Below are 144,179 nucleotides of genomic sequence, written 5' to 3'. Positions count from 1 at the left end.
ATGTGCAGCTGAGGCTTTACAGAGATAGTCTGCTTTTCTGCCATGATCGGAGATCTCAAACACGGAAGAGCGGAAAGGAATCGGAAACGTACGTGAGATTAGACCACATCCACAAATTTAGGCATCTTAAAATGTTTTTATTAGTGGCAAATAAAATATCCAGCACAAATTATATACGATAGACATAAATTAATAATTTATAAATTTTATTTTAAACACGTTTTTAGTTAGCGGGACTGCAGCTTATCACCTCTCCTGCCCGCTCCCGCATTGTGCACTCCCCCTCCCGCCCGCAATGAGCTTTCAAAATTTGTCCTGCGCCGCACTGCTTTGCGTCAGGTCTCGCGGGTCCCGCGGGACTCCCACGGGAGTGCAGGGCTCTACAACACATCTCAAAAAAGTTGGGACAAGGCCATGTTTACCACTGTGAGACATCCCCTTTTCTCTTTACAACAGTCTGTAAACATCTGGGGACTGAGGAGACAAGTTGCTCAAGTTTAGGGATAGGAATGTTAACCCATTCTTGTCTAATGTAGGATTCTAGTTGCTCAACTGCCTTAGGTCTTTTTTGTTGTATCTTCTGTTTTATGATGCGCCAAATGTTTTCTATGGGTGAAAGATCTGGACTGCAGGCTGGCCAGTTCAGTATCCGGACCCTTCTTCTACACAGCCATGATGCTGTAATTGATGCAGTATGTGGTTTGGCATTGTCATGTTGGAAAATGCAAGGTCTTCCCTGAAAGAGACGTCATCTGGATGGGAGCATATGTTGCTCTAGAACCTGGATATACCTTTCAGCATTGATGGTGTCTTTCCAGATGTGTAAGCTGCCCATGCCACACACACTAATGCAACCCCATACCATCAGAGATGCAGGCTTCTGAACTGAGCGCTGATAACAACTTGGGTCGTCCTTCTCCTCTTTAGTCCGAATGACATGGCGTCCCTGATTTCCATAAAGAACTTCAAATTTTGATTCGTCTGACCACAGAACAGTTTTCCACTTTGCCACAGTCCATTTAAAATGTGCCTTGGCCCAGAGAAAATGTCTCCGCTTCTGGATCATGTTTAGATATGGCTTCTTCTTTGAACTATAGAGTTTTAGCTGGCAACGGCGGATGGTACGGTGAATTGTGTTCACAGATAATGTTCTCTGGAAATATTCCTGAGCCCATTTTGTGATTTCCAATACAGAAGCATGCCTGTATGTGATGCAGTGCCGTCTAAGGGCCCAAAGATCATGGGCACCCAGTATGGTTTTCCGGCCTTGACCCTTACGCACAAAGATTCTTCCAGATTCTCTGAATCTTTTGATGATATTATGCACTGTAGATGATGATATGTTCAAACTCTTTGCAATTTTACACTGTCAAACTCCTTTCTGATATTGCTCCACTATTTGTCGGTGCAGAATTAGGGGGATTGGTGATCCTCTTCCCATCTTTACTTCTGAGAGCCACTGCCACTCCAAGATGCTCTTTTTATACCCAGTCATGTTAATGACCTATTGCCAATTGACCTACTGTAATGAGTTGCAATTTGGTCCTCCAGCTGTTCCTTTTTTATATCTTTAACTTTTCCAGCCTCTTATTGCCCCGTCCCAACTTTTTTGAGACGTGTTGCTGTCATGAAATTTCAAATGAGCCAATATTTGGCATGAAATTTCAAAATGTCTCACTTTTGACATTTGATATGTTGTCTATGTTCTATTGTGAATACAATATCAGTTTTTGAGATTTGTAAATTATTGCATTTTGTTTTTATTTACAATTTGTACTTTGTCCCAACTTTTTTGGAATCGGGGTTGTAGATAGCTAATTGATAGGTCTACTCATTATTTTTAATTGCCAATTTTAATGACTAATTTTTTATTTGACAATGACGGGGACAGTTTCATCATGTCCCTAGTAGTAACTTAGGCAAACTACAGGCTGTTGAGTGCAACCCCTTTGGAGAGGGTGGTCCACTCCCCAACATGGCTGCCAGCATTTCTTCATGCTTCTCAGTGCTAAAATCGATGGAATTTTGCTAATATCACAGTTAATCCCTGTGGATTAATGAAAGCCCATATTTTGCTTGTCATGACTGAAGATGATGTAGCTTGCAAATGTGAAAGGGTTCACTTGCTAGACAGGTAGCAAGCAGGTGCTAGCATACTAAAACATAGTGATGGCCAAATGAGGCTCTGAAGTGCATATTGAGTGTAAGGGGCAGATGAAGCCCTGCATCAAGGCATGCATCATTTAGCAGAAAACCATGTGACCAATGACAAACGAGGCCTTGGCTGTGATTCACTAAAAGGTTCATTCCTTGAAGTCTCATTCAACAGAGTTCACTAGCGACACCTACTGCTAAGAGATGTACAGCACGTTTTAATTTCTACATCACATTGTTATGCCACTTTGCATCATTTGTGCACTTTGCACAATATTGCATTTTAAAATAACTTATTTAATATGTTTTATGTGCCTTTTTGTTCACTGATGTCTACTCATTTTTTCACATACACGTGTGTGCACACAAATATACATACATAAAGAGAATCTTTGTATGAATTTATGCTCAGTAAAATTGTGTCTGTGCAATAAAAAGGTGTACATAAACATAGGTAACATTTGTGTGTGTGTTCATATTTAGTGTTTGTGTGATAGGACTGCGAGTGCTGCTGCAGCCATAACCATGGAGTAAGATTTAGGGGAACCTTTATTGATTTTTATGTAGGAACAGAATTGTTTTCCGTGTTTGGATTGAGACGGTTCCTTTTCTCATACACTCAGGATGAAACGTTGACATGAACCAAACAAACCGAGGCCGTGTCTATCAATCATCGGTCATGTAGTTTTCTGCTAAACAATACATGCCTCGAAGCGGGATTTCATCTGACACACCCCCTTATACCTGACATGTACTTTGGAGCCTCGGCTTCAGATGACCCATCGCTAACCGTTACTGTTGCTAAAGTGCTAACTAGCCAAATACTTTCTCATGCACACCAGAAATTTTCAATTATTTATTTATTATTATTTTTTAAACACATGCTCAGGGCAACACATGTTAAGGACAACTAGCTAACAGCTAACTTGCAGATAGCCTTAAGCCGAGATGTAGAATAGCTACTCCTTTTAAGTAAATTTAACATGTTACATTTGGCAAAAAGCTCAAGGTTTGTGTCTTCCTGTGGGTCTTTAACACCCATTTGCTGCTAAAATATGTTATCTTTCTAGGTAAAATGCTACTGAACAGATTAATTTGGTTTAGCACAGCTCAAAGTTTAGCTAGCATGAGCTTTAAATGTACATTTAATCTATTTTAGTAGTTTTTGTAATTGTTGTCTTGAAAACACATCTTGTGTGAAGTTGTAAAAAGCTTTAAATTACTTGTTTTTGTATGTTTTTTGGGTAATTTCTCAGTGAACATATCAGTACAACCTCACTGCTAGCTCATTCAGCTGATACAAAATGGCAGCTAGTTACACAAGCTGCTGAAAAAAGGCAAATTTAAGTACGGCACATAGAAAGTAGACAGTATGACTGCTGAATGAGAACAATAAATTGAATATTTTTTGTTTTGTTTATTCTCAGTAAAAAGGCACAGTTTTTTTTCTTTTCCTCTCTTTATAAATGATAGTGGCGGCACGGTGGTGTAGTGGTTAGCACTGTCACCTCACAGCAAGAAGGTCCGGGTTCGAGCCCCATGGCCGGCGAGAGCTTTTCTGTGAGGAGTTTGCATGTTCTCCCCGTGTCCGCGTGGGTTTCCTCTGGGTGCTCTGATTTCCCCCACAGTCCAAAGACATGCAGGTTAGGTTAACCGGTGACTCTAAATTGACCGTAGGTGTGAATGTGAGTGTGAATGGTTGTCTGTGTCTATGTGTCAGCCCTGTGATGACCTGGCGACTTGTCCAGGGTGTACCCCGCCTTTCGCCCGTAGTCAGCTGGGATAGGCTCCAGCTTGCCTGCGACCCAGTAGAACAGGATAAAGCGGCTAGAGATAATGAGATGAGATAAATGATAGTCAAACTGGGGATGAGGCAATCTCTTCACTTCCAGCAGCTCCAGAGGTTCCATATCAGGGAAGGTAAGATGGACCAATCTGTGCAACATTTAAAGCTTTATAGATAGATAGATAGATAGATAGATAGATAGATAGATAGATAGATAGATAGATAGATAGATAGATAGATAGATAGATAGATAGATAGATAGATAGATGATTAATTTAAGGAACAGATTCACTGGTTCTGGAAATACAAATTTTGCATATGAATTTAGCAAAATGCTTTAAACACTGCACATGAAATGGTTAAGATTATAATTAACTAAATTTTGAATGGCATGTCTTCACCAACCATCTTTGATGAAGATTTTTCTTGCAGATTTCCAGATGCCAGGACAGTGTTTGTGTTTTATTTAGATGCAGATAAAATATTTGATGACCATTGCAATAAAACCTAAACTTCATGGTATAGGTGGCTCTGGCAACACATAGATATTGCATAACAGTTACTGTACATCATAGCAGAACAGTAATGCCACAGCCATTTAACAATTATTCACTTCAGGCTCAGTGAATATCAGTGAATAATAACTGAGATTAAGTTGAGGTTATTATTTATTGATATTCACTGAGCCTGAGGCGGATAATTGTTTTAGTATAAATACATGGGTGATTATTTAAAAAAATTGTATTTAAAAAAAAATCTTTTATTTCAAACTTCAAAAGCAGTATGCAAATGTCATAATGGCAAGGCCCAGACTTGTGGCATGCGCGCAGACTTGTCACTTATCAATGCCGAGTCACATAAAATACTTTTTTGAAATAGATTTAAAAAAAAAAAATCACAATTCCACCTTACCTTTGATAGTTTTAGACCAAACTTCATAGCATCTTTAGTGCTTTTAGGAACAGCATTTTCTTTCATAATTTGTAATTCTTCCTCACTTACGGCGACAAAGCAACTGGCTGCTACTTTGCTGAGACACTCAAGGTGATGATCAAGAAACAGTCCGAAATTCTCGACCAGTGTGCATGATTTCTTATAATCACCTCCGTATTTTTACGAAAAACTATATATTAGACCAGACTAAGCCCCCTCAATAATGAATGTAAATGAGTCTCCATGTATAAGACCTTTAAGTTTCATTACTTCAAAGAAAGAAAAAAAGAAAGAAAGCAGAACTTTATTCATCACACACTTGTGAAATTTCCTCTCTGCATTTAACCCATCTGAAGCAGTGAACACACACATACACACACACGTGAGCAATGAGCACACACATCCCCAGAGCAGTGGGCAGCCATGCTAACAGCTCCTGAGGAGCAGTTGGGAGTTAGGTTCCTCGCTCAAGGGCACCTCAGCCCAAGGCTGAATTAATGCAAAATCTGAATTAATGCAAAATAGGGGACACAATAATGAAAAATGTAAAATTTAAATTTCTTTCTTTTTATTTCTGATTTTTGTTGTTAGAAAAGGAAAACACAGGACATCTGGTTTATAGAGTAGATATGTATTTTGTAGCAGACAAAGTTTAAGTGAAGTTAAATTGATCTTTATGCTGTAAAGCTTCTTAGATTTCATTTCTCCCACCTGTTTTCCAATACAGCTACCACCAGCAGAGCAAGGAAGTGCTCCCAACTTCCTTGGAGGAGACAGAGGTTATGAATTGAGTATATACAGCAATTCAAGAACACACCATTCAGGTTTGTTGTTTTCTATGCAGGTTTAAGAAATTTTGTGGTAGGTTCTTAACTAATATTGGTGCTATCAAAAACAACAACAACAACAACAACAACTAAAAACAGCAAGTAAATAGTCATATTTTCCCAAATCAGACATAGAATTTAGAAGAAAAGAGTACTTGTCTTACTGTGATGAGATCAGAAAAAAATTGGTAAGACATAATGTGTGGTGTGTTAGAGGCCAAGAGTTAGTTCAGTTCCATGTACAGTAGTGTCCAAAAGACCAGTGGTGAAAATACTATTATACTATTTGTTTTGATGTGAGTACAAGGATTTTCTTTACAAATGGTATCAGCTTAACAATTTGAGTCAAAAGTTGAATCTTTTAAAAGTGTGCATTTGACAAAGTTGAAACCAGCAAATATTTTTGCTTGAAAAATCCCTGAATCTATTAATCTATTTTCATACTAGGTGACTTTTTTTTTTATCAACAGTTGATTTCCAACCAATTAATCAATTAATTGATCGACTGCTAGGGGACTCCTCCTTCAAGTCCACTATTAACTCCACAGTTTTGAGCATGTTAAGCTTGAGATTGTTGTGACTGCACCAGAAGGCCAGCTGTTCAACCTCCTGTATGTATGCAGACTCTGCATAAACAGAGTACCTGCTCATTCGTGTGCCAACAGCATCAAATTAAAGTGTGAAAGATTAAGTTTAGATTTATTTTTCTCCTCTTTTAATTTCTGGCAGACTAGGCACAGGAAGTGCATTGCTGCCTCTTGCCAGTTAAAAACAACACCACATTTGGTCTTTGCAAGCAGAAATGATGTAAGCATTTATTTGGATATAGAGCAGGGATGTGAGAAACAATCACAAGTGGTCACTTGAGATGCATATGGAGATATAGCAGACACAGCCAGGTGTGAACTAACATATTTAGAGCTGCCCACTTGTGACCTGACCACTCAGGATGCATGTTAATGCTAGGTGTGAAAGTTTGTGATCCACTGACTAATGATGCTTTTTATCATAAAGATTTTGAACATGTCAACTTTAGAGGTGACAGTATGTTTTTGGCTTGTTTTGATGCCATCAGGAGGCCAAAACAATTAATTTAACAAGTATTTTTTTCCCTTCCAAAACTCTATTTCCACTACCTATGCACATGCAATCTAAAATATAGTTTCCTGTACAGCTGTGAACAGAGCAAGTACCAGAAAGAGAAGGGTATCAGCATGTATACAACAGACATCAATGACCCCTGAATCTGAGTTGACCATAAATTTTACACACACAAATATATATAATATGGGTCCGTCTCAGAAACTGGTCTCTCATTTGGGACATTATGGTCAAAAAATAAATTTTCTAATTTTACTTTTTTTTTGCATTTACCTAACAATGTTTCTTTTGTCATGTTTAATAAGAATAAAGATAGTATCTTGCTTTATCTGGCCTCCACTATGGACATTTTTTTTATTACAATTCAAATGCTTTTGTAAAATTGATTTTCATATCAAATAACTACATCATGAAGAATTAAAGCCCCTCCTTCACAGATGAGTGAAAATATTGAATAAATTTCCTCTTTTTGATTGCTTTGGTTAAAAATGCCAAATTATGATGACTGAATTGATTATTCACTTAAATATGATACATTTTGGGTACAACCCCGATTCCAAAAAAGTTGGGACAAAGTACAAATTGTAAATAAAAGCGGAATGCAATAATTTACAAATCTCAAAAACTGATATTGTATTCACAATAGAACATAGACAACATATCAAATGTCGAAAGTGAGACATTTTGAAATTTCATGCCAAATATTGGCTCATTTGAAATTTCATGACAGCAACACATCTCAAAAAAGTTGGGACAGGGGCAATAAGAGGCTGGAAAAGTTAAAGGTACAAAAAAGGAACAGCTGGAGGACCAAATTGCAACTCATTAGGTCAACTGGCAATAGGTCATTGTAGCAAGCGTTCTAGGTGGGTGGAGCACAGAAGCACGGCAAGTGAGTTCTCAATAACTCTTTTATTGTCAGCTTTTCAGCTTCTACACGTTTACTCATATACACACACACACACACACACACACACACACGTGTTCTGGTCGGGAGAGAGCCCGCTGTGCTCTCGCTCTCTTCCTTAAATAGGGCGCGGCTCCTGGGAAGACACACATCACAGGTTAATTCACATCAGGTTTCGACCCTTTTCAGTCACGTGACCTTCGTAAACGCGACCACCATTTTGGACATGTAGCAGACTTCGGCTCGAATTGGTTTGAATGCGAGGAAGGCGACAAACGGAGAACATACAAGAAAAAGGAGCGAGATGCAGAAAACACCTTCGCTATCCAGCGACGTAGGGCATTTACAGGGCGAGCAGAGGGAGAAATAACAACAGTAACGACACATTAACAACGCCGTACAGAAATAACGGTTTATGGCACAGACCCTTTCGGTTCTCGCTCATCTAGCTGCTACAATGACTGCTTAGACTGCAACAATAATACCTAATACACATTTAAGTATCCGTCGTAAAGACGTGAAACTCGTCGAGTGACGAGTGTGTTCATTGATAAGCTAACACAATCTAAAAGTAGACATACCATCACATTGCCCTGGCGCTGTGTACAGTTTACCTTCTATGGTTTGTGCACTCACTATTTGCCATTACTTTCTCCAACCGTTGTTAGAGATTACAGGGAACGGCCTGGATTTAAGAGACAAATACATGTTCCTCTTGTTTTGAACACTTAGCCCATGTTTACATTATACCGTATCAGCGGATCATCAGATTAACGTTTTTAAAAGCGATGAGTGTGCACACAGCAACACCAATACACGATTCGTCTGCACACAGCAACACCAATACACGGATACGCTCGGCTCCGCAGGCATCCTGCGCTCCAAATCACTCCGCTCTGAACAGCGAGTGCCCTCTGGAGGGTGCGCACTCCGGCCCTGCGCAGCTCACACAGCGCACGAGTGAAGTGCACGAGCCAAGATTCGGGACTGAGCCGCTGTGTGTGTGATCCCAGCGCAGATCACTTACCACTCGCAAGTGGAAGGATGGCAAGCCTAAAGACAATCTTTTTTTTTTGTTACATAGTCAAGAGAGGTGTCGGATCACTGGATCCAGTGTAAATAGCTGCCGGAGCCAACGCCCGAGGTTCCGGAGCGCGCTCTGGCTTGCTCCCCCTCAAATTAAGCGCTGTTTGTAGAACACTGCCTCTGATCTGTCCTACAGTCTACCAACAGCAAAGGAACACAATGCTAGCTAATGTCATTAGCTAATAGCTACTACAGAAGAACAAAGAGGTTACAATGGGTTATTTTAGCCTATTTGGTTACACACTCGCCGCCACAGAATGTTAACAGCAATGTAATGCCTTTTCTGGCTAATTTTATTCGTCTTACCTCCAACAAAGTGGTCACTACACAAGCGTTGGTGTGCCGCTATCCATCTTCTCCGTCGGTCAGCATCAGCGCTGGTATGCCGAGGGCTGCCAATCTGTTAATGGCCGCTATCCATCTTCTCCATCGGGATCCGATAAAATGATAACCCTTGCCTTGTTTGTTGATGGTTACTACATCCAGGTGCACAACAATATAGTGGCATGATGGAAGTCTTGCTGAAAATAAACACTTTCTTTGCTGCCGTTCCTCAATGCTGGCTGTGGTAAACTACTGGTAGTACATGTCCAAAATGGCGGCCGCGTTTGTCGTGACGTCACGTGAAAAGGGTCCATAGTGATTCTGCCACTTACCTTCCCTGACTCCGCCCTCCGGTCACAGACTGACGCTTGACCATGCCCCCACTGCCACATACCCCCATCGCCCGACTCAGGCCGGGCAGCCGTCCGGCCCGCAGCCGACTCCCACCCCCCCTTGACGGGAGAGGAAGTCCGCCATCTGCGCCCCTGGCCTGTGGACCACCTTGAAGTTAAAGGGTTGGAGTGCCAGATACCAACGGGTGATCCGCGCATTGGCATCCTTCATGCGGTGGAGCCACTGGAGGGGCACGTGGTCCGAACAGAGGGTGAAAGGGCATCCCAGCAGGTAGTAACGGAGGGCGAGGACCGCTCACTTGATGGTCAGGCACTCCTTCTCTATGGTGCTGTAGCGCCCCTCACGCACTGACAGCTTTCGACTTATATACAGCACTGGGCGATCCTCCCCCTCCACTTCCTGGGACAAAACAGCCCCCAGCCCTCTGTCCGACGCGTCCATCTGCAATAAAAAAAGGGAGAGAAAAGTCAGGGGAGTGTAACAGTGGCCCCCCACACAGTGCAGCCTTTACCTCAGAAAAAGCCCGCTGGCGTTGCTCCGTCCACTGGACCGGATCTGGTGCCCCCTTTTTAGTGAGATCAGTCAGCGGGCTGGTGACGTCCGAATAATTAGGTAATAACCTACGATAATAGCCAGCCAGCCCCAGGAACTGTCTCACCCCCTTTTTGGTCCTGGGCCTCAGGCAGGACGCAATTACCGCTGTCTTGTTAATTTGGGGACACACCTGCCCGTTGCCCAAGTGGAAGCCCAGATACTGTACTTCCACCCGCCCAATCGCACACTTCTTCAGGTTGGCTGTGAGGCCCGCCTGCCTCAGCGACCTAAGGACGGCCCTCAGATGTTGGAGGTGCCTCCGCCAGTCATTACTATAGATAATGATATCGTCGAGATAGGCGGCCGCATAGGTGGCGTGGGGGCGAAGGACCCTATCCATCAGCCGCTGAAACGTAGCGGGCGCCCCAAACAGCCCAAAAAGGAAGTGTGACAAACTGGTGTAAGCCAAACGGTGTGGAAAAGGCCGTTTTTTTCTCGGGATAATGGAGTCAAGGGGATCTGCCAATAACCCTTTGTTAAATCCAGTGTCGACTAAAAGCGAGCCGTGCCTAGTCGATCGAGCAAATCATCAATACGAGGCATTGGGTATGCGTCGAATTTAGACACCGCATTGACTTTTCTATAGTCTACACAGAACCGGACCGACCCGTCGGCCTTTGGTACCAAGACCACCGGACTGCTCCAGTCACTGTGGGACTCCTTGACAATGCCCATTTCGAGCATGGTCTTGAGTTCTTCCCAAACCACTTTTTCTTGTGTTTGGGCAGTCTGTAAGGGCGGCTGCGCACTACCACCCCTGGGGGCATCTCAATGTGGTGTTCTATGAGGTGGGTGCGGCCGGGCAGGGGTGAGAACACGTCAGAAAATTCTGTTTGCAACCGGGCGACCTCCGCGAGCTGGGTCGGTGAGAGGTGGGCTCCACAGGGGACCGGAGCGGTGGGTGATGCCAATTTTTGCTTTTGAACCTCCGGCCCCAGCTCCACCTTCTCAGGAACCACCGACACCAGTGTCACGGGGACTTCCTCGCTCCAACGTTTTAACAGATTGAGGTGGTATACCTGTAATGCCCCACCCCGTCCATTCGCCTCACCTCATAGTCGACGTCCCCAACTCACCGTGTGACCTCAAAGGGTCCTTGCCACCTGGCGATTAATTTAGAGCTCGATGTGGGCAACAGTACGAGTATTTTATCTCCTGGTGCGAACTCCCTGAGGCGCGTACCCTTGTTGTACAGGCGGGTTTGTCGTTCTTGGCCCTGCCACAAATTCTCCTGGGTTAGGTGGGCGAGTGTGTGGAGTTTTGCGTGCAGATCAATAACGTATTGGATTTCATTTTTACTTTATGAAGGTCCCTCCTCCCAATTTTCCTGCAGCACATCTAGAATGCCGCGTGGCTTACGCACGTATAACAATTCAAATGGGGAGAACCCCGTGGAGGCTTGTGGGACCTCTCGCACTGAAAACAACAAGGGTTCGAGCCACTTATTCCAATTACATGCATCCTCACTTACGAATTTTTTAATTATATTTTTGAGGGTGCGATTGAACTGTTCAACTAATCTGTCTGTTTGTGGGTGATACACGCTGGTGCGGATTGGCTTAATACCCAACAACCTATACAGTTCCTTTAGTGTACGTGACATAAACGCAGTGCCTTGGTCAGTCAGAATCTCTTTCGGGATTCCAACTCAGGAGATAACGCGGAACAGCGCCTCCGCAATACTGCGTGCTGAGATATTGCGAAGCGGCACTGCTTCCGGGTATCATGTTGCATAGTCCACCAGAACTAATATAAAGCGGTACCCTCGTGCTGACCGATCTAATGGCCCGACGAGATCCATCCCAATTCTTTCGAACGGGGTATCGATTAATGGTAGAGGGCGCAAAGGCGCTTTTGGAATGGCCGCTGGATTTACTAACTGGCATTTGCGGCATGCCGTACACCACCTACGGACAACGCCACGAATCCCTGGCCAATAGAACCGGGCCATTATTTGGGCTAGTGTTTTATCCTGCCTTAAGTGTCCAGCCATGGGATTAAAGTGAGCCGCCTGGAATACCAATTCCCGGTGGCTTTTTGGAATCAAAAGCTGCGTGACTTACTCTTTCGTCTGAGTGTCCTGCGTCACTCGGTATAATCTATCCTTTATAATTGCGAAGTAGGGGAAGGACGGGGTGGCATTTGGCTGGAGCATTTGACCATCGATTACTCTCACTTGGTCAAACGCATGCCGCAGAGTCTCGTCTCACGACTGATCTAATGGAAAATCCGCGAGAGATTCCCCAAGAGAGAGAGGAGGAGCCAGCGGCTCCTCACTCTGACACAAAGCTGACGTAGATGGCTCTGTGACAGCTGCTCCCGCCAACGCGACACCGGGACCTCCCCTTATTAAATTACGGCAGGACCCACTCTTTACTAGGTGCCTCATTAATTCCCCAAATCCCGGCCAATCCGTCCCCAAAATTATTGAGTGGGTAAGGCGAGGATTAACCGCCACCTTCACTATAAATTTTTCCCCTCGAAAAAAAATGTGGACTGACACTAAAGGGTAGCTGTGAACATCCCCGTGCACACACAACACCTTCACCAATTGTGCTACCCCCAATGCCTCGTCTTGCACCAGGTTTTGGTGGATTGAGGTCTGATTACAACCAGAATCCACCAACACAAGATATGTATCCCCTTGGATACTCACCGGTATGCAATACACTCCGGCCCGATCAAGAGCGGCTCCTGGCGCATCGGGGATCCGAACCACCGCACCCACCTCCATTACCGAGCACTGCTGTTGGAGGTGGCCCGGCTCCCCGCAGTGCCAGCAAACTGGCCCGGGCTTCCTCTCTGCACTGGTGCTCTGGGGCTCACTCACCTGAGGGGGGGAGAGACAGACACAGAAGGGAGAAACGGGAGGGCACCATGGGTGCGGCGAGCCGGCTGGGGTGGGGCCGGCCCCCACCTCCGCGGTGGGGGAACGGGGCGAGGAGGAGACACAGGAGGAGAGGGAGAGAGAGAGAGAGGAGAAGAGGTTGTCTGCTGTCCTGCCGTCGGGACAGCCGCCAAATGGTCGATTGCCTGATCCAGTGATGCCGGTCGGTGGCACTGGACCCACTCTGCAGCTCCGGCTGGTAGACGCGCGATGAACTGCTCCAGCGCCACCTGGTCGATGATCCCCTCAGCATCGCGGTTGTTGGCCCTCAACCACCGCCCGCAAACGCGAACGGCCAGCCGACTTCCTCCAAGCGCAAAGCACGGAAGCGCTGCCATTGTTGCTCGGGGGTGCACCCCACAAGCTGGAGGATGGCCTGGCGAAGGTCCGCGTAGGCCAGCCGGCGGTCGGTGGGGAGCTGTAACGCGGCCAGCTGCGCCTCTCTCATTAGCAGGGGGAGGAGGCGCGCCGCGCGCTGTTCCACCGGCCACCCCGAGGTCTCTGCCACTTGCTCAAAGAATGTGAGGAAGGCCTCGGGGTCGTCCTGTGGGCCCATCTTCGTCAGGGTGAAGGGGGACGGCCCAGTGGCGGTGGACCCCACCGACACGAGGAGGTGCCGGAACGCCTGTCGCTCTTCCTGCTGAGCCAGCACCAGGGCCTCGAACCACTGTTCCTGTTCCTTCTGGAGGGCGACTAGTGCCTGGTGCTGGCTTTGTTGGGCCGTGGCGAGGGCGTGGACCAGCTCGGCGAAAGGGCAGGACTCCATGGGGCTGTTCTGCTTCGGTGCTCCAATCCCGGGTTTCGGCACCACTGTAGCAAGCGTTCTAAGTGGGTCTAGCACAGAAGCACGACAGGCCAGTACTGAGTTCTCAATAACTCTTTTATTGTCAGCTTTTCAGCTTCTACATGTTTACTCAAGTACATATACACACACGCCACACACACACACACACACACACACACACACACACACACACACACACACACACACGTGTTCTGGTCGGGAGAGAGCCCGCTCTGCTCTCGCTCTCTTCCTTAAATAGGGCGTGGCTCCTGGGAAGACACACAAACACAGGTTAATTCACATCAGGTGTAGTGATTCTGCCACTTATCTTCCCTGACTCCGCCCTCTGGTCACAGACCGACGCTTGACCACGCCCCCACTGCCACAGTCATTAACATGACTGGGTATAAAAAGAGCATCTTGGAGTGGCAGCGGCTCTCAGAAGTAAAGATGGGAAGAGGATCACCAATCCCCCTAATTCTGCACCGACAAATAGTGGAGCAATATCAGAAAGGAGTTCGACAGTATAAAATTGCAAAGAGTTTGAACATACCATCATCTACAGTGCATAATATCATCAAAAGATTCAGAGAATCTGGAAGAATCTCTGTGCGTAAGGGTCAAGGCCGGAAAACCATACTGGGTGCCCGTGATCTTCGGGCCCTTAGACGGCACTGCATCACATACAGGCATGCTTCTGTATTGGAAATCACAAAAGGAATATTTCCAGAGAACATTATCTGTGAACACAATTCACTGTGCCATCCGCCATTGCCAGCTAAAACTCTATAGTTCAAAGAAGAATCCGTATCTAAACGTGATCCAGAAGCGCAGACGTCTTCTCTGGGCCAAGGCTCATTAAAAATGGACTGTGGCAAAGTGGGAAACTGTTCTGTGGTCAGACGAATCAAAATTTGAAGTACTTTATGGAAATCAGGGACACCGTGTCATTCGGACTAAAGAGGAGAAGGACGACCCAAGTTGTTATCAGCGCTCAGTTCAGAAGACTGCATCTCTGATGGTATTGGTGTTAGGACTGGGACTGTTTTGGCCTCTAGAGGCCACTGTTATTTCCTTTTCTGGCCATGTTTGTTTTGGGCCTCTAGAGGTCACCACTGTGTTCCGTGTTTTGTTTTTGTCTTATTGCCTGTTTCCTGCCCCGCCCTGTCCTTAATTAGTTTGTGTATTTATACCCCTGAGTTCAGTCCTCTTGTCACGGAGTCTTTGTGCTGTTATGTTTAGCTCCAGTAACCTCTGTTCCGATTTCCTCGCCCGTGTCTTTGTGGTTTGTGTACTTTGCTTTCTTTTGGACTTTTTGGACTTTGTGTTTACCATTTTGGATCCTCTGAGCGTTTGTATTTTTGCCTCTTCTTTTCTGGTTTTTTGGCTCTTTGTTTCTTTGAACTTTTTTTTTCCTGGTTATCTTCTGAGCGTTTGGATTATACTTTTGTTTTTGCCTTGGATTGTAAATAGTGTAAATATTGTAAATAAACCTTTTGATACTTTTTCTACTTCCGCCTCACGCCTCTGCATTTGAGTCATCCCCCTGGTGGCCTAGTGGGGGTTTGCTGGACTATCACACCAGCGAACCAGGTTCGAATCCCAGCAAAACCCTAACAATGGGGTTGCATTAGTGTGTGTGGCATGGGCAGCTTACACATCTGGAAAGACACCATCAATACTGAAAGGTATATCCAGGTTCTAGAGCAGAGGTGGGCAAACTACGGCCTGCGGGCCACATCCGGCCCGTTGGCGTTTTTAATCCGGCCCACGGAAGACAATCATATAAACACGATTGAGCAGATCTATAAACTATAAGTGTCAGTGTTATCACGTAGACAGGTGTTCTAGAGATCTGTCTTTCCAGTCAGTCGTATTCACGCGAGATTACATTTGCAGAGTGGTGCAGCGCGTGCCATGGAAGTCATTCTGGCGCCCGTGCCACTGATGATCTCGAGAACACAGGATAAAAGTTTACAATGAGTGGTCCTAAAAAAAGAAAAGTGGACAGTGAGTGCAGGGTGTTCAATAAAGAATGGACAACTAAATATTTTTTTGCTGAAGTCCGATCAAAGGCTGTATGCCTTATTTGCAAAGAAACCATTGCAGTTTTAAAGGAATATAACATCAAACGGCACTTTTCCTCCAAGCATGCTAATTATGCTAACAACCAGTCAGCGCAAGCACGGACGAATACAGCTCAGCGGTTGCTGAGTGAATGTGAGTATTAACACTTTCTCTTTTTAAAACTATGTTGGAGCTATAATAAGATGGTAGTCACATGTTTACAGACAATAATATAAAAAGTATAACTCTTAGTAATTTTGGTTGTCGTGGGTGGCTGCTGTAGTGCTGGTGTTTGTTTTTAAGTCCCGTGTGCTTTTGGGTGTCTGCTCCGCCCCTCATTTATGTCCCTGTCTGTGTATTATGAGCAGCTGACCTTGCTTCTGCTTATATCTGTTCCTGGACTTTTGCCTGTGGAGGTTATTCTGATCTATGAGTGGCCTTTTGGAATATGAAAACCTGTTTGGAACCTGTGTTTTGATTTTTGGAGGACTGGAAATATTTCAGTGAGTGACTTTGAACCTGAAAACCAGTTTGGAGTTTTTTGCTTTCTTGAGCCGTTTTGTTTGATTTTGTGGGCTGGATGGATCCAGTGCCAAACCACTGAACTGCAAACATGTTGGCATGGTGTGGTACCCAAACTGTTGAACTGCACACATTTTGGAATGGTGTGGTACCTCTCCTACTAATGGTGGTTGGTTGTACTGGCAGGCTGGAAGTGGAAGGTTAAAAAAAAAACACTCAGGTGTAAATCTATGAGTTCAGTGAAATGTACAAAAATGATATGTACTGATATGTAATTTAGTTGTATGTATAAAATGATACAAATATACAAATACACTGGCATCCTACTCATCCTGGCAGCTCAAAGATGTAATTTAAGAATTAAGTGTGCTACTTTTCGTACTATCACGTGTGTGTGTGTGTGTGTGTGTGTGTGTGTGTGTGTGTTACTTTTCTGGATGGATCCAGTGCCAATCTATTGAACTGCAAGCATTTTTCTGCTCTGCCTTTGTTGACTGAGAACTAAAATAAATGTCAATCTGATCTGCATTTGGGTCTCTGTCAGTGAAGACCTTACAATAACACTAAAGCTTTTCCGGTTTATGTTCGATATGTATGAATTTGGTGTTGGCCCGGCCCGCCTGGCAAATTTCAAAAGTCAATGTGGCCCCTGAGCCAAAAAGTTTGCCCACCCCTGTTCTAGAGCAACATATGCTCCCATCCAGACGACGTCTCTTTCAGGGAAGACCTTGCATTTTCCAACATGACAATGCCATACTGCATCAATTACAGCATCATGGCTGTGTAGAAGAAGGGTCCGGGTACTGAACTGGCCAGCCTGCAGTCCAGATCTTTCACCCATAGAAAACATTTGGCGCATCATAAAACGGAAGATACGACAAAAAAGACCTAAGACATTTGAGCAACTAGAATCCTACATTAGACAAGAATGGGTTAACATTCCTATCCCTAAACTTGAGCAACTTGTCTCCTCAGTCCCCAGACGTTTACAGACTGTTGTAAAGAGAAAAGGGGATGTCTCACAGTGGTAAACATGGCCTTGTCCCAACTATTTTGAGATGTGTTGTTGTCATGAAATTTAAAATCACCTAATTTTTCTCTTTAAGTGATACATTTTCTCAGTTTAAACATTTGATATGTCATCTATGTTCTATTCTGAATAAAATATGGAATTTTGAAACTTCCACATCATTGCATTCCGTTTTTATTTACAATTTGTACTTTGTCCCAACTTTTTTGGAATTGGGGTTGTACAACACCCAAGAACCACAGTGCCCTCTATCACCTGTCTATTAATTACACCTGTCACTCATTTCCTGGTTAATCAGCCCACGCTATATAAACATCTCTCCCACACTCACTCGATGCGAAGTATCCATTCAATGTCTTACCTGTCATACCAAGCCTTGTTATTCTGCCTGCCTTATCATGCTCTCGACCCTTGTTATTGTTTCGTTCTTGTCACTCTTTAGTCTAGTCCTTATTACTCTGTCTGCTGATCAATCAACCCCTGCCTGTCCCTCGACTTCAATTTCGTCTAGCGTTTTGGATTTGTTTGCCAGTCTGCATTCCCTGCTCTCCCCTGCACATACATCTGCAAGTGTCTGCATCCTGACACATATATAGATACCCAATTTATTTATTTACATAAAGTGGGGATAAACGTGTGAATTTATTCTATGAAAACATACACTGTCTTGCAAAAGTATTCATCCCCTTGGTGTTTGTCCTGTTTTGTCACATTACAAGCTGGAATTAAAATGGATTTTTGGGCGGTTAGCACCATTTGATTTACACAACATGCCTACCACTTTAAAGGTGCAAGTTATTTTTTATTGTGACACAAACAATAATTAAGATGAAAAAACAGAAATCTGGAGTGTACATAGGTATTCACCCCCCAAAATGAATACTTTGTAGAGCCTCCGTTTGCTGCAATTACAGCTGCAAATCTCTTGGGGTATGTTTCTATTAGCTCAGCACATCTAGCCACTGGGATTTTTGCCCATTCCTCAAGGCAAAACTGCTCCAACTCCTTCAAGTTAGATGGGTTGCATTTGGTGTACAGCAATCTTCAAGTTATGCCATGAATTCCCAAATGGATTGAGGTCTGGGCTTTGACTAGGCTGTTCCAAGACATTTAAATGTTTCCCTTTAAACCACTCCAGTGTAGCTTTAGCAGTATGTTTAGGGTGATTGTCCTGCTGGAATGTGAACCTTTGTCCCAGTCTCAAACCTCTGGTTGACTCAAACAGGTTTTCCTCCAAAATTGTCCTGTATTTAGTGCCATCGATCTTTCCTTCAATCCTGACCAGCTTTCCTGTCCCTGCAGATGAAAAACATCCCCACAGCATGATGCTGCCACCACCATGCTTCACTGTTGGAATGTTGTTCTCAGGATGATGGGAAGTGTTGGGTTTGCGCCACACATAACATTTCCCATGATGGGCAAAAAGTTAAATTTTAGTCTCATCTGACCATGTGTTCTTCCATGTGTTTGGGGAGTCTGCCACATGCTGCTAGGCAAACTCCAAATGTGTTTGCTTATTTTTTTCTTTAAGCAATGGCTTTTTTTTCTGGCCACTCTTCCATAAAGTGGCCCTATGGACAGATATTCACATCTCTGCTGTGGATCTTTGCAGCTCCCTCAGTGTTATCTTTGTTGCATCTCTGATTAATGCCCTCCTTGCCCAGTTTGAGTTTTGGTGGGCAGCCTTTTCTTGTCAGGTTTGTAGTGGTGCCATATTCTTTCCATTTTGCTATAATAGATTTAATGGTGCTCTGTGGGATAGTCAAAGTTTGGGATATCATTTTATAACCCAACCCTGAGCTACACTTCTCCACAACTTTGTCTCTGACCTGTTTGGAGTGCTGCTTGGTTTTCATGTTACTTGCTTAGTAGTATTGCAGAGTCAGGGTCTTTCCAGAACAGGTTGATTTTAACAGAAATCATGTAATTGATCATGTGTCACGTTGATTGCACACAGGTGGTTCTGACTCAAATAATTATGTGAATTACGAAGTTAATTGGTTGGACCAGCTCTTATTTAGGGTTTCATATGAAAGAGGGTGAATACCTACGCACACTCCAAATTTCTGTTTTTTTTCACCTTAATTATTGCTTGTCACAATAAAAAGACAATTTGCACCCTTAAAGTGGTAGGTATGTTCTGTAAATCAACTGGTGCTAACCCCACCCAACAATCAGTTTTAATTCCAGCTTGTAATGCAACAAAACAGGTCAAACACCAAGGGGGATGAATACTTTTACAAGACACTTATTTAAATTTGTCCAGATATGTGAAATATACTAAAACAGAGCATAAATTGAAATTATATATACACACACGGTTAGTCAAAATTATGTTAACACTTAAATGGTAGAAATCATTTATTCGGTCACGTCCTGCAAACTGTTCTGCAGACTTTCGACGGACTACAAAAGTTCATATATAAGAGTTATTCCACGAAATCGAGTCATACATGAGTTGATAGCCGACGAGGCACATAGTGCCGAGTCGGCTATAAGTCATGTACGACGAGATTGAGTGGAATAATTGTTTTTATTCTATCCACACTCACTGGATTTTGAGGAAAAGAGCATTTTTATTTTTAGAAAATTCAATTAATAAAAACTTTATCCAAAATGTCCGACAAGATTATTTCCGCTTAGAATGTAAATAAACTGGCAAAATGACAGTAGCAATTTGTGAGAAATGCCACAATAACAATTCTTGAAAAATAAACACGTTCTTACCATCAAATACTTTTTATTCCATATTTTGTTGCTTTTTTTTGTATTTTTTGGGTTTTTGTTTATTTCATCCTTGGTTGGTTCAGCAACACACTCTGTTTTTTTTTTTTTTTTTTCTCTACTCACAGAATATGAGCTAATAGCCTAGTAGTAAAGTAGCCAATCAGAGTGAGCGATTGCTCATATCCAGTGATTGTGGATATATATGATGATATTACACGGTCGCGTGAAGATATGAAGTTTATCTTCGAGTGCTGAATGTATATTTCATGAGTGAGCACAGTGAACATGAGAACATAAACTTAATTTCTTTGTGCCACTGAGTAATGTTCTTTATATTATATGGACACATCCACAAAAAAGCAAGTTGATTAAAATAATTTTAATTTTGAACTGGTTTGCCGTTTTGACAAGGCGCAACAAGTCAGCGGGAAAACACTGGGAGTGACATCATCAGAGTGAAATATTGATAATTATACATACAGGCTACTTTTTCCATGGAATAAAAACATGTATTCTATTCCCTTCTAGCAGGTTTACTGATAGCATGCAATATTTGTCTCATATCGCTTATCCGACATGCATTACACCACTCTCCCCAATGGAGAATGAGCGTGCAATATTGTTACAATCTTGCACATTGTCAAGACAACACAATGTCACATCAGAGCTCATGCGAATATCCAATGACAAAACTTTCCTGCTGTACAGACTGAAGCTGGAAGGTTATTACAACACCTCAGACTCCAGATGCATGTGGCAGGGCCTGCAACACATCACCAATTTCCAGCAGAAGAACAGCAGGGTCACAGCCAACCACAACACATCACCAGATGAGCTGAACGAGTTCTATGCTCGCTTCGACACCCTCAACACCAACCAACACAGAGGGATTCTACCAACAGAGGCAGCACAGAGCTCTTCACCTACTGTGACCATAACCGAGGTGAGCAAGGTCTTCAGGAGGACTATAACCCCCTTAAGAAACGAACTTAAAGAATAGTTATAATAGTTAGACATAATGAACTTTCACTACATACCCCGAAAGGCAGCCGGCCCTGACAACATCCCCGGCCGTGCTTTGAGGGCCTGCTCCACACAGTTAGCAGAGGTCTTCACAGATATTTTCAACCTGTCCCTCTCCATGTCTTCTGTGCCCACATGCTTCAAGACCACCACCATAGTGCCCCCCCAAAGAAAAACAATATAACATGCCTGAATGACCATCGACCAATTGCACTCACTTCAGTTGTAATGAAGTGTTTTGAGAGGATAGTCATGTCATACATCAAAAAGGACATCCCAGACACAATAGACCCCCTTCAATTCGCATATCGTCAGAACCGTTCAACTGATGATGCCGTCAATGCAGCCATCCACAAAGCCTTGTCACACCTGGAACACAGGGACACCTATGTTCGAATGCTGCTTGTGGACTACAGTTCAGCCTTCAACACCGTCATCCCCAGCAGACTGACTGAGAAGCTCTCCACCCTTGGACTGACATCCTCCCTCTGCTGCTGGGTTCTGGACTTTCTCACAAACAGACCTCAGGCTGTCAGAGTCGGTACAAGAACATCCAGCACCAAGACAGTGAGCACAGGGACCCCCCAAGGCTGTGTGCTCAGTCCACTCCTGTACACCCTCTTCACCTACGACTGCACCCCCACCCAGAGCAACACTTCCATCATTAAGTTCGCTGACGACACCACTGTCATTGGGCTGATCAGCGGCGGAGATGAGAGCGCCTACAGGGAAGAGGTGGCTCAGCTGGTCTCCTCGTGCCAGGAAAATAACCTCTCCTTGAATGCTGAGAAGACCAAGGAAATGATTATTGACCCGAGGAAGAGGAGGAGAGACCAGCACGCCTCGCTGCACATCAACGGGACACAGGTGTAGAGGGTGAAAACATTTAAATTCCTCGGAACTCACATCAGTGAGGATCTCACCTGGTCACACAACATACAGCAGACCATCAAGAAGGCTCAACACGGACTCTTCTTCCTGAGGAAGCTGAGGAAATTTGGACTGTCCACCAAACTCCTCAGCAACTTCTACAAGTGCACAGTGGAGATCGTCAAATTCCATCACTGTGTGGTATGGGAACTGCACAACTCAGGACAGAAAGGCTCTCCAGCGTGTCATTAAAATGGCACAGTTCATCTGTGGAGCTGTCCTCCCCCCACTACAGGACATTTACAACACCCAGGTCACAAAAAGGGCACAGAGCATCATCAGGGACCAAACACACCCACAACACAGACTATTCACGCCCCTACCATTTGGCAGACGCTACAGGAGTGTGAAAGCAAGGACTACTAGACTGACAAACAGTTTTTACCCCCAGGCCATCAGGCTTTTGAACCAAGGATTATAATCACCATCTACCTCTATATTTCCATCAGGCTTTTGAAATCAGGGATTATAATTACCATCTACCTCTATATTTCCATCAGGCTTTGAGCCACGGATTATATTAGCAATTTTGCACAAGACATTGCACAGTTTATCTACCTCTATGTTTGCACATTGTTTGCCTCTCCCTTTTTTTTTAAAAGACATTGCACAGTATATCTACCTCTATGTTTGCACATTGTTTGTTTGCCTCTCCTTTTTTTTAATGTTATCTTCATTTTTCACTCTACCTTTATATTTTGCATTCTATATGCACTTGATATTTTATATTTCATATATATATATATATATATATATATATATATATATATATATATATATATATATATATATATATTTTTATTTTGGTAAGCGTAGTTTGGTCGGGCAGTTGCAAAATAAGAATTCCATTACTCAATAATAAACTGCTGTGTCTGTTATTGTGTATATGACTGTAGAACGTCCCTTAGGTGTGGGTGGAGCACAGAGGATGGCAGGACAAAGCTTAAGGTAAGTAACAGGCTTTATTGCCAGACTTTTCAGCTTAACAATATTTCAGAGAAACACACACACGCTGTGTTCTCGTCCCAGGAAAAGCTTCCCTCTGCCTCCTTAAATAGGGCGCGGTTACTGGGAAGACACAAAAACACAGGTTAATTACCGTCAGGTGTAGTGATTCTGCCACTCACCTTCCCTGGCTCCGCCCTCCTGTCACAGACCGGCGCTTGACCACGCCCCCACTGCCACATACCCCCACCACCCGACTCAGGCCGGGCGGCCGTCCGGCCCGCAGCCGACTCCCCCCCCCCCCCCCCCCCCCGATGGGAGAGGAAGTCCGCCACGACCATCTGCGCCCCCGGCCTGTGGACCACCTTGAAATTGAAGGGTTGGAGTGCCAGATACCAACGGGTGATCCGCGCGTTGGCATCTTTCATGCAGTGGAGCCACTGGAGGGGCGCGTGGTCTGAGCAGAGGGTGAAAGGGCGCCCCAGCAGGTAGTAACGGAGGGCGAGGACCGCCCACTTGATCGCTAGGCATTCTTTCTCAATAGTGCTGTAGCGCCCCTCACGCACCGACAGCTTCCTGCTAATGTACAGGATGGGGCGGTCCTCCCCCTCCACCTCCTGGGATAACACTGTCCCCAGCCCTCTGTCCGACGCGTCGGTCTGCAACACAAAAGGGAGAGAAAAGTCAGGGGAGTGTAATAGTGGCCCCCCACACAGTGCAGCCTTTACCTCAGAGAAAGCCCGCTGGCACCGCTCCGTCCACTGGACCGGATCTGGTGCCCCTTTTTAGTGAGGTCAGTCAGCGGGCTGGTGACGTCCGAATAATTAGGTATAAACCTACGATAGTAGCCAGCCAGCCCCAGGAACTGTCTCACCCCCTTTTTGGTCTTGGGCCTCGGGCAGGCCGCAATCGCTGCTGTCTTATTAATTTGGGGACGCACCTGCCCGTTGCCCAAGTGGAAGCCCAGATACCGTACTTCCACCCGCCCAATCGCACACTTCTTCGGGTTGGCAGTGAGACCCGCCCGCCTCAGCGACCTAAGGACGGCCCTCAGGTGCTGCAAGTGCCGCTGCCAGTCGTTACTCATCTCATCTCATTATCTCTAGCCGCTTTATCCTTCTACAGGGTCGCAGGCAAGCTGGAGCCTATCCCAGCTGACTACGGGCGAAAGGCGGGGTACACCCTGGACAAGTCGCCAGGTCATCACAGGGCTGACACATAGACACAGACAACCATTCACACTCACATTCACACCTATGGTCAATTTAGAGTCACCAGTTAACCTAACCTGCATGTCTTTGGACTGTGGGGGAAACCGGAGCACCCGGAGGAAACCCACGCGGACATGGGGAGAACATGCAAACTCCGCACAGAAAGGCCCTCGCCGGCCCCGGGGCTCGAACCCAGGACCTTCTTGCTGTGAGGCAACAGCGCTAACCACTACACCACCGTGCCACCCGCCAGTCGTTACTATAAACGATTATATCGTCCAGATATGCGGCCGCGTAGGTGGCGTGGGGCCGGAGGACCCTGTCCATCAGCCGCTGAAATGTAGCAGGCGCCCCAAACAGCCCAAACGGAAGTGTGACGAATTGGTGTAAGCCGAACAGAGTGGAAAAGGCCGTTTTTTCCCGGGAAAGTGGAGTCAAGGGGATCTGCCAATATCCCTTCGTCAAATCCAGTGTCGAATAAAAGTGAGCCGTGCCTAGTCAATCAAGCAGCTCGTCAATACGAGGCATTGGGTACGCGTCGAATTTAGACACCACGTTGACTTTTCTATAGTCCACACAGAACCGGACCGACCCGTCGGCCTTGGGTACCAAGACCACCGGGCTGCTCCAGTCACTGTGGGACTCCTCGATGATGCCCATTTCGAGCATGGTCTGAAGTTCTTCCCGAACCACCTTTTTTTGTGTCGGGTAGCCTGTAAGGGCGGCTACGCACTACCACCCCCGGGGGCGTCTCTATGTGGTGCTCTATGAGGTTAGTGCGACCGGGCAGGGGCGAGAACACATCCGAAAACTCGGCCTGCAACTGGGCGACCTCCGTGAGTTGGGTTGGGGAGAGGTGGTCTCCACAGGGGACCGGAGAGGTATGTGATGCCAATGTCCCTTTTTGAACCTCCGGCCCCAGCGCCGCCTTCTCTGGAACTACCGACACCAACGCCACGGGGACCTCCTCGTTCCAGAGTTTAAGCAGATTGAGGTGGTAAATCTGTAGCGCCCCGCCCCTGTCCGTTCGCCTCACCTCATAGTCGACGTCCCCGACTCGCCATGTGACCTCAAAGGGTCCTTGCCACTTGGCGATCAATTTGGAGCTCGACGTGGGCAACAGTACGAGTACCTTATCTCCTGGAGTGAACTCCCTAAGGCGCATACCCTTGTTGTACAGGCGGGCTTGCCGTTCCTGGGCCTGCCACAAATTCTCCTGAGTTAGGTGGGTGAGAGTGTGGAGTTTTGCGCGCAGGTCCATAACGTATTGGATTTCGTTTTTGCTTTGTGAAGGTCCCTCCTCCCAATTTTCCCGCAGCACATCTAGGATGCCACGCGGCTTACGCCCATATAACAATTCGAACGGGGAGAACCCCGTGGAGGCTTGGGGGACAATCTCGCACTGAGAACAGCAAGGGCTCAAGCCACCTATCCCAATTACTTGCATCCTCACTTACGAATTTTTTAATAATATTCTTGAGGGTGTGGTTGAACCGTTCTACTAAACTGTCCGTTTGTGGATGATACACACTGGTGCGGATCGGCTTAATCCCCAACAACCCATACAGTTCGTGCAGTGTCCGTGACACAAATGAAGTGTCTTGATCAGTCAGAATCTCTTTCGGGATTCCAACTCGGGAGATGACACGGAAGAGTGCCTCCGCAATACTGCGTGTGGAGATATTGCGCAGAGGCACTGCTTCTGGGTATCGCGTTGCATAGTCCACCAGGACTAATATAAAGCGGTACCCTCGTGCTGACCAATCTAATGGCCCGATGAGATCCATCCCAATTCTTTCGAATGGGGTCTCGATTAGAGGTAGAGGGCGCAAAGGCGCTTTTGGAATGGCCGCTGGACTTACTAATTGGCATTCGCAGCACGCCGTACACCACCTACGGACATCGCCGCGAATCCCCGGCCAATAGAATTGTGCCATTATTTGGGCTAGTGTCTTATCCTGCCCTAGGTGTCCAGCCATGGGATTAAAGTGAGCCGCCTGGAATACCAATTCCCGGCGGCTCTTTGGAATTAACAGCTGCGTGACTCGCTCTTTCGTCTGAGTGTCCTGCGTCACTCGGTATAATCTATCCTTCATAATAGAAAAATGGGGGAAGGACGGGGTGGCGTTCGGCTGGAGTGTTTGACCATCGATTACTCTCACTTGGTCAAACGCATGTCGCAGAGTCTCGTCTCGCGATTGTTCTAATGGGAAATCCGTGAGGGATTCCCCAACAGACAGAGGAGGAGCCGGCGGCTCCTCACTCTGTCGCGGAGATGACGTAGACGGCTCTGCGACCGCAGCTCCAGCCAAAGCGACACCGAGACCTCCCCCTGTCAAATGGCAGGACCCACTCTTTACTAGGCGCGTCATTAACCCCCGAAATCCCGGCCAATCAGTCCCCAAAATTAAAGAGTGGGTAAGGCGAGGATTAACCGCCGCCTTCACTATAGATTTTTCCCATCTGAAAAATATGTGGACCGACACCAAAGGGTAGCTGTGAACATCCCCGTGCACACACAACACCTTCACCCCCTGTGTTCCCTCCAATGCCTCGTCTTGCACCAGGCTTTGGTGGATCGAGGTCTGATTGCAACCAGAATCCACCAACGCCTGATAGGTAGCCCCTTGGACACTTACCGGTATGCCATACGCTCCGGCCCGATCGAGGGCGGCCTCTGGTGCATCGGGGATCCGTACCACCGCGCCCACCTCCATTGCTGCGCACTGTTGTTGCAGGTGGCCCGGCTCCCCGCAGCGCCAGCAAACTGGCCCGGGCTTTCCCTCTGCACCGGTGCTCTGGGGCTCACTCACCTGAGGGGGGGGAGAGACAGACACAGAAGGGAGAAATTGGAGGGCACCACGGGTGCGGCGGGCCGGCTGGGGTGGAGCCGGCCCCCGTCTCCATAGTGGGGGAATGGGGCGAGGATGGGACACAGAAGGGAGGGGAAAAAGAGAGAGAGAAGAGGAGAGAAGAGAAGACGTCATCGGCTGTCCTGCCGCCGGAACAGCCGCCAAATGATCCTCCACCAGTCCTACTGCCTGATACAGCGACGCCGGGCGGTGGCACTGGACCCACTCCGCGGTTCTGGCTGGTAAGCGGGCGATGAACTGCTCCAGCACCACCTGATCGATGATTCCCTCGGCGTTGCGATCGTCGGCCCTCAGCCACTGCCAGCAGGCGTCCCGGAGCTGCTGGCCGAATGCGAACGGCCGGCCTACTTCCTCCAATCGCAGCGCGCGGAAGCGCTGGCGCTGTTGTTCTGGTGTGCGCCCCACGCGCTGGAGGACGGCCCGGCGGAGGTTGGCGTAGGCCAGCCGGCGGTCGGCGGGGAGCTGTAGCGCGGCCAGCTGTGCGGCCTCCCCCGTCAGGAGGGGGAGGAGGCGCGCCGCGCGCTGCTCCATCGGCCGCCCCGAGGCTTCGGCGACCTGTTCAAACAATGTGAGGAACGCCTCGGGGTTGTCCTGCGGGCCCATCTTGGTCACAGTGAGGGGAGACGGGCCCGCGGCCGGGGCGCTGGTGGACCCCGCCGATGCGAGAAGATGCCGGAACGCCTCGCGATCTTCCTGCTGGGCCAGCACCAGGGCTTCGCAGCGCCGCTCTTGTTCCTTTCGGAGCGTGACGAGCGCCTGGTGCTGGCTTTGCTGAGCCATGGCGAGGGCGTGGACCAGGTCGGCGAACGGGGAGGATTCCATGGGGCTGCTGGGTTGGTGCTCCACCTTTCCCGGGTTTCGGCACCACTGTAGAACGTCCCTTAGGTGTGGGTGGAGCACAGAGGACGGCAGGACAAAGCTTAAGGTAAGTAACAGGCTTTATTGCCAGACTTTTCAGTTTAACAATATTTCAGAGAAACACACACACACGCTGTGTTCTCGTCCCAGGAAGAGCTTCCCTTTGCTCTCCCTCTGCCTCCTTAAATAGGGCGCGGTTACTGGGAAGACACAAAAACACAGGTTAATTACCATCAGGTGTAGTGATTCTGCCACTCACCTTCCCTGGCTCCGCCCTCCTGTCACAGACCGGCGCTTGACCACGCCCCTGCTGCCACAATGACACATAAAAAATCTTGAATCTTGAACAGGATAAGTGGCTACAGATGATGGATGATTGTACAGCATCCATCTTTAATTAAAAAAAAAAACCACTAGAATTTGGAGCACAAGTTTTAATTTTCTTTGGGTTTTCTGAAATCAACACAGGGTCAAAATTATACATACATGGTCAAAAATTTACATACGTTCACTTAGATTATTAATTCAGAGATGCTGAAACTTCCAAAATGTCTCTTATTTTGCCAAGGCTGAGGTCTCTTAACTTCCTGTTAGTGATCATGACTGACTACAGCTGGTAGCTTCCCTGTGTCTTCATAAAAAGGGTTTGTTTACAGCACTCATTAGATTGACCAACACACAGTAAAATGGGAAAGTCCAAGGAGCTTAGTGCAGATCTGAGAAAGAGGCTCACAGATGTGCACAACTCGGGAATGTCTCTTGGAGCCATTTCTAAACTATTGTAAATTCCAAAATCAGTTCAAACAATTGTATCAACATTATTGTGAGGTGTAGTCACTTTGCCAAGCCACTTTGCTTCAAGAAAACCCAAACTGTCACCCTCAGATGAAAGGAAATTGGTTTGGATGGTCAGAAACAACCTGGGAACCACCATAGCACAGTCCTGCCATGAACTGGAAGCTGATGGATCACTGTCTATAGTTCAGATCACCATGGACTTAGGCCCTGTCCACACGACAACGGATTCAGGTGACTCCGATACAATTGCTTATCGTTTAGGCCTGGCGTCCACACGGCACCGGCGTTTTGGGTGCCCAAAATGCAATCTTTTTGAGAACGGGTTCCAGAGTGGAAAGATCTGGCAACGTTGCCATTGTGAAGTCGTCTGGATGAGTAGAACGGATTTGTTTACGATGACATCACAACCACATGACTGTGAGTGCTTCACGCCGGGTAGAACTGTAACGAACTCGATGCGAGTTGTCAACAAATCCTATAACTTGGTTCATGAAACGCGCTTACAAAATATTTTCACTGTGAATATTTATTGTGTAATGGTGCAAAGAGAGAGAGAGAGAGAGAGAGAGAGAGACTCTGCCCTTAGGGCAGAGTCAATCCTGCCAGCAAAAATAGGGAAAAAAAGGAGCGATCTCACCTCTTCAGATGTTGGTTTTAGTCCTACAATACATTCCTCAAAAAGGGCGTAGAAGAGCAAATTAATCCATCAACGTGTAGCGTTCAATTTATTCCGGACCATTAAAGACGCCGCCTTCCGCGTAGAATCATACGTCATCCTCGCCGCCATATTGGATAGGTCAAAGCGGAGAATAAAGATTCATGTGCTGCGTTTAACTGTACCAACTGGTTTACCGTCCAAACGAGATCACATGGGATTACCTTTCACAGGTGAGAAACAACAAATTAATCCATCAACGTGTAGCATTCAATTTATTCCGGACCATTAAAGACGCCGCCTTCCGCGTAGAACCATACGTCATCCTCGCCGCCATATTGGATAGGTCAAAGCGGAGAATAAAGATTAGCTGCGTTTAACTGTACCAACAGGTTTGCCGTCCAAATGAGATCACATGGAATTACCTTTCACAGGTGAGACTGGAAAAATACTTTTCATTGTATTTGGTCATTATAATGTAATTTTACGAACAGATTTTCCTGACTTTGTGGCTAATATGAAGTCTCGCGCATAATAGTTTATGTGCATGCGTCCTTACTTCTTCTATTGTTCTGGTGTCTCCGAAGGGACCGTCTTACAGCGCCCCTAGAGGTGTGGCATGTGTATTGCATTGTTTTCAGCAAGTGTTGCGTTGCCATATGGACCTGATATTTGACTGATCGTTGCCCATTTGGACGCGATATATTTTTAAATAACATCTCGTTGCCGTTGTCGTGTGGATGTAGCCTAAGAGGCTGCTATCCAAGAAATCACCCCCTGCTCCAAAATTGACACCTTCAAGCTTAACTAAATTTTGAAGCTGACCACATGGACAAAGAAAAAGCCTTCTGGAGGAAAGCTGTATGGTCACATGAGACAAAAATTGAGTTGGTTGGCCACAATGACCACCATGTACAGAGGGGCACTGTACCAGCTGCTGGTGGTGGTAGGATCATCATGCTCTGGGGCTGTTTTACTGCCAGTGGAAGTGGTTCATTGCACAAAGTGGATGGAATAATGAAGAAAGAGGACTACCTCAGAATTCTTCAGCACAAACCATCAGAAACTTGAACACAACCTGGGACTTATAACAGGACAATGGACCCAAACACACATCAGAGCTGGTTGTGGAGGATAAAGCAGGCTAACAACAAATCCTGACTTCAACCTTACTGAATATATATGGACCATGCTTATAAGTCGAGTCCATGCCAAGAAAAAAAAATTAATTGAACTCTAGCAATTCTACCATGAAGAGTCATGAAATATCTAACCAGAATTCTGCCAGAAGGTTGTTCATGGTAAACAAAAATGTTTGGCCAAAGTGAATCTTGCAAAGAGACATTTTACCCAAATATTAGGTGTGCTGTATGTATATTTTTGACCCTGTATGGATAATTTTGACCCTGTATTGATTTCAGAAAACCCAAAGAAAATTAAAACTTGGGCACCAAATTCTAGTGTTTTTTTTTTTTAAAGATGTACACTGTACAATCATTCTGCCACAAAAAGAACAGTTCAAAGAAATTACTGAAAGCCCAAATATTGCCATGACATTCATCTCCAAGATGACATTCATGTCACTATATGTAAACCTCTGACCGCAACTGTATGTCTGTATGTATGTATATTACACACACAATATTTTAGAAATATATATTATATATATTGTGTGTGTGTATATATGTGTGTGTGTGTGTGTATACACACACTATATATATATATATATATATATATATATATATATATATATATATATATATATATATATACACACACACACACGCGCGCATACACACACACGCGCATACACACACATATTATATATATATATATATATATATATATATATATTGTGTATATATCAAGTAGTCAAGTGAAGTCAACTTTATTGTCAAATATGCTATACATGCTCGACATACAGCACAGATGAAATTACAGTCCTCTCTGACCCACGGTGCAAACAGGCAATGCAATAAATAAAAATAGAACAATTGAAATAAACAATACAAACAGTGTGTATATATATATATATATATATATATATATATATATATATATATTATTTATACAAACTATATATATATATATATATATATATATATATATATATATATATATATATTGTGCATATATTCCCGTTAATATATTACACCCTGTATAACGTCCGTATGGCTTGGTTATGCAAAAATGGCACACCTACGACAGTGCAAAACTAAAAAGGCAATTCAGACACCAAACATTTCTCAGACGAAGAAATAAAAACATTATATGAACTTTCTTTGGCCAGACTACAGTTGTCCTTTGTAAGGGTGTCCGGCCTGAGCCACATCACGGGGAAGCCTTATTTATTTTGGGCAGTCTCCTCCTGCAGGCGGGGTAACGGTCTCGCCAGCAGGGGCTTTTATGTAAATACGGATGAAGAATGCTGGCAATGCCTGCTCGACTTCAGACTCAGAAAGCACGGAAAACAACAGCGTGTTCTTGTTACAACAGAGCATTGATTTCTTTCTGACTTATGCCAGTACTGGAGGGATAACTAGCAACAGCTGTAGGAAATTTACAAGATTGTTTGTTTGTTATACGCAGACTGTCGGTCATCGGAAATGAAGAACAGTCATGTAAACATGGATCGGTGTAATCCAACAGATGGATGTAAGAAGTTTAAACGAAAGGTTCGAGATTCTGTTAAACATGAGGAAAAGAGCTTACATGACTCTGAAAAAAGCATGGACTCAGTGGGACCTTTGCTGGGGGAGGTTTATGGAAAAACACGCAAAAAAAAGTTACCCCATTTTGATCCAACTGGAAAATACATCCGACAACCGGACATTTTAAATACTGCTCTTGATATGAAAATGTATACTTTACCATCTTTGACTAGGAATGAAACGGAAACACCACTATGGACGATTTCGGAGACATCGGTTAAAAACAGAAACGACATAACATCCCTGCAAGTTTCAGTCTTCGATAATCAGCAAGCGTTTCCAACAAATTATCCACCAGAATCGCGTATTCTGTTGTGCAAACGCTCTGAAACATCTCTCTGCTCAACCTCTCGGGGTTCATACCTCCATAACAGTGTTGACCCGACCGACTCACTTCGGAAACGATCGGAAGAGCAGCCCCCTGGCGTCGTTACAGAGATCAAAGCAATTCAGCAGACACGAAGACTCCTGGCAAATGCTCGAGAGAGGACCCGGGTGCATACGATCAGTGCAGCATTTGAGGCTCTACGAAAGCAGGTATCCCTATTTTATTTAGCATTTGGGGGGCGATATCACTGATTAATGTAGGTAAGCAAGTCAGTTGCCACCTTTCAGGAAAGCCAATTTAAGCTTTCTGAAAGACTGCATATCAATATATTTGTTGAATTAGCTTAAAGTCTGGGCTTCCTCGGATTGATTTATATTCTATAGTGCAGGTTTTTAAGTTCATTTGTGCTTTGTAAAGCTTCTCTTCATCTTCATTAAATTTAGAGCCCTTAAAGGGTACCCCCAGCAAAAAATAAACATAGGCTCGAAAAATTACACATTTTGCACAAATGCGTTTTTGACTACCCTGTATTGTCACACTGTGTTGCATACAGCACTGCTTTAAAATTCTTTTGTATTCCTGCTCACTCAAGGGCACAGCCATATTGCTATTTTGTGGGCAGTGTCTGACACAGTGTTGTTTATAGAGTTCCTGTATCTTGACTGACTTGCTGCTCCTAACACCACGATGTAGCCGGATGTACAAAACATTGTTGAAAAATGCCAAAGTGCAAAGCCTACGGTTGCAAAAATAATAAACGTCATAATAAGGGAAAACGTTTTTTCTATGTTCCATTGCCAACAACCAAGCAACATAAATGACTTGATAAACAGTGGCTACACAACATGGGAACAGTTCACACTTTAGAAACACTCTCCTTTGGTAGAAATTCTGTTGTTTGCAAGGACCATTTTGAGCCCAATTGCGTGAAAGGAATCTACAGGCCAAGCTCTTGGGCTATGCAGGTCGTGTTAGACTCAGACCCGGTGCTGTGCCAACAATATTCCGACGCCGTCCATGGAAAAGGCCTGCATGCTTGCATGCAGGCCATGCAAGCCAATTACGTAGAATGGTATAGACATTCAAAGCATATACACAGTGGTGCTTGAAAGTTTGTGAACCCTTTAGAATTTTTATATTTCTGCATAAATATGATCTAAAACATCAGATTTTCACACAAGTCCTAAAAGTAGATAAAGATAACCCAGTTAAACAAATGAGACAAAAATATTATACTTGGTCACATGTATTGAGGAAAATTATCCAATATTACATATCTGTGAGTGGCAAAAGTATGTGAACCTTTGCTTTCAATATCTGGTGTGACCCCCGTGTGCAGCAATAACTGCAACTAAATGTTTCCGGTAACTGTTGATCAGTCCTGCACACCGGCTTGGAGGAATTTTAGCCCATTCCTTCATACAGAACAGCTTCAACTCTCAGATGTTGGTGGGTTTTCTCACATGAACTGCTCGCTTCAGGTCATTCCAGAACATTTCGATTGGATTAAGGTCAGGACTTCGACTTGGCCATTCCAAAACATATTAACTTTATTCTTCTTTAACCATTCTTTAGTAGAATGACTTGTGTGCTTAGGGTCGTTGTCTTGCTGCATGACCCACCTTCTCTTGAGATTCAGTTCATGGACAGATGTCCTGACATTTTCCTTTAGAATTCGCTGGTATATTTCAGAATTCATTGTTCCATCAATAATGGCAAGCTGTCCTGGCCCAGATGCAGCAAAACAGGCCCAAACCATGATCTTACCACCACCGTGTTTCACAGATGGGATAAGGTTCTTATGCTGAAATGCAGTGTTTTCCTTTCTCCAAACATAACGCTTCTCATTTAAACCAAAAAGTTCTATTTTGGTCTCATCTGTCCACAAAACATTTTTCTAATAGCCTTCTGGCTTGTCCACGTGATCTTTAGCAAACTGCAGACAAACAGCAATGTTCTTTTTGGAGAGCAGTGGCTTTCTCCTTGCAACCCTGCCATGCACACCATTGTTGTTCAGTGTTCTCCTGATGGTAGACTCATGAACATTAACATTAGCCAATGTGAGAGAGGCCTTCAGTTGCTTAGAAGTTACCCTGGGGTTCTTTGTGACCTCACTGACTATTGCATGCCTTGCTCTTAGAGTGATCTTTGTTGGCCGACCACTCCCGGGGAGGGTAACAATGGTCTTGAATTTCCTCCATTTGTACACAATCTGTCTGACTGTGGATTGGTGGAGTCCAAACTCTTTAGAGATGGTTTTGTAACCTTTTCCAGCCTGATGAGCATGAACAACGCTTTTTCTGAGGTCCTCAGAAATCTCCTTTGTTTGTGCCATGATACACTTCCACAAATGTGTTGTGAAGAGCAGACTTTAATAGAGCCCTGTTCTTTAAATAAAACAGGGTGCCCACTCACACCTGATTGTCATCCCATTGATTGAAAACATCTGCCTCTAATTTCACCTTCAAATTAATTGCTATGTTTTAGGTCATATTTGTGCAGAAATATAGAAAATTCTAAAGGGTTCACAAACTTTCAAGCACCACTGTGTTGTGTGTGTGTGTGTGTGTGTGTGTGTGTGTGTGTTTATTCTATCCACATTCACTGGATAGGAGCAATCACGCACTCTGATTAGCTACTCTACTACTAGGATATCAGCTCATATAATGGCAGAGCATGTTGCTGAACCAACCGAGGATGAAAGAAAAACTCTACTCGAAAATAAAACCCCAAAAAATTGTTATCCAGTATTTAAAAGAAACAGAAATAGCTAAAAGAATAAATATAATATATAAGTCAAAGTCCCTTCCCACGCCATGTGGCACATAGGGCGGCGCCGATCTCCGTTTCCGTAGCCCTCGGCCTCTTGCCTATTACATAGCTAGGGTTACAGTGGGGTGCTAGTCCTCTGGTAACCGCGAGAGTTTGACTCCCCACTCATATATATAAAATTATTTCTCCCCCCCCAAATCTCCTTTTCCACACTCCAACCCACTCGGTGGCAGTAATGCACCTTTAAGTTGGTTTGCCAACTGCCGAAAAACCCTAGCCTGGGGCCGCCCATCCTAAACACGAGGGCCTGTTGCGAGCTTAGTCTGGCCAGGCAAGCTATCTACAGCTCTTTCAAGCTCCTGAAAAATCGGGAACCAATCAACTTTGAGCATCTCCAACGGCCCTGGGTAGAGGCGTGTTCAAGGCACTGACGTAGTAGAACTGCGACCGGAAGCCATAGATTGTTTACAGAATCTATGCCGGAAGCGCTTCATTCACGCTTCCGCATCTATTACGCATAGATGCTGTATTGAAAGCATTCAATGGGAAGTTCTCATTGAAAACGGAGCAAAGAGCAGCCCTGGAGGTATTTATTGAAAGGAAGGACGTTTTCGCCTTGCTCCTGACCGGCTTCAGTAAGAGTTTAATCTACCAGTTAGCCCCGTCGCGTCGCATACGTCAGAGGAAAGAGTGATGTGATTGGTTTAAGCTTCGTCACAGCCTTTTCTGGCTTCGACCAGTAGCAAACTGAGGCATTTCAGGGAGGCGGGTCAACCACGGGCTCTGGGAAACGGTTGGGCTTAATATCTTGGCCAGACCAATAGCTCGGAGAGCTTTGAAGTCGCATTAGCCAGACTAGAAAAACCCTAAAGAAGAAGAAGAAACCTTCACAAAAATAAAAGAAGCAACAAAATATGGAATAAAAGTATTTTATGGTAAGAATGTATCTTTTTTATTTTTCAAATATTATTATTAAAGCATTTTTCACAATTTACTGTCATTTCACCTGTTTGTTTACATTCTCAGTGGAAATGAATTTGTTGCATGTTTTGTATCAAGTTTTTATTTATCAAATTTGCAAAAAATAAAAATGCTCAGTTTCTCAAAATCCAGTGACGGTTGATAGAATAAAACAGTTATTCCACTCAGTCTCCTCGTACATGGCTTATAGCCAACTCGGTGCTACGCGCCTTGTTGGCGGCTATCAGCTCATGTACGACTCAATTTCATGGAATAGCTGTTTTTTTATATAGAAAAAATATGGGTCCATTTCAGAAACTGGTCTCTCATTTGGGACATTATGGTCAAAAAAAAATTTTCTCATCTCGTTATCTCTAGCCGCTTTATCCTGTTCTACAGGGTCGCAGGCAAGCTGGAACCTATCCTTGCTGACTAGGGGCAAAAGTTGGGGTACACCCTGGACAAGTCGCCGGGTCATCATTGGGCTGACACACAGACAACCATTCACACTCACATTCACACCTACGGTCAATTTAGACTCACTAGTTAACCTAACCTGCATGTCTTTGGACTGTGGGGGAAACCAGAGCACCCGGAGGAAACCCACGCGGACACGGGGAGAACATGCAAACTCCGCACAGAAAGGCCCTCGCCGGCCACAGGGCTCGAACCCGGACCTTCTTGCTGTGAGGCAACAGCGCTAACCACTACACCACCGTGCCGCCCTTGCCTTATACTGCAAGACTAAAATAAAATAAAACTGTCAAAACTCACCTTTTCACTGATAACGTCCGAACAGATCACTCGTGTAACAGAAAGACCGCAAATGGAAGCATGATCAACTTCTAACTGTTGGAGTGCAAAATTCCATTCTACACATGCAAATTGTTAATGTGTGTCCTTCCCCGCACACAAATAACACGCTACGGTAAAAAATAGACCACAACTCATTTTATAGCTCAGAAATTCATACAAGACCAGCTACCATTGTAACATATTCTGTAAGAAACATATTCTATACCTAACTTTCAGCTTTTGTTTTAAAAAACAAAATCGCAGATTTATTTTTTTTAAACTTTGTTTATTGGGTTTTGCAGACGTATACAATTGTATTGAAACATTTACAAAAAGTTAAGTATACATTCTTTTTAGACAAAAAAAAAAAATTTAAAAAAGGGACAGGCACATCAGTCAGGTAACAGTAAACAGCAATAGACATAGCAACAGACATCCCAAGTCAGAGTAATGGCACCTCTCTTAGCTGCCTCAGTCGTGTCAGTCAGTCAGGGGCGAGTGAAAGATCTGTCCTCATAACGAATTGAAAGAATGGGCCCCATAATTTCCCAAATTTACTGGAGCAGCCAGTCAAAGACAGTCTAATTTTCTCCAACTTCAGAAAATAAAGGGCGTCCCTAATCCAGTGGGCGTGACTGGGCGGAATCGTTGATTTCCAATTAATTACAATTAATCTTCTGGCTAGCAAGGTAGCAAAAGCAAGTACATCCTTTTTGGACTTAGAAAGGGAAGGGGAAGGGGGGGCAACCCCAAACAGTGCACTCAGAGAATTTGGTTTTATTTTTTCCCCAACTACCTCTGACAGGGTATTAAAAATCTCAAGCCAATAATTATGTAGAAATGGACAATGCCAGAACATATGTATAAGGTTTGCAGGAGATTGCTGACACCTATCACAAGTTGGAATTACACCATCATAAATTTTAGCCAGTCGAGCCTTAGTGTAATAGGTACGGTGTATAACTTTACACTGAATAAGACTGTGTCTAGCGCAAATAGAAGATTTATGTATCCATCTCAAAATCTCTGTCCAGACTTCCTCTGATATCTCCACCCCCAGGTCCTCCTCCCAGAGTGACTTTCTTAAGCCTAGGGGCTCTGAACATAAAAGATTAATTTGATTATAGATATATGAGAGAGAGCCTTTAAGAGTAGGAATTGGCATCAGGAAGCCATCCAAAGCAGAGTCAGAGGGTAAATCAGGAAAGCTAGGGAATGTGCCCTGAACAAAACTGCGTACTTGTAAATATCTAAAGAAGTGCTGCTTAGGAAGTGAGAATTTAACTAAAAGTTGCTGAAAAGAAGCAAAAACATTACCAATATACAGGTCTTTGAAGTTATGAATACCAAGATTTGTCCACCTGAAGAAAACACTGTCTATGAGGGAAGGAGGAAAAGCATGGTTAGCCGCTAGTGGTGCATAAATAGAGGATGTCTGTAGGCCAAAGTGGCGCTTAAACTGGACCCAAATCCTAAGTGAGGCCTTAACAATCACATTCTTGGTGTACGGAAAAGTGGAGGAGTGGATAGGGGAGTGCACTAGGGCTTTCAAGGTCACTGGTTTTGCTGAACTTACCTCCATAACCAGCCATGCTGGGGGAAGATCAAAAGCCTCATATTGAAGCCAGTGCTTAAGAATCCTGATATTGGTGGCCCAATAATAGAACCTAAAATTTGGCAGGGCCAGCCCTCCCAGTGGCTTCGGCCTTTGCAAATATTGTTTGCGCAGTCTAGGAACCTTCTGGTTCCAGATAAATTCAGAGATCAGGCTATCTAGTTTATGGAAAAAAGACTGAGGGAGGAAGAGTGGTACGCACTGGAATAGGTAGGAGAGTTTTGGGAGTACATTAATTTTAACAGAGTTGACACGTGCAATCAAAGACATATTAAGCAGAGACCATTGTTCAAAGTCTTTCTGGATTCGGGTCAGTAGGGGGACAAAGTTAGCTTTGTAGAGGTCTTCAAATTTGTGCGTAACATGAATACCAAACTGAGGTTTGAGGAGTTGACAGCCCTTCTTCCCAGTGAAGTTTTGGAACGAGTCTCTGATCTCACTGAGAAGGCACAGCTTTCACAACACACCAAAGGTAAGGAACGACAGATGCGCAAATTTCAAAAAATTGCTGTCTAAAACCACCTCCTCCGGCAAGACAGAAGGGCTGACTTGGAGGAAGAAATCTGACCAGGCTACGCAACCGGACATAGAAGAGAAATGGGTGAAGAACTTATCCGACAGGGTACTCACCCAACCAGAGAGAGAGGTCTTATCCAAGGGTCTTAACTTTGCAGTTTCACCTGAGCGGATACCGGTAGTAGAACTCATCACAGCCACAGAGACAGCCATCAGGAACAACAACCTGACCAACACGGAGTCAGAACAACTTAGACTGAAGATATCAGCTGCTTTATCCAGTGCGAAAGCACCCCCCTCCAACCTCACCAGCCAAGAAAGGAGGGCTCTTACAGTGCTTCAAAGAGACCAGAACATCACCATCCTTCCTGCTGACAAAGGGAGATGCACAGTGGTGCTAAACACAGCGGACTACCACTCCAGGATGACCAGTCTCCTCAGTGATACAACCACTTATGAAACATTGAGGAGGGACCCCACAAGTGGTTACAAAAGGAAAGTTGTTAGCTGTTTGCAACAACTAGAAAAGGACCAAGCCATCAACCGATCTCTTTACTACAGATTGTACCCTGGGGAAGCCGTGCCTCTCAGACTCCCCAAGATTCACAAAGAAGGAGCTCCTCTCAGACCTATTATCAGCAGTATAAACTCGGTCACATATAACATTGCTAAACACCTAGCCACCATCTTGGCTCCTCTAGTTGGTAATACACCATATCATGTCAAAAATTCCCAAGATTTTGCTTCTAAAGTTACAGACCTCAAACTAGATGCAGATGAAACCATGGTTTCCTACGATGTCACTTCTCTGTTCACCTGCATTCCCACCACAGAAGCAGTCAGATCTGTAAGAAAATGACTCCTTCAGAATAGCTCCTTACTGGATAGAACGAAACTCACCACGGATCAGATTTGCACCCTGCTTGACCTTTGCCTGACTACCACTTATTTCCAGTTTAATGAAAGTTTCTACAGACAGAAGCATGGATGCACCATGGGATCACCAGTGTCCCCTATTGTGGCCAATTTATACATGGAGGAAGTGGAACATATAGCTTTGACCACTTTTGCAGGAGTTGCTCCCAGCCATTGGTTTAGATACGTGGATGATACCTGGGTTAAAATCAAAATCCATGAGGTGGAAGCTTTCTTGAAACACATCAATGCAGTGGATAGCAACATCAACTTCACTCGGGAGGATGTCAGTGGGAATAATCTAGCCTTCTTGGATTGTGATGTACACATTAGACAAGACAGAAGCCTTAGTATCAAGGTCTACTGGAAACCCACACACACAGACCAGTACCTACTTTTCGACTCTCACCACCCACTGGAACATAAATTGGGGGTCATTAGGACCTTGCAACACAAGGCTCAGAACATTCCTACAACATTAGAGGGAAAAGAGAAGGAGCAGAATCATATCAAGAAAGCACTTCAGAATTGCGGTTATACCAACTGGGCTTTCCTAAAGAGCATAAAAAGGAACATAACTGACAAGGATGATAACAGGAACAAACGCAAGAACATTGTCATTCCCTACATTTCTGGTCTATCCAAGAAACTCAGGAGGATCTTCTACAAACACAACATTTCGGTACATTTCAGACCCAGTAACACCCTGAAGCAGAAACTGGTCCACCCTAAGGACAGAATACCCAGACACAAACAGGACAACGTAGTGTATGCAATTCAGTGCAGTGATGATTGCACGGATTCGTGTATTGGGGAGACGAAACAACCGCTATACAGGCGCTTGGCCCAACACAGGAGAGCCAGCTCCTCAGGCCAGGACTCGGCTGTCTACATTCATCTTAACAACAAAGGACACTCATTTCAGGATTGTAACGTACGCATTTTAGCCAGAGAGGATTGTTGGTATGAGCGAGGAGTTAAAGAAGCCATTTTTGTCAACCTGGAACGGCCATCACTGAACAGAGGTGGGGGTCTAAGACATCATTTGTCAAACATCTACAAGGCGGTCTTGGACACTCTTCCCAGATGGCTGGGTGTACGCCAGGACCCAGCTGTTTTCGGTGACTCACAGGAGGACAGAGGGAGTCAGATTGCCATTGATCACCCTAACGGGCAATCCTTTGATCACCCTAATGACTCGCCGTTCACACCCAGCCTCCAGTGACCCACACCAACATGATGCCTCAATGACACCTTAGATGAGCTGGTCATCAGAATTCTGATTCTGATTCTGATCCAGGAGAAGATAAATATCTGATACTCCCTATTAGTCAGACAGAACTGAGGAAGCCTTTTGGATGAGAGGTGAAACGTTTTCAAGAATTTTCAAGCAAGTCCAGTTGCCCATTTCTACCACCCACAGTTTACTATGACCTGGATGATTGAGAATCTTCACAGACATGAATACCAAGATATACAAAACTATGTTGAGCAACTTTAAAGGGAAAGTTTTCCAAGGGATACTTCTTAGCAGCGGGGTTAATGGGAAATATCTCGCTTTTGTTTAAATTTAATTTATATCCAGAAATTTGACCAAATGAATGAAGAGTGGCAAGAGCAGCGGGAACTGAGGCAGGCAGGTTGGAAACATATAAAAGTAGGTCATCTGCATAAAGGGAAACTCTCAGCTGAATATCATTTCTAAATATGCCTGTAATAAGGTGGTTGGACCGAAGGGCTATCGAGAGAGGTTCAATCATGATTGCGAATAATAGAGGGCTCAAAGGGCAACCCTGTCTAGTAGAGCGATATAGGCGAAAATATTTTGATTGGATATTATTCGTCCTGATTGAGGCTTGTGGGGCTGAATAAAGCAACTTAATCCATGAAATAAAACTACTCTTAAAACCAAATTTCTCCAAGACATAGAGGTAATCCCACTCAACTCTGTCAAATGCCTTTTCAGCGTCTAATGATATCACAGCTTCGTGGGTGTCAGAAGAGGAGACATTGTGAAGTACAGTGAACAAATGTCTAAGGTTAGAGAAGGAGTGCCTATTTCGAATGAACCCCGTTTGGTCCAAGGAAACGATGGAAGGGAGGATGGATTCCAGACATAATGCTAATAGTTTAGATAACAATTTAACATCAACATTCAATAAACTTATTGGACGATAAGAGGTGCAGGCTAACAGGTCCTTGCCTTTTTTTTAGGAGAAGGGAAATGGAGGCTTGATTGAGAGTTTGGGGAAGGCGGCCGGATTCAAATGATTCATTGAACATTTCCAATAACAAAGGGGCAAGCTTGTGCCAAAACTTTTGGAAAAATTTGGAAGGAAAGCCATGTGGCCTAGGGCTTTTCCCATTTTGCAGAGATGATGCAGCTGTATTAAGTTCAGCGATAGTAATTGGCCTCTCTTAACTTTTCCGCAGCTGGTTGATCGAGTGAGGGACTGTCCAAATTTTCAAAGAAACTGTCAAAATCGGGAGTGGTATCTTGATCAGATGAATAGAGAGACACATAAAATTCCTTAAACACATTATTAATTTCCATGGGTTCAGTGGTGATATGCAAATTAGTCTGAATTTGTGGGATATGGTGAGATGTAGATGCCTGACGTAATTGGTGTGCTAACAATTTACTAGCCTTATCTCCATGCTCATAAAACTGGGACTTCGTTTGTAGGAGAAGTTCAGTGGTACAGTGTGTCGTTAGGGCATCGAATTCTGACTGTAGACAGAAGCGCTCTTTATATAGCTCTGGAGTTTTGTAAGTAACGTACAACCTGTCGAGTTCAGATATGTGTTGCGTCAGCTTGGTTAATTTCTCCCTCCCGAGTTTCTTCTCATATCCTGCGTAGGAGATTATCTCCCCCCCCGATGTATGCCTTTAAGGCCTCCCAAAGTACTGAGGCAGAAACATCAGGTGTTTTATTCAAGCTCACAAAGAAGTCAATTTGTTGTGAGACAAAGTTAACAAAATCCTCATTTAAAAGAAGGCGTGTATTAAGATGCCATGGCACACGCATATTAAAGCTCTTAATGCAAATATCCATAGAAATAGGGGCATGATCGGAAATAACAATAGCATCATATTTACAATTAGATACCGATGAGAGAAATCTATTATCAACCAAAAAATAGTCAATGCGGGTGAAAGTGTGATGGACATGAGAGAAAAATGAATATTCCCTCTTAGAAGGGTTACAAAAGCGCCAGACGTCGGTGACAGCAAATTCCTCCATAAAGGACTGGATTACCTTAGCCAATTTCAATGGAGCGCAAGCTCTGAGGGAGGAATGGTCCAGCTGAGGGTCAAGCCAGCAATTAAAGTCTCCACCTAGTATTAAATGGTGTGATGACAAATCAGGGAGAGTTAGAAAAAGGTGTTTAAAGAAAGCATCATCATCAAACTTGGGAGCATAAATATTAGCCAAGACCACCTGGGTGTTATGAATCTGACCAGCAACTATAACAAATCTCCCGTTAGGGTCAGAGATCGTACTTGAATGCACAAAGGGAACAGATTTATGTAACAAGATAGCTGCACACCTAGATTTGCCTTGAAATGAGGAATGATAAGCCTGACCTACCCATCCCCTCCTCAATTTAGAGTGATCCGAGACCTTGAGGTGAGTCTCTTGCAAAAAAATTACATGGGCCCCAAGATGGTGCAGTATCTTACTTCGTTATATAGGATTATTGAGCCCTTTGCAGTTAAAACTCGTGAATCTAATGTCACACCCACTGGATGATGATGTTACATTAGATGGGATCATGGCTAGGTAACAGTAGTATTATGTAATAGTGACGATCTGAAGTAAAACTGAAAGCAAAAACTTGACTGATATAAAACAGAAAGAAAGAAAAACAGAAACATATGCTGTGTTCACACTTATACCGGTATGAAAGTGGTATAACTGTATCGATACAAAGTATACCAGTACAGTTTAGTGCATCTGTCCACACTAGCGAGAAATGTTTGCGGTTTTCTTTCACGGTAGTTCAAATGCGCGTGCGCAAAATGTTTCCGTGGTTACCAAGTAACTTCCTTCCGAGAGTATATGGCATCCGTTATTTCGAGATCTCGAGAAAACAAAACAATTATTCCGTGATCTCGAGAAAACAAAACAATTATTTCATGATCTCAGCTGGATCACTGTATCTCCGTCGGTAGAGACGAAGCCGGGCCAGTCTTCTGCGGAGGTGCCGCGGACTAATTTTGAAGTTATCCCTTATTAAAAGACTTAATGCAATCTCTCCCTGTGTCAACCCCTGATCAAAATATTGCCTTATTAGGTGATCGATTATTCCAGATATTCTAATGACCAAAGTTGCGTCTATACAGAATGAGAAATAGCCCCAAAGTCAGCATATCACAAGTCTCTTGGCGTACCTGAATGAACCATTTCTCAGCTGTTTACTTGAGATCATGAAATAATTGTTTTGTTTTCTCGAGATCACGGAATAATTGTTTTTTCTCGAGATCTCGAAATAACGGTTTTGTTTTCTCGAGATTTCGAATTAGTTGTGTTGTTTTCTTGATGTCCTGAATTAATTATGTCGTTATCTCGGGATAACAAGGTGAATAAAAAAAAAGGATTATATGAAGGGCCTCTCTCGGCTTCCGTACGGATGAAACAACGTGTGTGTGCTTTTTGTTGTCAATGTACAGTCTGTACATTGACAACAAATCATTTATTCAGTCGAATCGTATAAAATGCGCGAGGCAGTTGAGAAAGAAACAAACGAATCTCCGTTCTTCACCATTTTATTCAGCGAAGACATCGATTGAGGTGTGTGACTTTGCGCATTATATTTGTATCGATACAGAGCCGCTTCATCTGTCCACACTACAGTGAAGTGCTACAGTACCGATACTGTACCGGTACAAAACCCATACATTTGTGGGTTTTGTACCGAAACAGTTATACCGCTACAGTACCGGTATAGTTGCTAGTGTGGACAGGTGTTGCGGTACGAAAGTAGTTTCGTATCGGTACAAAATCCCTAGTGTGGACAGGGTAATACATAACACACACATACCTTTCCCTTCCCACCCACACAAACTGTAGCAGAAGCATCCCCCCAAACGAGATGCGCGCAAAGTACCCCCTTAAGCAACCAATCTGTCACACCTCTTATCATTCTGAAGAAAGCCTATACCAAACACCTAATGAACTACAACCCCGATTCCAAAAAAGTTGGGACAAGGTACAAATTGTAAATAAAAACGGAATGCAATGATGTGGAAGTTTCAAAATTCCATATTTTATTCAGAATAGAACATAGATACATATCAAATGTTTAAACTGAGAAAATGTATCATTTAAAGAGAAAAATTAGGTGATTTTAAATTTCATGACAACAACACATCTCAAAAAAGTTGGGACAAGGCCATATTTACCACTGTGAGACATCCCCTTTTCTCTTTACAACAGTCTGTAAACGTCTGGGGACTGAGGAGACAAGTTGCTCAAGTTTAGGGATAGGAATGTTAACCCATTCTTGTCTAATGTAGGATTCTAGTTGCTCAACTGTCTTAGGTCTTTTTTGTCGTATCTTCCATTTTATGATGCGCCAAATGTTTTCTATGGGTGAAAGATCTGGACTGCAGGCTGGCCAGTTCAGTACCTGGACCCTTCTTCTACGCAGCCATGATGCTGTAATTGATGCAGTATGTGGTTTGGCATTGTCATGTTGGAAAATGCAAGGTCTTCCCTGAAAGAGACGTCGTCTGGATGGGAGCATATGTTGCTCTAGAACCTGGATATACCTTTCAGCATTGATGGTGTCTTTCCAGATGTGTAAGCTGCCCATGCCACATGCACTAATACAACCCCATACCATCAGAGATGCAGGCTTCTGAACCGAGCGCTGATAACAACTTGGGTCATCCTTCTCCTCTTTAGTCCGAATGACACGGCGTCCCTGATTTCCATAAAGAACTTCAAATTTTGATTCGTCTGACCACAGAACAGTTTTCCACTTTGCCACAGTCCATTTTAAATGAGCCTTGGCCCAGAGAAGACGTCTGCGCTTCTGGATCATGTTCAGATACGGCTTCATCTTTGAACTATAGAGTTTTAGCTGGCAACGGCGGATGGCACAGTGAATTGTGTTCACAGATAATGTTCTCTGGAAATATTCCTGAGCCCATTTTGTGATTTCCAATACAGAAGCATGCCTGTATATGATGCAGTGCCATCTAAGGGCCCGAAGATCACGGGCACCCAGTATGGTTTTCCAGCCTTGACCCTTATGCACAGAGATTCTTCCAGATTCTCTGAATCTTTTGATGATATTATGCACTGTAGATGATATGTTCAAACTCTTTGCAATTTTACACTGTCGAACTCCTTTCTGATATTGCTCCACTATTTGTCGGCGCAGAATTAGGGGGATTGGTGATCCTCTTCCCATCTTTACTTCTGAGAGCCACTGCCACTCCAAGATGCTCTTTTTATACCCAGTCATGTTAATGACCTATTGCCAATTGACCTAATGAGTTGCAATTTGGTCCTCCAACTGTTCCTTTTTTGTACCTTTAACTTTTCCAGCCTCTTATTGCCCCTGTCCCAACTTTTTTGAGATGTGTTGCTGTCATGAAATTTCAAATGAGCCAATATTTGGCATGAAATTTCAAAATGTCTCACTTTCGACATTTGATATGTTGTCTATGTTCTATTGTGAATACAATATCAGTTTTTGAGATTTGTAAATTATTGCATTCCGTTTTTATTTACAATTTGTACTTTGTCCCAACTTTTTTGGAATCGGGGTTGTACAACTACTTAGGCATTGGAAATGTGACATGAAGTTACATCAATGAAATTACACTGTAATAAATGTACTAAGAATTAAGCTGGGTAGCTAAAGCTGACTATCGAACAATAATGTGAAGAAAAGAGACAAAAAAAAAATCTTGCAGCATCTCACAATCAATTGTGATAAATCAAAAGGGCACCTACGGTGCTACAGTTTTTACCTGAGGTATTCCTGTATTCGAATCAAGTAGCCACCATAAGCCAAGTTAGGGAGAATCGAGAAAGCAAGGAGTAAACAAGAAAACAAAATCAGTGTCACCTCAGAACTGTAGCTCACTGAACACATTAAGAAACCAAGGCAACCCTGGTGAAGGGCAAATGTAGTCCTCAAGGCCAGCAGCAATAACAGCAAAACAGCAAGTTAACATGTCAGCTAAACAGTGTCCGGGGTGACTCCCTTTTTAATATTCTTTTCAATGAAGTTCAGCACCAATGTCAGATCCTCAAACCTGTGGGTTTGTCCGCTGGGCAGAGTGATGCGTAGCATTGTCAGGTAAAGAAGACCAAACCTGATGTTCGGGCAGGAATGGAGCTCCTTTTTTACTGCAGCAAAGGCGGCCCGCTTTTTAGCCACCACCGGGGTGAAGTCGGGGAAGATCAAGAGCCTCCTGCCCATGTAGGAAAGAGGGGAAGCTTCTCCAGCTTGGCACAGAATTTGATTCCGGGCTTGAAACAGGCTCACCCGAATAATGAGTGGACGAGGGAGCTCGCCATCCTTAGGCTTGGCGCGTAGAGTGCGATGAGCCTGGTCCAGCATAGGTTTATTGTCAAGACCGAGTATGTCTTGTAGAAGCTGGGCCGTGAACTCGGTGGGACGAGGACCCTCTGTACCCTCAGGCAGGCCCACTAGGCGAACATTATTCCACCTTGAATGACTCTCCAGGTCCTCGCACTTCTTTGACAGGGAGTCAACAGTGGTGGTTAGCTTGCTAACATTAGCTTGGAGGTCGGATAGCTCCCTGTCGTTAGCATTCGCCGAGCGCTCGAGGTCCGCGATCACTTTGCCATATGAAGCGAGTCTGTTCTCAAAGGGCTCCAAAGCCGCCACAATCTCTCTTTTAACTGCTGCCGAGATGGTGGTTTCAAACTTACTGAGGATGTCTGAGTGCATTTCATCCATCATCTCTCTCATGTTCAACAACAAGGTGGCATTAGCATCTGGCTGATCTGGGGATTGTGGTTGAGGTGATAGCTGGGACTTGCTGCAGCCTGCTTTAGTAGCATTACCTCTCCCACGGCTTGCCATCATAGAGTGCCCACAAGCGAAAAAAGTTTACATAAAGTGAAAGGCTGCAATAATAGAGCTTAATGCCGGCAAAACGAATAAAAAGTGTAATATAAAAGTGTAAAAAAAAAGTCACATTCCAGCGGAGCCTATGCGAAACACGTCCTACATCTACCTCACTCCCACAGCGCCCCCAAGATAGCAGATTTATGACTAAATTTTTACAACCCCGATTCCAAAAAAGTTGGGACAAAGTACAAATTGTAAATAAAAACGGAATGCAATAATTTACAAATCTCAAAAACTGATATTGTATTTACAATAGAATATAGACAACATATCAAATGTCGAAAGTGAGACATTTTGAAATTTCATGCCAAATATTGGCTCATTTGAAATTTCATGACAGCAACACATCTCAAAAAAGTTGGGACAGGGGCAATAAGAGGCTGGAAAAGTTAAAGGTACAAAAAAGGAACAGCTGGAGGACCAAATTGCAACTCATTAGGTCAATTGGCAATAGGTCATTAACACGACTGGGTATAAAAAGAGCATCTTGGAGTGGCAGCGGCTCTCAGAAGTAAAGATGGGAAGAGGATCACCAATCCCCCTAATTCTGCGCTGACAAATAGTGGAGCAATATCAGAAAGGAGTTTGACAGTGTAAAATTGCAAAGAGTTTGAACATATCATCATCTACAGTGCATATCATCATCAAAAGATTCAGAGAATCTGGAAGAATCTCTGTGCGTAAGGGTCAAGGCCGGAAAAACATACTGGGTGCCCGTGATCTTTGGGCCCTTAGACGGCACTGCATCACATACAGGCATGCTTCTGTATTGGAAATCACACAGTGGGCTCAGGAATATTTCCAGAGAACATTATCTGTGAACGCAATTCACTGTGCCATCCGCCGTTGCCAGCTAAAACTCTATAGTTCAAAGAAGAAGCCGTATCTAAACATGATCCAGAAGCGCAGACATCTTCTCTGGGCCAAGGCTCATTTAAAATGGACTGTGGCAAAGTGGCAAACTGTTCTGTGGTCAGACGAATCAAAATTTGAAGTTCTTTATGGAAATCAGGGACGCCGTGTCATTCGGACTAAAGAGGAGAAGGACGACCCAAGTTGTTATCAGCGCTCAGTTCAGAAGCCTGCATCTCTGATGGTATGGGGTTGCATTAGTGCGTGTGGCATGGGCAGCTTACACATCTGGAAAGACATCATCAATGCTGAAAGGTATAGACCCTTTTCACGTGATGTCACGACAAACGCTGCCGCCATTTTGGACATGTACTACCAGTAGTTTACCACAGCCAGCATTGAGGAATGGCAGCAAAGAAAGTGTTTATTTTCAGCAAGACTTCCATCATGCCACTATATTGTTGTGCACCTGGATGTAGTAACCATCAACAAACAAGGCAAGGGTTATCATTTTATCGGATCCCGGTAGATGCTGACCGACGGAGAAGATGGATAGCGGCACACCAACGCTTGTGTAGTGACCACTTTGTTGGAGGTAAGACGAATAAAATTAGCCAGAAAAGGCATTACATTGCTGTTAACATTCTGTGGCGGCGAGTGTGTAACCAAATAGGCTAAAATAACCCATTGTAACCTCTTTGTTCTTCTGTAGTAGCTATTAGCTAACGACATTAGCTAGCGTTGTGTTCCTTTGCTGTTGGTAGACTGTAGGACAGATCAGAGGCAGTGTCCTACAAACAGCGCTTAATTTGAGGGGGAGCAAGCCGGAGCGCGCTCCAGAACCTCGGGCGTTGGCTCCGGCAGCTATTTACACTGGATCCGGTGATCCGACACCTCTTTTGACTATGTAACAAAAAAAAACCAAAAAAATAAATAAATAAATAAAAAAATGCAAGTTTATTTAGTGTTAATGTCTGATTTTGATATCTGTCTTGTTGGTGATTTCTCTCATGAAACGACATCCACAAAATATCTGCAGATGAACTTAATTTGGAGTGTTATTACAAAACATGCCCAGAAGCGCAGCGCCGCGCCCCCCTCCCCCCCTCTTTTTTTCCGCACCGGAGCCGCTCATCCTCTGCGCTCCGGGACCTCCCCCTTTACAAATTAAGCACTGCCTACAAATAAGTGTTCAAAATAAGAGGAACATGTATTTGTCTCTTAAATCCAGGCCGTTCCCTGTAATCTGTCACAACGGTTGGAGAAAGTAATGGCAAATAGTGAGTGCACAAACCATAGAAGGGAAACTGTACACAGCACCAGGGCAGTGTGATGGTATGTCTACTTTTAGATTGTGTTAGCTTATCAATGAACACACTCGTCACTCGACGAGTTTCACGTCTTTACGACGGATACTTAAATGTGTGTTAGGTATTATTGTTGCAGTCTAAGCAGTCATTGTAGCAACTAGATGAGCGAGAACCGAAAGGGTCTGTGCCATAAACCGTTATTTCTGTACGGCATTGCTAATGTGTCGTTACTGTTATTTCTCCCTCTGCTCGCCCTGTAAATGCCCTATGTCGCTGGATAGCGAAGGTGTTTTCTGCATCTCGCTCCTTTTTCTTGTATGTTCTCTGTTTGTCGCCTTCCTCGCATTCAAACCAATTCGAGCCAAAGTCCGCTACGTGTCCAAAATGGTGGTCGCGTTTCCGAAGGTCACGTGACTGAAAAGGGTCTATATCCAGGTTCTAGAGCAACATATGCTCCCATCCAGACAACGTCTCTTTCAGGGAAGACCTTGCATTTTCCAACATGACAATGCCAAACCACATACTGCATCAATTATAGCATCATGGCTGCGTAGAAGAAGGGTCCGGGTACTGAACTGGCCAGCCTGCAGTCCAGATCTTTCACCCACAGAAAACATTTGGCGCATCATAAAACGGAAGATACGACAAAAAAGACCTAAGACAGTTGAGTAACTAGAATCCTACATTAGACAAGAATGGGTTAACATTCCTATCCCTAAACTTGAGCAACTTGTCTCCTCAGTCCCCAGACGTTTACAGACTGTTGTAAAGAGAAAAGGGGATGTCTCACAGTGGTAAACATGGCCTTGTCCCAACTTTTTTGAGATGTGTTGCTGTCATGAAATTTAAAATCACCTAATTTTTCTCTTTAAATGATACATTTTCTCAGTTTAAACAGTTGATATGTCATCTATGTTCTATTCTGAATAAAATATGGAATTTTGAAACTTCCACATCATTGCATTCCGTTTTTATTTACAATTTGTACTTTGTCCCAACTTTTTTGGAATCGGGGTTGTATATGGCATAGTGATTTTAAGTTACTACTTTTGGTGTGGTAGTGACCTTGACCCTGAGGCTTTCCGTTTAGATCAAAACACACGATCGTATTGGTTTTGGGTATGCGGAAAATGGAGTTATAACGGTGATCAAATATTTTGCATGATGTTTTATTACGGTTATGATTATTCTGTGAGCGTACCAATCCTTAGGTGTATAAAGTTACAACTTAAAATACAAGTACTGATAACTGTAGACTTTTCAGTGGACTACAACCTTTTTAAGTTGAATGCAATGTCGTCAACCATTTATCAAGCCGCCATTTTTCCACAAATTTGCAGAATTTTTGCCAAATTCTGAATAGAGTATTCACATCAAAGATTTAGTTTTATCTGTATTATTTCTTTCATCATTTTATTTCAAATTAAAACCAACTTCACCATTCAAAACCATCTAGTTTATTGACTGTGAGTATATTTACCGGGGTACCCCCACAGTACCTAGTTTCTGAGACAGACCCATAATATGCACTGCCTAAAAGCAGAGCTCCCGAGATGTGTAAAATATGTTTGTAAATAATCCCACATTTTTTTTTTTTAAAAGGCACTGCACTTCGCTCCACTCCACTATAAACTCACACTCTGCTTCAAGCTGTTGCTAGCCTATATTTAGACCATATGACCATATGAACTATTGTGGTACATTGCACGTCTGTCCTTATATTCACACATGCAAAAAATAAATTAATAAATAAATAGGTTTTATAGCTTGTATGGACACGCACGCACACACACACACACACACACACACACACACACACACAGAGTTTCTATATAAAATAGGTTGCTTACCGATTTTTGAGTTCTCCATAGGTCCTGGCTCTCTTGCATCAGGCTACCATGCTACACACAGGCTATCATGGTCTGTATATAGTCCATTTCCAACACAGGCTTGTGTGCAACTTATGTTTCCAAAATGGGTTTATCCATGGAACAATTCAATGATGATGATAAAAGTTTGTGCTCTTTACAGCAAACACATTCAGTGTCCATTTTCTGCTTGGCCACTTTCCACATCAACAGCAGATAGCTGTCAAATCCTTTTTCCTGCCTTCCTGACTTTGCACTTGCAAAGCACCATGAATAAAATGAGCTACAATGGTTGCCAACAAAAACACGTTTGTCTGTCAAAAATTGTCCTCTCTGGAAAAAGAATTATGCTCTCCCCATTACCCAGGTAACAACCCAGTGCTGTTTGTATTCTAGCTACAAATTCTTGCCACCAACAGCATTCAGCAGAAAATAAATTTCCATCAAGGGCCTCATTTAGTTCACAATTTGTGCTAAATATATATTTAACTTGATTTTTTGATACAAACTTGTGTACCCTGACTGTGAAACACCCCTAATACCAATCATCACTTGAATGCCACAGCCTATTTGAGTATTGTTGCTGACCATGTGCATCCTTTCATGGCCCCAATTTCCTCATGGCTACTTCAAGCATGATAATGGACCATGTCACAGAGCAAAGTGATCTCAAACTGGTTTCATGAACATGACAATGAGGTCACTGTTCTTCACTGGCCTGCTCAGTCCCTGAATCTGAATAGATTGATTTTGGGATGCGGTAGAATGGGAGATTTGCAGCAGGAAAGTGCACCTGAAAAATTTGCAGGAATTGCAAGGAAGGTTACCAACATCTTGTGGATTCCATGCCATGAAGTATTCAGGCTGTTTTGGCCTCCAGCCTCAGAAGCACTTTGCTTGCACAGCTGTTCAAAAAATAACTTTTTGTCTTAAACCTCCTGTTAAACCTTCAAGCATAATATGTGTCTAGTGACATTCATATACTGTGTGTGTATCCAGATAGATATCTAAATAGATAGATAGATGGAGAGATAGGATATTACACGGTTGTGCAAAGATATGAAGTCTATCTTTGAGTGGTGAACATATTCACAAGTGAGCGAAGCGAATGAGTGGAAAATCTTTTCAACACAAGAAGATAAACTTCAAAGCTTTGCACCACCGTATAATGTTATTTATATTACATGGACACATTCACACAAAAAAAAAATACCCAAGATAAAACAAAGAATTTTAATTTTGAACTGGTTCACGATTTTGACAACACACATCTCGTCAGTGGGAAAACACTGGGACTGACGTTATCAGAGTGAAATGTCGGAAAATATGTCACTCAGATCCACGATGTATTTTGTATGAAAAATGCAAGTTTTTCAACACAAGAAGATAAACTTCATATCTTCAAGCCAATGTGTGATGTTCTTTTTATTATATAGACACATTCACAAACAAAGTACTCAGATTTATCAAAACAATTCATTGATTTTCCTCATGAGTGACACATAGAGAATTATGTCATGGTTTTGGTTCTCCATGTCCTGGATGTAGCTTGTATGAAAAGTACGAGTGGTGTCTTTTCCAGTAAAACACTCATGTCTGTATAAATAAATACAGCCCTGTCAATAACTGCTGGCAGCCAGCGATTTTGCCTCCTATAAATGCTCCATTGTTGTGGTTTGTTTGTTTGTTTGTTTGTTTGTTTAATTTAATCTTCCTTGTATTTTTATGTAACATGCAATTGTTTGTTTTTATTCACTGAGAAAAGTGATCTTTTTAGTTGGCAAGAATTGCATTGCTCTGATAACGACTAGTATCTGTGTCAGTACTGCATTTGCATTATCTAGCTAAGTTAGATTTACACTTCATAAAAGTGAAGTCTGTTGATTCATGGATTTTGTTGCCAGTAAAAATCACATGGTTTGATTGATTGAAATCTTTGTCATTCATGAATACAAAGTTAATTGACAAGTAAAAAGTGATAATAGGACAGCACCAGAAAGTTATAAACTTATTCCATGGTGGTCCCATAATCAAGGTATTACGTATCCTTGGGTTCACCACAAGGAAGAACAAAGATTGGTTTGATGAGAATGATGAGGAAATACAGCAGCTCATTGAGCAGAATTGCTCTCATCACCAGAGAGTGCTGTCCAACCCAGGAAATCTGGCAGTAAAGTCTGCATACATGTCATCCTGTAATACTTTACAGACAAAGCTATATGAGATTCAGAATAACTGGTAACTGGCACTTGCTCAAAGAACACAGTTTTATGCAGACACCGGTAATACCAGAGCGTTTTACCAGGTTATCCGTGAAGTCTATGGGGTCTCCCATCAAACTCCAGCCGCTCTCTGCTCAGTGGATGGCTCAACATTCCTGTTAGACAAAAATGACATCCTTCATCGCTGGACTGAGCACTATGGTAACCTGTTTGGGGACACCCAATCCGTCCAGGTAGCCTCCATCACCAACATCCCATAGCAGCCAATAAAAACTGAACTTGATGACCCTCTCCTAGAGGAAAAGGTGAAGGTAGCAATTGTAAAAACAAAAGCTCACAAAGCCCCATGATTCAATGGCCTCCCTAAAGACGTCTACAAGGATGGTGGTGACATTTTTACTGAGAACCTCACCAAGCAGTTCAACCTATGTTGGGAGAAAGGGAAAGTGTCAAAAGGCCTGTGTGATGCTATAATAGTGTCCCTGTATAAGAACGAGGGCAAGAAATCGGACTGCTCCAACTACCATGGCATCACCCTGGTGTCAATTGCAGGAAAGATCTTGGCTTGTGTTCTTGAGAGATTCATGTGAGCCATTGCTGAAGAGATCCTCCCAGAAAGCCAGTGTGGATTCAAAGCCAATAGAGGCACCACAGACATGATCTTTGTCCTCTGCCAGATTCAGGAAAAATGTAGAGACCGGCATGGTGGTGTAGTGGTTAGCACTGTTGCCTCACAGCAAGATTCTGTGTGAATTTACATGTTCTCCCCATGCATGCATGGGTTTCCTCTGGGTGCTCTGTTTTCCCCCACAGTTCAAAGACATGCGGTTAGGTTAATATGGGGTGGCCTTGGGCTGAAGTGCCCTTGAGCAAGGCGTCTAACCCCCAATTGCTCCTCGGGCACTGTAGCATAGCTACCCACTGTTCTGGGTATGTGTGTGTGCTCATTGCTCACTTGTGTGTGTTCACTGCTTCAGATGGGTTAAATGCAGAGGATGAATTTCACTGTGCTTGAGTGTGCATGTGACAAAGGCTTCTTCTCTTTCTTAAAAATATGGCCCTGTATTCAGCTTTCATTGATTTGACGAAAGCGTTTGACACAGAGACGACCTATCGTAAATCCTACAGACTTGGGTGCCTGCCAAAATTCCTTTCCATCATTCAGCAACTTCACATAGGACAACAGGGACAGGTGAAACACAACAGTGACCTCTTGGATCCCTTCCCGATCGAGAATGGTGTGAAACAAGGATGTGTTCTGGCTCCCACTCTCTTCGCTATATTCTTCAGCATCATGCTCCAGGAAGTCCAGCAAGACATGTCTGAAGGCATTTACATCCATTGTCAGACGGGTGGTAGGATATTCAACCTGTGTCCACTCCTTGCTCACACCAAGACCACCAAAGTTTTTATCCTTGACCTGCTCTTTGCAGATGACTGTGCCCTTCTGGCACATACAGAAGAAGCCCTACAGAGAATCATCAGCTTTCTCCAAGCAGACAAAGCCTTTGGTCTTACCATCAGCCTCAAGAAGACAGAAGTGCTGCATGAGAAGTCGCCGTGAGGAATATACCACCCACCCCAGATCACCATCGATGGGCATCTCTTGAATGCGGTGGAACATTTCACCTACCTTACACGCGTCATTTCCAACAATGCTAGCTGTGCAAAAGGTATTAACAGCCGCTTCGCCAAAGCCAGCAGCTCCTTCGGCTGCCTCCAAAATGTATCTGACAGAACCACTCCCTGCATCTTTCCACAAAGATCAAAGTGTACAGAGCAGTAGTCGTTATGACCCTCCCCTATAGCTCTGAAGCCTTGGTGCTGTACAGGAAGCAAGTAAAATTACTTGAGCACTTCCACCAGAAATGTTGCCGCACCATCATGAACATCCACTGGCAGTTCTATGTCACCGATATCCAAGTCCTTGAGAGAGCCGACATCCCAAGTGTAGAGGTCATGCTGATGCTTCGCCAGCTCAGGTGGCCACGTCTCCCATGTAGACGGCTCTCGGATGCCCAAAGCAGTCTTCTATAGTGAGCTCCAACAAGGCAAGAGAAACAGAGGTATGGGGGGGTAAGTGTTTCAAAGACCAGCTGAAATGCCAGCTTGCACAGGCAGGAATCAAACATGCAGAAAAGGAACAGATTGCAGCCAACAAAGAAGAGTGGATCTATTACTACTATTATTCCTGAACCTCAGTTAGTTCAGCAACATGCTCTGCCATTTTGTTTTTCTCTATTCACAGTATATGAGGTGATATCCTAGTAGTAAATCTGTAGGACATCTTCTCATTGATTATTGAATTTGAAGAAACCACCATCATCAGGAATTAAAGTATGTAGCCTAGAGTTACCAGATATAGTATTATTTATTAACTTAAATTCTGGGGAAAAAACATTGAAGGATTTTTTTTTTCAAAATGGCCAGATGGGGAGAGTTGGGACAATTCATGTTAGTTTATTTTTCTTACAATATACAAATATAAAATTGTTTAATATTTTTTGTTAAAAATGTGGGAGTGTACCTGCATGAGGATTAATCTTAAAGATCATAGGCAACGGTTTTCAATTTATGAACATTTGAAACTTTTATATGTTAAAAAACCCTCTGTAATTTTCTTCTCGTCCCAAGACGTATTGTTAATAAGTAATAATTAAAATAAGTTAGTGCGGATCGCGGCGAATTTCTGTTCAGCGATTTTCGTGACCATTCGGTGCGTGACATCATTCAAGACAAACAAACCGCTTGAGTTGGTCCACTTCTATTTACTTGCATTGCCATTCGGCTTGAGTGCAGACATGCGTTCAGGAATTTCCAAAGAAAAACCATGCCTGATTGTTGTGCAGTGAACTGTAACAATGGGACCGGTTCAGGAAGAAGTTTTTACCTTTTTCTGAGAGAGGAGAAGAGGCGGAGAGAGTGGATTGGCTTTTTCTGGAAGAGGAGAAGAGGAAGAGCGAGAGGATTGGCTTTTTCCGAAAAAGGAAAAGAGGCGGAGCGAGTGGGTTGGCTTTTTCTGAAAAAGGAGAAGAGGCAGAGCGAGAGGGTTGGCTTTTTCCGAAAAAGGAGAAGAGGCGGCGCAAGAGGGTTGGCTTTTTCCAAAAGAGGAGAAGAGGCGGAGAGAGTGGATTGTGCGCTTGAAGCCAGAAGGTTGGCTTTTTCCGAAAGAGGAGAAGAGGCGGAGAGAGTGGATTGTGCATGTGAAGCCAGATGGTTGGCTTTTTCCAGAAGAGGAGATGAGGCGGAGAGAGTGGATTATGCACGTGAAACAAAATCAAGCAGTCAAAGAAGAAACGGACCAGCAACGCTCAAGCAAAAAGGAGAAGATTGGAGGTAAACATTTTTACCTTTTCTTGCAATTGACAAGTCAAGAATCCTGAGGGATCCTGTACAATCATTGTGGAAATGAGACAACGGGATATTTCCTCACTTAGAGTAGGCTATAAATAGTATAATGCCACGGATGGCAGGCTAATGTGGCCTACCGTCGCACTGTCAAGTAATCGTTACCTATATCCACTACGGAAGGCGGTTTAATTATTCTTCAAAAGGGCTCTTATTTATTATTACGACGAAAGTAGGAATTTATCATAACTACCAGGATAAATCGTTTGGGTGCGAGGTCCGGCGTCACTGCTATCAGAGTCGGCCGAGTCGCTGTCCGATTCCGAGACTGCACGGTCAAACCAGTGAGTCACATTTACTGATTGCTTCGCAACGGCCATAGGTTCATACATGTATGGTTTCACCTCTTGATATTCAATTTGGAGAGTTCCTGCTTCAAAATCGCTATCGCTTTCAGACATTTTACACAACCTCTCTCAACCAAAGTCCGTACACGTGTGCTCGGTGCGCAGGCAAACACAGAACTGCTCCCAGTCTGTTTGCCTTGAATGATGTCACGATGACTGTCCCCTGGCAGTGAAAGTGCGCATAAGTGAGATGTAAACAAACCTTTGGAAATTGGGCAAAACAGTATATTTTAACCGTTTTATTCAATTTTAGGGTGCAAATTAGACACTAGGAAGATTGAATTCACTTTTTGGGTCGTTCTTCTAGACAATAAAGTTGATATTCTACGTTTTACCTCCGACCATTGCCTATGACCTTTAAGCTGGTCAGTAAAACTATTAAAAATCTTATCTTTCTACTTTTATCAGTTAAGTAAAGGGCCACATGAATCAACAAATCACAGATTTTTGTTTTTATTGCATTTTGGAAAATATAATTGGGGTTAGTGTGATTTATATATAGTGACACTCATGGGGAACACAGACACTGAACCCAGGATTCAGTGGAGGAATCAAGTACAATGAAGTGCAAAGGATGAGCAAAGTATAGCAGGTGCAGGTGGTGGAGAGCTCTTTTATCTCTCTATAGCACAAAGTGGGAGCAGAGGTGATTTGCCAATGAAAGTGCTGATTTCTCTGTTGTCTTCATCATCTATGGCATCAATGAGATGACCTGCACAGGGAGAGGAAGGAAAGAATTGGTCACCATGTTCTTCGAACACCCAACTAAGCTATGTGTGTGGTGGCACCTCCTTATACTCCCCTGGCTGCTTGAGGAGGGTGAACTAAGGTGCTGATTAAGCCGCTTCAGCCAAGTGTAAACAGTGGGCTCTGCGCTGTGGCCATGTTGCTTTTGGCAGTCCAAATCAATGGTGCCAAAATGTCGCTGTCTCTTCAGCACCATGGGAGTGGTGGAGTGAGGAGTGTGCTGCTTGGGTGGTGGTTTTCTTGGGTTGCCATCACATCCCCCCCCCCAACTTCAATCCCGTCATCCTCACAGGCTCGGCCCATAGGCTATAATGCCTGGAAAGGCTGTCGGCATTCCCCTGTTGGGTTCTGGCTCTGTGTTGGACCTGGAAAGAGAAGTCATGGAGTGACAGAAACCAGCAAGTAACATGAGCGTTGGCATGTTTGGCCGCTGCCATCCACTGAAGTGGGGCATAATTAGTGATTTAATGTAAAGTGATGACCAGACAGATAATACCTGAGCTCCATGATTGCCCACTTAATTGCCAAGGGTTCTCTCTACACAGCCACATAGTTCTTCTCCATAGGGGAAAGTTTATGGCTGATGTACAACACAGGATGCTCTTCCCCTTCTGCAACCTGAGAGAGTATGGCACCCAGGCCCATCTCCCAAGTGTCCATCTGGCTGATGAATGGCAGATCAAAGTCCAGGTTTCGGGTGATGGTGATGAGGGCCTTCTTTAGGGCCTGGAATGCCTGCTCTGTTTTGCTGGTCCATTGTACCCTGTCTGAGTCTCCTTTCCTGATCAGTTCAGAGAGGGGAGAGGCTACAGAGAAGAAGTTAGGCATTAACCTGTGGTAATGTCAAGTCGAGTCAAGTTTATTTGTATAGCACTTTTAGCAATATACATTGCCGCAAAGCAGCTTTACAGAAAATTAAAGACTTTAAACATATGAGCTAATTTTATCCCTAATATATTTATTTATCCCTGATGAGCAGGCCTGTGACACTCGTAGCAAGGAAAAACTCCCTCAGACGACATGAGGAAGAAACTTTGAGAGGAACCAGACTCAAAAGGGAACACATCCTCATCTGGGTGATAACAGTGTGATTATCAATAACTTGCTTCTATAACTGTGTCCTATATGTATGTAGTCACAAAATACAACTGTGTAACCAGGAAATTCATTATAGTATTAGCATAAAGTCTGTTTTGTTGACATTATCAACTGCTCATTGGAGACCTGAGTGCAAGACTGTACATGACAATTGCAGTCCTAAAATTATCATGGCAATTATAGTCCTCAGCCATCATAGCAAAACTGCAGGTGTCCAGAGCCATCTTCCAAGTGTGTCTTTCGACTGTCCATATGGGCCATCCTCCACAGGAGCAATGTGATGAGACTCCAGCCAGATGAAGAGCAGAAGAGGTCAGCATCACTAGTGTCTCAGGATTGACATATAACTTGACAGAGAGAGACATGCAGAGGGAAAGACTGAAAGAGGGTGTGGGGGGGCGAGAAAAATACAGGTTATTAGGTCTGCCCAGTGTCACCTAATGGTTAAGAACTGTGTACATTTTGTGCTGAGTGCAAGGGGGACTCCGGCAAGACTAACTATGATAGCATGAATAAAAGCGAGAGCCAGAAGGTAACACAGACATGAGGAAGCCCTGGGATATAAAACAGCCAGCCACTCCACCATCAACAAACTGAGTGAACATGTGAGAGTTGGGTAAGCGACAGCATCCATGCATCCCAGTTTATCAAAACACTATGTCTGAGGACCCTCCAGATCTACTCCTTTACCTAATAAAAAGCTATTAACAAAAGTCTTGACTAAAAAGATGTTTTCAGCCTCGACTTAAACACTGAGATTGTGTCTGAGTCTCAAACACTACTTGGAAGGCTGTTCCATAACTGTGGGGCTTTGTAAGAAAAGGCTCAGATACTAAGTTCCCTCAGGTACTGTGACATGAGACCATTCAGTGCTTTATAGGTCAGTAGTATTATTTTATAATCAGTGTGAAAGTCTTGAATAGCTACAATCTTCTTGTCCTGTGGTTTGGGCAGCCCTCGGCTGATGTGATAACCCAAGTATTCTGCTTCACTCAGCTCCAGATGGCACTTCTGAAGGTTGGCAGTGAGTGCAGCCCTCCTCAGCTCCCCCAGGACAGCTTTGAGGTGGTCCAGGTGGTCGGCCCAGGTGGACGAGTGGATGATCTCATCCAATTAGGCTGTCACAAAGTCCGTAAGGTGCTGGAATGTTGCTGGTGCCCCATTGAGGCAGAATGGGAGGAGCTGGTACTGCCAATGGCTTGATGAGGCAGTGATAGAAGTCTTTGGCCAGGCATGGGGTGTCAGACCCACCTGCCAGTAACCCATGGTGAGGTCAAGGGTGGAAATGAAGCAGGCCGTCCCTAGGCAGTCAACCAAGTTGTTCACCTTGGACAGCTGTCAAAGTCTGAGACAACATTGAGCTTCCTGAAGTCTCAAAGTCTCAGACTTCCATCAGGCTTGGGCACCGCCACAATGGGGCTTAACCAGGGGCTGGTAGACTCCTTGATGAGCCTGTCCCACAGCATTCAAGCCATTTCCATCTTGATCGCACAACGACGGGCCTCTGGGATGTGATGGAGGCCCTGACAAATCACTGCTCCAGGGGGAGGTTGATGTTATGTTGGATCAGGTGAGTCTGACCTGATTCTGCTGAAAAGATGTCCCTAAGCTGTTTCAGTTGCTCCCCCAGTTCTTGGAGCTGTTGGCCAGTGAGGTACTCACCTTGCTAGACCAGAGAGTGTGTCATGATGGTTCTGGGGAGACAGTAGCTGGGCTGAGAGCAGTGGGAGAGGCTTGATCCAATGTTTTAGTAAGTTAATGTGGTAGATTTGTGTGCTTTTCTGCTTACACAGTTGTTGCATGCAATAGCTGACAGGGCCAACACCCTTAGACATAGTGAAGGCATCCTGTCTCCACATGAGGAATTTGCAGTTGGTGGTGGGGACAAGCAGTAGGACACAGTCTCCTGGGCTGGAACTTTCAGGGCTGGGCTGAGCAGTTATAATAGTATCTCTGTTCAACTTGGGTGGTGAGCATGCATTGGCAGACGATGGGAGCCACTTTCCCGATGCAGTCCTGCATCTCTCTCAAGTGCTCAATGGTAGTTCAAGAGGGTGAGGGCTGCTCGTCCAAGGCCTCCTTTGCCACATCCAGGAGGCCCTGGACCATTCTTCTGAACAGAAGCTTGCATGCTCTGAAGCCCTTTGATGCTTGGGGCGTTTCCTGGACCTTGAACAACACGTATGGGAGAAGGAGGTCCCTGTTCCTGCCATACTCAATTACCACTCACCACAGCATCCTCCTCAGTGTCTGATTGAACCTCTCAACCAGTCCATCAGTCTGGGGGTGGTAGACTGAGGTGTGGATCTGTTTGATCTGAAACAAGTGGCACACATCCATTATTAGCTTTGCCACAAGGAATGCATCTTGGTCCATTAGGAGGTCTTTTGGGAGCCCCATACGGGAAAACAGCAAAGCCAGTTCCCAGGCAATGTTCTTGGATGTGGCCTTCCTAACAGGGATTGCCTCAGGTTGTCAGGTGGCCTAGTCCGTGATGATGAGTATGCTCACTGTCTCGAAGGGGATGCTGATAATGGGCAGAGGAATGAGCAGGGCAGGTGCAGGCTTCAATGGGGCGGTGCACTGACATCAGGTGCAACGCTGGCAGAAGTCTTTCACCTCTGCATTCAACCCTGGCCAGAGGAATTTCCAGTCTTTTCCACGGTGTTTTGGCTTGCTGTGTAGCCACCCAACAGGTGGGAGTGGGCCAGGTGCATCACAAGGCCCATCTTTGAATGGGGAACTACTAGCAAGTCCATGGGCTGGCCACATTGCCCTGTGTGATGGTAGAGGGGGCCATGGTGGAACAGCAATTAGGAATGTTAAGGGGCTGCCTTGGCTGCTGGTCTCTGTCTCCTTCAATGCACACCTGCTCCCTCACAGTTCTTTAGGCATTCATCCAACCCAAAGTTCTCTTCTTGAGTCACCTGCTTATACACGTGAAAGAGAGGGTTATAGGTGATGTGTGACTGACCTTCAGCAGTGCAGGCATTGGTATTTTCATGCTTCTAAGCTAGGAACATATCCTGGAGCAGCATAGTGCTGTCTCCAGGCCTCCAGGGTGCTTGTCATCTCCTCATCTTCCTGGCAGTAGGCCGCTCCTTGGAGAAACCAGGCTAATCTCTACCTAGGAGGAAAGGAACAGGGAGGTCAGGAACCACAACAACGAGTCATTTCCGCTCACCTCACTCATTTCCAATCTGGATGTGGGTGGCAGCCCCATGCACACTGGTTTACAACAGTGCCATGGTGCCCTGGAGCCTTAGGTGTGTTGATGGTGCTGCCAGAGTCGAGGAGAGCTTGCACTGGCTGTCCCTTTGTCTGCAATGGGGCACGTGGAAGATGAGGGCTTACAGGTGAGTGAACAATGCAGCCAGCGAGCTACGGCTTACAGGCTGGGGCAGGTGATGGAGGTTCGGGAGTGGTAGGCATCGCTTCATCGAAGGGTGATTGAGAGTGAGCTGGTTGCAGAGGGCATCTTCTGGGCTTGATGTTGGCCCAGGAGTGGGTGGGCAATATCCTGCTGTAAGCCTGGTGAGTTTTTGTAGTTTTTTGTTTGCTAATGTTCAGTGTGGCAAGGGCACACTCCAGAGCCCTGACCAGCTTGGCAGGCATTTTGGGTGCCCTCATCCCCATAGCCATGCACTCTGTGGGTGGCAACTGCTGGAGGAAACAATCTATGGTGACCTGCTCTACGACCTGTGTAGCCAAGTGTCGTATGGGGTTGCAGTCATTGTTTGGTAGTTCTCAGCAGAGCATCCATTTGGCTGTGGGAGTTGACATTGGCCTGATACACCCAGAAAATCCGCAGTGCCCCAAGAGCTGCTCTTTCAGGAGCGGGTACTCTTCTGCTAAGGTTGGCAGGAGCCAATAGTATGCCAGCTGGGACTCTCCAGTGAGTAGAGGTTCCAGAGCCTGGACCCACTCCTCCTCACATCAGCCTTCATGTATTACAGTTTGTTCGATGGTGTAGATGTATCGACGCTGCCAAATGGATTCAGTTTGGGAAGCAGAGAAAGAGCCTCTTGGCAGGGATATGGAAGGCAGCCAGGGAGGGGAGCGGTTCTAGCTAGTTGCTGTAGCAACTCCTATGTGGTGACTTAGAGGCCCCTGGTGAGCTCTTGTCACCTGCTGCTGCTGGAGGCTGGTCTCCAGGAAATGCTTCAGGAGGAGTTCCGTGTGTGTGTGTGTGTGTGTGTGTGTGTGTGTGTGTGTGTGTGTGTCATGTTGTTTTCTCCAAAAGTGTAGCATTCACGACTTTGGCAGGGAACACAGACACTCAACCCAGGATTCAGTGGAGGAATCAAATGCTCTTTTATTGAGGAAAAAGGTGGGTGAAGTGCGAGGGGTGAGAGAAATATAGCAGGTGCTGGTGGTGGAGGGCTAGGGCTGGCCTAGCGCTGGGTCAAAGGTGGGTGTTGGTTGTGTTGGGATCTTTTGTCACTCTGGAGCATGAAACGGGAGTGGAGGTAACTGCAGATGAGAGCATTGATTTCTTTGTCTTCCTCGTTGTCAGCGAGGTCACCCTTGTGCATAGAGAGCCTTGTTATACTCCCCTGATGGCTTGAGGAGGGTGGATTGAGCTGCCACTTAAGCTGCTGTAGCTGTTTGCAATCAGCAGGCTCTGCAAATGTATTTTAGTCTGAATTTTTTTAATGTATGTATTTATTTTTCAATTTATAATTATAGCATCCACACATTAAAATTTAAAATTTCTAAATAAACCACAGAAATTTCTTGGGGGTGCTAAGGATGTGCTATGGCTATCCTAGGGGTACTACAGCACCCCAAGTCCATCCCTGGCGCCACCCATATTTTTCATCCCTTCATCCTCCCATTACAAACCATTTATTTTCCTACTCCTACATCTTTTAAGGTAGCATTATCACTCATGGAATAATCCATTCCCATTTCTATGAATATAGCAATACAATACACGGCACTGCTAGCTAAAAGTATGTTTCAAGACCTCCCCCCCCCCCCCCCCCCCCTTAGTTTAGAATGGCTCTGCAAAGCTTGACAGCCAGTCAGAAGAGACCTTCTGTCAAACCATGCAGTTTCAGTGAGCATCATGCGGCCTTGTAGTTTGGGAGGTATGATGGCTTCAATTTTTCAAAGGCTCAAAATCACTCCTGCAGACTCCAAATAAAGTTAGCGGTAATTTTTTAAATGATTGTAGATTTTAATGATGTGCATGATTTTTAAATTTCGTATTTAATTTTATGGTAAAATCTGGTCTTTGAAAATGACTATGCTGGTGACTCAACAGCATGCTACTGATTGTTTGCAAAATGTGCAATTCTTTTCAATAGCTCTTTGGTATGGAGGAAGGGAATTGAGTTGTACTTGAGAGCCGTTCTTTTTTAATTGTGCCCAAATTTCACAACCGTAAACACAATCCACTCCCCTTTATGTGAACAGTGAGAACCAGCCAGTCACAAAAGGTAGACATTTTCACATTAGCTTCCTTAAATAAATGCATAATGATTAGGAATTGTCCTACAGTGGTGTGTGTGTGTGTGTGTGTGTGTGTGTGAGAGCTAGACAGCATTAGCAAGAAAAAAAAGCAGTGAATTGGATAAATAAAATGTTATTGAATGATTATTTTATACTAGCAGGTTACCCGGGCATTTCCCGAGTTTTACAAAATTCTGGGTTGCCCCCAGACTTCCATGTCAAATTTAGTGAAGATCTGTTGAGAAATGGTGATATTAACCCAAGATAAACAAAAATCCAAACATCCACCACCCAGGGGCCCACCGAGGACCCCCTGGGGCCCAAATATGGAATTTGAGTTCTGCCAAATTGAGGCTGTCTCCTGTAACTACGTGCCAAATTTAGTGAAGATCTGTTGAGAGTTTATGTTGATAAATGTAACGTGAAAGACATTGAGGGAGGGGGTGGGTGGATGTTGTGGGGCCCCCCCAGGGACCTCCCTGGGGCCTGTACATTAATTTTGTTTATATCTGCAAAAGTCCAGGTCATCCCTGGACCTACTTGCCAAATTTGGTGAAAATCCATCGAGAAATGCTGATGTTAACTCAAGACAAACAAACTTTGCCGCTTATTATATAGATTTGATTATTTATAAATGTTATTTTGTGTTTTATGGCAGTTACATTATAAAGCACAAATTCATTTCTTGAAAAGATCTATGATAATTTTTTCATCTGGGCAAACTTGTCAATAATTTTTCCAAGTCCACTAATCCATGAAAGAATTCATTTGCATCTGATAGCGTTGCAACAAGAGCTGGAGACATGCACCCATAATGCGGCTGACTTTGAACTGGATAAAATAGCAGCACACACATGGAGAATCATCCACATATTAGATAAACATAAAAACAATATTTTCTTTTTTTGTCAGAGTCCACCAACCCATGAATGAATTTTCACCTGATAGCATAGTAACAAGATCCAAGTGTACTCGTATTGCAGATGAAATTGAAAAACAGCAGTGCTCTTTTATATTTGTCCACACATTAAATAAAAATAAAATAAAAATATTTAACCTCTTTTCTGTCAAAGTCCACCAATTAATTTTCACCCAATAGCATTGTAACAGGAGCCAATCACATCCGTATTGAGACTGGACTTGAAAAAATATAGAGGTACAGATACTTGTGTTAAAAAAAAAAAACCTTGGGTAAGAAAGTACTGATTTCAGTTTCTTCACTCAAGTAAAAGTGAAAATGTTCATGCTCTGAAATGTACTCAAAGTATAAAAGTAAAAAGTAGGTCTTTGAAGGACATTTCTGCTGGCTGTTTCTGTCCAAAGCTAACTGAACCTTATGTAATTTTTTATTTCATGTACAACCCCAATTCCAAAAAAGTTGGGACAAAGTACAAATTGTAAATAAAAACGGAATGCAATAATTTACAAATCTCAAAAACTGATATTGTATTCACAATAGAACATAGACAACATATCAAATGTCGAAAGTGAGACATTTTGAAATTTCATGCCAAATATTGGCTCATTTGAAATTTCATGACAGCAACACATCTCAAAAAAGTTGGGACAGGGGCAATAAGAGGCTGGAAAAGTTAAAGGTACAAAGAAGGAACAGCTGGAGGACCAAATTGCAACTCATTAGGTCAATTGGCAATAGGTCATTAACATGACTGGGTATAAAAAGAGCATCTTGGAGTGGCAGCGGCTCTCCGAAGTAAAGATGGGAAGAGGATCACCAATCCCCCTAATTCTGCGCCAACGAATAGTGGAGCAATGTCAGAAAGGAGTTCGACAGTGTAAAATTGCAAAGAGTTTGAACATATCATCATCTACATTGCATAATATCATCAAACGATTCAGAGAATCTGGAAGAATCTCTGTGCGTAAGGGTCAAGGCCGGAAAACCATACTGGGTGCCTGTGATCTTCGGGCCCTTAGACTGCACTGCATCATATACAGGCATGCTTCTGTATTGGAAATCACAAAATGGGCTCAGGAATATTTCCAGAGAACATTGTGTTAACACAATTCACCGTGCCATCCGCCGTTGCCAGCTAAAACTCGATAGTTCAAAGAAGAAGCCGTATCTAAACATGATTCAAAAGTGCAGACGTCTTCTCTGGGCCAAGGCTCATTTAAAATGGACTATGGCAAAGTGGAAAACTGTTCTGTGGTCAGATTAATCAAAATTTGAAGTTCTTTATGGAAATCAGGGATGCTGTGTCATTCGGACTAAAGAGGAGAAGGACGACCCAAGTTGTTATCAGCGCTCAGTTCAGAAGCCTGCATCTCTGATGGTATGGGGTTGCATTAGTGCGTGTGGCATGGGCAGCTTACACATCTGGAAAGACACCATCAATGCTGAAAGGTATATCCAGGTTCTAGAGCAACATATGCTCCCATCCAGACGATGTCTTTTTCAGGGAAGACCTTGCATTTTCCAACATGACAATGCCAAACCACATACTGCATCAATTACAGCATCATGGCTGCGTAGAAGAAGGGTCCGGGTACTGAACTGGCCAGTCTGCAGTCCAGATCTTTCACCCATAGAAAACATTTGGCGCATCATAAAACGGAAGATACTACAAAAAAGACCTAAGACAATTGAGCAACTAGAATCCTACATTAGACAAGAATGGGTTAACATTCCTATCCCTAAACTTGAGCAACTTGTCTCCTCAGTCCCCAGACGTTTACAGACTGTTGTACAGAGAAAAGGGGATGTCTCACAGTGGTAAACATGGCCTTGTCCCAACTTTTTTGAGATGTGTTGTCATGAAATTTAAAATCACCTAATTTTTCTCTTTGAATGATACATTTTCTCAGTTTAAACATTTGATATGTCATCTATGTTCTATTTTGAATAAAATATGGAATTTTGAAACTTCCACATCATTGCATTCCGTTTTTATTTACAATTTGTACTTTGTCCCAACTTTTTTGGAATCGGGGTTGTAGTTATTGAAAGAATGACAGTCTGTGATATCTAATATGTAATACAAGGAATGAACCCTCTTCAATGCTTTTGCCAAATATACCTCAGCCAGATCCATACCCGGGTCATCCTCCCACCTAGTCTTAATTTTTTTTTTTAAATCTTGAATTCCCAAATACATCAGCTGAGAATATAGTACAGGGATCATTTTCCTCCATTTTGCTTTTATACCTTACCCCTAAACAAAACTCCTTTCACCGTCCTTCCCCCAACATACCATGGAAGCTAATATATTTACAATACAACAGTTAATGAATACAAGCATGTATATTTCATAGCCATATCCCCATGTTCTACTAAAACAAGAGCCCACACATATTTACAACATGTCGGATGATCCAGAGTACACACATTACAATGTGTCTGCCACCCTGTGAGGTAAACCATATATTTGTTGAAGGGACAAAGTCCCCAAATACAGTAAAATGCCCTCAGCTAGTAGGTAATTCTTTAAGACTCAAAATATGACAAGAAGGGTCCCCATTTTAAGTTGAACTTTTTCAGAAAAAAAGTAGGTTATGTATTTAGATAAATATCTTTGAGTTTTTCATCATACAAGCATGATAAATATATTGACAGAAACTTTATGCTTTGCACTTTCCTATATGCCCACTGCCAAATAATATTATAGTTTTTAATCTACCTAAATTAGATGAAACATGAAACTTGTCACCTTACTCAGTCACACTGGAGTCAGAGTGCTGAGCGCCTACTTATGCATTCATAAAAGACTATTCACATGGTAACAGCATGATAATCACTTTCACTCTTTCAGTTTTGATTGGTTTCTCTTTCACGGTGGGAACTCTCACCATAAACAGGATAAAATCTGTGAGCCATAGTTTAGGCTATTTGGAGGTAAAACTTGTTGCGAGATGGCACGTGGATTTTATGTGCTTTGGGCAATTCAGGACAGCGATTCAATTCAATCTTGAGAACTGCGACACTGATGATGAATGGTGCCTTTTTTTTTCACTTCAACTTGATCCAGCCAAAGATCAACTTGAGTAAGTGTAAATATTTCTTCTATTTTTATTATGAGCAGATCGGTTGATCTGTGTGCACTGTAGCGCATACACAGGAAAAATGACTGAGCAATTTTTTTTCAGTTAAAAGTATTTTCCTCAAAAATACTTAATTTTGCTCTATTTTTAGTTTAGAGAGTAAAAGTTGGAGTTGGAGCAAAATTAAAGTAATTGTATAACAGAGTTGGTTGTGGCTCTGAACTGAGTAAAATAGTACGAGTTAATTTCAAGACACACTGAATAAAGTCAAATACCAAAATAAAGTCAAATACCAGATAAATGAAGCTGTTGTAAAAAGAAAACAGTTTTAAAACTGGTTTGGAATGTGTAAAAAAAAAAAAAAAACCATTACCTTGCCCATTGTGACTTCACCTGATGGGATTAAGAGATGGCAGTGGGAGGGGGGTTTCACTCTTCTCATTGAATAGAATGGGAATTTTTTACACCACTCATTGAATACCCCTTCCATTGTCAAACCTTTATCCCAAAACAATAGGACATGTCTGTGAAGATTCTCAGTCAGTCATTCAAGTCATAGTAAACTGTGGGTGATAAAAGAGAGCAACTGGACTTGCTTGAAGATTCTTGAAGACGTTTCAATTCCCATCCGAAAGGCTTCTTCAGTTCTGCCTGACTAATAGGGAGTATCAGGTATTTATCCTCTCATGGATGAAAAGCAATCCTAAGGTGTCGTTGAGTCATCCTGTTGGTGTGGGCCACTGGGGGCTGGGTGTGAACGACCTAGAGTCATTGGGGTGATCAATGGGTTGTTGGTTCTCTCTGTCCTCTTGTGAGTCACTGAAACAGCTGGGTTTTGGTGTGCATTCAATTGTCTGGGAAGTGTGCCAAGGACTGCATTGTAGGTGGCTGATGAATGGTGTCTTAGACCACCACCTCTGTTCAGTGATGGTCATTCCAGGTTGACAAAAATGCCTTCTTTAACTCCTCACTCATACCACCGATCCTCTCTGGCTAAAATGCGTATGTTGCAATCCTGAAATGAGTGTCCTTTGTTGTTAAGATGAAGATAGACAGCAGAGTCCTGGCCTGAAGAACTGGCTCTCCTGTGTTGAGCCATGTGCCTGTGAAGCAGTTGTTTTGTTTCTCCAATATACGAGTCCATGCATTCCTCACTGCACTGAATTAATTAGAAAATTAAAGATTTTAAACATGAACTAATTAGATATGAATGTCATGGCAATATTTGGGCTTTCAGTGATTTCTCTAGACTGTTCTTTTTCTGTGGCAGAATGATTGTACAGCATACATCTTTAAAAAAATCAACAACTAGAATTCGGTTCACAATTTTCTTTGGGCTTTCTGAAATCAATACAGGGTCAAAATTTTGCATACAGCACACCTAATATTTGGGTAAAATGTCTCTTCACAAGATTCACCTTGACCAAACATTTTTTGTTTACCATGAACAAGCTTCTGGCAGAATTCTGGTTGGATATTTCATGACTCTTCATGGTAGAACTGGTAGAGTTCAATGAATTAATTCATTTTTTTTTCTTGGCATGAACTCGACTTATAAGCACGATCCATATATTTTTAATAGGGTTGAAGTCAGGGCTTGTTTTAAGCTTAATGTTAGCCTGCTGTATCCTTCACAACCAGCTCTGATGCGTGTTTGGGTTCATTGTCCTGTTGTGACTCCCAACCATGTTCAAGCTTCCAATGGCTTGAGGTTATGCTGAAGAATTCTGAGGTAGTCCTCTTTCTTCATTATTCCATTCACTTTGTGCAATGAACCACTTCCACTGGCAATAAAACAGCCCCAGAGCATGATGATCCTACCACCAGCTGGTACAGTGTTCCTTTGTACATTGTGGTCATTGTGGCCAAACAACTCAATCTTTGTCTCATGTGACCATACAGCTTTCCTCCAGAAGGCTTTTTCTTTGTTCATGTGGTCAGTTGCAAACCTTAATTAAGCTTGAAGATGTCGATTTTGGAGCAGGGGGTTATTTCTTGGATAGCAGCCTCTTAGTCCATGGTGATAGAAAACTCAATGAACTGTAGACAGTAATCCATCAGCTTCCAGTTCATGGCAGGGCTGTGCCATGGTGATTCCTGGGTTGTTCCTGACCATCCAAACCAATTTCCTTTCAGCTGAGGGAGACAGTTTGGGTTTTCTTGAAGCAAAGTGGCTTGGCAAAGTGACTACACCTCCCAGTAACTTACATACAGTTGTTTGAACTGATCTTGGGATCTGCAGTTGTTTAGAAATGGCTCTAAGAGACATTCGTGAGTTTTGTACATCAGCGATCCTCTTTCTCAGATCTGCACTGAACTCCTTGGACTTTCCCATTTTACTGTGTTGGTCGTCAATCCAATAAGTGCTGTAAACAAACCCTTTATATGAAGGCACAGAGAAGCTACCAGCTGTAGTCAATCATGATCACTAACAGGAAGTTAAGAGGCCTTGGCCTTGGAAAGATGATAGACATTTTAGAATTCTCAGCACCTCTGAATAAATAATCTAAGTGTATATGTAAATTTTCGACCCTGTATGTATAATTTTGACCCTGTGTTGATTTCAGAAAACCCCAAATAAATTAAAACTTGTGCACCAAATTCATGGTTTTTTTTCTATTAAAGAAATATATTGTACAATCATTTCTCCACAGAAAATTAACAGTTTAGAGAAATCACTGAAAGCCCAATATTGCCATGACATTCATATCCAAGATGACATTCATGTCACTGTATGTAAACTTCTGACCACAACTGTCTAAATAACTTTCTTCTATAACTATGTCCTATATAGTCACAAAGTAGAACTGTGAAACCAGGAAATTCACCATAGTTTTAAAATGAAGTCTGTTTTGTTGAAGTTATAAACTGTTCATTGATGGAAATTTGAGTGCAAAACTGTTCATGACAAATGCAGTCCTAAAGTTAGCAAGTTGACCATAGTCCTCAGACATAAATGCATTACTCTAAGTGTCCAGAGCCATCTTCCAAGTATGACTTTTGACTGTTCATATGGGGCCGTCCTCTACAGGAGCGATGTGATGAGACTCGCTCGAGTAGGTCGTATAGCTTGAAATTGTGATGTCAGTTCATGGTCCACTATATACCATAACTGAGTCACACAATATCTCATCTCATTATCTCTAGCCGCTTTATCCTGTTCTACAGGGTCGCAGGCAAGCTGGAGCCTATCCCAGCTGACTACGGGCGAAAGGCGGGGTACACCCTGGACAAGTCGCCAGGTCATCACAGGGCTGACACGTAGACACAGACAACCATTCGCACTCACATTCACACCTACGGTCAATTTAGAGTCACCAGTTAACCTAACCTGCGTGTCTTTGGACTGTGGGGGAGCACCCGGAGGAAACCCACGTGGACAACATGCAAACTCCGCACAGAAAGGCCTTCGCTGGCCACGGGGCTCGAACCCGGACCTTCTTGCTGTGAGGCAACAGCGCTAGCCACTACACCACCGTGCCGCCCTGGGATTTAAAATGATCTATAAATTATTTGAAAAAAATCATTCCACTGTAAGGAAAATCATCTACAAGTGGTGTAGTTTGCTCTTTGTAGATATGCTACATGATGTATGAATTTATGGATGTTGTTATTAAGAAATTCAAGATGGCTGCCTTAATTATTCAAAATGGCTGCCATGATGTGCATATCTATTTGTCTGCCTCATTTGTGTATGTGCTAGGTAACTGTTCTAAATGGAATGAGTGACTCATTTTATCTCAGACCAGAAAATTAGACACTTCTGTCAAGTTCAAATCAACATGTCTGCATTTTGTTTCCATGGTTTCCACCTAATTTGCATATTTGATCAAGAAACCCTTGTTGTATGAAAAATCTATGCACATCATTAGATCTGGCATACCAAAAAAAAAACCTAGGTGAGAATTTTCATTGTTAAAGATTAATTTTCAAGTAATTTACAGAGAATTTGGTATCAAACTCAGCTTAACAGAGTCAAAGGAAGCTGTGTGGAGACTTTTATCTCATCTCTAGCTGCTTTATCCTGTTCTGCAGGGTCACAGGCAAGCTGGAGCCTATCCCAGCTGACTACGGGCGAAAGGTGGGGTACACCCTGGACAAGTTGCCAGGTCACCACAGGGCTGACACATAGACACAGACAACCATTCACACTCATGGTCATTTTAGAGTCACCAGTTAATTTAACCTGCATGTCTTTGGACTGTGGGGGAAACTGGAGCACCCAGAGGAAACCCATGCGGACAACATGCAAACTCCGCACAGAAAGGCCCTCGCCGGCCACGGGGCTCGAACCCGGACCTTCTTGCTGTGAGGCGTCAGTGCTAACCACTACACCACCGTGCCGCCCCGTGTGGAGACTTGCCTTATGTATTGTTTTATGTATTATATATTAATCAGTCGGAACAGTAGGAGGCTAGGATTTTGAATTGCTGTTATTTCCTGATTTCTGTATGGATTTTGAAAGTTCAAAAAGTATTTTAAACCAGTGAACTTCCCTCTATACCACTGCATTAAAATAGTTAACTTTCTATGACTCTTATGAATTGAAAGGTTGATGTGGCATAACTCTAACTCCTTTATCCCTGTAACCATTAGATTATTAAAGAAGATGGTAGGTGTAGAGTACACCAGAGTAAGTAAGTAAGTATGCCCTTTATTATCCCACAATGGGGAAATTCATGTGTCGCAGCAATACATCACACAATCAACATGTATCCAAGGATAGACAACATACGTACAAATACAGGACCAAAGTTAAAACTAAAGGATATATACAAGATAGATACAAAAGGGGGGATGTTATGAAAGTAAAAGTGTTATTACTAATCGACTAAATAAATAAATAAATACATAAATAAAAAGTTAAAAATACACAGACAGTGCAGTCATATAGCAGCATAAGAGGGGATAAGAGAGCACACCAGTGAGGACTGGTTCTATTAAGGGTTGTTTAGCACTGACAGGACAGGATGTGATGTTTGGCTGAATGTGTGTGTATTGGATGTATGTCTTACTTTCTTCCTATTTATTGTATTCTTATTTCTTTACTTTTTATTTATGCTATTTATTGTTTTGTTGATTGATGGAGACTAGGACTGACAAACTAAATTGCCCATTGATGGGACAAATAAAGTTTTCTGAATCTGATTCTGTTTAAGGTAGAGCCGCAAAACTTGGTATATAGACTTAAATCATTAAGTAATGTATTTAATTGCAATTCATACTAAAAGCAGTCATCTAGCTTACCCTTTTATTTCTTCATTCATCACTCCATCCTTCCACAGCAATCCACTGACTTTACTACTCCTTCCACTTTTAAGGTATAACTACCAAAAATTGTATGTACAGTCATGGCCAAAAGTTTTGAGACTTACAAATTATGGTTTTCACAAAGTTTGCTGTTTCAGTGTTTTTTAGATCTTTTTGTCAGATGTTTCTCTGATATACTGAAGTGCAATTATAAGCATTTCATAAGTTTCAAAGGCTTTTATTGACAAATACATCAAGTTGAGTTTCAGCATGGAGAGTTTCTGAGTTTCAGCATGGAGAGTGGGACACTGACATTTCAGCACCATGGAGGCAGCACAGCAAGGGAGAAGATGGTTACCGGTCCGCTACTATTACACTGCCGAGCTGGCCATCAGAGAAAACTGTGCCCGGAGTGTGTGCTGTTGGGAGAGACCATCTGCATTTCTGATGTGGGCTCCTGCCCAGTGTTGTACCTGGAATGAAAAGCCCCGGAGAGAGAGAGAAACCTATGGATTATCTTGTGGTTAGTATTTTTCTCTTTGGCCATCTACTGAGTGGGGCATGGCCAATGACAAGGGTGAAGTGTCTGCCTGTTAACAGTACTGGAGCTCTTCTATGGCCCATTTGATGGCGAGGGCTTCTTGTTCCACTGCTGTGGCTAATGTAGACCACTGGGTGGTGTTTCCTTCAAACTCCTGTGACAGCATAGCTCCTAGGCCAGGTCCTGATGCATCTGTGTGTAGCAGGAAGGGGTGGTTGGAAGTCAGGGTTCCTCAGGACTGGTGAGCTGGTGAGAGATTTTGAGAGTCTGGAATGCTTCCTCAGCTGGGAGGGTTCCGCGGACCTTATCAGGCTCTCTGTTCCTGGCAAGATCTAAGAGGGGACAAGCTATAGAGGCAAAGTTAGGCCCAAAGTAAGTAGTGGGTCAATCCCAGAAAGGCCCATACTTGCTTCTTGGTGGTAAGCTGGGGGTAATTGTGGACTGCTTCTGTTTTCTTCTCTTGGTGTTTCAGGATACCCTGGCCAATGTGGTACCCCATATGCTGTGCCTTGGTCAGCTCCAGATGGCATTTTTTGGGGGTTTGCCATCAGTCCTGTGTTGCAGATTCTGCTTAACACTTCCCTGAGTTGGAGGTGATCCTGCCAGTTGTTGGAGTGGATGACTACACCATCCAAGTAGGTGGTGGCATAGGGACAATGGGGTCTTAGGACGATGTCCATTAGCCTTTGGAATGTCACGGACGCTCCATGGAGCCCAAAGGGAAAGACCTGATATTGCCAGTGCCTGGAGGTGGTGCTAAAGACAATCTTGGGCTGCGCTTCCCTGGAGAGGGTTACCTGCTAATACCCCTTGGTAAGGTCAAGGGGGCATACGAACCAGGCCCTCCCTAGGTGCTCCATGAGGTCATCCACTCATGACAAGGGGTAGCTGTCAAACTCATTTAGCCTCCAGAAATCATTGCAGAACTGGAGGCTTCTGTTGGTTTGGGGATGATGATAGGGCTGGACCAGGTGCTGATCGATTCCTCGATGATGCCCTCCTGTAGCATCTGGGCTACTTCCGCCTTTATAGTTTTATGGCAGGCCTCTGGGACTTCATAGGGCCACTATCGGATGAGCTGTTCTGGTGGGGGTCTTGGTTTCATGCTGCTGGAGGTGGGTCTGCCCAGGTTCTACAGAGAACACATCCCTGAAATGATCCTCCAATCCATGCAGCTCTTGAAGGTAGGTAGGTGTTAGTTCTTCCCCCTTGTGGAGTTGCTGTGGATTGGCTGCACCTGGCGAGGGAATAGAGAAGGCCGAGAGTGCCAGCACCAGTTCAATCCAATGTTTCAGTAAGTTTATGTGGTAAAGTTTGGTGAGGGCTCTCTTACCTGGCTGCTGCAGGCAGTAGTTCACAGGACCCACTTGCTCTTGAATGACATGCGGGCCTTGCCAGTGAGCAAGGAACTTGCAGCTTGCATTTGGGAGGATCAAGAGCACATGATCACCAGGCTGAAACTCTCAGGGTTGGGCTGGCCAGTTGTAGACCCCTTGCTGCTCTCTCTGGGCCTCTCGCATGTGCTCCTATATGATGGGGACCAGCTGCTCAATTCACTCTTGCATTTCTTGGATGTAGTTGATGAGGGAGTGGAATGGAGATGGTTGCTCATCCCAGGCTTCCCTGACGGTGTCCAACAGATCTCTGGGTGATCAGCCAGACAGGAGCTTGAATGTGAACGCTATAGAGGCCTGAGGGGTCTCCAGCATGGCGAAGAGGATGTAAGGGAGGAGTAGGTTTCGGTTTCATCCATTTTGTCTACCACCCTTCTCAGCATGCGCTTGAGCATTTGGTTGAATTTGGATGTGCCCTTATGAAGAGGGATGGCCTCTGGCTATTGGGTAGCATAGTTGATGATCACGAAGATGTATTCATGGCCCCAGACAGACTTAGGCAGTGGCCCTATGGGATCCATGCCCACCTGCTTGAAGGGGACCCCGATTATGGGCAGAGGGATTAGCTGGCCTGCAAGGAGAAGCCTGCTGGCACTGAGAGCACCACTGGCAGAAGTTGTGGATCTCAGCCACCATTCCTGGCCAGTGAAACTGGTCCCGGATCATCTTCAGTATATTCTGGGGTCCCAGGTGGCTGCAGGTCAGGTGCATGATGGAGTTGATTGTGGACCCAGGGACGAGGAGGTGGTCACAGGGGCAAGCCACAGGCAACCCCTGGTTGGGGTGTAGGTTCTCCACATCAACATGTAGCACCTGGCTCCAGCAATACTTCAACCAATTGTTGGTCTTCTGCTCCCTTTTGAAGTTTCCCTTCCTTACCACCTGCTGAGATAAAGTAGAGAGAGAGTTCATGGGAAGGGAGGGCTCACCTTTGGCTTTGGCTTCTGCAGCTGCAGTCTCTCCTTCTGCCAGGAGTGCAGTCCCAGAGGTGGCTGTTACTGCTGTTGTTGGCATGGCTTCCTGGACCTCCTCTTCCTCCTCTGTTCTGGCATGCCCATGGAAGTGGGGAACCCTGGCCAGTGTCTGCCTACAAGGAGAGGCACAGGGAGATCGGGGATTAGACCAACCGTTACTAGCCACTCACCTCTTCGACCCCGTATCTGGACTTCTGCGGCGTGCACTTCTCTCACCTCCCTGTGCACAGAGATGACAGCCAGGCTTCCACAGGATTTGGAGGTCTAGGATAGGGTCAAGAGACAAGCTAGGGTGATGGCATTCCCTGTATCCAAGAACCCTGGTGCTGGGATGCTGTTTAGCTCAAGTGTGATGGTGGCACTGATGGCTGGGGGGCAGTGTGAAGGGCACACCCCACCAACCAGGACTTGAAGGGTCAGGTTGTAGCCCATTGTTCTGGCTCTGTGGGTATTGGCTCATCCTGAGGTGAAGATTGTGGCAGGGGGTCCTCCTGTGCCCTCCAAGGTGGCTTGAGGCTTGGGTTGAAGTGATGGTGGGGTTCACACTGGAATGAAGTCCTTTTCTCCCCACTCCCCATCTCTAGGGTGGCTAATGCACACTCCAGTGCAGTGCCCATGTCCCTGGGCATTTGAGCTGCCTTTATCCCCACAGCTCTCCTCTCTTCACCTGGGAGGTCCCGTAGGAAGTGGTCAAGGGTGACCTGATCTACAATTTCTGTAGGGGTCAGCTGGTCAGGCTGGAGCCACCTCTGTGTGATCCTCAGGAGGCCATCCATCTGGGTTTTGGGTTCTTGGCCTGGTTGGTAGCTCCAGTGAAACTTGGCGGTGGCTCGGGTGGGGTAGAGACCGCAGTGAGCCAGGATCTCTTCTTTGAGGGTGTTGTAGTCCTCAGCATTGACCAAGGGAAGTGTGTGGTTGGCCTGCTGTGCCTTGCCAGTGAGGACTGGGGTGAGGATACGGGATGTTCTCTGGGATGTCATCCTTCCTTCTCAGCAACCTTCTCGAAAGTCCCTATGATTGCCTCAATGTCATCATCCATGTTGAGCTTGGTGAGGAGGTGCTGAGCATCTCGGGTTGGGTCAGGGAAGAGGACCACTGCTGCAATTGGTGTGTGCTTCCACCACCTAGCAGCAGTTTTGTATCTTATTCAGGTTAATCAACACATAGGTGTGTGTATTCCACCGTTAAAGTTGCAATGGCGAGGAGAAAAGGGGCCAGTTCAGAAGAGGTTTATAATCATGTCCACAATGAAAGATCTTCTAGACAATCAGAAGGAGGTGTTTTACCAACTTGAGGGAGCTGCAGGAAAATAAGATCATTCATAGAAACTATTATCAAGACAACTAACAAGAGACTGGATAATCTTGTCCGGGAACTGCAAGAAGTAAAGGACAGCTCGATATAGGAGAGTGAAGATATGAAAACCTCTCATCAACAAGAGATGAGAATTAAGGAAATCAAAACACAAATCTCTCAACTCAGGGCAAACACAATCTCGAACCCCAGTAAAACAGACTATCTTAAAAACCAATCCCATTGTAATAGCATACTGATTGATGGTGTACCTGATACCAAAGAAGAGGCCTGGGATCAGTGTGAGCAGAAAGTGCAAGACATCAAGGACAAGTTGAAGATGGATCCATGGAAGATTGAAATAGAGAGTACCCACAGAAATGGCCGATACCAGCAGGGCATCCGCCCACATTTGATTGTGGCGAAACTACTAAGATTCAAGGATAAGGAAGCAATCCTCCAGAGAGTGAAGTACCTAAAAGGCAGCAACATCTACATCAACAAGGACTTTTCAGAGACTGTATGACAGAAGAGGAAGAAACTGATCCCAGAGATGAAGGCCACCAGAGAGTGAGGCAATGTCACATTCTTGCACTTTGACTGGCTCATAGTGCATAGGCCTAGAGCACCTCCCAGAAGAGAAGTTGCTTTCCAGTCATAACTTAGACTTAATTGTTATGCTTTATTTGACTTGGCTGCATTATAGTATCCATCCCCTGTTGAGTAATTTCTTCCGTGACATTTAATCAACCACCCGTTTGGGCACATGACCCAAATAATCTGACCAGCCTGATGTTTAACCCGTTCAATTTAAAAGTTGATAATTATGAATTACCTGTCTCATGTTTAGGTCCAGACATAAACCTCTGTAGTCGTCACTTTAATACATGTAATATCAAAGCATCTGAACAAACCCTCGTCAGGGCACTTGACCCTGGTGATTTGACCTCCCTTGTGTCTAATACATTTGATCTAAATGTAGATGATAATGAGACATATTATGTTTAGATCCTGATCCTAACTTCCTTAATAACTACAAAAATAATACTAAAAGCATTTAGATTAGATTAGATTAGATTAGATTAGATTAGATTAGATTAGATTAGATAAACTTTATTGATCCCTTTGGGAGGGTTCCCTCAGGGAAATTAAGATTCCAGCAGCATCATTACAGATCTCATCTCATTATCCCTAGCCGCTTTATCCTTCTACAGGGTCGCAGGCAAGCTGGAGCCTATCCCAGCTGACTACGGGCGAAAGGCGGGGTACACCCTGGACAAGTCGCCAGGTCATCACAGGGCTGACACATAGACACAGACAACCATTCACACTCACATTCACACCTACGGTCAATTTTTAGAGTCACCAGTTAACCTAACCTGCATGTCTTTGGACTGTGGGGGAAACCGGAGCACCCGGAGGAAACCCACGTGGACACGGGGAGAACATGCAAACTCCACACAGAGAGGCCCTCGCCGGCCCCGGGGCTCGAACCCAGGACCTTCTTGCTGTGAGGCGACAGCGCTAACCACTACACCACCGTGCCGCCCATCATTACAGATAAACAGAAAAAAGAAATAGAGAAAAAACTTCTAGATAAATTAAAATAAATAAATAAATAAATAAATTATTTACATATACAAATATAAAAAGAATAAGATATGAGGAAGGAGGGGGAGAGAGAGGAGGAAAAAAAAGGAAGGGGGCAGCAGGAGAGATATTGCACTTTATATTGCACATTATATTGCACATTGTCCGGTATTGCTTACTGTTAGGCAAGGCTACTGCTCCTTCACGTCCTCTGTCCTCCTGTTACCCCTCCTCCCCCCCCAGAGAGGAGTTGTACAGTCTGATGGCATGAGGGACAAAGGAGTTTTTGAGTCTGTTTGTCCTGCACTTGGGAAGGAGCATTCTGTCACTGAACAGGCTCCTCTGGTTGTTGATGACGTGCAGAGGGTGACTAGCATCGTCCATGATGTCCAGTAGTTTGTCCATAGACCTCTTCTCTGCCACTGTCACCAGAGAGTCCAGAGAGCCCGCCTGATCAGTTTGTCCAGCCTGGATGTGTCCTTCTTGGATGTACTGCCCCCCCAGCACACCATGGTGTAAAACAGGACACTGGCGACCACAGACTGATAGAACATCCACAGGAGTTTCCTGCAGATGTTAAAGGACCGCAGCCTCCTAAGGAAGTATAGCCTGCTCTGTCCCTTCCTGTATAAGTGATTGGTGTTGCAAGTCCAGTCCAGCTTACTGTCCAGCCACAGCCCGAGGAACTTGTAGGAATCCACAGCCTGCACCTTGACTCCCTCAATCAGAACTGGTCGTGACCTTGGTCTGGACCTCCCAAAGTCAATGACCAGCTCCTTGGTCTTCGAGGTGTTGAGCTGCAGATGGTTCCTGTTGCACCACACAGCAAAGTCCCTCACCAGGCTCCTATACTCCTCCTCTCTGTCGTCACCAATACACCCAACGATGGCTGTGTCATCGGCAAACTTCTGAATGTGACACAGCTCCAAGTTGTAGCAGAAGTCCACGGTGTACAGGGTGAAGAGAAGAGGGGCCAGCACCGTGCCCTGGGGTGCTCCGGTGCTGCTAATCACAGTGTCAGACGTGATGTCCTTCAGCCTGACGTACTGCAGCCTGTCAGTGAGGTAGCTGGAGATCCAGGTGACCAGGCAGGGGTCCACTCGCATCCTGTTCAGTTTGTCCTGAAGCAAAAGGGGCTGGATGGTGTTGAAGGCACTCGAGAAGTCCAAGAAGAGGATCCTCACTGTGCCATTTCTCTTATCCAGATGCGAGTGGGCTCGGTGTAGCAGGTAGAGGATGGCGTCTTCCACACCAACACCTGCCCGGTACGCAAACTGCAGCCAGTCCTGGGCATGTTGTGCCTGGGGTCTGAGGAGGCTGAGGAAGAGCTGCTCCAACGTCTTCATCAGATGTGAAGTGAGTGCCACCGGTCAAAAGTCGTTCAGCTCGCTGGGCCGATTCTTTTTGGGAACTGGAACGATACATGATGTCCTCCAGAGGATGGGCACTCTCTCCAGCTGCAGGCTGAGGTTGAAGATGCATTGGAGTAGTTCACCCAGTTCAGCAGCTCAGGTCTTCAGTAGTCGGGGACACACCTTGTCTGGGCCTGCTGCTTTCCTGGAGTGAAGCTTCCTTAGTTGACCTCTGACCTGGTCTGCAGTAATGCATGGCGGAGTCTGTGTTGAGGTGGGGGAGGAGGGGGCTGCTGTGATGACTGGGGGGAGGTGTGTTGAGGGAAGAAGGAGAGATGGCTGCAGTGAGGGGGAGGGTGGGGGGACGTGGGCTGGTTGAACTGGTTGAAGAAGTCATTCAACTCGTTCACCCTCTCCACTGTCCCCTCAACAACTCTGGTCTTTGTATTGTGGCCTGTAATGGTTTTCACACCTTCCCAGACCTCCCTCATGCTGTTCTCCTTCAGCTTCTGCTCCACCTTTCTCCTGTAGCTGTCCTTAGCTTCCCTCATGCAGCGTTTCACCTCCTGCTGTGCTGCTTTCATCGCCTCCCTATCCCTGCTCCTGAAGGCGGCCTTCTTCCTGTTGAGAACAGCTTTGACTTCCTGTGTTACCCATGGCTTGTTACTAGGGTAACACCGTACAGTCTTAGTGGGGAATACCGTGTCTGCACAGAAGTTGAGGTAATCTGTCAGACAGTGTGTCAGCCCCTCTATGTCCTCACAGTGTGGGCTAAGCAGCACATCCCAGTCTGTGATGTCATAGCAGTCTCTGAGGGCATCTTCCATTTCAGGGGACCATCTCCTGATGGAGCTAGTTGTTGCAGGCTGCCTTTGAACCAGGGAGGTGTACTTCGGCTGTAGAAGAACCAGGTTGTGGTCAGACTTCCCTAGTGGGGGGAGGGATGTGACTCTGTATGCATCCCTGATATTAGCATACAGCAAGTCAATTGTCCTGTTGCTCCTTGTTGGACAGACCACAGCCTGGTAAAAAGCAGCCAAAGTAGAGTCCAAAGTAGCGTGATTAAAGTCCCCAGAAATGATCATAAATGCCTCAGGGTGCTGTGTCTGCAGCCTTGCTGTGACAGAGTGAATCCTCTCACATGCAGCAGCTGTGTCTGCCCTCGGAGGGATGTAAACACAGATGGTGATCACATGACTGAACTCTCTCGGCAGATAATATGGCCGCAGGCTAACGGCTAGCAGCTCCAAGTCCGGGCAACATAAAACTGTCTTTACGGAGATATGTCCTGGGTTACACCAGTGGTTGTTAACATAAATGATGAGTCCCCCACCTTCGCTTTTCCCGCATGTGTTAGTGTCTTTGTCGGCTCTCACAGCAGTGAATCCCCGCAGGTCCATGTTAGCATCCGGTACAAGGTGTGTTAGCCATGTCTCTGTAAAGATAAACAAGCTGCTCTCCCGGTAAATCCGCTGTTTGTTCAGTGCGGATAGCTCGTCGACTTTATTTGGCAGTGAGTTCACATTCCCCATGATAACGGAGGGAATGGATGGTTTGTAGCGCCGCCGGTTGTCTGCTAGCCTAGCCTTTAGCTTAGCTCCAGCTTTGCAGCCCCTGGATTTCCTCCTCAACTCAGCCGGGATGGGGTGTCGTATTCCGGCTTGTCCCATTGTTTTCAGGGCCAGCAGCTCCTCTCTCGAATAAGTGAGAAAACTGGCTCCTGGTTGCGTGTTAAAGTTAAAAATATCCATGTGATATAAGTAAAACACACTATGTCTTCGTAAGAAGAGCAAAAACGTAAAAAAGGTGGGAAAAAAGAGGTTTAAAGAGCTAAAAACTACAGAGCTACTGGAGAGGCAGCCGTTTCACACAGCCCCTATACATAGGAATATATATATCTATACATATGTCTGCATATTACACTAGTGACTCCTTTAATAATTCATGTAACACTTGCAAAGGTAATTCACTATATTCCACCTAAATGTTCATAGTCTATCGTATCACTTTGATGAGCTCAATAATTATCCTTATTTTTTTATAACACAACTTCTCAGTTACTGCTTTAACTGAAACTTGGCTGACAGAATATACTATCCAAAGTTATAATATACCTGGCTTTAATAGCATCCATCATTGTCGAACAAATAAGGTTGGAGAAGGTGTATCTTTATTCGTAAGAAATTTAAGCTATACAGACTCACTCTTGTGTTATTTACACAATACGAATTGTTATTTACTTAACAATAAGTAAAACCACCTGTCTAATATTGTGTAGGTTCTACTTGTGTGTGCCACCAAAACCATAAAGGCATGGACTCCTGAAGGTGTGCTGTAGTATCTGGAGACATTAGCAGCAGATCCTATAAGTCCTGTAAATTGCAAGGTAGGGCCTCCATGGATCAAACTTGTTTGTCCAGCACATCCCACAGATGCTTGATTTGATTGAGATCTGGGGAATTTGTCATGTTCCTCAAACCATTCCTGAACACTTTTTGCAGTGTGGCAGGATGCATTATTCTGCTGAAACAGGACATTGTCATCAGGGTATACCTTTGTCATGAAGAGGTGTACGTGGTCTGCAACAATGTTTAGATAGGTGGTATGCATGCCAGGATCCAAGGTTTACCAGCAGATCATTGCCCAGTGTGTCACACTGCCCCTGACAGCTTGCCTTCTTCCCACTGTGCATCCTGCTGCCATCTCTTCCCCACATAAGCAATGCACATGCACTCAGCCATCCACATGATGTAAGAGAAAACATCAGACCAAGCCACTTTCTTCCATTGCATCATGGTCCAATTCTGATGCTCACATGTCTGTTGTAGGCACTTTCAGCAGTGGACAGAGGTTAGCATAGGCACTCTGACCAGTCTGCAACTACTGCAGCCCCATATGCAACAAGCTGCGATGCACTGTATGTTCCAACACCTTTCTATCATAGCCAGTTTTAACTTTTTGAGCAATTTGTGCTCCAGTAACTCTTCCAGGGATGAGAATGAAAAATATTAAAAAAAGTCTGAAAAAAGCCAGGGGTTTGGGGGCCGCAGGCACCCAGCAGGGCCCAGGGGGCGGGAGCTAATGATTTTTGGCTATTTTTTTTTACCCCCAAACCATTAATTTTATCAGCAAAAAGTTGCAATTTATTTGGAAATAAATTCCCCTTCTTGGTGGACTACCAGGTGAAAATGATTAATATGGTACAAGAGACTTGTTTTTAATCAATTCACTTTTGATGATTTAAAAAAATCAATGCACCTTTTAATATAAACAAGCTCTACAGTATTATATTTCTGCATTTTTGCTATTCATGTCTTTGAATACTCTAATCCTTTAAAATGAAGTGCAAACGAGAAAAAAAGTTCTATCATATAATTCTCTTAAGCTTTCTTCTGATGTTATCATGGTAGCAGGAGGTCTTGCATATTAAGCAGGCAACATTCAACATCACTTATCACTTCCCTTTCAACTGTTGTGTGTACTAACTAGGTTTTATCTGGACAGGATGTTGTGTAATGTAATACATATACCATATGGTCAATTTGAAGATCAAGATGGTGATTTTGAATTAAAGAACAAGCATGTACAGTTTGCATTACATATTGTAAATTTTTTTTTAAATCAAAAACTATAAGTTCATCTCGGCCTAAAAAATTTGGGTAGACGCTCCCGCACGGCACATGCCAGCAATCCCCCCCCCGTCCCCCTATGAAATGAGCAATAAGTAGGAGAGTTATACATGGTATCATACCTAAAATTTTATCAGAAATATAGATATGATACTATGATTCTCCCCAGCATGCTACATTAGATAAGCTAACCCCATTTATAAAAGATACACACTTACACTACCGTTCAAAAGTTTGGGGTCACCCAGACAATTTTGTGTTTTCCATGAAAAGTCACACTTTTATTTACCACCATAAGTTGTAAAATGAATAGAAAATATAGTCAAGACATTTTTCTGGCCATTTTGAGCATTTAATCGACCCCACAAATGTGATGCTCCAGAAACTCAATCTGCTCAAAGGAAGGTCAGTTTTATAGCTTCTCTAAAGAGCTAAACTGTTTTCAGCTGTGCTAACATGATTGTACAAGGGTTTTCTAATCATCCATTAGCCTTCTGAGGCAATGAGCAAACACATTGTACCATTAGAACACTGGAGTGATATAGTGCTTTTCCACTACCAACGCGGCTGAGTTGGGCTGAGCCATGCCGTGCTGAGTCGAGCTGAGTGGGGCTATTGGCGTTGCATTTCGACTACAACCGCGCTGAACCGTGCTGGCTGGAAGTGGGTGGACACATTGGGTGGAGTTAGCGAAAGTGGGTGGACGTCACGTGATGTCGTTAGGCGGCGCAAACAGTGACATCAGTGACCTTTTAAGCGGTAGTCTCACGACCCGGATAGTAAACAATAAACATGGAGGACATGGAGTCGTTAGTGTTGCTGGTCTTGGTGCTGTGGCTTGTTGTCACTGACAATACCAACAGATACTGGCAAGAGCGTATAGATGAGGCGAGGCACATAATTTGTCGTAATTCTTCTTCTTCCGGGTTTACGGTGTTTACAGATGGTGGTTCCCAGCGTGCTCGCGGGGCGTGTGTGGGCATGTGAGGACACTCCTCCTCACCAGTCAGTGCACAGAGGAGTGTCTCCTCACGCCCCTAGCCTCACTCAACACGGTTTGGCTCGCTTCAGCCTCGCTGCAAAACGGTGCGAGATTTGGGTGCTGAGTGAGGCTGAAGTGAGCTGAGTCGTGCTGCTCTGAGGTAGTCGAAACGCGAGCCGTGTTGGGCTAAAGTGAGCTGAAAAAGGGTAGTGGAAAAGGGCCATTAGTTGCTGGAAATGGGCCTCTATACACCTATGTAGATATTGCACCAAAAACCAGACATTTAGTAGAATTTAGCTAGACTAGTCATTTACCACATTAGCAATGTATAGAGTGTATTTCTGATTAGTTTAAAGCAGGGGTTTTCAAAGTGTGGGAGAGTCACCCCCCCCCGAGCAAATAAACAGCAGCGCCCCCCCCCCACAATTTTTGTTGTTGCTATACTTAATGTTCCATTCGTATTTAAAAAAAATGGTTGTTATATGCATTATTTTTTTCTTTTACACATTTTAAACATCTGTGCTTTTTGAAAAATCTTTTTTTACACATTTAAAACATGAGCTTTAAAACATCTGTTTTTACACATTTTAAAACATCTGTGCTTTTTAAAACCTCTTTTTTACACATTTTAAACATCTGTGCTTTTTAAAACATCTTTTTTTACACATTTTAAACATCTGTGCTTTTTAAAACCTCTTTTTTACACATTTTAAACATCTGTGCTTTTTAAAACATCTTTTTTACACATTTTAAACATCTGTGCTTTTTAAAACATCTTTTTTTACACATTTTAAACATCTGTGCTTTTTTAAAACCTCTTTTTTTACACATTTTAAACATCTGTGCTTTTTAAAACCTCTTTTTTTTACACATTTTAAACATCTGTGCTTTTTTAAAACCTCTTTACACATTTTAAACATCTGTGCTTTTTTAAAACCTCTTTACACATTTTAAACATCTGCTTTTTTAAAACCTCTTTACACATTTTAAACATCTGTGCTTTTTTAAAACTTCTTTATACATTTTAAACATCTGTGCTTTTTTAAAACCTCTTTTTTTAACACATTTTAAACATCTATGCTTTTTTTTTTTAAACATCTTGTTTTACACATTTTAAACATCTCATAGCATCGTTAGCGAGCACCTCTTGGCAGACAACACACTGTGGCAGTGGAGCATCTTCAGATCCAGTCCATTAAAATCCAAACTTTAAATAATCGTGGTCATACTTTCCTTCTTTTTTTGCTTGGCCCAGACTCTGTCTCCTCACTCACTGTAGCTTTAGGTACTAAAAATCGATCCATTTTGTCTCTGGCAAAGGCTAGCTGAAGTTCGCTAAATGTCCGCAATAGTAACTTATTCTGGTTTATTTTTCCTCACGTTGTGCCCCCCCTGAAGAACTCTGGCGCCCCCTAGGGGAGGCGCGCCCCACACTTTGAAAAGCCCTGGTTTAAAGTGATCATTGAAAAGAACAGTGCTTTTCTTTCAAAAATAAGGAAATTTCAAAGTGACCCTAAACTTTTGAACGGTAGTGTATATATGACATGTATTTGATATATATATATATATATATATATATATATATATATATATATATATATATATATATATACACAGTTAGGTCCATAAATATTTGGACAGAGACAACATTTTTCTAATTTTGGTTCTGTACATTACCACAATGAATTTTGAATAAAACAATTCAGATGCAGTTGAGGTTCAGACTTTTAGCTTTAATTCAGTGGGATGAACAAAATGATTGCATAAAAATGTGAGGAACTAAAGCATTTTTTAAACACAATCCCTTCATTTCAGGGGCTCAAAAGTAATTGGACAAATTAAATAATTGTAAATAAAATGTTCATTTCTAATACTTGGTTGAAAACCCTTTGTTGGCAATGACTGCCTGAAGTCTTGAACTCATGGACATCACCAGATGCTGTGGTTCCTCCTTTTTAATGCTCTGCCAGGCGTTTACTGCAGCGGTTTTCAGTTGCTGTTTGTTTGTGGGCCTTTCTGTCTGAAGTTTAGGCAAGGCTAGTTTATTTATATAGCGCATTTCATACACAGTGGCAGTTCAATGTGCTTTACACAAGTTTAGTCTTTAACAAGTGAAATGCATGCTCAATGGGGTTGAGATCAGGTGACTGACTTGGCCATTCAAGAATATTCCACTTCTTTGCTTTAATAAACTTCTGGGTTGCTTTGGCTTTATGTTTTGGGTCATTGTCCATCTGTATTATGAAACGCCGACCAATCAGTTTGGCTGCATTTGGCTGGATTTGAGCACACAGTATGTCTCTGAATACCTCAGAATTCATCCGGCTGCTTCTGTCCTGTGTCACATCATCAATAAACACTAGTGACCCAGTGCCACTGGCAGCCATGCATGCCCAAGCCATCACACTGCCTCCACCGTGTTTTACAGATGATGTGATATGCTTTGGATCATGAGCTGTACCACGCCTTCACCATACTTTTTTCTTTCCATCATTCTGGTAGAGGTTGATCTTGGTTTCATCTGTCCAAAGAATGTTCTTCCAGAACTGTGCTGACTTTTTTAGATGTTTTTTAGCAAAGTCCAATCTAGCCTTTTTATTCTTGAGGCTTATGAGTGGCTTGCACCATGCAGTGAACTCTCTGTATTTACTTTCATACAGTCTTCTCTTTATGGTAGATTTGGATATTGATACGCCTACCTCCTGGAGAGTGTTGTTCACTTGGTTGGCTGTTGTGAAGGGGTTTCTCTTCACCATGGAAATTATTCTGCGATCATCTACCACTGTTGTCTTCTGTGGGCGTCCAGGTCTTTTTGCATTGATGAGTTCACCAGTGCTTTCTTTCTTTCTCAGGATGTACCAAACTGTAGATTTTGCCACTCCTAATATTGTAGCAATTTCTCGGATGGGTTTTTTCTGTTTTCGCAGCTTAAGGATGGCTTGTTTCACCTGCATGGAGAGCTCCTTTGACTACATGTTTTATTCACTGCAAAATCTTCCAAATGCAAGCACCACACCTCAAATCAACTCCAGGCCTTTTATCTGCTTAATTGAGAATGACATAACAAAGGAATTGCCCACACCAGCCCATGTAATAGCCTTGGAGTCAATTGTCCAATTACTTTTGGTCCCTTTAAAAACAGGGTGGCACATGTTAAGGAGCTGAAACTCCTAAACCCTTCATCCGATTTTAATTTGGATACCCTCAAATGAAAGCTGAAAGTCTGGACTTTATGTCCATGTCCATTATATAACTATAACTTGAATATGTTTCAGTAAACAGGTAAAAAAAAAACAAAATTTGTGTCAGGGTCCAAATATATATGGGCCTAACTGTGTACATATATACACACACACACACACACACACACACACACACACACACCCCATGGCATTGATTCGTACGATATACATTATAAATAATATAATGAATCATTGAACAGGCAAAATAATTTTCGACCTACCTTTGTGGTTTTTGGTGTATATGTGAAGTTCGATAGTCCTTGCCCCTCTACTAGCGTAGTTTATCATGTCAGAACACAATGAGCAAAGTACTTTTCCCGGGACGTCTATTTTCCGTATGTGATCACCGAGCTTTGTTGTGACAGTCTGCTTGTCGATCTCGACATTCAGTGTTCTTTCTAACCAAGCCCATCAAAAACAGTTCTTTATTCCTGCACCTTTATCAGTCTCCCTCACTCGATCCTCTTCTTTCTTATCTAGGACTTTTGCCATTGATGATATGCTAAAATATCCCGCCTGAATACGTGTCTTTCTGATGTTACCAATGCGTATCATCAAACAGTGTGTACGGTCGGTGAACGGCAATTGCAAGCCATGTGTGGAGAGCATGCGCACTTGTGTTTATACACTGCACGCAATGGGATTTCCCGAAAATTCTACCGTAAATAAGTCGAACATTGTCGCAAAAGTGAATGTTAATTACGACACGTCGAAAGGCTCGAGTGTGTTAACCTGGAGCCCACCAAGAATCAAGACGTTATAAGGTGACCACAGATCGTTAACCATACCCCCCCGACAATTTCTCAGCGGATTTACATTGATCTCAAAAACGATCATTTTGGTCTGAAAAAGTCGGAAATCCGCCGATCGGCAGAAAATTCTCATCCCTGCTCTCCTGTGAGATTGGAACAGACAGGTTAGTTTCCGCTCCCCGTGTGCATCAGTGAGCTGTATGTGCCCATAAACCTATTGCCATGCCAGTTCACGGATTGTCCCTCCTTTGATTACTTTTGGTAGGTACTAACTGCTGTGTCCCAGAAACACCCCAAAAAACCTCCCGTTTTGGAGATACACTGACCAAGTAGTCTATCCATCACAATTTGGCCCTTATCAAAGTTGATCAGATCCTTATACTTGCCCATTTTTCCTGCTTTCAACACATCAATTCTGAGAAATGACTGTTCATTTGCTGCCTAACATACCCCACCCCTTAACGGGTGCCATTGTAACAAGATAATCAAATGTTATTCATTTCATCTGTCAGTGGTTTTAATGTTATGGCTGTTCAATGTATATTGGACTAGGCTCTTGAGTTCCAGTGAAGGGAAACTGTAATGCTACAGCAAGGAAATACATCCTGTACAATTATGTCTTTCCAACTTTTGTGGGTGTGATGGCCAGATGTCCACAAACTTTTGGCCATATAATTTTTTCCCATTTACAAAAAGCATTTCCAGCAATGTCAAGTTCACTAAAAGATCTTAATGAGTAGCACACTGTCCTGTGATAAAAAAAAATTACAGAGGAGATAAAGTTATTTAAATACATCAGTCTGGAAGGGTTAGAAAAGTCATTTGTACAGCTCTGGGACTCCAGCAAACCAGAGAGTGAGCCATTATGAATGCCCATTTATTAGTCCATGATCTGAAGCAAAAGAGAAGTTCACCGCTGAAAAGGTAAAAAGAAATAAAATTAAAAGTTTTGGAGTGATGTACAGTGCCTTGCAAAAGTATTCACCCCCCTTGCTGTTTGTCCTGTTTTGTTGCATTACAAGCTGGAATTAAAATGGATTTTTTGGGGGCTAGCACCATTTGATGTACACAACATGCCTCCCACTTTAAAGGTGCACTTTTTTGTGACACAAACAATAATTAAAATGAAAAAAAAAAACCCAGAAATCTGGAGTGTGCATAATTATTCAAGCCCCTCAAAATCAATACTTTATAGAGTCACCATTTGCTACAGTTACAGCTGCAAGTCTCTTGGGGTATGTCTCTATTAGCTTAGCACATCTAGCCACTGGGACTTTTGCTCATTCCTCAAGGTAAAACTGCTCCAACTCCTTTGTTAGTTAGATGGGTTGCATTGTTAGAAGTTAGATGAGTTAGAAGTTAGATGGGTTGCATTGGTGTACAGCAATCTTCAATTTATGCCACAAATTCTCAATTGGATTGAAGTCTGGGCTTTGATTAGGCCATTCCAAGACATTTAAATGTTTCCCTTTAAACCACTCCAGTGTAGCTTTAGCAGTATGTTTAGGATCATTGTCCTGCTAGACCGTGAACTTTTGTCCTAGTCTCAAACCTCTGGCTGACTCAAACAGGTTTTCCTTCAGAATTGCCCTGTATTTAGTGCCATCTATCTTTCCTTTCATCCTGACCAGCTTTCCTGTCCCTGCAAATGAAAAATATCCCTATAGCATGATGATGCCACCACCATGCTTCATTTTAGGGATGGTGTTCTCAGGGTGTTGGGTTTGCGTCACACATGACATTTTCCATGATGGCCAAAAAGTTTCATTTTTGTCTTGACTTTTTTTCTGGCCACTCTTCCATAAATCCCCACTCTTTGGAGTGTATGGCTTAAAGTGGTCCTATGGACAGATACTCCCATCTCCACTGTGGATCTTTGCAACTCCCTCAGCGTTATCGTTGGTGTCTTTGTTGCATCTCTGATTAATGCCCTCCTTGCCCGGTCTGTGAGTTTTGGTGGGTGGCCTTCTCGTCAGGTTTATAGTGGTGCCATATTCTTTCCATTTTGCTATAATCGATTTAATGGTGCTCCCTGGGATATTCAATGTTTGGGATATTTTTTATGACCCAACCTTGATCTATACTTATCCACAACTTTGTCTCTGACCTGTTTGCAGTGCTCCTTGGTTTTCATGTTGCTTGCTTTGTAGTGTAGCAGAATCAGGGTCCTTCCAGAACAGGTTGATTTATATAGACATCATGTGACAGATCATGTGACACTTTGACTGCACACAAGTGGATCTTAATCAACTAATTATGTGACTTATGAAGTGAATTGGTTGGACCAGCTCTTATTTAAGGGTTTCATACGAAAGGGGGTAAATACTTATGCACACTCCAGATTTCTGTTTTTTCATCTTAATTGTTGTTTGTGTCACAATAAAAAAAAAAAATGTGCACCTTTAAAGTGGTAGGCATGTTGTGTACATTAAATAGTGCTAACCCCCCCCAAAATCCATTTTAATTCCAGCTGGTAATGCAACAAAACAGGACAAACACCAAGGGGGATGAATACTTTTGCAAGGCACTGTAGTCAAAGCCCTGACTTGAACCCCACTGAGATGCAGGGTTGAAGACAGGCGCTTAAATGGGTAGTTCATGCTCAGAAGACCTCCAATATAGCTTAATTAAAGCAATTTTACAACCCCGATTCCAAAAAAGTTGGGACAAAGTACAAATTGTAAATAAAAATGGAATGCAATGATGTGGAAGTTTCAAAATTCCATATTTAATTCAGAATAGAACATAGATGACATATCAAATGTTTAAACTGAGAAAATGTATCATTTAAAGAGAAAAATTACACTACCGTTCAAAAGTTTGGGGTCACTTTGAAATTTCCTTATTTTTGAAAGAAAAGCACTGTTCTTTTCAATGAAGATCACTTTAAACTAATCAGGAATAGACTCTATACATTGCGAATGTGGTAAATGACTATTCTAGCTGCAAATGTCTGGTTTTTGGTGCAATATCTACATAGGTTTATAGAGGCCCATTTCCAGCAACTATCACTCCAGTGTTCTAATGGTACAATGTGTTTGCTCATTGCCTCAGAAGGCTAATGGATGATTAGAAAACCCTTGTACAATCATGTTAGCACAGCTGAAAACAGTTTAGCTCTTTAGAGAAGCTATAAAACTGACCTTCCTTTGAGCAGATTGAGTTTCTGGAGCATCACATTTGTGGGGTCGATTAAATGCTCAAAATGGCCAGAAAAATGTCTTGACTATATTTTCTATTCATTTTACAACTTATGGTGGTAAATAAAAGTGTGACTTTTCATGGAAAACACAAAATTGTCTGGGTGACCCCAAACTTTTGAACGGTAATGTAGGTGATTTTAAATTTCATGACAACAACACATCTCAAAAAAGTTGGGACAAGGCCATGTTTACCACTGTGAGGCATCCCCTTTTCTCTTTACAACAGTCTGTAAACGTCTGGGGACTGAGGAGACAAGTTGCTCAAGTTTAGGGATAGGAATGTTAACCCATTCTTGTCTAATGTAGAATTCGAGTTGCTCAACTGTCTTAGGTCTTTTTTGTCGTATCTTCCGTTTTATAATGCGCCAAATGTTTTCTATGGGTGAAAGATCTGGACTGCAGGCTGGCCAGTTCAGTACCCGGACCCTTCTTCTACGCAGCCATGATGCTATAATTGATGCAGTATGTGGTTTGGCATTGTCATGTTGGAAAATGCAAGGTCTTCCCTGAAAGAGATGTTGTCTGGATGGGAGCATATGTTGCTCTAGAACCTGGATATTCCTTTCAGCATTGATGGTGTTTTTCCAGATGTGTAAGCTGCCCATGCCACATGCACTAATGCAACCCCATACCATCAGAGATGCAGGCTTGTGAACTGAGCGCGCATAACAACTTGGGTCGTCCTTCTCCTCTTTAGTCCGAATGACACAGCGTCCCTGATTTCCATAAAGAACTTCACATTTTGATTCGTCTGACCACAGAACAGTTTTCCACTTTGCCACAGTCCATTTTAAATGAGCTTTGGCCCAGAGAAGACGTCTGCGCTTCTGGATCATGTTTAGATACGGCTTCTTCTTTGAACTATCGAGTTTTAGCTGGCAACGGCGGATGGCACGGTGAATTGTGTTCACAGATAATGTTCTCTGGAAATATTCCTGAGCCCATTTTGTGATTTCCAATACAGAAGCATGCCTGTATGTGATGCAGTGCCGTCTAAGGGCCCGAAGATCATGGGCACCCAGTATGGTTTTCCGGCCTTGACCCTTACGCACAGAGATTCTTCCAGATTCTCTGAATCTTTGGATGATATTATGCACTGTAGATGATGATATGTTCAAACTCTTTGCAATTTTACACTGTCAAACTCCTTTCTGATATTGCTCCACTATTTGTCGGTGCAGAATTAGGGGGATTGGTGATCCTCTTCCCATCTTTACTTCTGAGAGCCGCTGCCACTCCAAGATGCTCTTTTTATACCCAGTCATGTTAATGACCTATTGCCAATTGACCTAATGAGTTGCAATTTGGTCCTCCAGCTGTTCCTTTTTTGTACCTTTAACTTTTCCAGCCTCTTATTGCCCCTGTCCCAACTTTTTTGAGATGTGTTGCTGTCATGAAATTTCAAATGAGCCAATATTTGGCATGAAATTTCAAAATGTCTCACTTTCGACATTTGATATGTTGTCTATGTTCTATTGTGAATACAATATCAGTTTTTGAGATTTGTAAATTACTGCATTCCATTTTTATTTACAATTTGTACTTTGTCCCAACTTTTTTGGAATCGGGGTTGTACAAGAAAGAGTGGGCCAAAATTCCTACACAGTGATGTGAAAGGCAGAGCTCTAATTATTGAAAATGTTTGGATGTGTGACAGCAGCAGATACAGATAAAGCTGCAGGTACAGTGAGATTCACTGAAAGTTGCTAATAAAACTCACATGTAATGCAGAAGCAGTGTCACAATCCAGACAAATGTCAAGTAATCAACAAACGTAAACTAGGGCAGGCAAGAACAAAACCAGAGAGACAAGCCCTCAACAAGGCTTGGAATAGACTGGTACCGTATGTAAACACAGAACATACAGTGGTGCTTGAAAGTTTGTGAACCCTTTAGAATTTTCTATATTTCTGCATAAATATGATCTAAAACATCATCAGATTTTCACACAAGTCCTAAAAGGAGATAAAGAGAACCCAGTTAAACAAATGAGACAAAAATATTATACTTGGTCATTTATTTATTGAGGAAAATGATCCAATATTACATATCTGTGAGTGGCAAAAGTATGTGAACCTTTGCTTTCAGTATCTGGTGTGACCCCCTTGTGCAGCAATAACTGCAACTAAACGTTTGCGATAACTGTTGATCAGTCCTGCACACCGGCTTGGAGGAATTTTAGCCCATTCCTCCGTACAGAACAGCTTCAACTCTGGGATGTTGGTGGGTTTCCTCACATGAACTGCTCGCTTCAGGTCCTTCCACAACATTTCCATTGGATTAAGGTCAGGACTTTGACTTGGCCATTCCAAAACATTAACTTTATTCTTCTTTAACCATTCTTTGGTAGAACAACTTGTGTGCTTAGGGCCGTTGTCTTGCTGCATGACCCACCTTCTCTTGAGATTCAGTTCATGGACAGATGTCCTGATATTTTCCTTTAGAATTCACTGGTATAATTCAGAATTCATTGTTCCATCAATGATGGCAAGCTGTCCTGGCCCAGATGCAGCAAAACAGGCCCAAACCATGACACTACCACCACCATGTTTCACAGATGGGATAAGGTTCTTATGCTGGAATGCAGTGTTTTCCTTTCTCCAAACATAACACTTCTCATTTAAACCAAAAAGTTCTATTTTGGTCTCATCCGTCCACAAAACATTTTTTCCAATAGCCTTCTGGCTTGTCCATGTGATCTTTAGCAAACTGCAGACGAGCAGCAATGTTCTTTTTGGAGACCAGTGGCTTTCTCCTTGCAACCCTGCCATGCACACCATTGTTGTTCAGTGTTCTCCTGATGGTGGACTCATGAACATTAACATTAGCCAATGTGAAAGAGACCTTAAGTTGCTTAGAAGTTACCCCGGGGTCCTTTGTGACCTTGCCGACTATTACATGCCTTGCTCTTGGAGTGATCTTTGTTGGTCGACCACTCCTGGGGAGGGTAACAATGGTCCTGAATTTCCTCCATTTGTACACAATCTGTCTGACTGTGGATTGGTGGAGTCCAGACTCTTTAGAGATGGTTTTGTAACCTTTTCCAGCCTGATGAGCATCAACAACGCTTTTTCTGAGGTCCTCAGAAATCTCCTTTGTTCGTGCCATGATACACTTCCACAAACATGTGTTGTGAAGATCAGACTTTGATAGATCCCTGTTCTTTAAATAAAACAGGGTGCCTACTCACACCTGATTGTCATCCCATTGATTGAAAACACCTGACTCTAATTTCACCTTCAAATTAACTGCTAATCCTAGAGGTTCACATACTTTTGCCACTCACAGATATGTAATATTGGATCATTTTCCTCAATAAATAAATGACCAAGTATAATATTTTTGTCTCATTTGTTTAACTGGGTTCTCTTTATCTACTTTTAGGACTTGTGTGAAAATCTGATGTTGTTTTAGGTCATATTTATGCAGAAATATATAAAATTCTAAAGGGTTCACAAACTTTCAAGCACCACTGTATACTTTACAATGAGTCAAATGAAAGTCTTTTATTTACTGCGACTGTGTGATTGAGTTCAAGTGCTTGTAATCAGTAAGCATGTAAGTTTGTATATGTGTAATGGGAATTTAAGTCCTTGGCAGCCATGTTTGTAGGGCAACTTTGTTCTTTGGGAACTGTAGTTTGACGCTGATTACAGCATTGACCTGATGGGTTCCAGTTACTATTTATTTATTTTATTTACATTTAATATATTAGAATATACAAATTATAAATATTACAATGAAATCTGTTTATCTTTATACTAGTGTTTATTTACAGTCTACAGGCTGTGTAGTATTCACAACTACAGCTTATATAGAAGTACCACCTGTCCAGCAGTTTAACACCAATATAATTTATTTTATAGAAAAAGAGCAAACAGCATTTGTAGTCATATCATAAATACACAGTAACTTCGTCATACCTGTATTTTATTTAATTTGGATTGATCTTACTCTGTTTTAATATTATCCTGAGCTAACAAAGTATAGCAAGCAAATACCCTGCTTATTTCTACATTTGTAGCTTAATCTACTTATGGAAAAACAGCTACACTTTACAATATACAGTAGCTCATACATTTGCAAACATTTACATGTTTATGATGGGAAATTTGTATTCACTTTGATCACTCTCTCTGGTTTCTCTAGTCTTATCTGAGGTAAACATAGCATTTAAACAGAAGCCTCATCATCATGCTTCACACCAGTTGATTACCTGTCCTTCCATCAGTTTAGTGGGTTTTGTAGGCTTTTTTTTCTTTTTCATTAGGTCATTCAAACATCTGAAAACATTGTCCACTGTTTTAGAGTGTATGAACTCTCCTCTGTGTTTTGACAATGGATGTAATGGTGCAGATGCAATGTGGACATTTTCATAGCCAATATCTGATTATAAACTCAAGTTCCCAGGATAAAGCAATTATTGAGGATGAATATATTTTAGCATGTAATCATGTAGAAAGATAGTAAGATTTCATTTTGAAAATTTAGAATTGCTTGGCCAATACTACACGTCTTGAAGTGGAATGTATGAGGATTCACTGATATCAAAATATGGTGTTAATATATTAAAACTATGCCATGTTACTTCTGTTTAACTCTGTTTCTATAGGTGCCCTGCTACTCCTATGGACAGAAACTCTCCAAGCTGGCTATATTAAGAATTGCTTGCAACTATATCCTGTCACTGGCTCAACTTGTAGATCTGGACTATACACCAGACCACAGCAACATGAGCTTCAGAGAATGTGTTGAGCAGTGCACCAGAACCCTGCAGGCTGAGGGTCGCTCCAAGAAGAGAAAGGTAAACAGAATTGGAGGAGTTTTTCATTCTTTCAAATACGAACTAGATGTTTCTTTCATAAAATAGCTTTATGATGAAAATAAGCCACTAAAGCATACAGTTAAATCATTATTTTCAGATCAAAGCCGCAAATAAATGTTCTGCCCCACAAGTGCATGCTCACATGCATTATACTAGTGCATCTCAAACAATTAGAATATCATGAAAAAGTTCGGTTTTTTTTTTATAATTTATAAAGGGAAACTTTCATATTTTGTATATTTATTACACTTAAAGTGAAAAATTTCAAGACCTTTTTGTTTTAATTTTGATGATTATGGCTAAAAGCTAATAAAAATCAGAAATTCAATATCTCAAATTATTATTTTTTTGTAACTCACTTTTTATTGCTTTTCAACAACACAACATAAGAATCAACATACACGAACCTGAACAACGACAAGAACAGAATAACATAATTGGAACCCCCCTCCCCCCAAAGGAGGAAAAAAAGAGAAAAAAAAGAAACAAAAACAAAGGAAAATAGTACTCATACAGAGACACTTGCACAAATTAAACTAATATGGACACAAAAATAAATAGAAATAATTACACATGTCTACATGCACAAGATTCACATTACATTCACATTACCAACATCTCTCCCACCTCCTTTACTCTCACAGACTCCACCCCACCATATATCAGATTTATGTCACAATCCGGACATGGCTTATTGTTTACATGAAAATCCATCAGTCTAGCTACTCCAATCAATTACCTAGTATGAAATTCATGTATGGCCCCCATATTTTCATAAATACCTCCTCCCTATTGTTCAGCCTAAAAATTAATTGTTCATAGCTGGCTATTTTGGTCATTTCTCCCATCCATTCATTAAATGGGATAACACTTTTTGACTTCCAGTGTCTGAGAACAATCCTACATCCCGTAATAAGGGCCACCCTACACCACTGAGTTTGCTGGAATAATAACTCTATTCCCTCTGTTATTATGCCTAGAATACATAAAGCGGGGCTCTGAGATAAATCTGTCCTGAGTACTTTGTTAATGAATAATATTATTCTTTTCCATAGGTTTTGTGTCATTTCACATTCATACAGCATGTGTAAAAGTGTTCCTCTACTCCTCTCACATCTTCAGCATATCTCAGATTCACAGAGCTTTAAACTTACCATCTTACAAGGAGTCCAATACATCCTATGTATGATTTTATACATAATTAAGCGGGTCTGCACCTCTCTAGATGTCTTATACCAGGATCTGATTATTTCCTTCCATTTCTCCAGAATGATCTCACCCTGTAAATCTGCCTCCCATGCTCTCTTGAGATCCTCTAGTTTAGGTGGGTGAGATTGCCTCATAAGACTATAATATCTAGATGCCCCACCTCTCGTCCCCTGATCTCCCTGTACTAGTCTTTGTAGCTCTGTTTGAGGCAATAGGGGGAGTTTCCTTTGAGCAGACATTATACAGCTTCTTAATTGCAAATATTTCCAAACGTCTCGTCTAGGGATTCTATATTTAGTTACCATTTGTTCAAAACCCATAAAATTATCACCCTCGCAAACATCTCCAATAAAAGTAATCCCTGCTTCAGCCCATGATTTCCAGTAAAGAGGTTTTTTTTACCCACTTGTTATGTCATAAAGACGACCTTCTAGTAAAAAAATGGGTTAAGTCCAATAAGACGATGTGATGCTTGCCAGGTTTCTCTTGCAAACAACAATAATGGATTCCGAGTTGGAATTTCTTCCCCGTTTTGTGAAATAAAAGCCAATAATGGGATTGGTTCAGTGAGTTCTTTTTCAATCGGGACCCAACCCGGAACTTGGTCCTCTGCAATATTTATTTTGGCCAACTGATTAAGAGGGAAGGCATAGTGGTACCAGTCCACTCTTGGCAGGTTGAGGCCTCCATTCTCCTTTGCAGCATACATTTTAATTCTATTTCAACGGGGTCTTTTACCTCCCCACAAAAAGGTAGCTACCGCTGCATTAAATCTTTTAAGTAGTAGGGGAGGGAAGCTCATGGGTAATAAATATATGATATAATTCAGTTGTGGAACAACCATCATTTTAATATTTATTTTTCCCAGCAAAGATAACCCTATTTTATCCCAGTTTTGTAGAGTGCTCTCAATTTTCAGAAGTAGGGGGAGAATGTTCTCAGTCATTATGTCTTTAAAACCTGGTGTAAGCTTTATCCCTAGATACACTAAACCCGAAGGAAGCCATTTAAACTGCCAGTTCTGTCTAATGCTAGGTGGGCATAACCTAGACAGAGGCATTGCCTCTGATTTTCCCCAATTTATTTTGTAACCTGAGATATGGGAGAAAGTATCAATCAAAGACAAAATTTGAGGGACAGCTGTTTCTGGATTTGAGGTCAGTAACAAAATATCATCCGCATACAAAAGTAATTTGTGTTCCATCTTTCCCGCTTGGATACCCTTGATATTTGTGTTATTCCTAATGGCAGCTGCTAAGGGTTCTAATGCCAATGCAAAAATTAGGGGGCTCAAGGGGCAGCCCTGTCTTGTACCCCGGTGCAGAGGGAAATGTGGGGATACCCTTCCATTTGTTAACACTGAGGCCTTAGGGTTACAATATAGAAGTCCAGCCCATTTTATAAATGAGGAGCCTAATCCGAACCTAAATAGCGTCCTGAACAAGTACCTCCACTCCACTCTATCAAACACTTTCTCAGCGTCGAGAGAGAAAGTAACCACAGGATCAAGGCTATTCCTTACTTGCCAAATTAAATTAAGTAACCTACGAACATTATCCGCTGAGGACCTTCCTCGAATAAAACCAACTTGGTCTGGATGTATAAGACTAGGCATATGTGCCTCCAGTCTCATAGCTAGTATCTTAGCCAGTATTTTAGCATCTACATTTATTAGAGACACTGGGCGGTAGCTTCCACATTGCTGCGCATTTTTACCTTTTTTATGTATCAGAGTAATTACAGCCAATTGCATGCTTTCTGGCATCTTGCCCCTTTCAATTGCATCCCTGAATACTATCACTAACCTTGGTGCTATCAGGTCCACAAATTCTTGATAAAAATCTGTCGGTAGCCCATCCTCCCCAGGGGACTTCCCAGAGCTCATTTTCCTTATAGCTTGCTGAACCTCTTCTAATGTGATATCTCCCCCTATTTCTTTTTGTTTTTCCTCGGACAAGGTCGGCAGATGCACCTGTAATAAAAAACTTATCTATATCCTCCTGATCTACTGTGCCCTGTGACGAATACAATTCTTAGTAAAATATCCTAAATGTTTCATTAATCTCCCCGCTGTCAGTTACTAAGGTCCCCTTTTCATTCTCCACGGAAGTTATTAAAGTGCAACTGTACTGCTGTTTTACTCTCTGGGCCAGAAATCTCCCAGCCGCTTCCCCTTGCTTGTACAGTAGTACCTCTGTCTACACTGAAACAATGCATACTCTGCCTTCTTCTGTAGGATAGTTTAGTTCCAGTCTCATTTTATTTAATTGTGTAAACACTGCTGGATCTAACTGGGACGCATATATTTTTTCAAGATCTTTAATTCCTTTCTCCAATTCAAGTAATTGTATAGCAGATTGTTTTTTCAAATAGGAACAGTGTTGTATTAAGCGATCCCTTAAGCAGGCTTTAAATGCATCCCATTCTAGACCTGGGTTAGAAGTTGACCCTTCATTAAATTCCCAATACTCAATAATTTCCTTTCTAATAAAGTTACAGGATTTTTCATTTCGGAGCAGCGAGGTATTGAGTCTCCAATGGCTTCTAGGGGTTTCAAATAAGGACCCTGAACCTAACATCACTTCAACTGGGGCGTGATCTGACAGTACAATATTACCAATTGAAGCAGAAACAGTTGTACTCACTAATTGTTTAGATATTAGAAAATAGTCTATACGCGAATATGAAGCATGTGGGTTAGAGTAGAAGGTGTACTCACTATCCTGGGGTATAAAATCCTCCAAATATCGACTAGACCCATCTCCTCTTCTAAAACATCAATAGCTATTTGAGATTTATATACTAATCTTGTATTAGCAACTTTTGACTTATCTAGAGTTGGGTCTCTAACCTGATTGAAATCCCCCCCCAATAATAATGTAAGTATTCCCCATTTGTTTCACAACATTGCATATGTCAGCAAAAAAAATTTGAGAATCTATATTTGGTGCATAGATATTAATAAGAGAGCACCTACTGCGAAACAGATCTACACTGACAGCCACCCACCTGCCTTCCCTGTCCAAGAGTTGCTTGTGGATGGTAACCCTTAGCAAAAAGTAGTATACTTAAAGTTCATTTTATTAAGTATGCTTCAGTATGAGTATAAGTATAGCAAGTATACTACAGACCATGTACTTTTAGTGTACTAGAAAGTATACAAATTTAATACTTTTTCGGACTAAATTGGAACATTTCAAGTTTATAAAAGTATACTTTAAAGTTCATTTTAAGTTTGCAAAAGTACACTTTAAAGTATACAACAAGTACACTCATCTATATACTATCAATGTACTTGGTATATCCCTCTTGCATGCTTAAAGTATACCATAAGTACACTTATCGATATACTTCTTTTTTTGGGCTTTTTTCACCTTTATTGGATAGGACAGTGTAGAGACAGGAAATGAGCAGGAGAGGGATCAGGAAATTACCTTGGGTTGGAATTTAACCCAGGTCCCCAGATTTATGGTATGGCGCTTTAGTTGACTGAGCCACAACACCCCTTAGTTACATACTTCAAGTCCCTATTTTTAGTTTATTATTGTATACTTTAAGTATACTGTTATAAACGTTGGTTATTTCACTAGTTTACTTGTTATACTTTAAGTTTGCTTGGCATATTACTTGTAGCTTACTATTTATATACTGAAAATATACTCCTTAATGTATTCTTAAAGTTTACTCATACTGTATGTACACAAGAGTGTGATACATTTACAAAATCACAAGACAGAATGTTGAAAACAAGTTTGATATATTTTCAAACATTTCAAAAATAAAGACCTATGAAATCAAGTCCTTCCTTACTGGAGAAATTGATCAATAAAGTCAAGTCAAAAGTTTTTCTGTTTTTGTGTATGATTTTAAGGTACATAAAGATAATGCAATTGAGCACACATACTATATACTGTAAAGTTTTAAACTCCAGCATTATATTATATTAATATATAAATTAAATGTTAAGCATGAGTCAATGACTTGACCTTATTATGCACTTGGAGCAAGATATACTAAGTATTAGTACTTTGTGGCAGAAAAACGTGAAAAGTATACTAAAGTATACGTTTTAGTATTAAAGTATAAGTCTTAGTATTAATGTACTTAGTCTAAGACTTTTATTTATACTTTTCAGTATAAGCCAAGTATACTTCACTATACTATTCTTAAGTATATAAAATATAGTTTATAAAAAGTCAACTTCAAGTATACTTCTGTAGTTTTAGTAAAAAAAATAAGTATACTCATAGTACACTTGAATAAACTTCTTTTTGCTAAGGGAATGTTTAGATTTTTACGAAACAATATACACACACCCCACTGGCAAGATGAGTAGGCACTAGAAAATATTTTACCCACCCAATCCCTTTGTAACTTAGTTGACTCTTCATTATTTAAATGAGTCTCCTGCAAAAAGCAGATGTCTGCCTTCTTTTGTTTTAGATATAGAAGTTTCTTCCTCTTAATAGCAAGATTCGCCCCTTTAATATTCCACGATAGTAACTTAAGCATGTCTGCCATATTAACATAACACTTCTACTATTTTACCCTTGACCATCTTATCAAGCTCTGAGATACATATCAATGAGGGCGGTAATGTGAGAACTGATCTGAATTTAATGTCTCCCTGTCTAAGAAACATGCACATATGGAAAAAAAAAACAAAAAAACAAAACCCACACATAGAAACTGAGACACACATGTGAGAACCTCAAGAAAACAGAGTGGTTCTCCATAATCCCTTAAACCAAAACAACAGACTAATACGTCCATGGAACTCAGAGTCCTGACCCACCGAACACCTCCCCTCTTCCTCCATCCCCATCAAATACACACACCTGTTATCATATACAGAACTTAACTAGGTGTGTATTTTATACAAGCAACCAAATGAAATAAGTCCACCACCTAAATCTTATAAAGAACAGGAATTCGTGTCCTCTAAACGGAGCCTAGAAACAGCTCACCCAACATCAATAATATCCTCCATGTCACGTTGGGATCTTCACGAGGCTCGCTTAGAAATGAAGCTTCTCACCTCCTCCGGAGAAGTGAAGGTATGCCGGATATTATCCGCCACAACTCTCAGCATGGCTGGGTATAACATGGTGTACCGAAGCCCCTTCTCCTGCAGCTGCCTCTTTACTCCATCAAACTTTTTGTGCCTCTGAATAATATCCTGTGAAAGATCCTGGAAAAAGGATACCCGCTTGCCTCTCCATTCCACCCGCTCCTTCTCCCGGGCCGCCCTTAGCACTGCTTCTCTGGCTCCAAACCTCAGGAAACGCACCAGGATATGCCGGTCTCTGTTGCCCCGCTGACCTGTTCTGTGGGCGCGCTCAATCTCAAATTCCGGGCCCATTTCGATATCCAATGTTTCCTCCAAAAAGTCCGCACAAACTTTTGCACATCTCCTTCGGTGCCCTCCACTACTCCAACTATATGGACAATATTACGGCGGCCAGCGTCTTCCAAGTATGTTATTTTCTCCTGAAGTTGGGCGATTGTTTTGGTAGCCGTGTTCACTGCGACACTCAGGCTTTGGCCTTGATCTTCAAGGGCCGAAATACGAGTCTCAGCTTCATCCACTCGAATTCCCAGTTTCACCACAGCTGTTTGAACTGCATCCATCCCTGTTTTTAACCCGCTCATACTGGATGAGATGCCTTGTAGCAGCGTTTTAATGCTCGTTAGCTCAGCTGCGGTATCCATCTGTGGTGGGTCCGGGGTAGCTGCCATATGCTCTGTACCCTCCTGGGTCTGTCGAGTTACACTTCTCAAGCCGTACTGTGTAAGGGTTTTTTGGACTGGTTGCATATTAATATGAAGTTACAATCCTCCACACACTTATTTTCCGTATTTAGGATATGTCAGTCATTATTAAAGGAGGGGGTAGGTAAGTGGATTCGCAGCGGATTCCCCTACACGGCCATCTTAGATGCTCGCTCCACCGGAAGTCCATATATCTCAAATTATTAAAATACCGGTACTTCCTGAGATCAATCAAAAAAGGCTTTACAATACAGAAATGTCCAACTTCTGAAAAATATGTTCATCTATACAGTCAATACTTGGTTAGGGATCCTTTACCATGAATTACTTCATCAATATGGCGTGGCATGAAGGCAATCAGCCTGTGGCAATGCTGCGGTGTTATTGAAGCCCAGGTTGCTTTGATAATGGCCTTCAGCTCGTCTGCATTTTTGGGTTGGGTCTTTCTCATCATCATCTTGACAATACCCCATAGATTCTGTATGGGGTTCAGGTCAGGCGAGTTGGCTGGCCAATCAAGCACAATAATATCATGGTCAGAAAACCATTTGGTCGTAGTTTTGGCACTGTGGGCAGGTGATAATTCCTGCTGAAAACAGAAATCGGCATCTCCATAAAGCTTGTCAGCAGATGGAAGCATGAAGTGCTATAAACTCTCCTGGTAGATGGCTGCAGTGACTTTGGACTTGATAAAACACAGTGGCCCAACACCAGCAGATGACTTGGCACCCCAAATCATCACCAGCTGCAGAAACTTCACACTGGACTTCAAACACCTTGGATTCTGTGCCTCTCCACTCTTCCTCCAGACTCCAGGACCTTGTTTTCCAAATGAAATGCAAAATTTACTTTCATCTGAAAAGAGGACTTTGGGCCACTGAATGACGGTCCAGTTCTTTCTCTCCTTTGCCCAGGTACGACGCTTCTGATATTGTCTCTGGCTCAGGAGTGGCTTAATATTAGGAATGTGACCATTGTAGCCCCTTTCCTGAAGATATTTGTGCATGGTGGCTCTTGATGCACTGACACCGACCTCAGTCCACTCCTTGTGAAGCTCTCCCAAGTTCTTGAATTGACTTTTCTTGACAATCCTCTCAAAGCTGCAGTCATCCTTGTTGCTTGTGCACGTTTTCCAGCTAGCCTTTTCAGCAATGATCTTCTGTGGCTTACCCTCCATGTGGAGGGTGTCGATGATCGTCTTCTGGACAACTGTCAAGTCAGCCATCTTCCCCATGATTGTGATTGCATATAGTGAACCAGACGGAGAGATACATAGTCTTTATACTGTTTTACTCAAACTCAAAATGAAATGCTCTCATATTTTGAGATTTTTTTTTTCACTGTAAACCATAATTATCAAAATTTAAATAGAAAAAATGCTTGAAACATTTTAGTTTGTGTAATGAATCTAGAATATACTGAATTTACATTTTGTTAAATAACATGGAAAATATTGAACTTTTTCACAATATTCTAATTGTTTGAGATGCACTAGTACTTCATTTAGACTGTCGCCTCTTGCTTGCACAATAGGGACCAAAATCTAAATCTGTACCTGGATTTCTGTAAACCTATTTTGTGACAATGTTCATAGTTTAAAGCACTATATACAGTCCATTAATTTTTTTATTTTATTATTTTTTAAGCTGTCTACAAAAGAATATTTGAAATCAAATTATGAGTTGCAATTATAAGCTGAAATTAAATTGCATTAATACAGACATTCAGGTTTAATTTGAGGGGATTTGCATCCAAAACTGTGTAGTAATTACAGCACGTGATTGTCCCCTATTTCAGGGACCAAAAAAAATTGGACAGCTGGCTTCTCAGCTGTTCCTATGGCAAAGTGTCTGTTATTCCCTCATTATTTCACTTACAAGTAAGCAGATAAAAGGTCTTAATATGAAGTCAAAAGAGATGTTACTTCCAGCAAAGCAAGCCATCATTAGGCTGAAAATCAAATCAAACCCATCAGAGAGAAAGCAAAAACAGTAGGTGTAGATAAAGGTGTAGTTCAATTAACTATTTGAAATGTTCTTTAAAAAAAAAATGCACCAGTGAGCTCAGGAACACCAAAATGTCGGGGGGGGGGTTAGGATGATTCTAAGGGTCCAGCATTGACAAAGGGCCCTCAGAGGACAATATTGATATTATTACCATGTGTAAGTTAATTTAATAAAAAATATTTTTAATAATTTTGTCTCTTATATTGAGTAAATACAACAACCTTTTGGTTTGGTTTTCCATTTTCCACAAAATTACTGGAATAGATAGATAGTCTTTATATTTCACCCCTCTTACTATTCATTACATGGTGCAGTCTTGTGTAGGCAGAGCCAGAGCGTGACACAGCGTTAGGTTTGTTGCTTTCCAATCCAGCACTAACATTAGCTGTACACGGTAGAAACGGAATTGATGTCATTAGTAGATTGATACCATCATGAAGAAGTCGGGTTACCAGAAACGTAAAGAGAGGCAGCAGGAAGCTGAGAGAGAGAAAAAGGGCTGACAGTTATGGCCCTTTTCCACTACCCTTTTTCAGCTCACTTCAGCTCGCTTCAGCTCACTTCAGCCCGACACGGCTCGCGTTTCGACTACCTTAGAGCAGCACGACTCAGCTCGCTTCAGCCCTGCTTAGCACCCAAAACTCGCACGGTTTTGGAGTAGGGCTGAAGCGAGCCAAACCGAGCCAAGTGGGGCTAGGGGCGTGAGCAGACACTCCCCTGTGCACTGATTGGTGAGGAGGAGTGTCCTCACACGCCCACACACGCCCCGCGAGCACGCTGGGATCTGTAAACACCGTAAACCCGTAAGAAGAAGAATTACGAATTATGAGAATTTCTGAAGCCTTATGTGCCTCGCCTCATCTATACGCTCTTGCCAGTATCTGTTGGCGTTGTCGGTGACAACAAGCCACAGCACCAAGACCAGCAACACTAACAACTCCATGTCCTCCATGTTTATTGTTTACTATCCGGGTCGTGAGACTACCGCTTAAAAGGTCACTGATGTCACTGTTTGCGCCGCCTAACGACATCACGTGACGTCCACCCACTTTCGCTAACTCCACCCAATGTGTCCACCCACTTCCAGCCAGCACGGTTCAGCGCGGTTGTAGTCGAAATGCAACTTCAACAGCCCCACTCAGCTCGACTCAGCCCAACTCAGCACGGCACGGCTCAGCCCAACTCAGCCGCGTTGGTAGTGGAAAAGCGGCATTAGTCACCCAGTTTTTTTTCCAAAGAAAGGTAACCTATACATTTATCCATTGACCTTTCTTCGGTGGCTATTAACTGAACATCCTAACATTAATGCTACAGAAGATTATTACTGTGGCTTAATCACTGCTTGGATGATCAAGCTAACAACTTAATTTAAATGCAGTGTCATTTTACTTAAATATTTCATACGGTAGGTTACCTTAACTGCCACTGAAAATGAGATAAGTCATGAATGTAATTTTGGTCTGCAAAGAGCTCAGTGAATTTGTAGGTCCACTATCCTGCTAGTGCACCAGCTAGGTTAAGATGCATGCTAATAACTAGCTTGTTCACTAATGAGGTCTGCCCTCAACATGCACAGATTCAGCCTCAGGATTAGGAAACCCTCCCTCCACCCCCTCCCAGTTGAAGCAGAAGAAGATGAGCAGTATTTTGTTGATAATGTATTTACAGAGCAATCTGTGAATAAAGGGCTTTGGGGTTAAGGCTCATGCAGACCGATTTTTAGTATTTATGCTGCATTAACCATGTGAGCAGCTAGCTATAGCAAGCGAGTACAATTTTAGCTGATAATGTTCAGAGACATTGCAATAATGAAATGGACAATTGGCATATGAAACGGGTAAAAAGATTGTTAGATAGCTTGACTTAAAATGTAAAGAGAATAATGCCATTGCCATTCTTAAGATCACCCTTTTACAGGTAGACCGCCTTTCAGATTTTTCAAGTTTAGGTCATAAAAAGAATTTTCCATGACACCCAGTTATTTTTGTTGAGTAGACCGAAAGCTACTGAATTTGAATCACAGACTTCCAATTTTTTAAATTATTTTTAAATAGAACAATTAATGAATTTAGGGCCATGTGGCCCTAAATTCTCCACTATTTTTTCAGCTTGACCATGACCCGATTCAAGATACTATGTCATGCATCATGTGGTGGGCTTTCCCTGTTCGTGCAAGGCATTGTGGGAAACAAATTTGAAACAGGAGAGAAAAATGGAGGACGTGAGTGTGTGAATGAAATGTAAAAGATTGACTACAGTAATGGAAAGCAAGAAGAAAAGATGTTATGTTGCGAAGGAAAGGAAACGCAGGACCAAACTAATAAATATTGGTGGTCAGCGAACACCTCGGTGTGATCAGCTGTTTGTTTAGTGACAGAATGATGTAACTGTCAGTGCATGGTCAAAGTAAACCTGTAGATGGCAGTTATGCAATGCTGTGGATGCCAGCTGCTGTAAAGCCCAGAAGAAGAAGGTAACCTGCGTATGTGCACACAGACTTCCTCTGTCTGCTTGACTGCGTGAAGTGAGCGATTTCATGCATATTATTTGCTAGGGAATTCCCTCAAATTAAATAACTTCCCAGCCACAGAATGGCCTGATATTTTGTGAGATATTACAGAAATAAACATATCACAATGACCAAATTTCAGAGAGAACTAAATTTCACCGATTTTATGAAATCAAAAGGCCGTCTAACTTTAAGATATGTTTCTTTTTATGATCAGCTAATGTTACTAACCAAGCATGCAACTTGTTCCATCCAAATGTTAGTAATACATACACACAGTTCTCACAACACAACACATTATGTTAGTACTAGGGGTGTGAATCTTTCACTCACAAAATAGTTCGATTCAAATCTCGATTCACAGGCTACGATCCAATTCAGGAACGATTCATAAAAAGTAGTAAACGATTTCGTATGATTCGATCCGGTCCGGTTCGATTCATTACAAATTGACAACTTAACTTCCAAGTGCTTCATGTTACTGAGAAGAAAAAGAGAAAAACAGAAATGAAATTTCAAAACAGTATCCTTTTGTTTATTTATACTTTACATACATTACATTAGTAATGCTGGGATACATTACAAAACTGGAAATCCGGTGTGCCTCACTTAACAGGTTTTCAAACTCTTCTCATACTTAAAATACAATACATACTGACTTTCCCTCAAAGACCACAAAATAATAAGGTTAGATATCAAAAATAAAAGTATAACTTGCCTATAGCAAGTTGCCTATTAAAGGCAACAATCAGAATGATTACTGCTTCAGTCACTCATGTGAGTTTCAGTAACTGTAAAACAAGTGCAACATATTGCTAGACATAGACTTCAGTATGCAACATGTCTTTCTTATATCTGTAATTAGCTTTTCTTACCAAAAAAAGAAAATAAGAAAAAGCTCCAAACACTAAACAAAAACTATTACTTTCTCTCCATCTCATAACATTTTTTTCTGTCTGAAATCATCAATGCTTTACAGCAAAAGTATAGTGTGTGTCTGCCTGAGTTGGTTTGTGTGTGTGTGTGTGTGTGTGTGTGTGTGTGTGTGTGTGTGCTTATGACTTCTGTTTACATCTCACAACTCAGAATTTATTCATACTTGTCAAGATTCTTTTTGAGGAAAATCAGCTGATCGACATGATCATGCCTGAGAACACTGCATTGAACTGAAACGACATCCCCTGCTGTGCTAAAAACTCTTTCTGATGCTACGCTGGTTGCTGGTATGCAGAGATATTTTTTCACAAGAGGTGACAGCAGTGGGAGGTCTGATTGTCCCTTCCACCATTGCAGTGGGTTGTCCTTGAGGGGCAATGTATTACGCTGTCTGTACCTCATAACTTCATCACTGGCCGCCTTCTCGTTTGAAGATCTTGTTGCTGCTTTCACTTCGAAGGTCTCTCCAAACAGTAGGTCCAGCGCTGCACCTTTTCTTTTCTTCTTACAGGGAGGCTGGTCATCATCTGAAAAGGAAAAAAAAAGAATAACACTAATTACTGATAATGTGTGCAATGACCTTATATGTCTTTTCTTTTGCCTTATTTCACATATAAATTGAAACCTGCTTAAACCCTATTTTGCTCAACAACACACCTTTCTGTGTATCCTGGATCTGGGAACAAACTACACGTTCCGGATTGCCTTGCCCAGGGTCTGTCAGCAGCTCTGTCTGCCCTTCAACTCCCTGAACTGGCTGTCCCTGATTGTCCTCATGTGATGTTTCCTAACAATCATTAACAATTAAACACCAGCAGTCACAAAAAATTAAATGTGCAGAGTGCAAGAAATGGTAACACAGCACAACAAAAAAGTTCTAACTCAATAAAAACGTTTCTTACCTTGTTGTTAATGGCTGCAGCTTCAACTGAAAGGCTTGTGAAGATCCTCTCTGTGTCATCGTCAGTCAGAAAGGGCAATGTCTTGAAGCGCGGATCAAGAGCTGATGCTGTGTAAAGGAGGTCATGGAGATGTGTATATCGCTTCTCAAAGTCATTATTGAAGGCCCTTTTCATCTCAGTGATGAGAGCTGTATCTTCATCAGTAGCCTCTAAGTGCTTGTCAAGTTTGGCCTTGAGTGGGGCAATCATTGAGATTGTTGGCTGCTCCTCCTCACACATGACTGTGGTCACAACTTTTACTGGAGCCATCAGTTTAACAATATCTTCAGCATTGCAAATGTCTCTCTCATTAAGAGTGTTCACCTCCTCTCCTTTCCTGAGCTCCTTCGACATGAGAGTGGCAAACACTGCTGGCTGTTGCTCCAGGAACCGCTGCACCATGTCAAAGGAGCTATTGAGGTATTTCACTCACGTGACCAAGTCATGTGACGCTGCCATTTTGGACGGCACGGCTCGAATCAGTTTGAATGCGAGGAAGGCGACAAACGAAAAACATAAAAGAAAAAGGAGCGAAATGCAGAAAACACCTTCACTATCCAGAGACGTAGGGCATTTACAGGGCGAGCAGAGGGAGAGGTATTTGCAAAAATTGAGGTTAGCAGGCTTAGAGAACGACGTTTACCTGCTTCCACCAGGATTGTTCACTGACAGCTAAGATTTGTTCACATTTTCATTTACTTTCGGTCCTCAGGATAAACAAAATGTTATTAAATGTCATTGAAATAACTTCTTAGTCTGTTTAGACATGGCCCGTTATAAGTTTTTCCTTTACTGTATTTACTAGTTTACTGAGCGTGCTCCGGGGCAGGCTGGCTGGCGCTAGCTAGCTAGCGCTCCGGGGCGGGCTGGCTGGCGCTAGCTAGCTAGTTAGCGCTCCAGGGCTGGCTGGCTGGCTGGCTGGCGCTAGCTAGTTAGCGCTCCGGGGCTGGCTGGCTGGTGCTAGCTAGTTAGCGCTCCGGGGCTGGCTGGCTGGCTGGTGCTAGCTAGCTAGCGCTCCGGGGCTGGCTGGCTGGCTGGCTGGCTGGTGCTAGCTAGCTAGCGCTCCGGGGCTGGCTGGCTGGCTGGCTGGCTGGCGCTAGCTAGCTAGCTAGCGCTCCGGGGCGGGCTGGCTGGCTGGCTGGCGCTAGCTAGCTAGAGCTCCGGGGCTGGCTGGTGCTAGCTAGCTAGCACTCCGGGGCTGGCTGGCTGGCTGGTGCTAGCTAGCTAGCACTCCGGGGCTGGCTGGCTGGCTGGCGCTAGCTAGTTAGCGCTCCGGGGCTGGCTGGCTGGCTGGCACTAGCTAGTTAGCGCTCTGGGGCTGGCTGGCTGGCGCTAGCTAGTTAGCGCTCCGGGGCTGGCTGGCTGGTGCTAGCTAGTTAGCGCTCCGAGGCTGGCTGGCTGGTGCTAGCTAGCTAGCGCTCCGGGGCTGGCTGGCTGGCGCTAGCTAGCTAGAGCTCCAGGGCTGGCTGGCTGGCTGGCTGGCGCTAGCTAGCTAGCGCTCCGGGGCTGGCTGGCTGGCTGGCTCAGTAAACTAGTAAATCCAGTAAAGGAAAAACTTGAGACTGAAAGGTTTTAACAGTCATCCAAATGACTGAACGTAAACATTGCTACAGTAACATACCAGCTACTGTTGTTGACATTAGCTAGCTTGCCGTCCAAAACGGCGGACACCGGGGCGTCACGTGACCCTGTGACGTCAGGTGAAATACCTCAATAGATAGTTTTCACTGACGTCACGGCATTCCGGGGAACGCCCCCCCAGCCGCCATCTTGGAGGGCAAACAAAACGGACCATCGCCACTACTGGCTACGTTATCTCGGACGAATTTATGAAGTTATATAGTCAGTTTTCTAAAATAAAGATCAATGTCGGCAAAATCAAGCAAACAGAAGTATATAGATACACATCTCACGGTATGCAGCCAAACTGGCCTTGATTGGGGGAATTGACCCCTATGAAGTGGACAAAGATGCATTTTCAAGTGACTATGCAGGGCTGCCAAAGCCTGCTCCAAAGCCTGAAACTGACTTCATCAAACTTTAAAGGCTGTCTGATATATACAACTTTATATATTCACAGCACGCCTTTTGGCGGATGCCGCCTGAATCGCGCAGATCCGATTTTTTTTTTTTTTAGGGGGGGCGTTGGAGTGTCTGATTATAATTTCAAAGTAAATTCTGTATTAAAATTACTAAATAAGCAAATCCGTTACAGTCCATGAAACAGGAAGTATAAGGATGAGAAAAAAACAGTTTAAATCGGGAAGCTGCGCACATTTGCGCAGTCCTGCACACCGCTCGGGTTGCACAAATGTGCGCAGCTTCCCGATTTAAACTGTTTTTTTCTCATCCTTATACTTCCTGTTTCATGGACTGTAACGGATTTGCTTATTTAGTAATTTTAATACAGAATTTACTTTGAAATTATAATCAGACACTCCAACGCCCCCCCCCCCCAAAAAAAAAAAAAACGGATCTGCGCGATTCAGGCGGCATCCGCCAAAAGGCGCGCTGTTTGCATCCCCAACACAAATTAAATCATACAGAATAGACCTAAAATGTTTTTCAAAAATGACCCTTGCGTGAGTGAAGTGACAAGTTTCAAATAGAAACGTGACAAATGAGCGATATTAAGTGTACATTACAATGGAAACGTACACTCAGCGGTTCCAGTTAGGCATTCTCCAGAGATTGTTCACATGATGTTTTGGTTTCCAAAAACAAACTTAAACACAATTGATTGTTTATTTAAACAACTTACCACTTATAAAATGATCGGAGCAGACTTTGCTGTGTTTGGAAGGCTGATAATCCTTGCGGTTGATTCTCGCAAGCCATAGATTTCTCCTTTGTATGCTGAGTTTGTTTGCTTGCCCTCGTACTCCCGTACAGTGGGAATTCCATAAAAGCCCCGCTTGACGTCATCATCTGACCTTTTACGACAGCCGTGAATACAACAGGTGTGCACCATTGCTAGCTTTAAATAGTAGTAATGTAACTATAAATGTAAATAATATATAAATTAATGTAACTCGTGCGCTACAATGTGTGCTCAGTGACCCGTATGGTAAGCTAGCCCTCCAAGATGGCCGCCACCAGGGAATCCCCGACTCTGTGACGTCATGTGAAAACTATCTATTCCATCGAGTGCACACATCATGTATGAGTTTGTGGTTAGGCAAACATAGTTGCTGTTGTTTCTCATGGAGGAGGTCAGCACCTCTGATGTTGCGATGCAAAAATCCAACAATCCTCCTTATTCTCCCTAGCAACCTTGCAGCTGTGTCCACTTGAAAAGCCTTCTGTGACGCTAAATTTAACGTGTGTGCAAAGCAGGTAAGGTGAGGACTCATTTCAGCTTCAACTCCAGCTACAATCATGTTTCTGGCATTGTCAGTTACAAGAGCTGGGTTTTTATCCAAAATGTTCCAATCAGCGCATGCTTCCTTCAGCAAAGCACCTATTGACCCTTCCCACTCACGTGACCTTCGTAAACGCGACCGCCATTTTGGACATGAAGAAATAACGGTTTATGGCACAGACCCTTTCGGTTCTCGCTCATCTAGCTGCTACAATGACTGCTTAGACTGCAACAATAATACCTAACACACATTTAAGTATCCGTCGTAAAGACGTGAAACTCGTCGAGTGACGAGTGTGTTCATTGATAAGCTAACACAATCTAAAAGTAGACATACCATCACACTGCCCTGGCGCTGTGTACAGTTTACCTTCTATGGTTTGTGCACTCACTATTTGCCATTACTTTCTCCAACCCAGTGTTCGAACTATGCCGATATTTTCGGGGGGTCCCTTTTTTTCCCTTGGGGGGGTGCTTGCGCTTGTCTCAGAGCACGGATCTCCAAACACATGAGAAGCCTATCTTACGCACATATCACGCGGACTCCACACCTCCACACACGCATCGTGTCTGAAGTCATAACTCATCAGGGGAAATCGTGTCCGCATTGGCATGTTCAAATAACAACCTCGCGTCAACAATGATACCTCACGCAAGAAAAAAAAAACAGTCAGGCTACTCAACACATCTGATCCACAGCAGCACCAAAGCATCACTGGAAATCATGTCAACAACCAATCTTCCATTTCAACACGCGTCAACAAACAAATGGCACCACAAACATGAACGAATCGGTCAGGCTACCGATTCCAAACCCACAGCAGATGAATAATTAAATGCATCTTACCTTAAAGCAGAATCGACCACAAAGGAGGTGTGTTGGCACTGTTGGCACACTTCCTTTCTACTAGTTTGTGTCCCCAACCTGGCAGCAGCAATCGTTGTCATATCGGTTTATTTTATCTTTGATGTAAACACAACACTTCGGATATGCAAATGCTTCCCATTACACACGATTGCTATGTCAATAAACATAATTTTGCCAATATTTTAGAGACCATCCATCTTCTCCGTCGGTCAGCATCTGTCGGGATCCGATAAAATGATAAATCTTGCCTTGTGTGTTGATGGTTACTACATCCAGGTGCACAACAATATAATGGCATGATGGAAGTCTTGCTGAAAGTAAAAACTTTCTTTGATGGCTATATTCCTTTCGATGTTTCGCCGTCGTTCCTCGTTGTTGGCTGTGGTAGACTACTGGTACTTCATGTCCAAAATGGCAGACGCATTTGTCGTGACGTCGCGTGGGATGGGTCAATATTTCTTCCCGTGTGACTGTCGTTGAAGATTCTGGTTTGTAAGACATAGTTTCACAATTCCCAGTCTGAAGAAATATGATGTGCCGTAATTGTCACATACGAGTTCGTTGCACACGAAGTCCACGCATCGGTGGTAATTGCCACTCTCTCTGCTAGGAAAAGTTCTTGTTTTACTTTGTCCTTTATCTTATTGTACATTTCAGGCACACACCTCTCGGCGAAATGTTGTCTGGAAGGTACCTTATACCTTGGCTCCATAGTTTTTACCATGTCCTGAAAGGCTCTGGTTTCAACCACACTATATGGTCGCAAGTCTTGCGCAATAAAACGAGCGATAGATGCCGTTATCGCTTTGGCCCTTGCCAAGTTGTGGCTGAATTGAGATTGGAAAAATGCCTGTGTTTTATTGTCTTTGTTCTGTCCGCTCTTGTCCGTGCTGGCCGTTCTTGTTGTGCTAGCACCACTAGCCTCCTGTTCACCCGCATCAGCCCCAGCATGCCGTCTTGCCAGGTGATTGTTGAGGTTTGTCATGCTTCCAGTGTATTTTATGGTTGCTCTACAAAGTCTGCAAATTGCGTGGCTTTTGTCTAGCTTTCCACCCTTCTTTAAAAAGCCAGATGATTTCCAAACCTTCGACTTTAGGTGTGAAGCACTGAAAATTTCATCCCCGTTGCCTGACATGTTAACACATGTTGCGCTGCTCAACTAAATCAGCCGACGTCACAGGTAAAAGGTCAAGACTAGAGTCTCGCGAGAGCTCACACACACCAAGTTGCACCAGAAACGACAGCAAAGAGGACAGATTGATAAACCCGACTACAGCAGAGACAGTTGTCCTTCAGTGTCTTTGGTGGCACAACAATCAAAGGCAACAATGACATGTATGGGCCACTGGAGCTGGAAACCGATTCATTGTCGTAAATCCGGATAATCGGACCATTTTTAGTACATTTCATCCGATCAGGGCTACACTGACCGGTGCACTCGGATCGCGTAGGTTACAGACCAATAACCGATCCAAATCGATTTATCATTACACCCCTAGTTAGTACGATTATATGACCGATTCTGAATTATGTACCTTATGGTTAAGGTTATGGATACTTTAGATCCAGGGCCCTCTTTAAGCCATGATGCAGCTAGAGAGAATACCCTTTTCTGTTTTTGATGTATCCATTTGCAGGCAGTGTGGTATGACCAATTTGTTGATGTAAAATTCATTATTGTGTGAAAAAATGTTCCCCTCTGTTGCACAACAAAGCCCATAAGTCACTTTAAAACTATGTAGAGTATGTACAGTGGTTATCTAGCTCATTTGGGGCTGTTGAACATTGAGATACTAAATATTTGAGGTTGAAGGATTTATTCTCTGCCATTTGACCTCTTTGTATGTTTAGATGTTTTGCCATTGTTCACATTTATATTTGTTGTTATTGTTCAAAGCTTTATTTAATAAGTTCATGAATGTTGAGTTTCTTACTGCATTGCTGATTCCTGTATTTTTTACTGTGTTTTAAATTGGCACAGGCAAAAAAGAAAAAAAAACTCAGGGGATTTCTTGCAGTGCACCATGTAATCTATCAATTAAATAGTTATTCATCAACCGATAAATTTAACTGCATATAATGAGTCAGTACATGAAGGAGACATAAGGATGAATTTGGAAGTCTGTTTGCGACAGCAAGGCCAGCCTACACAAACTTTATACTTATCTACTAGTTTATCTACTAGCTACAGCCTGGGTAGGTCTCTAATTCAATACTGACACCTAGTGGTGAAAAGTAATATCAGGGTATAAACAAGGTCTGTATCTTCTGTGATCAATTCAGTAGAGGTGTTCAGATCCAGTTGCCGCTTTTCCACTACCAACGCGGCTGAGTCGGGCTGAGCCGTGCCGTGCTGAGTCGGGCTGAGTCGAGCTGAGTGGGGCTGTTGGAGTTGCATTTCGACTACAACCGCGCTGAACCGTGCTGGCTGGAAGTGGGTGGACACATTGGGTGGAGTTAGCGAAAGTGGGTGGACGTCACGTGATGTCGTTAGGCGGCGCAAACAGTGACATCAGTGATCTTTTAAGCGGTAGTCTCACGACCCAGATAGTAAACAATAAACATGGAGGACATGGAGTTGTTAGTGTTGCTGGTCTTGGTGCTGTGGCCAAAATTTCTCGTGGCGCCCCTGCTAGAACACAACAGAAATGGTGGTGGATGACAAAATAACTATTTTCCTGATGAAGAAAAGCCCATTCACAATAGTTTGCCAGACCAAAAAACACCCTCCAGGAGAGAGATAGGTGTGGCTGTGTCAAAGACAACAATTAACAGAAGTCTTCACCAGAGTAAAGTAAACTATTGATAGGTCTCAAAAAACAGGAAGACCAGTTTAGATCTTGCCAAACACCTAAAAAGACTATATAATTCTAGCAAAACATCCTATGGACAGAAGAGACAAAGAGCAACTTGTACCAAAATTATGGGAAAATAATAGATAGGAATAATCAATAAATATGAAAAGTTAAGTAATTTAATAGCACTTGTAATTGGGTTATATCTAACCTGAAATGCTCTTAGACCCACCCATGCAGCAAAGGTGGACAACAGATGCAGATGGTGCCAAAGAAATGAGGAGGGGGGCGCATAGCCTGCCTAACCAGGCATAGTTTTAACAAAATTAAAGCAGGTGGCACCCTTGATCTGATGTCTCTATACATACTCATACTACTGAGGAGAAATGCTGGCAAGCAAGAGGAAAAAAATGTAAATGCAGCAAAATGAGGCTAAAAAAACCTGTTAACTTGACATTTTCACAAAGTAGCAAAACAGACTTCTGGAAACAACCAGCCTTATTCATGCAGAGCAGCCACTCCCACAAAACTGGTGGACCAGAGAGCAGCAACCCCATGCAAGGAACACAGCCATTGGTCAAATTGCCATGTGAGCAAGTTAAGGCCTCTGCATGCTCTTGCGACAAGGCTTTCGCAGATAGCTTTTCGCAGACAGTTGTAATTTATCGTTGAGCAGGGAGTAATAGGCGTGCGCGATGTTATTCACCGGCACAACGCAAGGGGGCGCGAAGTCGCGAAAACGCTAGGAGTAGTTGGTGGGTGTGGTTAGTGGAGTGTTTATCCTCCGGTTACTTATAATGACTAGAACTTTTTTTTTTATAATGACTAGAATTGGAGTCGTATAGATGTACGTACTTCCTCACTTCCTCGATCAACCGCTCTTCATGCTGCTCCATCTTCGCTTGTGTTTTTAAAAATGGCGGTCGTGAAAACAAACCAAACCGGGAAAGTAGGGAAGCGGAAGTGCTTGTACAGCGGATGTAGAGTGGACCAATCAGAGCCCTCTTGTCTGCGACGCTGTCTGCGAGGCTTCTGCGGTGGTCACAATTTTTGGGAGGTGTGCGCAGAGCGTCTGTGAAGGTGGGGGGGCTACGCAGACACTATCTGCGACGCCGTCTGCGAGGACTGGGTTGTCAGCATAAATTGGCCTTTAGGCTGAAGAGAAAAGAGAGAAAAGAAAGAAGGAAAAAAAACATACCTGCCTCTGACACACAACAGGCCAAACCTTTTTTGTATATCTTGGAGTTATCTGTCTTCCAAAACTGGTAATATCAATTTATCTTTTTCTTCAAGTTAGATCATTTTTTGTTGTTTTTTTTCCTCTTTTTTTTCTCCCCTCAGTGATTCATTCAGTTGCTGCCACCTGAAGAGTATTTGGCTTGTGGCTTCACTTGTTATCACTTGGGTTTCTGCCAAAGGAGCGCTCCTTGTGGTGAATCAGCAAATCCACTTTATACAGTCTCGACTCTTATTAATGAGCTAGGGTGCAGAATTTGTGCTTGTGCAGACAATGGCCAAGCTCTCTGGAAGGCGAGGCTGAGCACAAGTTTTGTGCCTGATGCATCTGCAGTGGTCATCTTAGAGAACAAATGTTTTTACACTGCCACAGTGCAAAGACTATATTGAGAATGTTAAAGTGGGCTTTGGCCCATCTGTTGCATTGCATTCGTGTTCCATGGCATGTGGCTGCATCATTGGTGGTCTCACCAGGTGAAGCATTACACCCCACCATATGCTTCTCAAGCACTGAATGCAGCCATACAGATGATGCTTTGATGTATGCAAATCAATACTGCAAAACCTGCCTTAGGTGCCATGCTCACTCACATGGCCAAGGAAGCCCTAGATAGTACAGATTTCAGAAAATAGCAAACAGCACAATCAAGCAAAGTGGCCATGCAGCATTTTTCATTTACAAACATTGGACCAGTAGGTTCTGAGGACAGTGTGGCAGGGATACAAACTTCAGTTCTGCTGGTGACCTTTTCAGGGCTCCGGCCCTTGCATTTACCTTTCTTTTCATTCTTTTTCATGACATTTATTCCCTCTTAGACAGAGACACGATTGACAGGGTACACTCCACAACAAAAGGTTCTAGTCACTGCATTGTGCCATAAATGATTGAAAGGCTTGTGTGTGCCCTTCTTAATGAGGAGGACTTGGTACACATTTGTCCTCCTTGCGCACATTTTTGACACTTTTCCACTGATTTTTACTGGTTTGACTTGACTCGACTATACTCGCTTTTGGTATCAGCAGTTCATTTTCCAATACAGCTGATCATCATAGCACTGGCACATAAAACTGCAGTGACATCAGTATGACATAGGAAAACCTTTATGATTATTAATAGAGGCTTTGCACCATCACGTGACCCCATAGCAATGGTAACTAGGGTGCCATGATGGGGGGCATGCTTGTAGTGCTTCATTCAGCTGAGTTAGTTTTTATTGGCATGATGTCATGATGGTGCACCTGATGCTTGCTTCTCTCAGGGAAAATGCAGTGCTTTCGTATGTCAGTGGATCGACTGGTGTGATTGAAAAGTGTGCGGAAGTAAAGTGTGTGAATGTGTGAATGACAGTTTTTGCTGGACATCCGTAATAAAGTTTGCTATGACAAACACTTGCTGAGCATACTGGGCAAGCTTGGACTTCTACGCTGCATCGGCCCAGGAAAGGTCACGGCTGCACCTGGAGCACCACCAGTGAGGCGTCAACGTAAGCGGTGTGACAGGACACGGAAGCGGGGCAAGCGTGGAGGGGTCTACGCTAAGCTAAGTGCTAATCCACACAGGCCAGCAGTGCCTACACTTATGCTGGCTAATGTTCACTCCCTTGATAACAAAATGGATTACATCAGACTGTGGAGAGCTTCTCAACGTAGCATGAGGAATTGCTGTGTTTACGTTTTCATGGAGACCTAGCTGAACCAGAATATCACAGACACTATTGCCGCTTTTCCACTACAAACGCGGCTGAGTCGGGCTGAGCCGTGCCGTGCTGAGTTGGGCTGAGTCGAGCTGAGCGGGGCTGTTGGAGTTGCATTTCGACTACAACCGCGCTGAACCGTGTTGGCTGGAAGTGGGTGGACACATTGGGTGGAGTTAGCAAAAATGGGTGGACGTCACGTGATGTCGTTAGGCGGCGCAAACAGTGACATCAGTGAGCTTTTAAGCGGTAGTCTCACGACCCGAATAGTAAACAATAAACATGGAGTCGTTAGTGTTGCTGGTCTTGGTTCTGTGGCTTGTTGTCACCGACAACGCCAACAGATACTGGCAAGAGCGTATAGATGAGGCGAGGCGCATAAGGCTTCAGAAATTCTCATAATTCGTAATTCTTCCGGGTTCACGGTGTTTACAGATCCCAGCGTGCTCGCGGGGCATGTGTGGGCATGTGAGGACACTCCTCCTCACCAATCAGTGCACAGGGGAGTGTCTGCTCATGCCCCCAGCCTCACTCGGTTCGGTTTGGCTCGCTTCAGCCCCACTCCAAAACCGTGCGAGTTTTAGGGGCTAAGCAGGGCTGAAGCGAGCTGAGTCGTGCTGTTCTTTGGTAGTCGAAATGCGAGCCGTGTCGGGCTGAAGTGAGCTGAAGTGAGCTGAAAAAGGGTAGTGGAAAAGGGCCAAAAGATACAGCTGGAGGGGCTTATGCTACACAAAACTAACAGAGTAGCTTTGCTAGCCGGTAAGCTAAGGGGCGACGGTCTGGCTGTGTATACCAACACATCATTGTGCCAGGATGCCGTGGTGGTATCCACTCACTGTTCACCACATATAGAGCTAATGACTGTGAAATGCCAACCCTTCTACGTGCCGAGGAAGCTAACAGCAGTCTTCATAATGGCCGTCTATGCACCATTGAGCGCTGATGTGAAGGAAACTATGACAGAGCTCTACAACATCAGTGAGCAGCAGAGGAAGTATCCTGATGCTTTCTTCATAGCAGCTGGAGATTTCAACTAGGCACGTCTCACATCTGTTCTGCCTAGATTCTACCAACATGTGAATATAGCAACTGGAGGAACAACACACTAGATCTGGTGTACAAAATCATCAAAGACTCCTATAAAGCAGCCCCCCTCCTCCATATTGGCAACTCTGACCACTTGGCTATTATGCTTACACCAGCACACAGGCCAATGGTCAGATTAGTCAGAATGTCTGGAAGCCACTGAAGCACTGTGGGATTGTTTTGAAATCATACAGTGGGACATAGAGAGTCAGCAACATATGACAGCGTGACTGACCTACAGGAATATACAGAATCTGTCATTGGTTACATTAACACATGCATTGATGATGTGACTGTGGTCAAAACCATCAGGTGGCATGCCAATCAGAAACTGTGGCTAACCCTCTGGGGTCTGAGGGTATTTTCTGGCACTTTGATTTGGTATGCTCTGATTTTGTTGTCAGTTTCAAGCAGTATTCTAAGCAGTATTTTCAAAGTCATATGACTTTTTTTTTCATATTCAGCACATGTTCAGCTACAATAATACCTATGTAGTATGTATGTCACGATTGTACTTTAAAAAAATAACAGACAAATGAAGATGTTGGTGGCACGGTGGTGTAGTGGTTAGCACTGTCACCCTCACAACAAGAAGGTTCTGGGTTTGAGCCCAGTGGCAGACGTGGGGGCCTTTCTGTGTGGAGTTTGCATGTTCTCCCAGTGTCTGCGTGGGTTTCTTCCGGGTGCTCTGGTTTTCCCCACAGTCCAAAGACTTGCAGGTTAGATTAAATGGTGGCTCTAAATTGACCGTAGGTGTGAGTGTTAATGGTTGTTTGTCTCTGTGTGTCAGCCCCGTGATGACCTGGCAACTTGTCCAGGGTGTACCCACCTCTTGCCCATAGTCAGCTGAGATAGGCTCCAGCTTGCCTGCGACCCTGCACAGGATAAGCAGTTATGGATAATGGATGGGTGGATGGATGGATGTTGTAAAAAGCAGTTTTAGAACTGTGTTGGAATGTGTGGGGAAAAAAACATGACCTGACCCATTGTGACAAACCATTTTGATCACTTGAGGTGATTTCTGTTCAGGATTAGGAATGTATCTAGCACAAAAACTTAAATCCCCTTCATTGGTTTGGACAATTAACTGGCCATCAAAAAATTATGTCCTATTGTTTTGGGATAAAGGGTTGGCAGTGGAAGGGGTGTTCAATGAGAAGAGTAAAAAACTCCATTCCATTCAATGAGAAGAGTGAATACCCCTCCCACTGCCAACTCTTAATCCCATCAGGTCAAGTGATCAAAACAGTTTTATACAATGGGTAAGGTCATGTTTTTTCACACATTCCAAAACAGTTCTCATCTCATTATCTCTAGCCGCTTTATCCTGTTCTACAGGGTCGCAGGCAAGCTGGAGCCTATCCCAGCTGACTACGGGCGAAAGGCGGGGTACACCCTGGACAAGTCGCCAGGTCATCACAGGGCTGACACATAGACACAGACAACCATTCACACTCACATTCACACCTACGGTCAATTTAGAGTCACCAGTTAACCTAACCTGCATGTCTTTGGACTGTGGGGGAAATCGGAGCACTCGGAGGAAACCCACGCAGACATGGGGAGAACATGCAAACTCCACACAGAAAGGCCCTTGCTGGCCACGGGGCTCGAACCCGGACCTTCTTGCTGTGAGGTGACAGTACTAACCACTACACCACCGTGCCACCCCCAAAACAGTTCTAAAACTGCTTTTTACAACATCTTTATTTATCTGGTATTTGAGTCTTTTCCATATGTCTTGAAATTAACTTGTACTATTTTACTCAGTTCAGAGCCACAACCAACTCTGTTATTCTGTTACACAATTACTCTGTAATTTTGCTTCCACTCCAACTCCAAATTTTACTCTCTTAAGTCAAAGTGTAGCAAAATTAACTATTTTTGAGGAAAATATTTTAACTCTGGAAAAATTGCTGTCATTTTACCTGTGTATGCGCAACAGCACATGCATATCAACCTATCTGCTCATAATAAATAGAAGAAATATTTACACTTATTCAAGTTGATCTTCAGCTGAATTGAGTTGAAGTTAAAAAAAACAAAACAAAAAAGGCACTGCTCATCATCAGTGTCGCAGTTCTCAAGATTGAATTGAATCATAAATTGAATGATGAATCGCTGTCCTGAATCATCCAAAGCACATAATCCACGTGCCATCTCACAACAAGTTTTACCTCCAAATAGCGGAAACTTTGGCTGAGAGATTTTATCCTGTTTATGGTTGGCATTCCCACCACGAAAGAGAAACCAATTGAAACCGAAAGAGTGAAAGTGATTATCATGCCGTTACCATGTGAATAGTCTTATGAATGCATAAGTGGGCGCTCAGTGCTCCGACTCCGGTGTGACTGAGTAAGGTGACAAATTTTATGGTTCATCTAACTTAAGTAATTTTAAAAAATCTAATATTATTTGGTGGTGGGCACCTAGGAAAGTGTAAAGTATAAACGTTCTGTCAATATGTTTACGATGCTTGTATGATAAAAACTCAAAGATATTTATCTAAATACATGACCTATTCATTCTAAACCTGCTGAGCTTCACCGGCTAAGCTCTCGACCCCAGAGGGCTAACAGGGGAAGTCTGTTCACTGCTAAGAACCAGAAATGCTGCATTTAAGTCTGGGGACAATGCAGCATACAAAGTGGCAAGGAGATATGTCCCAAGGGATCAGGGAAGTGAAGAGGCTGTACGCACAAAAACTAAGCAATCACTTCATGAATGACAAAGACTCACATCGCTTGTGGCAGGGATTTTACACAATCACTGACAAGCCCCCCCCCCCGGATATGCCAAAATTACCTCTCTCTACCAGATGAGCTAAAGGACACTTATGCACATTTTGAGGCTAAAAATAACATCCAGATACAGACACTCCTGCCATTGTCCAGGTACTGCGACCAGGTATTGCAGCTGGTGTGAAAAAGACCTTTGCCAACATCAACCCACGCAAAGCTGCGGGACCAGACAACATCCCTGTGGGTTTTTTAACAGACTGCGCAGAGCAACTGAAAGATGTTTTTTCAGACATTTTTAACATCTCACTCAGCCAGGCAGTAGTGCCCAACTGCCTCAAAAGTGCCATCATTGTTCCTGTCGGCGGCACGGTGGTGTAGTGGTTAGCGCTGTCGCCTCACAGCAAGAAGGTCCTGGGTTCGAGCCCCCGGGCCGGCGAGGGCCTTTCTGTGTGGAGTTTGCATGTTCTCCCCGTGTCCGCGTGGGTTTCCTCCGGGTGCTCCGGTTTCCCCCACAGTCCAAAGACATGCAGGTTAGGTTAACTGGTGACTCTAAATTGACCGTAGGTGTGAATGTGAGTGTGAATGGTTGTCTGTGTCCATGTGTCAGCCCTGTGATGACCTGGTGACTTGTCCAGGGTGTACCCCGCCTTTCGCCCGTAGTCAGCTGGGATAGGCTCCAGCTTGCCTGCGACCCTGTAGAAGGATAAAGCGGCTAGAGATAATGAGATGAGATGAGATTGTTCCTGTCCCAAAGAAGGCAAACCTAGCCTGCCCAAATGACTCCTGCCATGTTATTCTCACACCTATATTAATAAAATGCTTTGAGCGACTGGTCATGCAGCACATCATAATGTGTCTCCCTGCAAACCTGGACCCAGTACAGATCACATACAAAAACAACCGGTCCACAGAGGATGCAATCTCCACCACACTCCACCTCATGCTGTCACACCTAGAGCAGAAGAACATCTATGCCAGGATCCTCTTCGTAGATTTTAGCTCAGCTTTTAATACACTCATTTCACAGCAGCTGGTGGAAAAGCTGAGGCCACTGAATGTGGACACTGGCACCTGCAATTGGGTCCTCAATTGTTTGACACAGCGGCAGCAGACAGTCAGGGTGGGCAGCTGTATATCAAGAACCATCACAGTGAGTACAGGCTCACCCCAAGGCTGTGTCCCCTGATGTTCAGCCTGCTCGCCCATGACTGCGTGGCCACACTCAGCAGCAATTACATCAGGTTCACTGATGATGCAACCGTGGTAGGTCTCATCAGTGATGGAATCAGCATATAGGATGGAGGTGGAGATGCTTACAACATGGTGCAGAACTCTCAACCTCACCCTCAATGTGGGCAAGACACAGGAGATGGTGATTGACTTCAGGAGGGCTGGCAAACACCATCACACATGGCTGCAAACTGATGATACTGCTGTGAAGAGGGTCAGCAGTGTGAAATTCCTGGGAGTTCACTGACCTGATGACCTGATCTGGACTACCAACACCAAAGCAGTCATCAAAAGAGCACAACAGCAGCTCCACTCCCTCTGGAGACACAGAAAAGCAGATCTCCCCACTGTTCACCTCACCACCTTCTACAGGGCACCACTGAGAACATCTTAACATACAGCCTCAACTTCCTGTTTCAGGAGCTGCAAGGCCTATGACAAGAAGAAGCTCAACAGAATAGTGAAGACAGCCAGCAGGATCATTGGTGCCCCTCCCCCTTCCCTGATGGAGATCTACCAGAAGCGCCGCATTGGCAGGGCTATCTCCATCATTAAGCGCCCTTCTCACCCTTCCCACCACATCATCTCCCTCCTACCATCTGGGAAGAGGTATAGAAGCATCAGCTGCAGAACCAGCGGGATGCTAAACAACAACTTCCCACAAGCTGTAAGAATAAGTGGACCCCCACACCCCCCCCCCCCCCCCCCCCAACAGCTTGACAGCTAGTCACCTGTCAAGGTGATACAACCTCATTAGGTTGAAACTGAAACTGCACTGAAACACAACATGAATTGTTGTGAGGTTGGCTGCTAAGGGATGTTTGAGCATTTGATTGTTTTTAGTTCTGTTTTAGAGACTGTGTTTAAATGGTTGTTTTTAGATTTATTTTAAGAGATAATTTATAACTGATAAACTATCAATCACTTAAAGTTAAATTATCGATTAAAAAGTTAAATTAACTTTTTAATTGATAATTTACCTTTTTAAATTGATCATTTAACTTTTTAACTGCACTGCATTACACTGATGAGAACACTTTCGTTTCTTTCTGTGTATGTAAATACTCAGGGAAATGACAAAGTGAATCTGAATCTTATTCATCAGTATGGGAAGGCTTTGAATGAAACAAAGACTTCAGATTTTTTAATTTAACAAAAATAAGTCATCGGGGGGGAGAACCTAGAGAGATTTCTAAAAGTAGAAGGGGAAAAACATTCAGGGGGACTCAATGCGCAATCAGTACATGCATATAAGGACATAGAGGCTTTGGGAATTATCATCATCATCCCAGTCACGTTTGTTTCTAGTCATGTTTATGACTCTTCTTTCAGTTTTACTTGTGCTTTTGTAAATATCACGCCTGCTAATAAACACTCTTCCTGCACTTAGACCCATCTACCACCACATACCTGACAGAATACTTGCAAAGACTCTGTGAAAACAGCGTGCTGATTGCGCTCAAATCAGGATCAGGTGTTTCCCATAATGACTGGGTCCTAAGCGCGTGCACAACGCGCTCCAAAGGATCCCCAAATGTAAATGCACCTAGGTGAAAGCAGCTCTGCATAGCCACTATGTTGTTGCTCATGTTCACTTCACTGGATAAGAATGAGCACCTTGCTGTACTTGTGAATTTTTTTTAATTCTTACTTTCGTGGAAATGAAGTGAGCATAGGGTTTTTTACTTCTCCCTTCGACACCGAGTCCTGCTGAGTATTCCCCCCTCCATTTTTTCCCTTCTACGTTTATAAATTTCTCTTTTTTTCCCTGATGATGAATTACTTTCGGTAAATTAAAAAAATCTGATGTCTTTGTTTCATTCAAAATAATTTGCACATCCAAAACTGCAGCAAAACCTTCCCATACCGATCAATAACAACTAACTCTGCTGAATGGAGCACTACAAGTGTGCCCCCGTCATGGTGCCCAAGTTACCACTGCTATGGGGTCACGGTGCAAAGCCTCTATACTCCTACTTGCATGCATGTTTGCGTGTGTGCATGTGAAACAGTGTTATATCAAGCTAAAATTGCCAAAATTCATCATGTTTCTAACAAAAAAGGCATATAAAGCAACACTATGTGTTAAAGTGGTGTAAAACTCTATTGCTGGCCTTGCAGCATCTGCCATCAGACCCCTGCAGCTCATCCAGAAGACTGCAGCCTGCCTGGTCTACAACCTCCTTTGTTCCTCCTGTGTTACCCCTCTGCTTCCCGCCCTGCACTGGCTACCTGTCGCAGCTTGGATCAAATTTAAGACATTGGTGCTTGCTTACCAGGCTATCAGGGGGCTAAGGCCAGCATACTTCCAGAGACTGATCCACCCCTACATGCCAGCCAGATCCCTCTGCTCTGCTACTACTGGTTGTCTGGCCCCTTCTTCCCTCTGCTCCTGCCTAGCCCGCTCAAAACTGCTATCTGTCCTGGTTCCTTATTGGTGGAGTGACCTTCCCTTTGAGGTCAGAATTGCTGACTCCCTGACCACCTTTAAGCACAGACTGAAGATTCACCTCTTCAGGCTGCACCACTCCCCTGCTTCCCTGTTCACTGTGTAACTGCATATCAGTCTTGACCAACCCAGGCTGTGTACTGTCTAGCCTGGGGTTAGCCATTCGAGTTTTATTTTTCTCGATTTAGTTTTACTTTGTGAGCTCATTTGTATGAATGAATTGTTTTCCTTGACTGTTTGCTGAGTATTGGTATTTCAACTAGTCCTGGGTATGACTTTAAACTGCAACCAGTGGCGAGTCTCAGGTCCAGGAGGACTTGAGTATCGGGGAAAGTGGAGTTACCCCTTAAATCACCATTGCTCTCAGGTCCACTCTGACCTGGAGTAGTAGCACCTGCCTGGGTTCCAGCTATGGGTTAAATAGTACATCACCAATAAGGTGCTGGCAGCAGGGTGATTTTCGGTGCATTGTGGCAGATGAACCCAACAGGGTCAATGGCACACCACCAGCTAGCATGCAGAAGAGCCACTCAAATAGCCAATGGATGGCATCACTTGGCAAGTCAGTTGTCACTGCAGGGCAACTTCTATACCTACCAGGTCTGTGGCACTTTTGTGCACCACTTGGTATCAGGTCTGGAGGTCCAGAGAGACAACACGATGGGGGCACAACATCATTTGTCTTATCTTACTGTGCAAGGCACTTCGCGAGGAGAGGAGAATAGTATATGAGAGCTCATGAGGCCAGGCATTCCATGGCGGCTCAGCCAGGCCATTCGTGCTGCCGCTGCGGACAGCTGTGTCACTCTGGTGTGGGCCTTGTGGCCCATCTGCATTTCTGCGCATCCTAATGAAGCAGTCATCATTGCTAGTGATGGACAGCCAACGACGGTACTTCAACAGAATATTACACTGTTATTGTCACTTGTTCAGTTGGCACTATTTAGTTGTACTTTATATGGTTCGTTTGTTTCCTTGGCTGTTTGAGTATCGATACTAAAAACAGAATATTACACTCAGTATTGTTGTCAATACCATGTTCAGTGTTCAGGTAATGTTCAGAAATTTTTAACTACTTGTGTTCGCAGTCGTCTTACCTACAGTATCCAAGCCTGTTTTCTTAATGAGGGTCAGCTGAAGAAACTGGAGACTACATGGATGAATTTTCTTAGAAAACTTGTACGTAAAGGGTTTGAGCGTGTAAATGTGCCATTAAGACACAGTAGGAGTAGTTGTAGAGACATACCTGCAACTGATGATGAGGATGTGGACTGGCGTTATAGATATTCTAACAATGACATACTCTGCCTCACTCATTCTATGCCAATCCGTAACTTCTACCTATCTCAACACCTAAAGTATATAGCCCACATAAGACTACCAAATTCTGCATTACAAAAACAGATCCTGTTCCGCTGTAATAAAAAACCTTACAGCCGTGATATATCGAAAAGATATGAGGGCCTTACTGGACTATCCAAAATGCAAATCCAAAGGCAGATGCAGGACAAAAAGCAGTTCATGCCGATGTTGGAGCGACTCCTTGGCACCCAACCCGCTGAAGCAGTGGATGGGGAGATGATGATGGCACTAGAACTTTCTTGTCTAGAAGTTCAGCACTTCTTGTACCTGACTTTTGTACTTGTCCATCGCTCTGGATGAAAGCGTCTGCTAAATGCCATGTAATGTAATGTAATGGTTAAAGCATACAGCTTTCACTTGGAGAATGCAGTTTTGTCACCTAGCTAATCGACAGATTTTATTTTGGGAAAGTTTTGCTGCAAGTTTCTAATGAAACGTGTTAGAAACTTGACAAATTGTGGCAACTTCGGCTTGACATAACACTTTCATGCGCACGGACACAAATGTGTGTGAGTGGTGAAAACACAGTAAACAGTGAAGTATAGTAAATATAATGCTATTTAAAAATGGAGGGTTTGTTCAGGAATTCCCATCACACAGAATGATAGTGCAGTGATTTGATTCTTTTTGACCAGTCAGTAGTTCAGTGTTTCATGTTACCTTTTGGTATCAACTCAGCTCACTTGGAACCTTGATCGAGGTGGTGATGATAAATAAAAAAAATAAATAAAAAGTACCGGTTACTGGGCACTATCCATAAATTTGGGCCAATGGGGGAAAAAAAACAAACAAAAAAGCAAGTAGAGTCAAGTCAAGTAGAGCTGGTACCAGGCAGTGGAAAAGAGCCATTTGGTCTCATGGCAGACTGGTAGAAGAGATTTCTAATATAGGAACAGATCAGGCATTTTATCAATATGAGAAATTGAGAACTCTGTCATCATAAAGTTTTGTAAAATTTGGGTAGGTCATTATGTAGTTTCAGCTCCTGCTTGGATTGTTAAATGCAGGTGCAACAATTGTTTCCTTGGCATGACTGGTGCTAAGGAACTTTCAAACTGGGTCAGCATGTAGGTTAACCCTAAATACCAAAGATAGAAACATATCCTCATCTTAACAAGAGAGGACCTAGCTCTCTGGAGGCACAAGGCTTTTCTCCTGGGTGCACCTGGGAGCAATGTCCCATTGGAGAGAGCTACCATTGATGCTTCCCTCACTAATAGGGAAGTGGTGTTGTCAGAGGCATGTTGAGCCTCAGTGTAAGGACAGAACCTGTCAACCAGATGGATGCTGAGGGAAGGCTATGTACAACCCCGATTCCAAAAAAGTTGGGACAAAGTACAAATTGTAAATAAAAACGGAATGCAATAATTTACAAATCTCAAAAACTGATATTGTATTCACAATAGAACATAGACAACATATCAAATGTCGAAAGTGAGATATTTTGAAATTTCATGCCAAATATTGGCTCATTTGAAATTTCATGACAGCAACACATCTCAAAAAAGTTGGGACAGGGGCAATAAGAGGCTGGAAAAGTTAAAAGGTACAAAAAAGGAACAGCTGGAGGACCAAATTGCAACTCATTAGGTCAATTGGCAATAGGTCATTAACATGACTGGGTATAAAAAGAGCATCTTGGAGTGGCAGCGGCTCTCAGAAGTAAAGATGGGAAGAGGATCACCAATCCCCCTAATTCTGCACCGACAAATAGTGGAGCAATATCAGAAAGGAGTTTGACAGTGTAAAATTGCAAAGAGTTTGAACATATCATCATCTACATTGCATAATATCATCAAAAGATTCAGAGAATCTGGAAGAATCTCTGTGCGTAAGGGTCAAGGCCGGAAAACCATACTGGGTGCCCGTGATCTTCAGGCCCTTAGACGGCACTGCATCACATACAGGAATGCTTCTGTATTGGAAATCACAAAATGGGCTCAGGAATATTTCCAGAGAACATTATCTGTGAACACAATTCACCGTGCCATCCACCGTTGCCAGCTAAAACTCTACAGTTCAAAGAAGAAGCCGTATCTAAACATGATCCAGAAGCGCAGACGTCTTCTCTGGGCCAAGGCTCATTTAAAATGGACTGTGGCAAAGTGGAAAACTGTTCTGTGGTCAGACAAATCAAAATTTGAAGTTCTTTATGGAAATCAGGGACGCCGTGTCATTCGGAATAAAGAGGAGAAGGACGACCCGAGTTGTTATCAGCGCTCAGTTCAGAAGCCTGCATCTCTGATGGTATGGGGTTGCATTAGTGCGTGTGGCATGGGCAGCTTACACATCTGGAAAGACACCATCAATGCTGAAAGGTATATCCAGGTTCTAGAGCAACATATGCTCCCATCCAGATGACGTCTCTTTCAGGGAAGACCTTGCATTTTCCAACATGACAATGCCAAACCACATACTGCATCAATTACAGCATCATGGCTGCGTAGAAGAAGGGTCCGGGTACTGAACCGGCCAGCCTGCAGTCCAGATCTTTCACCCATAGAAAACATTTGGCGCATCATAAAATGGAAGATATGACAAAAAAGACCCAAGACAGTTGAGCAACTAGAATCCTATATTAGACAAGAATGGGTTAACATTCCTATCCCTAAACTTGAGCAACTTGTCTCCTCAGTCCCCAGACGTTTACAGACTGTTGTAAAGAGAAAAGGGGATGTCTCACAGTGGTAAACATGGCCTTGTCCCAACTTTTTTGAGATGTGTTGTTGTCATGAAATTAAAATCACCTAATTTTTCTCTTTAAATGATGCATTTTCTCAGTTTAAACCAGGGCTTTGAACCGGTTCAAGGAACGAAAACGAAAACCGGGAACTTTTTCTATTTCACATGGAACAGAAACGAAACCAGAAACTTTATTATTTTTTATGTTCCGGAACAGAAACGCTTATTAAAAATAATGGTAACCGGTTAATACCGGTTTTTATTTCGTTCCTCAAAGTTTCTGTAGCCTACAAATAGTCATTCTTCTCCTGTGCAAGTTTCTATGACCCGCTGGGGTTCACTTCCTGTGTGACGTTCGCTGACTGAATGGAGAGCGCGGGAAGGTGGACTGCTAGTGAGTAATTGCATTACTGAGTGTCTGAGCAAAGAAGAGCCTGAACGATGCAACCTCCCTATTGGCTGTTTGTAAAAATGTATCAGTTGTTGCCCTTCCCACGGGAATCATCGCGGGCTCGAGAGACGAGACCTGACGAGTTAGTTCGTTGGTAGCAGAACAAAATGTCTGGACACAAATCGGGTTTTCAGAAAAGGAAAGAAAATAAACGGAGGGTCGAAAATACAAAAAAGGAGGCAGAAAATGCAAAACGAGTTTTAAGGTAGGACAAATGGTTACTTTTTAAGGCAGCCCGCCGTGGCTGCAGGCTTTCAGTTGTGTCATTGAATGGTTAGTTTTCTGAGGCAGCCCGCCGTGGCTGCCTGCAGGCTTATTTATTATAGCCCATTTAGTTAAAATAGTTGATATAAAATGTTTATAGTTATAGTTATGTGATGGTTGTCCTGATTTAGACTGGTGTTTTTTGGGGGGGGGTTGCGCGATGTTGCACCCGGGTCCAGATTAGGGCAGAACCGGCCCTGGCTACATTTCAGGTGTAGTTTGTTTTATGTATGTATGTACTTGCATAGATGTGTACTTGGTCTTCCAATATGGCGCCTAACAAAATCTCGCGGCGCGGTGACGTCATGCGGTAGCCCTCTATAGGGCCTGACTAGCCTTTGGTAACACACTAAACGAATTCTCTTTCATTTTTGGCACTTTTTCTGTTTGTGGAGATGGGAAGACATACTGAGAATCCAAATCGCCAACATTTGAAATAATAATTGTTTTGAATTATTTCTTGTCTTATTTAATGAAGGTTGTAATAGAATTAGCCTACATTTGGCTTAAGCTGGATGAGACAGAGACATAATTTTATAGCCATTTGTTAAACAGCTGACAGGGAACGTAATTAACCGTTCCGGGAACGAAATTTTTTTGTTCTAACCGGTTCGGGAACGTCTATTTAATGGTGGAACCCAAAACCGGAAACGTTAAAATTCCGTTTCTGTTCGGAACGAACCAATAGGAAAAAAATTCCGGTTCAAAGTCCTGGTTTAAACATTTGATATGTCATCTATGTTCTATTCTGAATAAAATATGGAATTTTGAAACTTCCACATCATTGCATTCCATTTTATTTACAATTTGTACTTTGTCCCAACTTTTTTGGAATCGGGGTTGTAGGCCTCAAATTCTACTGACCAGTTCTGAGACACCACCATATTTGTCCATTTGGATAACATTGTGATGGTTAAGCATCAGGACTACACGAGTTTGAAGAACCTCACACATGGTTGGCCTCACTAAAAGCGACTTGTACTGGAATTGCACAGTAGTGCAGCAGACACACTGTCGAGGCAGCATATACACCCAGTATGAGTGTATTTGTACCCAGAAGTGGTGTCCCAGATGCAGGAAAGGCTTGACAGGGCACAGGTACACCCTTTCATCAATGGTAGATGAACTCTGTCAACCATGGTTCTCTCTGTTAAAGTAGGACAGTCAGAATGCACACCCCATAACTAGCTTCACTACCAACTGTGTTTTCACAGCTGATTCTGTCAACATTGCACCACTGTCAGTATTCAGCAATCAGGCCACAGAGTCCAGCTTGTGGCCCCAGTTTCCCCATCTCACTCACTACGTTTACATGCACATAGAGAGAATCGAATTTCTGCCGTTGATCAACTGAAATCGAAGTTCAAAATCCCATGTATACACCTTAATTCGGCTGAAATTGAACCGAACTTGATTTCTCGGAAGCGAGCTACACGACCTAGTTTATGCGATTTCTGCCGAGCTACTTTGTGCATGTATACCCTATCGAGCTAGTTGTCGAGCTACTTCCGGAAGTGACGAGATCACAAGCAGGAAACACAACAGCCTCGGTCGGCATGACAACGAATCATGACAACGGCATGAATCTTTTCTTTTTGTGGCATTGTTTGCACTGTTAAAATTTAGCTCACTTACTGTATCACCAAATACATCTGTACAGCTGTTGCATAGCTGTGAATTGTGTACATAAACAAGTCATTGTATTTGTGTGTGTGTGTGTATATATATATATATATATATATATATATATATATGTCCAACATCTGAAGAATGTCAATAAAAACAAAACAATTGAACTTTTTGTGTGTTTATTAAGACATAAGTTAAATTTTAAGCAAAAAAAAATTTTTTTTGTAAGCAAAAAATGGACTTTAGAAAAATATTATTGTGCAAAATAAGTTGTCTTACAAAACAGTGGTCTGCGCCGGACAGTTTGTAGCCATAGTCTGTTAGAGCAAGCCTAACAGCTTGAAGACGGAACTGCTAGTGTTGCCAGATTGGGGGTTTTAAGTGCATTTTAGCGGATTTGAACATGTTTTGGGCTGGAAAACGTCAGCAGTATCTGGCAACACTATAGCTCTTCTTCATGACGACAACCGGAAGTGTACCAACACGATGGGGCGTGTAGCGCCACGTGTGGCTCGGGTGCACAATAGCCCGATTTCACTTGTGCATGTAGGATTGGATTTCTCTGGCACCCCTGCTGGGACCCTTTGCTCGATTACCAACAGCAGCTCGATTTGGACGTGCATGTAAACGTAGTCACTGTTGAATTCAATGCTGAGCAGGTTCCTCCTCTATCAGATCTTTTAGCCCAACTGAATGGGATGATTTGGAACCCATAGCCAGGTTTGCCCTTTCAGAGGGAAGCACATGCTCAGGACCCAATAGTGAACCTTTAAAAGATGCTTCTGAATGCAATCACCCCCACTATGCAGACCTTCTTTCCACTCTCAAGTCGAAACTATTCCTTGAATGGTGTGCTTTTCTGTTCCAATCTATATGGACCTTGTGGACAGGGTTTTTCATATGTTAACACTGCCGGTGTCTGGTGTTCATAGAACCACAGTTACATAACAGAGTTTCTGCTCCAACAGCAAGTCTAATTTTCTGTATGAGCAATGCCTGTTCAGACAATTATATTAAGCTTCATATCACTTTTCAGTCTTGTGGCAAAGATCAAGCATAATATCTATTCTTATCAGTTTAATATCTGATACATCCTCTATATGAGGACTTTGAATAGCAACTGGAGACCATCATTATGGACTGTTCATTCCAGGAGAAAGTTCAGTTTTCATAGTTGAAGCTTTGCTTTTATCACTAGAACATATAAAGAGTACCAAACAACAGAACTGTCTAATTTTTCCAGACTCAAATGAAAGCCCTTAATGAAATTTCAAATCCCAGCCTCAGACCTATACTGGAATGCTACATTTCAAGGAAATGGCAAACTGAAATGGGACCATTCCTTGGTGATAAAGTATATGAAGTAAACCCTCTCATTAAAAATAGACATTTATTCTCCTTTAAAGCCAGACACTCTATTGTTGTATACTAGGTGCTGCATTGGTCACTCCAGACTCACCCATGGCTTTAAAGGGTGAAGAGCCACCGTTTGGCCATCTCTGCAAAACAACCCTGAAAATGAAGCATATTTTACTCCTTTGTTCTGTTCTAAATGCCACAAGGAAACAATTTTACCATCAACGCATTTTGGACAATGTATGTTCCAACACCAAAAGTCCTAGAATTTTTGTCACGTGTATTTGAAACATCTTGTGTAGTTATTTACTTACATATGTATGAGATGGCAATAAACATAACTACATAGTTATCATATCACTATGGATGGGTAACAAATTTCCATCTATTCTGATGTCCTTCTTCTGTTTGGAGTTCTCATCACCTCCTGAGATACCAGTGACCCCTTCTGCTCTCTGGGCCTATGATGAGATACATTCTGAGTTCCAACTTCTGGTTGGAGTTCTCATCACCTCGCTCCTGCTGAGGATGGCCCCATATGGACTGCCTTAAGATGCACTTAGAAACTGTGAAGATGTCTTTGGCCTGCAATTGATACAATTTTGCTATGATAGCTTGAGGCTACAATTGCCATGATAACTTTAGGACTGAAATTGCCATGAACAGTTTGGTACTCAAATCTCCATCAGTGAACAGTTGATAACGTCATCAAAATAGACTTCATATTAAAACCTTAATGACTTTCCTGGTTTTAGGATTGCACTTTTGACTATTGACACAGTTACCAAAACAAGTTATTTATAAATCACACTACCCACTGTCAACCAGATGAAGATGGGTTCCCTTTTGAGTGTGGTGGTTCTCAAGATTTCTTCCTTATGTCATCTCAGGGAGTTTTCCCTTGCCACCATCACATCCAGCTTGATCATTGGTGATAAAGTTATTCATTCATATATGTAAAAATGATGTTATTTATATATTAGTGTCTCTCAAACAATTAGAATATCATGGAAAAGTTTTTTTTTTTTTTGTAATTTAATTCAGAAAGGTAAACATTCACATGTTCTATATTCATTTGATGTAAAATGAAAAATTTCAAGCCTTTTTTGTTTTTAATTTTGATTATTATGGCTAATAGCACATGAAGATCAGAAATTCAGTACTTCAAATGATTAGAATATTTTCTAGGATCAATCAAAAAAGCATTTACAATACAGAAATTTAGTGAATAAATGAACATACTTTTCAGAAGTCGGATATTTCTGTATTCTAAATCCTTTTTTGATTGATCCTAGAAAATATTCTATTCATTTGAAGTACTGGATTTCTGATCTTCATGAGCTATAAGCCATTTGATTTGATTTTATCCTGATATCCTGTAGGTCAGTTGGCACCTGTTGTCAGTACACTTCATCTCTCGCTGGCTTACTAGGTCTCTTGACACCTCCCCAGACAAAGAACCATTCACAACCACATTCACACTGCAAAAAAAAAAAAACTGAATTTGAGGAGAAAATTCCTTAATACTAGTGAAATTATCTTGCTGCATGGACAGATAATTTTACTTGACAAGACATCTTGGAATAAGTTGGTTGCAATCGAGAACTAGTTTTAATAATCTCAGAGCTGATGTATTTTATTCTTCTAATAGGAAATGCTAGATCGTTTCAACTATATTCAAGATATTCTAACTTAAGATATCATTTTAGCAGCATAGAAGAATACAAGATGCCAACTTTGAGATTATTAAAACTAGTTCTAGATTGTAACCAACTTGTTCCGAGATGTCTTGTCAAGTAAAATTATCTGTCCGTGCAGCAAAATAATTTCACTAGTATTAAGGAATTTTCTCCTCAAATTCAGTTTTATGCAGTGCACACCTCTGAACCATGTAGAACAGCCAGTTAACCTAACTGCATGTCTTTGGACTGTGGGGGAAACTGGAGCGCCCAGAGGAAACCCACGCAGATACAAGAACAACATGCAGATACTGGGCTCGAACCCAGAACCTATAATCATCAAAATTAAAACAATAAAAGGCTTGAAATATGACTTTCCATGTAATGAATATAGAATATATGAAAGTTTACCTTCTTGAATGAACTTAATAAAAAATAACTTTCATTAGAAATAACTTTCTAATATTGAGATGCAGTAGTATATTTACAAAAAACAATACAGTTTATCAATTTCAAATTAAACATCTCTTTATATTGTATTCAATTAAATATTGGTTGAACAAGATTTGCAAACCATTGCATTCTGTTTTTATTTACATTTTTAACCCCATCCCATTTTTGTAATTGGGGTTGTAAAACACACCTGATTTACTTAATCTAATACTGAAAGCATAGGATTTTTGAATCACTTTTTTTCTGTTCCTGTCTCAAGGACATGTCTTACAAGAACATTTTCTTTACATTGATCAATTTTCAAGTATGCAGAATTTTGAGGAAAAATAAGAAGGATCATATTTATAAATTTAGTTTAATTATGCAGAACATTCTCTATTTTAACAGTAATTTCATTAAAATTACATTGTTTGAGAGGAAATTGAGAAGGAACAGATAGGACACTTAAATGGTAAATTATCTTTGCCCTTTATAATGTACCTGTATTTTAAATTATACTGGGAAAAAAAATCTACTTCATGTGTGACCATTGCATAAAGCACAGACAGAAGGAAAACAGCCAGCTGCTCCTCCCCTTCTTGCTGGCAGTTCCAGACACCAGATGTTTGCAAAGCTAGCTGGGAAGTCCTGCTGGCGCCATTCAGGGCAGAGGGCAGGGTGAAGGCACGCGAGTTGGAACCAGGAGAATTCACTCACTTCAGCAATTGGTACATTACCCTGGCTGGATCCCCAGTTCTTCCTAAGCCATCTGCTGATTTCTTTTTCTGGATCTTACACTTAGAAGCACCTATTATTGAGAGTGGGGGAGGGTAGAACTAAAAGAAATCTGTCAGGGAGAGGGAGAGAGAAAGAAACAGACATGTAGTCTGGAGTTGGGGTGAGGGGTGGAGTTTTTAAGAAGAAAAAGCTGTGTGCGTCTTCTTGTTCTAACTTAACTAAATGTTTTCACATATGGTGTCATTATGGTCTTGAAACGTATAACATTCAAACATAATTCATTCATAACATCTCCACATGCCCTTATCCACTCAGGATTAAATAAAATGTTTGTCTTTTCCTGTGACATGATTTGACCTGGTTGCCTAAAAACTTGGTGTGGTTCCTCTTACCCTGTTTTCCCCCTAACATAATCATGATTATCTATTAGTTGGCTTAACTCATACAAGTATCTTGATTCATCTTTACTCTGTTATTCAACTGTAAATTTGAATTTGTGTAACTCGTATGTATGTTTGTATAGGAATAAAATGAAGACTCCGGCTTAGAAGAGAGAAGAAATTCACCACAATGTTCAAGACAAGGCATATTCTACACTGAAGCATACTTACACTTGAAGTGTGATATCCTGGAATGGTCTACAGAAGTAGGTTAAAGCATGCAAAAGAGAAAAATGTCAGAATTACAAATAATAATAATAATGACTGAAGGCACTAATTGAGATATAATACATTTAACACTGCAACATATTGTACAAAAGAACACACTATATTATTATAATTCTGTATAATAAAACAATAAAAGATTATTGTAAAATGCCCATGTGATGTAATGTTGATCTGATTACACATTGCAGCTTTAAAAATATGTCAGTCAGCATGAAGGATTTAATTCAATCTTGAATTTGAAGCTTGGAAAACTGCATGGATGGGTTTGGTAACACATCGTTATGAATAAATGTTGAATAACAAACCGCTTCAACTCTAAATATGAGATAGTATACATTTAATTTTTCCCCCTCCAAATAAATATTCAAAGCATTTCTGTAGTGAGCTGTCTCTCAGTTAACAAATTAATCCATCCTGAAATCAATATGTAGTAATGTGTTAAAAATGACAACATATCTTTTTATTAACAAGAATAATTAGAATAAACATCTTATCTAAAGTGTTATGCTGGGGACAAATCTGGTTTCCTTATTTTTTACATTATAAAATAATTTTCTTTTAATTAATTTTCATGTTAAGTCATAGCTTTGGAAAAATGTTTAGGTCTCTGCCACACATCAAAAACTAAATAGCTTTTTCAGTTTCTTCCATAATGACAACTTGCTTTGTCTTCACATAAATGCAGCTACAAAAAACAAACAAACAAACAAACAAAAAAACCACAACATTTGGGGGAAATATACAATATTTATGATTCAGTCAGCTGGAAAATAATATGACTTAATCATGAGAATAGGTTTGAATGTATTGTCCAGTGGGTTAGCGCAGTCCTTAATCAATGTAATATTGAAAGTGTGCATGGTGCCTAGCTACACATGATTGTAGTGCTTGCAAACATGGGTGGTGCGAGGGAGGGGCTTGGGGGGTGCTGTAGCTACCCCAGGATAGGCTTAGGACCCCAAGAAATTTCTGTGCTTTAAAAAAATCTGAATACTTTTAATGTGTGAATACTATCATTTATTTGGGGAAAAATAAATAAATACATTATAAAACAAACTATTTTTGGACGAAAAACGTAGTCTAAACAAGCGATCTGATTCAGCCAATGGACACAGCACGCATTGAACGCTTGACCTTGTTTTCACATCTTGATTTGTAAATTAGCATTTGTGATAAGATAATAGATTGCTTTTTTGCTTCATAAATGTCCACATGTGTAGACTCAATCAACAGATGCATTGTTTTGTTATGAAGATACTGAATGGTAAGTGCGTGATTTTTTTTTTTTCCTATTGCCGATGTTACCCGGCCAAGAATGACTTAAAGTTCACTCCAGGGTAGCACATTTATTTAGGCTTCTGTTGAGATGTGAAAATACAAAATTAGGTTTAAAGGATATGGGACATGGATTTTTAACTGGGCATAATTATGTATGGGTGGCACGGTGGTGTAGTGGTTAGCGCTGTCGCCTCACAGCAAGAAGGTCCTGGGTTCGAGCCCCGGGGCTGGCGAGGGCCTTTCTGTGTGGAGTTTGCATGTTCTCCCCGTGTCCGTGTGGGTTTCCTCCGGGTGCTCCGGTTTCCCCCACAGTCCAAAGACATGCAGGTTAGGTTAACTGGTGACTCTAAATTGACCGTAGGTGTGAGTGTGAATGGTTGTCTGTGTCTATGTGTCAGCCCTGTGATGAACTGGCGACTTGTCCAGGGTGTACCCCGCCTTTCGCCCGTAGTCAGCTGGGATAGGCTCCAGCTTGCCTGCGACCCTGTAGAAGGATAAAGTGGCTAGAGATAATGAATGAATGAATGAATGAATGAATGAATAATTATGTATAAAGAACATAGAAATGCCATCTAAATCACTGCAGGGCATCAAAAATGTGAAAATCATCACATTATTCAAGTTTTTTTATACATCAGCGTAAAACAAGGATTCGTTAATGAGCTAGGTGGTCACGTGACCCGTGACGTCACAAAAACTTTCCAAGGAGCCAGCGCTTGGGAATCTAATGTAAACAGGTTACCGAAATGGACACCATCGACAGTGATATTCCCGATGTTTCACAGAGATGTGAAGTTAGACCCTATCAATTCGAACCGATAGCTGGAAATTCACATGAACATGGATCTTGTCTCTACTCTGACGGGTCAGATGATTCTGAGAGTGAGAGTTCATTCAGCCCTCATGAAACTGAAAGTGGTCGGCTTGATAACACTTCCTGGTAAGTTAAAAACAATTCTGCTCAAAGGCTAATGATCTGTTGAAAGAAGTATTATTTTTGTATCATACATTGAAAGTTCATCATAGATCTAGCTAAAGTCCGTTGCAAGCTAGTTTTTTTTTTTTGCTGATATTTTTCGAGATTGATTGATTGAGATACAATGCTTCCAGAGTCCGAGATGAAAACATTCAAAATGGCGAAACGAGTCAGAATTATGATAATCAATAATTGATACACCCAAAATTATAATACTAATCCTTACCTCGGCTTTCAGATGCTTAGTGCAGAGGTCTTCAACAGGGGGGTCGCGAAATCGCACCGGATCACTCATATCAACAAAAATATTCCTGCCCTGTCCCCTGGCCTCCGTCATGCAGGGATGCAAACAGCGCGCCTTTCGGCGGATGCCGCCTTTTTCACGGCTGAATCGCGCAGATCCGATTTTAAAAAAATTATATAGCGATATTAATTCATGAAACATGAAGTATAAGGATGAGAAAAAACAGTTTAAATCAGGAAGCTGCGCACATTTGTGCAGCCTGGCGCAAATGTGCGCAGCTTCCCGATTTAAACTGTTTTTTTTTTTCTCATCCGTATACTTCCTGTTTCATGTTTCATGAATTAATATCGCTCAGTACCTGAGTATTAATGTTGAAAGAATCCTCAGTGAAATGGTCCAAACACAGTTTGTGGGAAACAGTAGGTGCAAAGTTTTTTCAACAGGTGTTCTGTAAAGTTATCCTACCTCTTGGATTTGTCCTACCAAGCCTACTGCGCATGCGCGAAGCCTACTGCGCATGCGCAGGTGAGCCCACACTTTCCTCAGCTTCGGGTCCTTGAGGAATGCAAAAAAACTTACTCCAGGGCATTTCCCATTGGAATTATTGCAACCATAAGCAGCACAATACACCATGATGTCCAATGTATGATGTCCAATGTACTTTAAAGACTATAAAAACAATTTTCTTGTCATCCACTTCTCCATTCATCTACCTGCTTGTGCTGTGCCCGAAAGTTTTTGTGACGTATGATCACGTGACAGCGGCTCTTCCGGTTGCAAAAAATGCATATCGGAAGTCGAGCAGAAATGCCATATAATCATCACGAATATAACGATTTTGCTGAATTTAATAGATGATTTTGTATTTGTTGATGCAATTAATTCATATTTTTAATGGAAAGAAACTGATATAGCGTGCATTTATGTTTCATGTCCCATATTCTTTAAAGAATGCGTGTACAGGCTCATTGATCCAGTAGGCTACTGTTACCAACTTCTACTTAAGTAATGTAAGCTACTGATATTGTAGTGTACTGCTTTGTCACCACTTGTAACTAATGATAAGAACCCTTTGGATTTTCAGCATTCAGCACTTACACATTAATACCATAATCTCACACAGGTAACAGTCACATAGGT

At 43.0% G+C, this 144,179-nt stretch overlaps 1 protein-coding gene and 1 pseudogene across 1 annotated transcript; both read left to right on the top strand.

Annotated features, from left to right (window-relative positions):
• The first annotated feature begins 31,779 nt into the window (after nucleotides 1–31,779).
• On the top strand, nucleotides 31,780–140,913 carry atoh8 (atonal bHLH transcription factor 8). The gene is made up of 3 exons (XM_060927621.1): nucleotides 31,780–32,624; nucleotides 98,235–98,426; nucleotides 140,397–140,913. The coding sequence occupies exons 1-3, from the start codon at nucleotides 31,983–31,985 to the stop codon at nucleotides 140,400–140,402; spliced, it is 840 nt and encodes a 279-aa protein (XP_060783604.1). The 5' UTR covers nucleotides 31,780–31,982; the 3' UTR covers nucleotides 140,403–140,913.
• LOC132891090 (U2 spliceosomal RNA) lies at nucleotides 136,693–136,801 on the top strand (annotated as a pseudogene).
• Nucleotides 140,914–144,179: the final 3,266 nt, after the last annotated feature.

The sequence above is a fragment of the Neoarius graeffei genome, chromosome 8 (assembly GCF_027579695.1).
Source record: "Neoarius graeffei isolate fNeoGra1 chromosome 8, fNeoGra1.pri, whole genome shotgun sequence".
NCBI lineage: Eukaryota > Metazoa > Chordata > Actinopteri > Siluriformes > Ariidae > Neoarius > Neoarius graeffei.
This window is presented reverse-complemented; position numbering and strand designations above follow the sequence as displayed.

Bases quoted from the DNA above. Each gene is read 5' to 3' on its own strand.
- atoh8 (XM_060927621.1), top strand. From the start codon at position 31,983: ATGAAGAACAGTCATGTAAACATGGATCGGTGTAATCCAACAGATGGA. The intron at 32,625-98,234 runs GTATCCCTATTT...CTGTTTCTATAG, and splicing joins TTGAGGCTCTACGAAAGCAG to GTGCCCTGCTACTCCTATGG.